This window comes from Spodoptera frugiperda, chromosome 25 (assembly GCF_023101765.2).
Source record: "Spodoptera frugiperda isolate SF20-4 chromosome 25, AGI-APGP_CSIRO_Sfru_2.0, whole genome shotgun sequence".
In the NCBI taxonomy this organism is placed as follows: Eukaryota; Metazoa; Arthropoda; class Insecta; order Lepidoptera; family Noctuidae; genus Spodoptera; species Spodoptera frugiperda.
The window spans coordinates 11,863,216-12,007,394 of NC_064236.1; the positions used below are offsets into that span (position 1 = coordinate 11,863,216).

General features: G+C 34.6%; 1 protein-coding gene across 2 annotated transcripts; it reads right to left on the bottom strand.

Moving 5' to 3' along the window:
* Window positions 1–19,991: 19,991 nt before the first annotated feature.
* On the bottom strand, window positions 19,992–103,428 carry LOC118272813 (glutamate receptor 1). 2 transcript variants are annotated; one of them, XM_035589604.2, is made up of 19 exons: window positions 103,157–103,428; window positions 79,763–79,915; window positions 68,500–68,627; window positions 66,731–66,860; window positions 44,380–44,633; window positions 43,849–43,998; window positions 41,320–41,517; window positions 40,967–41,074; window positions 40,126–40,348; window positions 39,161–39,249; window positions 35,980–36,147; window positions 35,249–35,380; window positions 35,047–35,135; window positions 32,408–32,567; window positions 29,351–29,514; window positions 27,895–28,009; window positions 27,443–27,706; window positions 27,140–27,213; window positions 19,992–25,032 (listed from the first exon to the last, which is right to left on the bottom strand). In XM_035589604.2, exons 1-18 carry the CDS (start codon window positions 103,257–103,259, stop codon window positions 27,154–27,156), a joined length of 2,688 nt encoding a protein of 895 aa, XP_035445497.1. In that variant the 5' UTR covers window positions 103,260–103,428; the 3' UTR covers window positions 19,992–25,032; window positions 27,140–27,153. The 2 variants fall into 2 exon arrangements, with proteins under 2 accessions (XP_035445497.1, XP_035445430.1); XM_035589537.2 differs by lacking the exon at window positions 27,140–27,213.
* Between the last annotated feature and the right edge of the window lie 40,751 nt (window positions 103,429–144,179).

Consider the following 144,179-nt stretch of genomic DNA (forward strand, 5'->3'; position numbering starts at 1 on the left):
AAATCCTTCTTGGAATCGTAAGAAGTTCTGTAATAAACACACCCCAGTAAACATTTAATAAGTTTTAGATTCATTAAAAGTTGTAAAAATAAATGGTGTACACGATTGAAATTACATTGCAAGCTGTTACAAAGCAATCTGCATGGAATGGTGTGCGAATATTTACATTGTGTGTACTTATTTGTTTAATCTGTATGCTCCCACAGCAGTGGTGGTGAACCGCGGAGTTGCCTGCCCTACATTCGGCACCCATACCCATATATCGGCGACACAATATCAGGTTATTTGTGTAGGATGTCAAAGCTTGCGAAAACTTCCCTCCATCACGTTGTGCTCTATATATTAGATAGGTAACGTTATTCCCGAGCCACATTACTCTGTTTTCAGATGTAAATGCTAAAAATAGTGTATGTCTGAGTGGTAAAGATGCTGTAAGGACTAGCGCCGACTTCTAACCTATCATCATAGTAAATAATAAAACATTGCGTTATTTTTTGCTTTTTGGCATTCGGGTTTTTTAAACTTTGGGTTTTATTTTTTTTACTTTTTAGTTTAGTGGTTAAGGTTAGGTTTAGTTTAAATAAAAGGCAAAGTTATCATCATTAGGTACAAATTATTCAAGCTAAGACATCAGCTGCTGTTAACCGTTGAAGAGTTCCCTTACCTATCATACTACTTCATCATTTTCAAGTTCTCCTCGGTTTCCTAACCTGATGACCATGGGATCCTTTTAATAAATAAATAAAGGATCATTTAATTTGATTTAGGCGTTTTCGAATAAATAAATAATCGGTGAACATACATAAAAATAAAACTTGCAGACGACTTTGTTAACTTCCTCCTTTTTTTAAATTCGGTTAAAAATGATAATTAGTATTTCCATGTTATAACACGTACACAACAATAAAATATCAATATTGATATTTCAAAATTATTTATTTTTAATTTAACTACCGAATTATTTATTAGCCAGCATTTATAGAAGCAAAGTTCTAAATATACTACTTCTTCGATCAACAGTTGGTATTGTTGATCGAAGTACTACTTACATAAATAACTTTTTAATTTCTTTGATCAAGGATAGGAAAGGTCAAAACATATTTATCAAATACGGCTCAGGCTTGGCTTTAGCCCGGTGTTGTTACAAATTGTGGCTACCGGCTACTAGCGTGCTTTTTTTTTTTTTTTTGATGGGGGAAAATCATCCTATGACTTCTCCCACCTTGGGCGAGGCGAGAGGGAGTGTCAGACTCTTACTGACTAAAAACCACACCGTTCCTTCTCCTGCTTTTCGAGCCGGAGCCCCGGTAAACCCGCTAGGTAGTCCGCAGCTCCGGATCAGGCATCGGCCCTACTGGGCCCCATCTGTGGTGGTCTGATGGCTCTTTGAGGCGCGCGCGGAACGCTACGCGACCGGCTACTAGCGTGCTTACGGCGTGCCGACAGCGAGCTGAAGGTGCGCGATGCGACGTCGTTTCGTTTGCGGCTGGCGCTACGGCTCACCGCCGCTGTCGGCGAGCAGTATAGCACGTGGCCCGCGCACTTCCAGCTCAGCTAAGGGTATATACTCATATATAGCTTACGCTTTGGAGTAAAAACTGTAATGTTATACTATTTTACTTTAAATAAATAAATAAATAATAAATAGCTTATCAGTCTGAACACAACACAGCCAGAAGATTTTTATTGAATGCTTATTTAAAATAGACATATTTGAGTGGTTGCAAGTGCGACTCGGCAAGAGGTCTCCGGTTCGATTTCCGGGTCGAGCGAAGTATTGCTGGGCTTTTTAGGGTTTTTTGAAAATTACGTGCCATAATGTGCACCTCTGCCTACCCCCTTCGAGGATAAAAGGCGTGACGATATAATAAAAAAATATTTAATACAAACCAATTTTGACCTGCAGTTTATTGATCGCTTTCAGGGGATGCATTGGCGAGAATATCTAATGCAGGTAGCATTAATAATGCAGGTACCATTAGATATTCTCACCAATGCATAAAAATAACTAGACTTCCTCTGGTAAATTGGACCTAACAGCAAGCCGACACTTTTGTTTATTTATATCGTTCTTATATTTATTTGAAAAGAAGTAATAATTTCTGATTCGTATTCTCTTTTATCTCTAAATATTTTTATATTCCTCTGTCCGGAAAGTAACTATGTAGTTCGAACTTTGTGTCACATAATTACATTATTATCACATGACATGCTATTAAATAGTTTAGAACGATTTAAACCGTTTGGTTTCGACAAAACCATTCTGTTTTCTTATCATTAGTTATGATTTATTTTAAAATCAGTGTATTAAGTTATAAGAGGGTAGATTATTAGTATTACAACTTTATACGACAGGCACACACATAAATAATATATTTATATAAAAAACAATCTTTGTTCTAGAGTCCTGCGAAACCGATATTGCGCATATGAAGTCGCGCGCGCTAGATAAATAAATAGTATTAATACTATTTATTTACTTCTACTATTAGATAGCTGATTCCGTTAAACATACTAAGTAAGTGTTTAAAAAGTTTACTAGATTAATACGGTATCTATCAGACCGATCCACCTTCATGCGACGCCGCTGTCGGGTCAAGCAACTCAGGTTCTAGTGAAGATATCCACACTTGTTATGAGAAGTAGCCACTTGGGATCTCCCCTAACGAAGTCAGAATTAACCAAAGCTACTTTTAGATCAACAAGAATAGCCAATTTGGAATTTCTGTATCGTATCGAACAGTGTAAATAAGTTATTGCTTTAAAAAAATAAAAGCAATGCGTCTGTTAAAGATAGGTTCAGATAGAGCTCTTAAAACCGACTCTCACTCATATAAATAAAGTCGTATTTTGAACACCGATTAACTAGATGAGTTCAAAACTAGAAGTAGTAAACGATAAGTTAGAACATTGTGGTGGAACCGCAATCTTGGAACTAAAACTATGTGATTAATATACATAACCTGTCTTTAGCTGTTCCTTGCTATCAAATTCAGCGGCCATTGAACTTAGTCCACGTTCCTTAGTGCCGTCCATGGATTAATTAAGACATATGAGTCAAAGTGCACGGCGGTCATTGCAATATATTTTCTACGTGCGATCTTAAGCGTGTAATGAAAACATGTTGGTTCAGATAAACATCACGTTTGGAATAATATAGAAAAATCGGCTATTGCCAACAACCTTACCCTTATACAACCTGTAATTGGAACTACTCACTTTAGTTAAATTATCATTGATATTTTCTTAATATAGTAAATTTTTCCAAATAGTTATGAATACAATGGCTAATTTATAAAACAAAAGCCACAAACGTTTACTCATCATCTGTTTAATTTCATCTCCACGTAACAAAAATAAACTGCTCGCCGGACAAAATACAAAAATTTATTGAATCTATTGAAAATGGTATTAGAATTTTCCGTTCCGTAGAGCACAATGCATACACGTATCTGTGAAATGTCGAACTCGGTAAGAAGGCACTTGTGAATGTGCCGAGATTCCAGTACACAATTTCGCAGGCCACTTGCAGTTGCCCGGTCACGTTTCCTCTCCCGTGCACCGACCAGCGTCCGCGTCTCTCGTAACGAATGCAATTCGAGAACCAATAAGAAAGGAAAATATTTTCTCATATCCTGTATTTTCTTTTCACTGCTATGCTTTAGTATTTTTTCCGAGAAATATTTATGTAAATCGGAAACGGAAATTTGTTCAATGCATTCAAATTCTGTCGTTACAATAATAGTTTGTTGTTGCTGCTATTAGAGTATTACGAATACGTTTACGATCTTGGACAAATGATTATTAATATTTGGAATTTATTACTTTAAAATATGTAGTGGTATATGTTTAAAATAAGTGTGGGAGAGCCATGCTTCGGCACGAATGGGCCGGGTCGATCGGAGTGATACCACGGCCTCACAGAAAACCGACGTGAAACAACGCTTGCGTTGTGTTTCGTTGTGTGAGTGAGGTTACCGGAGGCCCAATTCCTCCTTCCCAATCTTCCCCATCCCCGATTCCCGAACAACAACCCTTAAATTCCTAACTCCAAAAAGCCGGCAACGCACTTGTAACGCCTCTGGTGTTTCAAGTGTCCATGGGCGGCGGCGGTTGCTTACCATCAGGTAATACGTCTGCTCGCTTACCGGCTTATTTCATAAAAAAATGTAGATTACGGAGATTGAAACTGTTTAAAAATGGGTTCGTTTTATCAATCAAGATGAGACCTAAACAACAAGCAAAAATTTCATCATAAAATTAGTCCTTACTCATTTGTTACGTTATCGTGCAGAAGGTATTCTGCACAATCATGATGTCATTTAAAGCTAGAGTGTTCTGATAAAAAATGTTTGAAAATACCTATTTCGACCTTCCAAGCACAAATAATGTAAGCGGAGGCCAGCTCACGGCTTGTTTTACTTCACAGAATGGCCATTTAATTTACGTGCTCCAGCGGAAAATTGCAGGCCGTAAGTTCTTGAGTAGTTGCAACCACAGACTGTGCTTATTTACTGCTCACTAAGCTTTATTTTTGCAGGTAATGAAAAACTAAGTTTATAAGTACAGTTCTAAACTAATCTGGTCTAGTAAAACTACTTTTAACTAACCTTATTAAACAAGGGGCCAGGATTGAAGTTTAGTATTATGATTAATGATTATATTCTTAATTCTACGTATGTTATTACTTTTTTGACATGTTATGAATGAAATTAATTATATTGTGAAAGGTTTTACAGGTAAATTAGTAACCGTTATTTCTCTTTAAAACTTTTAATACTATAATTTAGTCATACTATGTGCTCTGACTATTGGTTGGAGGACTAAGTGAAACAAAGTAGTTTTGGAATTTGCAACTATGTCCAGTGTTTGGCATGAATTTTTAAAGACGTAAAATATTGAAATTAGTGATAATTTTACCCCTCTCAAATAACATAAATCTTACTAATATTACACATGCGAAGGTTTGTATGTTTATTTGTTACTCAATCACGTCAAACAACTGAAGGCATCGTGATAAAATTTGAGTCAGGGCAGATTATGGTCTGGATTAACACAATATAGCTTTTTATCCCACGGGGACGGAGGCAGAGCCGCGGGCAGAAGCTCGTGTAATATATATGAATATGTAAGTACTGTGTACTGGTAATAGTTATTTTCATTTGAACATGTGCTAACAAAATCTATCAAATCAATGTTACAATTACTCACTCAGTTATAAAAAAGACGTAAAAAATTATGTTTGAATGAATAAGAAAATATTTCTTTCTATAGGTACTTGGCCTGTGTTTGACTTATGATACAGTGACCGGAGGTACGATAGCATCTCGCGTGTTTAATTCGAAGCCAGAAGAGAAATACTGAAGGACATTGAGTTTAAAACTCTACTGTTATTTGACTTAAAGTTACCCCTTTCACCGTAAAGTTTGCGACTACTTAACCAACAAAACAACCACTAATAATAACACATAATCCCTTTAACAAAAACGTCTTTACAAATACGGTCTAATTGAGAAAAAGTCTCTTTATTAAAATCGGTTAAAAATACAACAATGATAAGGTATTTAATTTATTTAGTTATTAATAATATCTTCTGTTTTTTCTTTATTCATGTGGGATTAGAAATAAAACATTAGTGTAAGTCCTCTGCTATTATTGTCACTAAAATGGCGTGATTTGTGTAAAGTGTAAAATGTTCGCTTTAGCAAATTGGGCACGATAAATCATTCCATTGTAGGCAAAACATTAGGTGTAGTGAAACCACCAGCATTAATTATGCAAATTAGTTCATCAGTTACCCATTTTAAACCTAAACTACCCAAACGGTCATTGCACGAATAGGGTAGGTGATAATATAGAAATAGGTGACATTATAGAGTAATTGAATACAGCTTTATAACAAGATCTAATCTAAAGACTAAATTGAAAACGTCTTTATAATATGAGCAGTTGCACGAGGTGTCAAGTTTGTATGCAAAACAAAAATTGCATCAAAAAGCTGGTGAAAAGTATTGTTGTGTAATAGGGGGGAAAGTCTGTTGTTGTATACCGGATCCCGGGAAAAACCTCAAACTAAATTTGGAAATCCCGAGAGCGACACCCTTTATTTGGCAGTCGCACTTACGTACTGCGATCATTTGTCAACTATTGACAGGTAAATTTAACTTAAAAACCTAACAGGAAAATTAAATAAGAATCTATACTAAGAATCCTCCATCTTTATCACTGAAGAAGTCTTCTACTATATGAATTCTTATGAAACTTTTTAACTAACTATGATTTGCGTAGGTGATATTTTACAAACCCTTCTGCCGACTAACTATTGCTCGCATACACTTTTCATACGTATAAACGTATGAAAAGTATTTTTATAAATAATTATAAATAATAAATTGTAAATGATAAACGAATATGATAAATTGTAAAGCAAAATATAAATTTTGCTTTACAATTTATCATTACTATCACTAGTGTATTGCCGATATTCTGACAATAATATGCACCGCATTGCGCCTTTTTACGCAAGGTAACATCTTTTATTTATAGAAACGAACAAAATCCTGTACATTTGTGATCATACGAATTGGTTCCCAGGTTGTGACTCCAGCTCTGAATAATGAAAAGTATAATTTAGATTTCGATAACGAATTTCCGAAATACAATTTATTCATTGCCTAGCTAAGTGTAAGAATAAAGCTAAAAGTAGTGTTACGGGTTCATTGTCATTCAAATTCACTCCTTTGAGTACCTACTCACTCAACCGGGATGAAAAGTTTGTTTAAAATCATAGCTACGAGCACGGTAAGGCCATAAATCAACGTGCAGGACGGTACCACAAGCGGTTGAAAATGAAATACCGTTATATAGGTCTTGGCACACACCAATGCCACGTTATGGTACTCATCAGCTTGGTGACGCATCTTTACTTTTGTTGAAGATACAATAAGAAATAAGAAATGTCTAACCATTTTGACTTAAGTTCATAATTATTGTTTTAATATCGATGTGATGAATAAAATGAAACAATACAAGGTAACAGAAAGCCTGGTTTTATTATTTATATTATTTATTACTGTGGTCGCAAACTATCGTTCTACCAAATATCATTTAAATACTGTTAATTGTTTTAAAGATATAGAGTTCTGGACTTTTAAGAAATAGTTTTCGTTCCCGCTTTTCTAAGCTACTTCCCCATCAATTTTCAGCCAGATCGGTTCAGCCGTTCTTGAGTTATAAACAGTATGACTATTACGATATTTTATAGTGGATGTAGATGTACTGTACTAAAAATGGTGGTTTATTGCATCCAAACTTTGTCGTTGGTTTTCATCATTGAGATTATTAACCTCTAAAAAACTGGCAACACACTTAAAACTCCTCTGGGGTTTCGGGTGCGGTGCCGATTATTTACCATCAATTGATCCATGAACTCATTTGCTGGCCTATCCCATAAAAAAAGTCTTTTATTACTATTAAATAGAGTCAAGTTTCAAATAGCAGTTCACATAAAGTATTTGTAGTTCTGCTTACTTGAACAAAGACCAAAAAACTTGATAAATCTAGGGCACCGGAACAAAGTAGCGTGTTTGAAACCTAGCATACTAACAAACAGATTGGAGTCAGTAGGTACATGCAATCGTGTAATATAGCAGACTGAGCGAGCTATTGCATTTATTATTACCCACATGTAGGTCAAAAGTTATCAAACAACCTCACCGTGTCATTCGAATGAACGTATTTTCCCGTTAAAATCTTTATCTACTGTTGTTTTGTGAGTTAGGTACATATTATTAATAATTCCCTCTTGCTACCATTACTGTAAGTTATTGGAGATTGGGACAATGTTATGTCTTCTACTTCCATTGTCCCCCTTCCCCTATTATCAGACGCTGTTTTATCGAAAACCTGTAGGTAAAGGTAATGATGCCGTACGTATTGGTACAAAAAAAAATCAAGGATTCATGGATAATTTTACTTTCAAGTTATCTCAATGAATTAACTAAAATGAATGCTAAGTTGGGGGCGATGTTAATGGGATCCGTTGTAAAAATGCTTGTGTTAATAAGTTATAATTATTGTCATGAAACCCATGCCCTAAGAAAATTGAGATCCCGTTTTTTCATTAATGATTCCTCTTGACATTACTATTACAAAAGTGCCGTTAAATAAAATTATTACAAAAATATCCATGATTGAGATCTGAGCTGTATAAGTAACTATATTTGAGTGCGATGTTTTAAATAATGTTATCACAGTAAAATGCTTCATCATATCACGAACATTTTAATAACAAACTAGCAAATCATCGGTATACTTAATACCCTTCGATCGCCTAACTTTGCAAGTCTTACTGCCAGTCATGGTGGAAATGATAGATGTACGCTTGTACGCGCCAGTACTTGTAGAATATTCGTGCGGTACGTTAGGTTATTAGAATGAGGTGGTAATTTCACGTCGAAGCCTCCCCTTTATTATCGCGATGTATTTATAGAAAAAGGGTTCGTATTATTACGGATACTCACGCTTAGAGTACCTGCAAATAATTAATACGGCTGCCATGCGAGTTTTAAGTACAATATAAAAATACTTAGCTGACCCCACGAATGAGCCTTTGACTTTGACAATTGTCGACTTGTTTTCATCGCCCGGAAGATTTGGGGCGGAAAAAGCATTTTTCTTTGTGATTTTCCCCTCCACGTTTTCCTAAAGAAACTGACTATTCGTTTAGGAAAAATGACGCGACTGAATGGTTCGCGAAACAAAGTAATGCAGTCTATTATATTATCATTCACAAAGCTTTAGTTAGTAAATATTAATAAGTATTGTTCTGATGCATGCGCCATTGTTACTGGTCTATTATTATTAATTGAAATAAATAATGGGAAACAACAATGAATTTTATAAAACTATCAGTGTCATAAATGAACATAACAGAAGTTAGTTAGTATTTTTTATTGAAGATAGTTGTAAGGATGGAGAGTGACATAGACTACTTTTTGTCCCTTTCCAACCCGTTTCTCTATAACGGGTATCAGAAGTATGTATGGCAATTTTCAAGGTACAAAACTAAAAATTAGTATACGAACTTTTAATGACTAATAAAAAATCGTGTATAATTTTTTTTATCAAAACATCACGCTTCGACCAGGAGCCGAGCAGAACGTGAAATAAACTTCAGACTATATAACTAACAACCAAACAGGAAAAATAATTTATGTAATCCGATACCAAAGAGGATTTTAAGTACCATTTTAATTACCAAAAATGAAAATGTTGAAAAGGGGTTTAACCCTTTTTGACCCTGTTAAGCATTGATTTTCCATAACATACTAATCACATTACACCAGAGTAATGTGAAACATATCACGTTAGGCTACGTTCAAAGTTTAAAATGACATAAATCACCAAAATTGAGTTGTAACGCTACGGCCAGCGCACTGCATTCACTGTCAGTGTAATTACTCGCTGCGGAATAATGAAGAGCGACCGTGCCTGCATTTTACATCACGGATCATGGAAGGTGTTACAAACTAAAACAAGCGGCACACATGTAAGTTTAAAGTCAATTAATAAAATCACGTTTACCATCATACGAATGTATTCATTCACTTAACCTATTGACTATTATGAGTTGTTAGACTACCAACTATCAACTAAAGATTTAAATATTTAAATTGGAAGTAGTTGGGACATAGAGGTTTTAGACTTCATTTCAGCAAACGCTAAACTACGTCACCGCTGCACGCTACTACCGCGTATGGCGTCCACCACAAGTTGGACAGACAACGTAATGAAAGCCGCAGACCAACCAGTCACTGGTTGCGAGTTGCTTCTATCCGAATCTGTACGTCAGAATAAACCACGACTGATAATTATGATCTGTTACACTTGTTTCCTATATGTACCGTTATAGATATGGCCAAAAGCCAAAACACCTAAACTTATCCCTTTTAGATTTAATAAGTTCCTTAGTTTTCATGGGTGCGTTTACAAACAGACAAATTTACACACCCGACCGCGAACGATTTGTGGTACACACAAAGAATTTTCCGTGCGAGAACCGAACGGCAACACGTTGCGCAGCAACCCGCCGCGTCGCTTTTTCGCCAAGCGTCGCAGATGGCTCAAATGAATATTGATCATAAATTGAAATGAATGAATGAATGCCGAATGTACACAAGAAAATGTCCATAAATTAAGGTACCTTTATCAAAGTCAGCCACATCTTTCACTTACTTTTCTCTCGTTATAAAATCTTAATTTGTACCTAAAAATATAAGTGGATGTCAAGGTGTGAAGAGATTCCTAGTTTGTCCCTATTTATTTTACTAATGTTTTTATTACATTTATCTTGTTTAGTATACTAAGAACTGCGCCTAGTTTCAAACGGTCTGAAAGTCAGTCACTCTTTTCACAGTGAATAAGTGTAGTCGTAACACTGAAGAAGACTTAATAATCCCGCTATTCACATTCCGCTCGCTTCACTGCGAAAAGAGAAACAGAAACTGTTATAACGAGTTGCATTACACAAGCTTATGACTAGTTTCTGGCTGTCGCTGAAAGCAATTGCGAGTCTGTACATACAATTCCCGGTACGCTCAAAAGCAATTTAATCCGAGTCTTCTATTCTGTGCAGCGTCCGTATCTACCACATCTACCCCGTAGTCAGCTGAATGGACTAATTTGTTTTACCTTTTCTAGTTAGGGAATACACGTGGTCACTCCTTTTTTTATTAAGAGACTAGCTTCCACCCGCGACTCCGTCCGCGCTAATGTCGGTCTTCGCGTGGAAGTTTTTTTTCATTTTGAGTAACTCTGACAATGACATCTTATAAATATCTATTGGACCCAAATACGGCGAGGCCCATAATAATTAAGGAGATCCCTCTATTGATCTACTGCTGTTAAGCTCGCGTTCTGTAGAAAAAAAAAATGAAAACAAAATAAAAAAAATTCTACGTATTTTTCCAGGATTAAAAGTATCTTATTTTATGCCCAGGATAATAAGGTATAATTAAGCCAAGTTTCATCGAAATCGAACTGTTAGTTTTCACGTGATGCCTAAACATACAGACAGACAGACAGACAAAAAATTTTTAATCACATATTTGAGTTTGGTATCGATCCAGTAACACCCCTTGCTATTTATTCTTTCAATATTTACAATGTACAGAATTGACCCTTCTACAGATTTATTATAATATATGATATGATTATATGAATGAATGAATGAGAGTGTTATAAACGTAAGAGTAGACAAATATAATCAGAAAGCTCCGAACTGCTAAGCTATCGGGAGTTATACGTGTTATTGTGAGTCAACCATAAAAGATAGACATTTGCTGTCGTGGAATATATTTTAAACAATTTTAAGGAGAACATTTCCGTCATACATGATTTCTGTGTAACTTTAACCATTAATGCTGCACACGCGTCGGAAGCTTAAAAAATGGAGTAACTTCTCCTGTTTTCCCAACATTTCCCTTCACTGCTCTGCTCCTATTGATCCTAGCGTAATGAAAAGTAAGTATACTATAACCTGCCCAGGAGTATGAAGAACAATTTGTACCAAGTTTTGTTGAAATTTGTCGAGTGCTTTTTGTTTCTAAAACGAATATACAGACATACAGACAGACAGACAGACAAAAAAATATCTAATTGCATTTTTGGCGTCAGTATCGATCACTAATTACCCGCTGATAGTTATTTTGGAAATATATTTGATGTACAGAATTGACCTCTCTACAGATTTATTATAAGTACCTACAGAAGAAGAAGAAGACAAAAGTCAAGTTTATTTAAAACATCTCAGTCTACCTCTACTAGTTTTATCATGCTGAGTTTCGTGTAATCTTCTCGCCCATAAAGAATATTTGTGTTCATCGATATCAGTAATGTGAAAAAATACGAAACTTTAACAAATGTGCCTTTTTGTGTACAGCTTTTGTATATGAGAGAGTTCACCGGGCCTATTGCCAAGTATACGATAGTCGGTTCTTGTGAAGCAAAGTGGGGACTGTGCCAACTAAATTCACCCTCTGAGCTGAATATTTGGCACAACTCGGCGGAAGGTAAATAATAAAGCTGTAACGAAAGAAAAATATTTTAAGTTAGTTTGTACATACAAGAAAAGTGTTACCTGTACCACATGTGTCTGTTGTTGTGTTGTGTACAAAAAATATTTGCGTTTATTAATATTTTTCTACCCTTAATATGAATGTTATAATGTACTAATTGAAGCATATTGTGAGATGGAGAAAACTACCAACAATTTGTGGTAACTGATTGCGTTGTTTATGTTCAATATAGTATACGAAAGTAATGTTAAAATTAGCTATGGAGATAGTGAACATAAAAAGTTTAAACATTATTTTGTAGCCTTTTTTTACAATTTTAAACATAAATACTTAAAATTTTAGAACTTAATTTAGTTTAAAAGGGAACAATATTTATGTCAGATATTTATGCTTTTTTTATTTAGGTTTAAGGTTTATATATTTTTTTTTAAATATACATGTCATAAAAATAATTCTCATTTTTTGACAACCCCGAGCGTAACAAATTATTTGTATGTAAATTACGATGAAACCCGTGGCAACTTTCCCGACTGTCTGTGTAGCCGTTATCTTTATAGATTTCCTGATATTGTTTGCATTATAATACGAAGAGGTCCTAGATGAAGCCCTCTGTACCTCAACAACTCTTTAATATGCAATACACGATGAATACGGCGCGTAGGTAAAGTTGCCAAAAAGTATCTTTACCCATGTTGTTTTTTCTTTACTACGGCTAAAGTAAGCGTTTGTATATAATGACGATTACGGTAAAGTGAGCCAGATAGACTACAATTCTAAATATATAGTTTTGGTTTCTATGCGTCTTATGGTTAAAAATATATTTCGATTTTTGTTCCAAAATATGGTAAAGTTGCCATGTTTTACGGGTTTAGGTCCGTCGCGTCGCCATTTGCTGAGTATTTTTCGCCATTTCGTCACAAAAGTATATTTGGGAAGCTCCTTGACAGCCGGCTCTTACGACCACTAAACTAATAAGATGAAGCTTTTTCATCATCCTAACACAGTAAGTACATGACCCGCTATGGGACATGTTATGGCTGTTTTACACGACATACTTCAACATAATTATTATATTAGTGTATAACTTTTATTACATTAATGTGATTAGGTACATGACATTGTTAATGTAAATTTACAATAAACTTGTATTTTGTCCGTTTTCTTTGGGCTCGTATAAAAGTCCTGTATAAGTAATATCTTTGTTTTTTTTTTTAAAAATCATGCATCCGAATCCAGTTATAAGTAGTCTCATAATAATATGTTGTCATTAATAGAAAGAACCGTTTAATGGAAAATTGTTAAACATCTCATCGTTATGTTAAGTTATACCTAAGTGTTACATTAATAAGTAGGTTATTCCCTAACTTCAGTTGAATAATTCATAAAAAAGTAAAAGAAAAGTTAATTTGTTTGTAGTGCAATGAAACAGGTAAGACAATCGTTTTTCGTTTCAAGAGCAAAAAAGTCACTAATTATGCAAATTGGGTTTTTTTTCTTAGGATTTTCTCCTGTGTCATGGATTATGACACTCAGACCCGAAATAACTATGTGTATATCACATTAAGAGTTGCTCCGTATGGGAATCGAAACCGCTACACACATAGCGGCAGCCGTGGAAAATTCACATGGTGATTTTATTTTTTAATAGATACTTAAAAACACAACTAATTTTCAAAAAGAACACTGATAGATACACATTTAACATCAGTGATAACATGTATCATGTCGGTAAATGTCGCACTGCGCATTGCTCTGGATTTCGGTTCGAAAATATACTTAAAACTTTTCCGTTTGAAATATCGTGGATTTTATAAAAGTTATGTATCTTAGTTTTTGTTGTGAAGTATATTTCTGCTTTAGTGCACGATTGCAGAACGTCTTACTAAAACAACAACAAAAAAAAACAAACAGAATTCAATTCAACGTATTTTCAATGCAAAGTCCTACTTTGAAACATATAATTTAATAAATAGAGTTAATTTTTTATTATTTTCTGTAATGGTTGTTAAATTAAATCTGTAAAATATTTTTTTTAAATCACGTCTTCTTGTAACTCCTTACCCCGGTTTCTCTCGAATACAAAAAAAAAAACATATTTTAACGTTTAAGCAATATAGGAGTAGCACACAGACAGTACGGTCGAGTCCACATCGAGTCGTTCGATTAATATTGCATGACCATATTTACGCAATACTATACTCAGTGCGGTGCTGAACACAGTATGACAGTATACAACAGTAGGCGTTTTATCCCTGTAGGGGTAGGCAGAAGTGACATGATGGTACGTAATGCCGCTATAAAATGTACAGGTACACCCACTTTTCACCATTCGTGTTATAAGTCCCATGTAATAGCGAGTGAGCATATTGCCATATACTGGGCATAATTCCAGACTCCGTGCTACCACTGAGAAATTTAAAAAAATCCGAAATAGGTTCAGTTAATTCTTTGCCCGACCCGGCAATCGAACCCAAGACTCCTAGTCCGGCACTAGGAGTCGCACTTGCGATCACTCGACCAACAAGCCATTCGACACTAGGATAAATAGGAGTAAACATTTTATTTTTATTGTATACATTACTTACTTTATAATTATATATTTTTTTTAGCATTGATAAGCCTGCGTTTAGCCACCAACCAAGATGTGGCCGAAGATGGAGCACACAGACTTAGAAAGTACCAGTACCCGCACATTATATTAAAAAGTACAGTAATCCTTTGTTAGTTACTTCTTTGTCAGACAAATGTATAGTTTGTATATACATATAGTATATTGCTAACGAGAGAAATAAAGGTCAGAGAAATAAACCAAAATATGAACATGAAGTCCCTAGTCAATAATAGAATAAGGGTTTCGTGCTAGGGCACGTTTTCCTGATACTACAGATTCAAGCAACGGCACGTCTTGTCAATATACAATTTATTTTCTCCGTGATTTGTCAGCCTCGTGGATCGGAGTGTATATTGTATAATAATTAATAGCATTACTCTCTTTATTCTTGGTTATAGAAAAATGTTGTGCCTATAAATAAGTTTTTGTCCCAATTTCATATAACTCTTCGCTCGCATATGTATACCGAAAGGTTTGGTTAGGTTAGGTTTTGAGTGGATAGAGATTTGCTATTGTTAGGTCTATCGTTTAAAGTAAATATTTAAGTATTTTAGATTTATGCAATTCAAACTACCTATTCGAATCTAATTTACACTTTTTAGTAGGTTGCCCAAGGCGAGAGAAGCCATTGGATGATTTTCCCCACTGAAACAAATATAAAGTAGGTAAGTACCTAACTACCTGTTATGGTTTTCCAGTCATTGGGTACACAATTTATATTTGAGGTAGTTGTACCCCACTAAGTTTAATTTGTATGACTTCAATTTGGGTTTAATTTGTAAAGAAACTTTTCGGAAGAAATTGTTTGGAAATTTCCTTTTAATTACGAGGTTAGGTAGGTTACCTCAAACATTTTTATTTTGTAATATTCAGTATGAAATATATTTCTATTTTATATTTCGAATACTTATACGGCTTTAAAACTTTAACTTGTCTAATATACGACTACATAATAAAACAAGCAACAGTAAGAGCATGCAAGGGCAAGGATAATAGAGAAAAAAACTGTTGATTTGTAGACCTTACCTATGTTTGTCTATTTGTACACGTTACGTAATCTCACGAACTTATGGACGGATTTTAATGATATTTGATTTTGTTGTATAGCTGTAGCACGCCAGGAATCATCTATCACGTGTGTGGGCGCTTATCTACTCTTGAAAGCAATCTCAAGGTCAATGCAATTTCAATCCAATAACATCTCAATATTTATTCAAGCCTTCAAGGTCAAAATTATACTCCTTGTAGCTGCTAAAATAGCATTCAGAGTACAGAATATGAAGCCAAATTCAATACCATTTAGTTCATTCAATTTACTCGCAATACGGAGTGTTGCCGAGTGCTGCAACTCAAGAGTACGAAATTTCACAAAATCAATGTCGATCGATCGGAATTTTGGATTCAAGAGTAAGCCCCCTGTTCGGAGATTCCTCCTTTTGCAATCTTAAGGAACATCACATGTATCCTTTAGCAATTAAGAACAAAGCATGCTGTAACCTAATCGAAACTGTCCCTGTCTCCACAGCAGTAAAAGAAACGTGGATCTAAATAGTGTGAGATATTATATTGTTATCAAATATAAATTGCTTTAGATAAGTTACCCAATTAAAAGTTAGAGGAAACGCCGCATGTCCTAGGAGAACATAGTGAGCTTCGATATTTGAGCTTGGTTGGTTATACTTGTTTTTTTGGGTATTATTACTCTTTGTCAAAAATACCGGCATTGTTTTGCTATCACTAGACAAACACGCAAAACAAAAAATAATGAACCAGAAACATTCCTCGATATAGAGAGAGAGAGAGAGAGAGAGAGAGAAGATTAAAATGCTTCGCCAGGATCAACAAGACAGTACTGATGACGACCTTCATTCGTTTAAATCCATATTGCCAGGCATAAAAGAGGAACAATCAATGAAAAAAAAATACAGTTTAAAACACAAATGTAAGCTTCTGCTAACTGAGCTATCCAAATTAACTCCACTTTGTGGTGGATTTAAAATGCCTTTCTAAGTCTATAATATTATTAATCCCACTTTTTCGCCGTTTATATTTCAATATCTGCGAACCTTTGTGAACAAAAATGAACGAATGAAATGAAGATAAATAAATAGGTTTTGATTTGAAATTAAAAATAAAACGTTATTTTAAGTAATTTCATTAGTAAATCAATAAAACCTACGGCCGAAAATTAAACGAAACTTCGGATTCGAGAACCGGAGTAGGCCCCCTGTTTCCATGATAAATGCATATAGCTCACTGTACGTAGACGTAAGTGGTGGCTGCGTGAAACGATTCACATGCGCGTAGGATATAGCCGACGTGTCATACCGCATCTCGTTGAAATCCGGTGACACCGCACCGCTTTGCGTTCGTTTCTAGATCGCTGACGCAGAACGCTGCGGCACATTTTTCTTCCGTAATATTTGATATTTTTTTGTTGGTAAAAAGTTCAGATATTTCTATTTTAAATCTTATAATTTGTTTAAACAAGAAAAAAATAATACAGTGAAACTTGGTTAAGTGGGACCCGGATAAGTGAGAAACCTCCATAACTGGAACTCATACTGAGGTCCCAACTCATTGGCACCGAATTACCTCTATTAGTGGGAAAAACAATCCTCTTTATCTGGGATTCGTTCTTTCGATTTATCATCATAGTTACCTCTATAACTGAGACAGCAAGTGAATATTAAATACATAAACCTCAGTAACTGAGATACATCGTTTTGTTTGCCGACTTACTTATTCTTATTCAATTACAATGTGCACATAACACACATGTAGTCTTATTTAAGAATCACACCTCTTTATCTGAAATAACCTGTATTCTCACCTCTATTAATGGAACCCTCTGTAAATGAGACAAATATTTATTTATACCTGGTTATCTGAGACACTGGGTTAGTGGAATACCTCTATAAGTGATACGAATTTAAAGACCCCTTGATGTCTCACTAACAAGGTTTCACTGTACTACATTCAGAGACCTCTACAGTTTAAATGGGTAATCTCCACAAGAAATTAGTTTTCGTTTATTTCCACAGATGTCTCTCAATTCAAATATTTTTTTTATTCATAATAATATCAATTTAATAACTGTTATTCCACTAGTGTGAAGATTGAGATTAAATACATGATTATTAAGTAATTATAAATGTATAAATCCAGCTTTTAGTTGGATTATTTATCTGAAAATGACAGATGAGGTATCCTCGGACAGTTTTAGATGACAAAATATGTAGTTTTATTTATATGTACGTATCCTTTAAGGACAATATTAATTACATAGTTCATAATATCAGTAAACCTTTAGGTAATGCAGATGCATGTTAATAGGAATGCTCTATAAAATTGTATCTTGTTTTTTAACTAATAGGTATGTGGTTATTATTCATTACGCATTAGAGCATAAATTGTCAATAATGAACTCTTTTTTTAAAGCTCGGAAAAATCGTAAATGGACCTGGGTATCCCCCTGTGGCCACACTAGAAACGAAATCGATTTTATACTATCAAATCAGCCCAGAAGGATTAGAAACGTCGAAGTGTTACATGGATTTGGATTCGCATCTGATCATCGTTTAGTTAGAGCTACATACACATTAGACCAAGTGAAAAAGGGTAGAGCAGCATTCAAAACCCAACCAATGACACTAAAAACAGGTAGCTCTATCATACTTGGAAAACCTCAAGATCAACATAAACCTACTGGAAACACAAGAAGAAGAAGAAGAAGATATACAATCCTTCTACAATAAATTAGCAGACATTATCACTACCAGCCTTACTCGCAGAACAGAAAATAAAGATCTAAAATCTGTCAACAAAATACTTAGCAAGTCTATTATATCTCTTCTCACAAAACAAAATGAACTTCTGAAAATAAAAATTAAAACAAAAGCGGCCGACTCGCCAGTTACGTCCATGGTTTGCATGCCTACAAACTTGGCTCCACACTAGATCTGATTACTTTTTGACAGTGCGAGCTATATGGTCTCATCTTGGCAACATTTAACATGAAATGTTTTTGTGGGATTTCATTTCTTTTTGTAGGTTTTAATTAAGTTTCCCTATTTCAGATTCTACTTTTTTAGCCCCCTCAACTCAACATGATCCCGTAATAAACAGAATTCTTCAACGTGCTGTTATTTGTGAGATACAGGGGTGAGGGAGGGAAAGTTGGGAGAGGAGGGGGGTTTTCGGATTTTTTTCGTATACACTGCAGCACTTTTTATACGACGCTATCAAAAGATTTACCTCTCCGCCGCCGCATTCAGACCTCTACCGTCAAAATTTGCGGAAGTCTGAAACAAACTTTCACCCCCTAGTTTAAGGGGTTGGGGGGTAAAAGTTCCAAGTTTTAGGATTTTTTTGTTGTTAGGGTACTAATACTAGCTTACATACTAAATTTAAGTTTTCTAGGACTTCAGGAAGTACCTTAAGAATTTTGTTGATCATCAGTGAGTGAGTGAGTGACGAAATCGGGGTATTTTAGATATCAATAAAATCTAAAGTATAAGAGCTATGCAATTGAAACTTTAGAGGTTTATTAAATCTACCACTGACATCACATCCCGAAAATTTTGTTTATCTGGTATAACCCAAACTCAAGTTATGGAGGTTCAAAAATACGACGAACCGCTTCGAGAAAAGGTAGGTAATGCCCTTGCGCTTCGCTTGGCTCGTCTTGGCGGGGGCACTCCCGTGCCCCCAGATGTTTTAATCATATTTAGTTTGTAATTTTTCTTATGTAAAGTACCTAATATTCGAAATCAAATGATTCATTGATATTTTGTGGGTGTCTGTTTTAAAAGTCTTTATATAAAAAACAGGTTTCCTTCTTATGAAATTGTCTTGGTCTTATGTGGAATTAGATAATATTAGGACTCGTCGCATTCAGTCTGGCTTGTGTCTTATGTGAAGTAGTACTTAATTTCTCTCCTAGTTCATTTTAAGTCTAAGTCTAAAATATAACCTCTTACTTTACCTTTGGTGAAATCTTTGGGTCTTGATAAAGGATTATTAATATTGACACAGGTAACCCTGTGTATGTATATGTAATACCATAATTACTACCAGCTGGTAGTAATTATGGTAGATAAAATACCTATACAGATGTGCCGATATATGAATTTACTGGGCTAGCCGATAGTTGTGAAAATACCAACTAATCGACCGAGTAATCGGCTATACTGACTACTGCGTTTTTATTGCAAATTCTTCGGGTTGTTTCAACAAGTCGATGTTAATATTTTGCAAAATTAAAGCTAAAATATATAGGTAGTTAAAATAAAACCAAAATGTAACTTCACAATATTTATTTAAGTAATATAGTGTTATAATGTTTGCATAAACTACATTCTTAAGAGATACAATGAAATGATTTTAATTTTAATGAGTCAATGATAAAACTAATTGGCACTATGATAACTGCAATAAGGTGCTGAAATACTAAATCAACGGCTATGACCACCACAGTAGTATTCAAGAAGAATTCATATTAATTTGTAAGTGAAACTTGTTGAAATTTAAGCTTAAGCTTTCTTGTAGCGTCTATCGTGTCTCGTCGAGTATTCTGTTTTGATTCGTCTGATAATTTTTGACAATACCTCTCAGCTCTAGCTTGACCAGTGGTATCATTTAGTCATTGGTTTTGGAAGGGGTTTAAAGGTTTGAATGGGAAAAACCGAAACTGTAAAATTATAATTATATCTTAACTTTTTTTTATGAATTACGTTAAACGCTAGTGCTTATTAACAAATAATTACGTGTTTTAGGAATTTTGGAAATTTTGCTTAATAGGGGATGAAATAGATATTGAACGTTTGTATGTTGCTGCTATACATAAGCTTCTACAGATATCAGTTCCAAAGCAAAACAATAGCGCTAGTCTTTCCCCTTTACTGAATATATTCTTAATATTTTCTTTGTGGCGTCTTTGCAAGAGATACTTTTCATGAGAAGAATACATAAACTAATGTAGGTTTTATTCAGCACTTAATTCTCATGCGACAATAAAACAACATATAGACAGGTAACATGAATTTAAGTTATCATAACATTTAAATTAATTTCACTACGCAGATTAACATTTTTTTTTAATTTGGAATACTTAAGGTGCTTCAGAATCTTTTTTTTTTATATTTTTTTAATAGTATTTTTTATGTTTAGTATACGATAGTGGTGCAGGTTATAATATTACCACGATGATAAGATAGCACAATGAATCTAATTAACACATTTGACACATAGATATGTTTCCTACTCATCTAGACATAGTTCATCTTGATGATACGATTAAGTTCTACAAACACTAACTAGAAATACACTTACATAGACCAATTAACATCATAGATTATACATTCATATCTAATCTTATTTTTAAAAATATGAGGAACTGTGCGAATTTGATACTTATGACAAGACAAAGAATATATTTATGTCAAAATCAATTCTCAATATTGCTTAGAGGTGTCTTTAACATGGTTTTAAGTGCATAATGTTATAGTTTTCAATGACGAAAATAGATAAAATCGTTTGCTTAAGTATATTAAACACTTGTTATATTATTTGACTATCATTTTTAAAACTAATAACAGTTATGCGGCACGTCATATGTTCTATGGAAGAATTGCATCACAAATTTCCAATACAAAATATATAGGAGCAACATCACTCTTTTATATGCAATAATTTAAATTTAATATCAATATAAAACATTTTATAATAAAGTTATGTGATATTTATAAATATTGTAATACAGTGAAACCTTGTTAAGTGAGACATCAAGGGGTCTTTAAATTCGTATCACTTATAGAGGTATTCCACTAACCCAGTGTCTCAGATAACTAGGTATAAATAAATATTTGTCTCATTTACAGAGGGTTCCATTAATAGAGGTGAAAATACAGGTTATTTTAGATAAAGAGGTGTGATTCTTAAATAAGACTATGTGTTTTGTGCACATTGTAATTAAATAAGAATAAGTAAGTCGGTAAACAAAAAGAAGTATCTCAGTTACTGAGGTTTATCTATTTAATATTCACTTGTTGTCTCAGTTATAGAGGTAACTATGATGATTGTAGGGACACTCACATATACACTTATGTAAACATTGTGCATGGCTGTGTGTGTGGGGCGTCATATTCATGTTCCTATGCCTTTATTAAATATAAAACTCTGATTCAGTCTCCGCGTAACGGTGTACCGGGTTAGACCTTTATGTAATAATTATCTGTATCCTTAGTGAACAATATAATATTTTATTCGGAATTGAACTTTTATTCATCTCAATATATATATCATAGACCGAACCTAAAATGATAAATCGAAAGAACGAATCCAGGACAAAGAGGATTATTTTTCCCACTAATAGAGGTAATTCAGTGCCAATATGTTGGGACCTCAGTATGAGTTCCAGTTGTGGAGGTTTCTCACTTATCCAGGTCCCACTTAACCAAGTTTCACTGTATATTGATCTCTTCTGTTTAACTGCTTTATATATTTTTGATGTATATCAAAATCTACAACGACGTTTGTTCCTGTTTGCGTCAATATCACTACATAATATTTTTGTGTATAATATAAAATTATGTAAGTAACTATATGTATTGCTTATAATTTGCGTGAGGTGAATTTTTTCTTATAATAACTATATCTAACTTCTAATTCTAGCTTTTCTATCATACCTAACGTTCTTTTACTTTTTTAGTGTAGATATTTAATTGAAGTATTTTATCTATTTCTTCTATAAAATTCAACGAGCTTTTAATTTTTTATTATTACATGTGATAAAGTATCGAGTAACTTTGTAACTTACTAGGTTAGAAGTCAAATTGCGAATTCGTATTGTAAATTAACTCACGCATGTTACGTCATTATTTTTACTGTCATTGTTTTGTCTTAAGCCTCAAGTAACAAGCGCTTGCTTTGTGTCTCGCTGCGTGGGTCAGTTTACCACCGTCAACGCAATTCGTTACTTCTCTGGTGTTGCAGATTTCCATAGGCGGCGCCGATATTTCCTAACAGGGGATCCATTTGCACGTTTTGTACACCCATAAGCCGTTGTATCCCATAGAATATAATAGTATAGCAATTATCAGTTGAGGCACGAGTACGTGCTCCCATGAGCCACATCGGTTGTGGGTTCACACTTTACCCATTCTGATAGAGTTGGATCCTCCAGTTGAAGAAGAAAATAAACCTCTTCGCTGAGCAACAGTGTATTAACATAATATTACTAGGATTCGATAAATATGTTGTTTCTTTTAAAATTTAACACGTTAAGCTATTGCTACACTTTCTATAATACTTGTAATATATTTAACAATTCCTTGCTTTCTTGTTCTGATCTCACAGTAATTTTATCGCGCGTTGTAGGCTTTCTTAACATGTAATTAAAATTGTCGTTTGAAACTGAATTTGAACTTCAAACTATTTGTATATATTAGCTTATATAGTAACAATTTTTAAGTTACAACGTTCCGTAAATGTGTAATAGAGATGTAGACGGTATTATAACAAATTACTTGTTATTTAAAAACAGGCTAAGTTATCAAGTCACAGGAAAGACGTGCATTGTACTTCATTGCTATGTGCGACTCGTTTCAGACCACGACTTGGACTTTTATAAAAATCCTAGGTATGTACCGTACCAGGTGTTGTACCGCAGGGGCACTGGAACCGGACTATTAGAAGACACGGTGGCCCTTACAGGTGCTGAGGGTGGCCACCAGGGCGGATCTATGAAGGTAGAAATGACACTAGTCTTTCTCCCTAATATTTTAATATTTTCAGGATATTTTTGAAATTCTTCTTTTAATTTATTAACAAATATTTATGCATGACACAGTCTACATCTCTATTGCTTTATCAATTAATCTAGCTTCAAACTACAACATGCCTATGTTTTCCAATATGCAATATTATATAAAAATAACGATAACAATTTTATCATTTGTCTAATAAACAACTTTTAAATGATTGATACTATTTTATAATGTAACTATAATTGTATAAATATATGTATATTGATATTATGTTGTTTTTAACAAATATAAAATATATTATACATATTATATGACTTGTGTGTATTTCCTAAATATAAATACTTCAGGCATAAGACTTTTTTTTTAGAATAACCGTAACAATGAACTGCAATGAACTTGCACTTCTCTAGACTTTTGTTTTCTATTTCTTTTACTTATATTTTTTCACTTGTATTGGCATTATGTTTACTTGATTTATTCTATATATTCTTACGTTATCTTTTATAATATAACAACACTACTTCTTAAAACTAATCTTTGTTAACACAAATGCAACACAATTTGTACTTTAATGTTTAAAGAAGCATGCATATACGACTAGCCCTTCTTAATCGAGTGTACAGTATCGAAACGAGAGCTCGTTCCGCGCTCTGATTGGCCGGCTCGAATAAACCAACCAATCAGAGCGCCGAACGCCTTTCGTTTCAATTGCTTTATAATCGTAAAGCAATCTCGTACTAAGGGATACTGCATTTGCTATCGTAAATTACGTTCTTGATAATCCAACCGCTACACCAATGACTGTGATAAAGTCATTTATTTATTTATTATGCATATATACGAGGGCTACTAGACATTTTTTCAATTCCTGTGTTTTAATATGCTTTTTTTTACATTTAATGGGTCGACGTTTGGCCGCTATCTCACCAGATGGTAAGTGATGATGTGGCCTACGGTGGAGCACGTAGCTTTTATTATTTGTAGGAAATCTTAATTACTTATAGACTGGCATTTTCTTTTTGAAAAAGCGAGGCATTCACAAGTACTGTTGTACATTATTATATTACTTGCCAGACATATAGTTCGACAGAAATTATTTAAAAACATATACTTAATTTCAGACAAATTTTATGCATAAACTTCTTTCGTTTTTTACCATTTCTTAAAAAACCCCGAGTCACAAATTATTATAGGTACTCCTATTTCATAAAATGCTGATGAAGGAATGTGAAATGGGACGCATTTAAAGTTTATGGTGGAAGGAGTGCGACAATCATATATTTTTGTAAGCAGAGTGAGAAATACCTTAAAAACATATTACGTTCACTACTAAAAGTTTAACTCGCACGTGTCACTGTCAATCGAAAAAAAAAGTGTAATGATGTTAATGTTACGCTGAAAAGTTGTTAGCAATTGAAAAATTATGTTAAAGTTGATAAAGGTCTACACCATTATTAGGTATTTTCGTTGTAGAAGACTGACGCACGTTGGCGCCGGTCTTCTCCGCGGATCAGACGTGTGTGAAGCTGGCATGGACAGCATCCTCCTGGGAAATCTGGGTGCCAGAAGTGAAGTACTGAAAAGTAGAAAATATAAGGGTATTAGTGGATAGAAAATACAAATGAATTAATAAGGCGTGAGGTCTTAGGCTGCTATTTTAACAAAAATAATTTCGACTCCATCACATTAGTATTTTGCTAAGGTTGCACTTAATTTTTTCGGTGGATCATTTGTCGGTACATTGTCCCTTTAAAGATTAAGGTAAGAAGGTAAGTCAAGAATAAAAAATCATATAACATACCTAATATCGCTCTGAATTTGTTCTTTTCCCTGTATTATTATTTAGATTTAATAAAAAATAATAAAACTAAAAGTATTTTTCTATTTAACGTAACTAATTCTTATACTATTTTCAAATAAATCCAGCAGATATCGAAATTATTTAGATTCTTTACTTCAAATGGCAAAAACATTAATTACCTATTAAATTAATTACGAAAGATTCCCTCGTCCAATACTTATTGGATTTAAAACTATCATCAGATCTTATTTAAAAAAAAAACATTGCTCTACACTACGATTTTCTCTTGTATCGTAGATGGGTTTGCAAACATATAAGTTCAAAGGCATCACACAAAGAGTTGCTCTGTGGAAACGAACCCGCTACACGTTGAACCGCAGCCAGTTGCCCAGACAACCGCGCCAATTGTGCTGTCTAATTACCTTTTACGTTTCAAGAAAAATAATATAAATATACAGGGTGTAACAAAATACCCATATACATCAAGAAGCACTGAAGAATACAGGTTGAATAGAATCTGGAAATTAGTTCCAAATTCTTGGTGTCGCATGGTTCTTGATTTTAAATCATCATATAAACGTATCACAACACTACAGGGGTCACTCGCTAGTTTCGAAACATTTCTTCTGTAAATCTGATCGCCTAGTACCAGTATTTACCTAATTATGATGTTCGGTTTCTGGAATTTTATGTATTAGAAAAATTCATAACTTCGTTCCACGAAAAAATGAGTTTCAAAAACCCTTCCCGTATCGTTGTTATGTTGTCTAGGAACCTTCTTGTTACACCTTGTATAGGTATTATTTTGCTTACGGTACGCGACCCGCTATTTCAGTAACAAAATTGTTAATCTTAAACTGTCGTCATGTTTATTTACGAATCTTAGTAATAAAGCTTAGGACCGTATATGTAATCGACTGGTGACCGAAATCTGACCGTATTTTATTTTGATAGGAGTAAATGTTGTCAATAGTTCCTAATGAATTACGTGATTCGACTATCGTAGGTTCAAATCTGTTGCTATGTTTAAATACTTGATCTGTGTCAAGTTCTGAGACTGTTGAATTAAGTAAACGGTTCTTATTTAATATTTAAAACGGCTTGAATATTTCTTATGTCTATTATTACGCATAATTAGGAGATTGAATGTTATGTATTGTTGACATTTCATGAATGTTTTATCAATCCGCTTATAATCTGAAATGCTTAGTTATAGTTACCATATACATATTGTTGAATTACAAAAATATTGAAATTAAATAAGATGTAAATTTTTATACTAAGTAATTGTTACTAAGTAGAAATTATGCTTTAAGATTGTAAGAAAGACGCAAAATTCGACATCTCAATACAGTCAAATATAATACGTTAAGTCTGATATTAATTCATCTGAAGAAATATGAACATACATTATACTATTTGACGCTTAAATACGACGACGACATAACTTACGATCGAATAAAACGAAAAGAAAATATACATAAAAAGGTGTGTCTAATTTCTATTAATGTATTGAATTTGACTATTTGGTGGTTGTTTGACACTGCCATATTGGTAAGGATTGATTATTAAAATCTTTTCTGAAAATAGGGTTTGGATAATACTTACAAGTTTCATAACGAAGGACGATTGGACCTCATAAAGATAACAAGTGTGTGTGAATTTAGGCACAGTTACGACGTGTAACAGGAGTATGCACTAAAGTGATTTTGATTAAAGTAAAAGAGTAAAAAAAACCTCTTTAAGTAACTTGTATATGTTTTAAGTTTAATGAACATGTTTTTGGTAGGTTTCATGATTTACTTAAAGTAAAGGCAGATTTAGGGCATTTGGTGCTCCAAAGGATTGGTGGATAATGTGTCGGTTACAAATATTGACTTACGTTGATGATATTGTTTAATAGATCTTGCGATGGATATTTCCCAACATTTCCCTTCCTAGTAGAAAGTCATTGTACTGAATATAAAAATAAAAATAAATTAGTATTTTTAAAGTAAAGTAAAGTAAATAGTATGCCTGACCTGAAAATCTTGCCTTGAATTTTTTACTTATACTAAGAGTTGTACAAATATATTAAATATAATAGAAGAAGTACATAACTTTCCTCTATAAATCTGACGATGTTCTAAAAAAATAATAATATAATTCTGTGGCAAATAATGTAAACAATTTCTTAAATACTAACCCCGGCAAATGCGGCTCCATTCCACCCGAGGCGGTCGTGATCGCTTTGCGTGCGTAGTGGCGGGGTCTTGCGTTCCGTGCGGGAAGCGAGACGAGCTTTGGCCCGTAGAGCGGCCCGTAATGGAACGTTGGCTCGTGCAGCCTCAGCGCGACCGTGCTGGCAAAACTCTACCAACGCGACTCCCAGCGCCAACGCCAATCCCCCCACAAGCACGTAGAATATCCCCGCAACTTGGCTCAGCGTCATTTCCGTTATAGATGCCTCCTTGAACGTAATAAACCCAGTTAGAAACGTAATAAACCCAGTTAGAATTGTTTAAAGATCTACATTAGTTCAAAAAGTATATCATGACGTTGAATCTTTGGTTACAGAATGCGAAAACAATTCCCAAAGGTTAGAAGAAATGTAGAAATGAAAAAAAAAAGTTGCCAAAACAGCTTATTGAGACTCACCTCATCTTTGATTACGTCGCAATCCGGCTTCTTGTTATAGTTGGCCCATTTGCGCCACAGTTTAGTTATAACGTCATCTTTTTTCAAATTGACGATTGCCAAGTTAATAGCCTCCCTGAAAAGTTGAACAAACTTTTGAATTAAATATGAATCATTAAAAAATATTTATATTTATGAATAAGTAAATAAATAAGAACGTTTTTAAGAACTAATTATTTTATTTAATAGATATACCGAATAGTATAACCGAAACAAATCTGTTTTCGATTTACAAATTGGCTTCGTTCAATAAACTCAGTCGGTATCCACTGAATAGGGGCGCGCTGTAAAACCGGCGTATCATATAAAATGTAAATTTTAACTTGTTGTCAAAAACCACGTCCGCCAAATCGTGTACCATAAAAATGGGTAGTATAAATTCGAAAAGCGGAGTGCACCGCCTTCCCCACTGACGGGGTACCATGTAAATTTACGACTTTTCAGTATTCCGCCGGGAATTACCTTATAGAGCCGAGATTTCACATAGATAGTAGGAACTCTTGTCTGTACGGAAATTTACACAGAGTTTGCGCTCATCCCTGGCGTACCTATCATAGTTTTGTTTGGGAACGTAGGCATCGTTATTATTTATACAAATTATAATGACTAGGTCATTTTAAACTGGCATTTGCAAATAAAGTGTGTATTCATATATCTAAATAACCAATTTTGTAGGAATAACATACCTATGGTTTTGGTTTTGAAAAGTAAATTTATAATCATAAGTTTAACACCATTTAAACACTTACACAAGCAAAGTATATAATTTATAAGACTGACTTGTAGATAATGCCATTGTGGCGATACTTGTAGAAGATCGACAACACAATCAACAAATGACGTCAGCTCCTACACCGGGGAAATGAAGTTTACACGCGATTAAACATGCATAGAAAACTATTTTGGCAGCAGTCCACCAGGCATTGACATATCGCCTGGTCGGAGGATCCTTCTCTTCCGATCTTTAAGAACATTACTCTCTGTTCCCTAAATTGATTGTGTGTAAGCAAAATACATCATTACGATTTCGGTTATCACCTTTCTCCTCACTAAGATCGGGTCACGAGTCTACTAGTTCTAACATTAGTACCTGGTGAATGTCTTTATTTTTATTCGGCTTATATTAGTGTTTTCCTTCTATGCTATAGTTAAATTAATTTATAATCTTCCTGAAATAACCTATCGTATTGCTAACCCGATAACCATCCTGAAATATTTCTTACTAGATTCAGTTATAAAAACATAAACTCGCAAGCGATATTAATCTTTACTTAACACGGAAAAAGTAAAACTATTTTCATTTTAACAACGGCGTTCGATGTTTTCCTGAATAAGTTTATCATATCTATATCGAAATATAAAAGAAAATTACATTAAAAATTGTAAATAATTGAAAATTGCACATAAATTTGTTTACCTGAGAGGCGATCCCTTTGCCGTGGCAATTGCGAAATTAACGTGCTTATATCGACAAACACGCGATGGACCACACGTTTCTCCATCATCGGAATAAGCTGGTATAGTATCTTCGTTCAAAACTGGATCCCTCACGAAATTGCTTCGTAAATTCAAATTACTGACCTGAAATCAATGTTGGGTAAGGAATTAGTTCTTAGTATACCTATTAAAATTGTTTACTATAACTTGAGAGAATTTGAGAGAACGAGCACACGTTCCATACGTGTGCTTAACAACAAGCTCCTGGCATACCTTGAAGGTAACAACCTCCTCAGCGATCGGCAGTACGGGTTTCGCCGCAACCGATCTACTGGGGACCTTCTTGCGTATGCCACTCACATTTGGAGCGAGGCCATCGAGAAGCACGGGGAGGCATTAGCGGTCTCGCTTGATATATCTAAGGCCTTTGACAGGGTATGGCACGACAGCCTTATCGGCAAGCTTCCTGCATATGGACTTCCCGCTGATCTGTGCAGATGGATTGCAGACTTCCTGAGGGATCGGTCAATTCGAGTAGTCATCGATGGCTGCTCGTCTGACCAATTTGGCATCAACGCCGGAGTCCCTCAGGGGTCAGTACTTTCAGCAACGCTCTTTTTGCTGCACATCAACGACCTGATTAAGCCCGGTATCTTTGGGTATGCAGATGACAGCACAGTTGTTGAAAGTATGTTGTGTCCGATGCGCGGACTAGCGGAACACAGATCCGATCTCTAAGAGAATCAATGGTCGAACGGTTGAACTCGTCCTTGAAGGCGGTCTCCGATTGGGGTGACGCCAACTTGGTCAAGTTCAACGCTACCAAAACCCAGGCGTGTCTATTCTTTGCCAAACGGAGTCAATTTCCGCTGGCTCCTACTTTTCGAAATGTATCCGTTCCAATATCGGATCATCTTGAGCTTCTGGGCGTAACTCTATCGCCAACGCTAAACTTCGGCTCTTATATAGAGTCGAAGGCGCATCTGGCTGGTAGGAAGTTGGGTATCCTCTCGAAGGTGAGACGGTACTTCACACCGAAACAACTGCTGAGCCTGTACCAAGTGCAGGTTCGATCATGTATGGAGTACTGTTCTCACCTTTGGGACGGCTCGGCTAAATACCAGCTGGATGCGCTCGAACACATTGAAAGGCGTGCCAAGAAGCTCATCAATGATGATGCGCTTGTGGAGGCCCGGCTTCAAAGCCTTGAACACAGGCGCAAGGTTTGCCTTTCCGTGTTTTACCGGATACATAGATAGATACATTTCGAACCACAAGAGAGTGTGCGGGGTAACTGCACAACTTGATTCCTGCCTAGTCGTTTCCATCATCGAACCACAAGACAAGGTTGCTTATGGGCAGACGTGCTCCATCGTAGGCCGCATCATCACTTACCATCAGGCGAGATAGCAGCCAAACGTCGGCCCATTAAACATAAAAAAAGAACTTGAAGACTTCGTAGTATGCAACACACGAATAATAATAATAATTATCTCATTGTCATCGGTTATGGGATAATGTGATATCGTTTTGTTTGTCACATTATTTAGTATTTGCATTTTTCCTATTAGGTAATAAAAAATTACGGAAAATTAAGAAATAAATCATATCTTATCGTTTAAGTAGTAGTAACAATAAAATGAGATTCGAATTCAAATCCTATAATAGGTATGTTCATAAATCTACAAAATAATGTGCATCTAAATCTAAACGATTGCAACTTTAAGCATAACTGAATCTGTCCCATTTCATATTGACTGTAATAAATACATGTTTAATTTAGTTTCTAGTTTGTCATATTCTTACCATAGGAATTGTGAATTTCACTAGGTAGACTCACACACTATTTTCGCAAATATACAGTGATGCTATAGGTTACACAGTCATTAGGAATTATAAAATTTGATGATATTTTCATCTTTGGGGGATTTATCACTATTATCAGCCATGGTCGTCCTCTCTTTCCATTCGTATCTGCGTAGAACTTTCTGCTTCATCTTGGGGATAGTATCCTTTTAATATAGGTAAAGTTATACTATATATCTCTTTAAGCACATGTGGTAACAAGCGCTTACAATGACACTGTCCCCGAAAATGCTGTTTTAAGAAAGATCGAGTTCCTTAGAATTCATATTTTTAAAGCATGTCGTTATAAGAATAACACTCACTCGCTTTCAAAGAATTAAACTGTTTTAGTAAGGAATAAATAAATATTATGTTGACTCTTTAAACTTTGAATGAAAATGATTAAAATAAACAATGTAATATACATATAACATAAAATATAATATCTACAATTGAAATGAGTTTAATGTGTCACTTATTTCATACTAAAATAAAACCTGCAACACGTTGCGCATTATTGCTCACTCACGACGTCCACGCACGGCGCAATCGTTGACGGGCATTAATTTATACTAGTTGTCGCCTAGTGGTCGAAATTCAACCATATACGATTTAATTTACAATACCACTTAACATACGTTCAAGGATAATTTTTATTTAACTCAAACTCAAACAAACTCTTTTATAAAACTCTATTCATATGAGACGTAAGAATATCATCGCAATGTCTATCGATTTTGACGTTTTGTCAAATACGATCAGATACTATGCATGTGTGTGTAATGTTTTATTTATTGATTTAATGTACTTTATAAGCATTATTTTTTTTAAATATTAGCGTTCTGCACTTCTCCTACACATAAACTATAAGTGTACCAAATTTTATGCTCCTACGTCCGCGCAATTTTCGTAAAAAGTGGTATAAAGTTTTTGCATCACGTATTAATATATAGATTTCCAATATCTTACTTTAGATTTTGATGAAAGTCTAGCTATAAGTGGTTACGCCGTTAATACTCTTTGCCTATTCCTTCAAAAACATCAATTTAAACAGTGGTAAAATATAATCAAAGCTGCTTTACCATGCGGTAAAGCAATATATGGAACGATGTTCAATTCGCTTCGGCAAGTGCAATGCCTTACAAATTTCTATTTGTTACCTGTATCATGTAAAAGTGCATGTGGGTCTTACTTCGGTATGAGCTACGTTTGGTGCATAGTTGATGGTTGAATGCGCTGGTTCCGTAATACGTTCCACAATCAGATACGCCGCTAAGTTTGCCGTATACGAGCAAACTAGGATGAGGGCAAAGAACCACCACACTGTTCCAACGATTCTTCCTGACAAAGACCTGTGGAAATTGATGAAGTTAGGCAAAATTAAAGTAGAATTAAATTGATATACTGAGATTTATTATAATGTAATCAGTACGGTACAACGGTTAACACAAGAGAGAGCAATCATAGACATCAGCTGCCAATCAATAGATACATCCACTAAAAGGATAACAGAGACAATTTACATTGTTTAGTTTATATTATTTCTTACAGGAATGTTTACTTATTTTAGAAACATTAACCTAGACTGCGACTCTTTAGATGGAGCGTAGTAGGGCTGATACCTAATTCGGAGCTGCGGACTACCTAGCGGGTTTGCCGGGGCTAAAAGCAGGAGTAGGAGGTGGTTTTTAATCATTATAAGTCTGACACTCCCTCTCGCCTTGCTCATGGCGAGAGAAGTCATGGATGATTTTCCCCCCATAAAAAAAGACTTCTGACAAAATTTTGGATTTTAAGGGAAGAGGGAAAAATATTAAATTGAATGATCAGATATAAGAATAACATGTACTTATCAATAATTTTGTCAGCGTAATAATTACCTTTTAGTTCATAATAATGCTTTAAGAGGGTTAGAAGTAATCCACTTTGAGGTTAACTTTAAAAGTGATTGCAATGCTTCGAATACTTGAAATATTAGCAGCGTATTCTTGTGTTAATTGAAAAAACTAATACAAGTACCTAAATAAATATTCAAATAATACCTATATTGAAATTACATTCAAATAATTTCATATTATTATTTACTCTATTATACTGATATTATAATAATTAAATAATATATAATAGTAGTAATGGTATTAACATATTGAAATTAATTAAATAATGTTTGGTATGTTACTTTTGTTATAATGTCACATTTGTGTTAAGCTATAATACCAATTGACTTGATGCTTATTGTCTCATTATGTATATTGCCGTGCTCTAACCGGGTTCCATATTGAAACTAATGTGCTAATGTAATATCTAAATACATACATGAATGCAATAAATTATTTGACTTTGAGGTGGAGCATTAAAATCAATTTCAAATTAAATTGAAATTATTTGTTTACATTTAATTATAGTTATTTAGAAGCTTTAGGTACTTTTTTACCGTTTTTGATTGCCACCTAAGGGTCGTGGAGTTCTAGTGGAGATTTTCTTGTAAATTAAATGTGATAAAGTAGAATGTTAAGATGGATGTAGAATAGAAAAGCTCAAAACTATTCATCTTTCTTCAAATGTTTTTTTTTTTGAGTCTAATATCATCCTATGTCTTCTCCCTTGGGTGAGGCGGGAGGGAGTGTCAGACTCTTACTGACTAAAAACCATCCGTTCCTTCTCCTGTTTTGAGCCGAGCCCCAGTAACCTGTAACGACTTACGATGTCCGCAGCTCTTAGGCCAGCCGTACACGGACTGCTTCAAGCAGTTATAACCGACTGCTTGAAGCCGCGACTGCGCGATGAACTATAGATATTCGAGCGGTTGGCGTCGACTGCTTGAGCCGTCGGTTGTTGATTTTCTTTTGATATTTTCAGCAGACGCCGCGAGGCCGCAAAGGGCGGGGGGAGGAAAGTCGGAGAGTTGTCGACTGCTCTAGCGCAGTCAACGGCTCGAGCAGTCGATGTATGCCACGCAACTGCTCGCAAGCGGTCGACGGCACGATGGTATTTCATCATGCAGTTGACGGCTTGAAGCGGTCGCGACTGCTCGAGCAGTCGTGTGTACGGCAGCGAATGAATCGCGCAGTCGCGGCTTCAAGCAGTCGGTTATAACTGCTTGAAGCAGTCCGTGTACGGCTGGCCTTAGGAACATATTTGTTGTTGATAAGATTAAACAAGTACGTAGGTACTTGTTTCATATTTATATTATGTAAGTTAATAATAAACTTGTATTAACAATTTCACCTACGAGAACTTAGATATTAGTTATGACGACTACAGTTTCCTTACTTAATCTAGTAAGGAGCTCGGTGGAACTTGTGAGATGTTATCATACAACGGATCATAATTTGAAAAATAATCATACTTACTATTCATACTATCATACTAATATTATAAACCGACGGGATGAAATGTCCCGGAAAGACAAATTGCACACAAATTGCAGGAATCGAACCCGCTACAGGTTCACCAGCCACTACGCTACGTGCAATCAATATCAAAATTCAGTATAATGTAAGAGAAAACATTAATTAATATTAGATCATTATTACAGTCATTCATATACAAAATTATGTTCATAAACAACGTTCTAAACATTATTATGTATTTTGATAAGACATTAAAAACTAAAGACTTTTCTCTTTCATGTAAACAATACAGCCCTTTAGCCGCAATACGCGCAATATACATGCGACATAGAATTTAATTTAGAATTCCATTGCTAGCTCCTCTTTGTATTTACCGCATTACTTAAAATGCTTGAGTGTTGTTAAACAGAACCGTTTTATATATTCTTTTGTTAGATGGTCTTGAATCGAATATTTATATTGTGATTTTATAACATACCTCGGCACCACGTCACTGCCTTGCTGCATAAAGGATCCGAGCGAAAACCAGAACGAATTCCAAATACTGAATTCGTTGTGCAAAATAATCTAAAAGAAAATCAAATTTAGTTTAGTATATGTACGAGCTTTCTTACTTTTCTGTGTGTACGAGTATGTATTCGTTGTTTAATTCAACCAATGTCACTGAATGATAGACTTACCTCACTTGTGCTACTCATGGCATGGTCCAGTTGCGTATCTGATATCGAGACAGATTTCCATTCGTGAGGAGAGAATCTTGACACTAAGAACAGTACTATGCTGACAGCAAAGAAACTGAATAGTACACAGAGCTGTAAACAAAAGTAATTACTGCAATACACACCATTACTGTGTGGGATTGAAAATAATAGATATAACGTATACCCACATTAGGAGTCGGTCTCATAATGTTTACAAATGTTTGTAGTTAGTGGGTCTCTCGAGTTCACGTACGAAATTCTAAGCTTAGCTAGTTTAGTTATATGTATTTTATATGAACTGCAGTCGAATTAATTTTAAGAGATAAATTAAATTTATAAAGGAAGGAAATTCTTGATGTCCCACACAATGGAATTATTGAAAAGCCCATGTAAAAATCGGTTTTGTGTTGATTTTTATGCAATTCTTATGTGCGTTTAATGCATTTGTTTGAACTACACAAATCAATATTATTTTTATTTTTGATAAAAGTCTGATACCGAGTAGTACCGTGTAAAATATATATATTTTTTTAAAACAACGTCCCACTTTAGAATTTCTCTTACGTCGTGGATGCTTTTACATTCATACGCATAATACCCAATTGTTTAAGTGAGTACTTCCACTTTTATACCTACACCATCACAATTATACTAAAAGGCATACTTATGCGAAGATAAACTTGTGAAAAGAACACAAAACGGCGACTCACCCATATTTCTTTTGATAATGGTCGAAGGAAACTGAATGTGTCCGATAACTGCTTTGGCGACCTTGTGTAAGGGATCGGTGTGTCTATTGAGAGAAACGGTTCGCTGAAGTCCACTAATCGCTCACGTTCAGGTGTTACGGCTAAAGGAGCGATCGCTATGTCTGCGTCCTGAAAAGGTAATTAATTCCTACCATCAAAACATACTAAAAAATAAATGTTCTAAAAACTGTTTAAAAATACCTAAAAAGGAATAAAAACTAACTTAAAACTAAAATAAAGAAAAAAAATCTCTTCTTTAGGCGTCGAAGTAGTCATCTGCATCACTGTCACTAGGGAACGTTCCCAGAAGACTAGCAGCATTGCCACGTGGAATGGCAATGCTTATCTTCTGACCGAAGAAATAGCCAGCCTTCTGGTCGAAAATAGTTAAAATATATTTTTTTTTTATAGTAGAATGATATTATGATACATACACTAAAAGGTAAAATAGCACATACCAGTTTACTAAACATGGTTGTGTTTACGTTACCCTCCATTGTACATAAAGTAACACCCGAGATAAGGGAAACTTACCCCCGCAAATATTTCATTAGACATTGAGACTAGCTATGAAATAACATAAAGCCCACCCACAAGCGAGTCATATGGAGACAAAGAGCTTTAAGGACGAACCTTCTCTTGATATTAGATTTGCTGTCAAATATCGTATTTAACTGAAGTCGTCTGGAACTACAAGAAAAGACAATAGAAAAGTAATCTATTTCGAAGTCAATATACTGGACAGTATTTATTGCGAAAGTTGTAAGTTTAATTAACCTACCAGTCAGAGAATATTTAGTTTATATTCAATTTAGACTTAGACTTCAATTGATTGGTCAAAGTCTTAGCTAGTGGTTATACGTTCCATAAACTATACCGTGGCGAGAGGAATGACGAAAATATACTGTATTTATTTTCAGATGTACCCACCTCCTTTAAATGTCTTTTAAAACCTATTATAGATGTCATTATCATCTGAAAATGTGTCTGTTTAAAGTTCCCATGACCTATTTATATTTATGTATAATTACAAAATGAAATTCCATAAAAAAGATTGCACTGTGAAAAAGTCAGATCTCATTTAGAGCTATGTTTTTACCCCAACGTGGGATACACACTTGAGAGTAATTCTTTTGTTTTTTTTTGATGCAACATGTGTCTTTAAAAGTTGTAATTTAATATTTGATGTTCGAGAAACAAGCATAGAAACTTCGTAGTGATTACTTGGTACAGCACTTCCATGAATCGTAAAAATTTCAACGTGCAGTGATATGAGGAAGTTATCTGTTAAAATATGATGTTGATAGACTCCAAAAGTGGATGGATGAATACCCGCCGTAGGCTGTACGGAGATAGGTACAGCCATGAGGGCACTCAACATATCCCGTGAATAATAATAGGTAGCATGGGTCGTCAGGGCGGGGGCACTACCATGCTCTTAAACCAAACCTTTATTGCTCTTAATGTGTTTACATTAATACGATAATAGAATGTAAGAAGATATTTGTTTCAATAAAACTATTTAGTAGTTTTTGTGAAGTTTGATCACAGGAGTGCAAAATGTTAAATCTACTCTCCGTAATTCATTCCGGAAAGAAAAAAGTCCCGAGTCCCGTGTGCCAAAATAGTGGATATGGATAAATGTGCAACACTGGCCACGCTGAATTTTTTCTGCCGCGGACGCCCATTTTCTGCGCACCGCGGCCGTGACAACAAAAATAAATATACTAGTCCACTGCGGGGTAATGTAAGGATTCCTTTCCATGAATTTTGCTTGAGAAATATTCATCCATACTTCACTGAGCTTGATATCAAAAATTCCAGCTTCCGCTGTCGAATGATGATGTCGCCGTCGCTTCATAAAAACACAATTTCAATGTGTGTACTATGTTTGTGTGTGTATTTTTTTATTTACGGTCGTGGCATTGGTCATAATGTAATACATCCCTCTGTCAGTCGTAAAGTTTGCGACTTCCACGCATTATGATGTTGCCGGGGTGTATTATATGTGTGTGTAATAATATTTCTATTAGCCAGACCACCATCTCCTTTGTTTACCGCGGTAGTAAATATGATTTGGTATTAAAGTTTTCGCGCACGAGTGAATTACAGCAGCATAAATAAAGGAAGATCCTTAATGTAGTATTCGATTTTTTTTAGGATTAAGATTAATATTATTTTAGGTATGTATGTGTAGTTATAATATAGCGTAAGTATTTATAGACCCTGACCTGAGGGTGATCAATACAAATTATAAAAATATGCCATATTTCCAATGTATAAAGGTTAAATATTGTTTGTTGCGGAATTGGATTATATTCAGATTAGTTTATATTTCAGATTTAATAATAGATTGTGCACAAGCTACTGAATGACGCTTAAGCGACCAAGTGAACTAAGTTGTTGGTCAATGAAAACTGTCTCGGTTCGCCCTGAGTACACAATGTTAGCCATCTGTTTAACTTCTCAAGTTGCTCGTATAAGTTGCGCTCAGTTCATCTGGTTGTTTAAGGAGTTTTTGCATATTGAATAGATTAATTTATTCAGAGATAGTATTGCATTTAAATGGTAATCGGAAAGAGCACTACGAAATTTACAGTTTTGCCAATTTTCAATACTCATGAATGGCGGCGCTTTTTTCAGGCAACCCCCATATTTCTGCTTAAATGATTGGCATAATGTAGTTACAAAACGGCACGCTTTTTATTCTTGAAGCGGTAGGCAGAGAGGTGCATGTAATGCCGCTATACAATGTACACCCATTTTTCCCCATTTATGTTTTAAGTCACAAGTAATAGGGGTGAGCCTATCTCCATAAACTGGGCAAAATTCCAGACTTCGTGCTACTACTGCGAAATTTTTCGAAAAGCCGAAAATACCCCAGTTATTCTCTGCCCGAACCCGGAATCGAACCCGAGACTAAGGAGTCTCGGGTTCGGTCTTAATCCAGTGCGATTAATGTAGTTTACAAAAAAAAAACTACATAAGTTTTCAAAAAAAAAAAGTTTTCAATTTCTAATTAAGTAATTCTCAATGTAAAAAGGTTCATACATAGTTACGTAGGACCTTTATTATACATCTTTATACTTCCACGTGATACCTGGCATTTGTTACTTCTTGGAATGGGAAACTCAATACGTACCTTTCTCATAATCTCGCCAATTACGCCAGTGTAGACGTCTGGTACAGGCTCGTTAACGTATTTGCCGTCTTTCAACAGCTTTATCTTGTCTATAATAAGAAGTAAATTATAAACAACGTTAGTATACTAAGTTACCTTTAAAACTCAGCACCAGCATGTTTATTTAGAATGTAAAACAAGATTTTTTAATTAGATTATGTGACAATGCTTTTCTCTACATAAGAATCTACACTTTAAAACGAGCGAATAGGTTCACTAAAAGAATGACCGAGTCTATTTAAAAAAACATTTTTAATATTCTTATATTTGCTTTGACGATCAAAAGTACCTTCCTGGCCTGCCTTTTAAAATAAATAATTTCGACTTCGACTTTTCGAAATGTATAAAGACATTATATACCGTATTTATATAAAACGCAATTGTGCAGTAGAGTTAAACAATGCGTATTAACGATTTTTACTTAATATTTGCACAATTAACAGAAATAAGCTTATTTAAAATTTATCGTTGCAATACAGGGCCTTTATTACCGAATGACATTAAAATGTTTCGCTCCCGTGCTATGATTTGCATAGGTATTATTGATTTTGTTTTAATTTTCTGATCGTCAGTGTATTCTGTTACATTGTTGATTGTTTACATTTAGAAATATAAGAAGACTTTATTTATTTTTGTTGTGTTGTTTTTCTTTTTAGCTTTATGATTGCAAGTAACCTGTTTGTATTGGCTAGATTAGGTTTCGTTTCGTAAGTCACAGATTTTTCGTATTAGAAATTCTCAATTATTTATTTTTGAATGACGTTATTACTATTACATTATTGCGTTTTTTAAATATTAAATACATTAATATTTTGTTTGAATATAATTTTCTTCCTGGCATTTTTCTAAGATGTGTCTTATGTAACAAGTATAACATATACCTATGTATGTTTATAAATGTATCTTGTATAACAAATTGTACTTACATTTAATTCCTATTTTGGCCACAATTAAATCCATGAGGTCTTTACAGAATCCAATGTATTCTTCTTTCTGTCCGTACTCTGTTGATTTTTGTATGAGATATGGGTCCTCGAGAATAGACACCACTGAGTATGTTTTGTTGGTGTCATAGCTAGCTGGCGAACGAAGCTGTACGTATTTTGGAGCTGCCACTTGCAGACCATGACCATCGCTCCATGTAGCAACCTTAAGTCCCAGTTAATTTGTAAAAAAGACATGTGAAAGAAAAAAAATGCGTAAATTATGTATATTATTTTAATGCTTTTGAGTAATAAAAATATCGTTTCATGCGTAAAAACTAGTTTAAGCATAAATGTAGGTTAACTTTTTTACGTCAATAATTTTATTTAGCACGTTTTTGGATGAAATAGGCAAAATCAAATTAGATTGAAATATACCATTCAGATACATTTTTTATGATCAAAGAAAAGAATCTAATATATTTTAATTTCGAATGGAACAGTTGTCTACTGAATTCAGTGGTCCACATAAAAACTGGGGTCTGACCGAAAACAAATTTTGAAAGTTTCAAGTGGCAACTGAAAGAATGGCTCCAAAAGTTTGTACGCATTGATTTATGGACGGCGAGAAATCATTAGCGAGCTGTGGAACAGAGGTAGGGTGAAATAAAGTTAAAATTAACCTTTGCTGAAAGTACCTGCTAACGGATGTGCAAAGTTTATCCTAAATTCAATAAAGCACATAAAGTGGATCTACCTTGTTCAGCTCAGTATCGCTTGTTCAATAATCGGTGAGTTTAAATAATAGATGAGGCAGTTGTATTCGTTTGATATGTATACGCACCTTCAACATTGCACTTTGTACGGTCATCTCGACTACATGTAGCGTAAAATTGTGTCGATGACCCGCCTCGTTGAATGATATGTTTCCTGTAAGACCTTCAATGTCCGTCTAGACAAAAAACGTTATTGTTAATTTAGTAACTAAGTATTAAAAAAAATTGTAATAAGTATTTTATGGTAGTTCATATTTGACGGAACATATGTCGCGTATTGTCGGTCACGTAACAATAGAACAGTTAAATGTATAGTAAAACAATTGACCGTTCACACTCAGCCGATGATAAGTTAGTGCGCCCAATGATACGCTCGACGCATTTTACGTCAGATATGAAAAGACCCTCAAGTGTAACTAACCTTTTTGATCAATCTGGAAATTTTGTCACCTTGTTCAAATGGTACTACCCAACTTTTTCCAGGGTTGCAATCGATGACTTTGGTTGAGTTCGCTAGTCCCGCAGCGCGTCTCCTGAAGGCCTCTGGTTTCTTCCTCCACAGCCTCCCCAAAGCATCCATTACCACTTGGACACCATCATACATGAGGGCTGTCTCCGCCTATTGTACATTATAATTATTGTGACTACATTTTAATAGTAGTGTAATATACACGGTGTAACAAAAAGGGGGATACATATCAAGTGTACGGTTTCTAGATAACGTAACAAACGATACTGGAAGGGTTTTTAAACTCATGTTTTCGTGGATGATTTTTTCCAATACATAAAATTCCAGAAACCGAACATCAAAATTAGGCGATTAGATTTACAGAAGAAATGATTCGTAATTAGCGAGTGACCCCTGTAACTAGTGGTGTGATACGTTTGTACGATTTAAAATAAAGAACCATGCGTATTTTTTTTAAACGTATTTTAATCTGACTTTTTGTAGAGATTCTATTCAACCTGTATTCTTCAGTGCATGTGTATGGGTATTCTGTTACACGCTGTATATTCAGATGCACGTTTGAGTAAAATTTCTACCAATAATATTCATAACTGTACTGTAAGTAAATAATGTATAACTGAGTAGAAAAATATATAATGTTGAGTAATAAGTCGCTTAGATGATATTTACACTTTACAGGGGTTAGACAGTATAACATGTTACATACACAACGTGAGAATAACTGTGATGAGGTAACTTTACTTCAGAGCATACATCGACGAGTTAGAAAAGGCCTGAATGTACCTATATAACTATATTCACTAATAAAGGAGGTTGTGTAGGAGTGGCTGTTCAATAGGGAATATAATTAAACCACAAAAACTTCTAATTTCTATTGTTTTTTTTAATGAAAGGTTTTAGATTGCGAGCTTTGTAGTGCACATAATTTTACTTATAGCCAAAGTAAGCGACATTTGTTTTGCGATTTTGAATTATACATAATTATACATATTTTGAATCAGTTAATTTTGCTTCATCGAATGATGTGTATAAGCAAAAAATGCCGCTTAACCTCTTTTGGTGGGAAGGCATCGATATTATTATTTTTTCGTTCCTTTTGAACAAAATCACCATTTTATCTCATGATGGCCAAATTTAATAAGTAGAAAGAGTGGTATTGTACCTACTGAAACAGATATCATCCAATAACTATATTTTTTAATAAGACAAATAGACTTTTTTGTATAGACACTCCTCATATGGAACAATAATTTATGCAGGCGCACTCACTGTTTCATTAGGGTGTACCAGCGCAAGTTAGTGAAATCTACATAAACGGGTTATTACTTCACACCGCAGTTTCCTTCATGATGCGCCATCGCCATTTATAGCCCGCGTTCTTCACGTTTTACGTCTAAATATCGTTAAATGTCCTTCATATTTTAAATTAAAGTTTTAATAACTTAAAATGACAAGCGCATGCTCTTTTATCCTTTAATACTTGCCATTATAAGGGATGAGAAGGATGTATTATAAAATTTCAATAAGCTGAAACAAATTTTAATGGGAATATGCTTCTATGTGTAATACATAGGAGCTGCATTTTAATGTGAAGTATCGAGTTCTTCAGTGTTATTACCAATACATTAACAACCTCCAAGACTGTCTTATTGGCGGCTTGGTTTGCGTGAAATAACTAATGGCTTGGGCAGAATTATTTTTAATACAAAAGTCACTGTTAGCTTTTTTATTTTAAAAATATGAGTTATAATACAATCGCTATCAAGATTTAAAGTCATTTCATCTAAGTTTCTATAGCTTTGTTCTAGAATTGAATACCTCAACAACTATTTTAAATTAAATAGAAATTTGCTTTAGTTCCATCTATTTACAATTTGAGCCTAAGCATGTATGAAAGAGTATCCGTCTCCATTCAAATAAAAAATAATCATACAATAAGATGATGGATGGATTCATGAGAGGAAGGAAGGTTAGGCCTCCGGTATCCTCACTTACGCGACGAAACACATCGCTGTCATGTTCTTACTTCAGTAGAGCCGATCCACGCGTACCAAACCATGGCTATTCACGTGAGAGTTTATGATGTTACCGTACTATTACAGACCAACGAGGTTTTTAATGTAGGTATTTAAAATAACTGTGTAATACATTGTTTAATTAATTACTGCACGGCTGAATATGTATACCATCTGACACAAGCACCAAAATCAGAAATTAGAGGTCGAATATCGCTTGATGATATGTATCATTATGTAGCTGCAGATTACGTTCATAATAATGATCAATAATCTCTACAGATCCGAACTGAACGAAAATCTATCGTCAGATTCAAATTAGCCTTCGTAAAATTTGGTTTGCAACGGACAATAAATTGGTGATGAATATCTAGTCAAGTGAGCAGATCATCAACGCTCGTTGATCAAAGTTAGTAATGGCTACTATCTGTATGTATACTTGGTGTGAGGTAATGAAAGCACTTACCGATATGGTCCCCTTGAACCGAGGATCCATTCGCCTCAAACCGTCCATGAAATCGCGCACAATCTTGCGCGAGTGGTCGACGATGCGAAAGCCAGTTATATTGACTGCGCCGTATTCTGTTACTTCGTTCTCCCAATGATCGTCCATAACCTGTTAATGGGCCAATTTAAGTTCTTGTTTCAAGTAATTGTGCTGTTCCGCTGCGAATAATAAAACCCGACACAATCTTCTTTCTCCCAATACACGTCAATGAGTTCATTAACATTTTGCAAACAAGCAATCGGTCGTTAAACGACTTTATTCATGGACATTTTGTTTTCAACCATATTATATTTTTCAATATGAAAATCAAATTATAGGAACGTTTTCGCTTTTGAATATGTATTTTACATAGTTGTTAGCGAAACAGTTTCAATGCAATACTTTTAAATGGTTTTTTGTTCCGTGTGTTTTAAAGTGGGTATTTTTGTACGCAACTGATTAAAATAAAAATAGAAATGTCAAACTTACACAAGAGTGACCAATACTCACTAGCCCGCTGAGCATGTAGTGATAAGTCCTGCGTCCCAATTGCACTTTACGTACATGTTCGACCAATATGCTTTTGGCGTTTTTCGCATTGCAATCTAGTACTATTCGCTTGTTTCCCCAACGGTCATATTGTTCCAAAGCCAACAAGAATTCCATGGCGTCAGAAGCGTTATTAATTCTCTTCACGAGTGCGATGCGGAACGCGGTTCGGCCCGGCTGCATAGTCTGGTATAGTTGCTGAAGTCTCAGTAATCCTGTTGGTAAATATTTTAACGAAATCTTGTGACTGCTGCTGACACAACCAATGGACAGAGTTCTAGTTTACGACATTAATATTGCAAATCTATACTAATATTATAAAACTGAAGAGTTTGTTTGTTTGTTTGTTTGTTTAATAGGAGCCAAGCAGAGCCGGTGAAACCGCGCGGAAGTAGCTAGTTATTAAATATGAATGAGGGCTGTTGTACATCAAACACGGCGCCCATTAAATAAAAGCCTGTTATTCACATCTCTTGTGAATATTGTGAAAATGATAAAAGTTCTTCTTGTTTATCTATTATACATAATAAATAACAAGTTGAGTTGATTCATAGTATTATTATAATAATATTCGAGCTTTAAAATATCAAAAAGTCGATGCCATTCAGCCCACCTCCTATAAAGCGTAGACGAATGCTAATAAGCTTACTTGAAGGGCCCACACGTTTTCATCTAGTTTGTATTTACTAATATTATGTTACTGTTTGCATATTTACGTGTACAAAATAAAATTGCCTCTTATGAGTAGCTTTAATAAAATATGTGCGTCGCGTCGAGTATCGGTGTGAGTTAACCGTTGCAGAGAACCAAAATTAAAACGCAATTGCCTAACCAATCGATTAGTAAACGAAACATTTTAGCTTGAAGTCTTCTGACAACAACCTATTATCATGCTAATACTTTTAAAATGTTTTAATAGGTAGAGTTATCCTCTTTTAATGTTACTAAGACGTGTCTGGGTATAGTAACCTAAACTCCTCCAGTATGAGAACTGACATCTCATATTCCTCAATATCACACTAACAACGGTTTATGTATTTGAACTCGAAAATATAATGCTAAAGAAATCTATAACTTTTCAAAGGGATTTTGTTTCCTGAAAGTTTCACAGACGATTTATACGTCCATCAAGCTTTCAGAAACGAAACTCATACGGATCATAATATACCTACGTATTATTATGACTTTACTAGACAAAATACCTTGATATTTTTTCTAGGAAAGCAAAATTATCTAAGTGTCGTGGAAAATCAAACTACATCTTTTTTTGGTAAGTCGTGAGACATGTTTTTTATCAATCACAAGTATGCCTTATCAATCTATAATTTCTCATTAAGTTATAATAACAGAACGGTGAAGGTCATAAAAAATTGGAATGTTTATAGACCGAAATGTCGTGAAGAGTTTGTTTTAAAATAACTGCTATGACATCTCCATGTGAGCCTAAGACGAAATCCTAATATGCGCGGTTCATCAGAAATAGCAAAGAGCAGAAGATTATGCGATTATGATTTATCGAGATTACGGGTTAGATCCCGTGATGATGTGATGTGATTTTCGAATTATTATCGTGCGCTCTAGTGTCCCCCTCACGCCACAGTAGGTACATAATATATATTTATCGTAAGTATGCCTTTCTGAACTCCACTCACACAGGAAAAGTTTTTATTTTTTGCCTCTTCAGAGCACGCTTTGTCCCTTTTTCGTACCGCTTGTTTTATATGGGGCGTTTAATTCGATAAAATTCGCGTGGACTCGAATTGGTTTAGGAGAGCTGGGAAATAGACTGGGATATAAATGCCCCTGCCAATGTCGCAGGGAGTATAATTATTTTTCCTTTCTTTTTTATAGAAACTTAGTTTTGGTTCCAATTTATAGATGCCTACTTATTTTGTAAAGTACCGTAGGTGATTGAAATTCTAATCTCTATAAATGGCAAAGAAAACGCTTGGTGTCTAAGTTGTAATATCTATAAAGTAATTTTGATACCCTATCGGCCATTTTTGAATCAATTTAAGGTTATGTCTTAAAGTATATAAGTTGTAGATCTTTGAACGTCTCTAATTTATGACTTTTAATTGATGATAAAAAATATTTTGTCATCTGTGTAACATTATAAAACTAAAAGTTATAATTTAAAACTAGAAGTTTTAAGACGTTTTTCTTTAAAATTTCTAGTATTTTTATAGTAAATAATTTGCCCTTTATAACGCTCACCCATAAACTTGCGGACCTCAGATCGCCCTAAATCGATATTTGAGTTACAATTTTCGTAATTCTTCGGCCCTGGTCTATTACAAGGAAAACGCCCAAAAATGTATGTAGTAAATGCTCAGAATCGATTAACATTAACATCTGAATTCCAATAATTGTTTTCGATTAAGCCCTTACTAGCAATAATCGCTTCCCAGATTTAACAATCAATTATACTGATTTTAATGGCGTGGTGTGTAGTCTCGTGTTTAAAAGAATTGTACAATTGCTACATTTTTTTATAGAAACATAATTATTATGTACCGCTTTAAAATTAAATTCGTCACACTGTCGTCTAAAATTTAGTGAATATTATTTGCGCTATGGAACAAAAATGATATTGCGTTAAGACAAGGAAGCAAACTTCAATAGCACTTGATGCAAGATTCGCAGAATCAAGTGCCGTCTTGTTCTATCTAACTTCGTAGAAATATATTTTTATGCATAAAAATAAATAAATCCTTTGGTAAAAAATACCTTATTATGTCCAGAAAACACTGTTTTACTTTAAAGTTGAAGAATGTACTCTTTAAAAATAACGAAATTACTTTTTATCTCTTGTTTTGACATAGTTTCGAAAAATAACCCCTATTTTCAGTCAAAAAACATCACGTAAAACCAGGTTTTGAAGCAATCTGCACAGAACTATAACGTGTGAAGCGATATCCGAAACAATTTCGCTGTTAAGAGATAAATGTGCGGGTAGAGATGTGGTGAAAGTTTCGTCCGCTCCCCGACTATTCTCACCATGTGTCGCATTTGAACTCGTGACCCTTGAGGTTTTCCACTGTCGTCGGTCGGCTAATGGCTTATAACGTCAGCTGCTTGAATCGCCGTGCACCCCGAAATCTATTATAAACTTGTCGATCGCGATATGAGTCAGCCCAGTAGTTCCGACTACTTTTTGCATAATCTAACCGTACATCGCATCGTACTTAAACAAATTCACACAGATTCATGAACACCGCCATGCCAGTCGTCGCTATTTATCATTCCCCCGGTAAGTTTTGACGTATCTGATTGATTACAACTGCTCATTTCTTAGTCCGTAGTTCAGGCAATAATTGCAGTTCGAAATGGTCGAATTAAAACTTCTCGATTGTCACCCGACAACGGTCTTGTGGCTTTGTTAACCTTTGCGAGGATTGTTACAAAACTCTCCGAGTTCTCGAACGCGGCGATTATGAGCAATGTTAATAGTTAGTCGAAGTTCTTAACTCCGAGAGAGACTTTCAACTTCATCATTTCTGTATTTTAAAACAGCGGTATTTTGCTTTGTTTAAACTTCCCAACAGTAAAAGTCACATAATAATAAATAGAATTTTCATGTGTGTCATTATTCTTTAAATTAAATGCTGTACCGGTAGTCTTATATAGGTTTTGCATGGAAATTGTTACATGATGACTAATTTAAAAAAAAAGTGCATACTAAAATAATATAAATTATAACTAACAAAATAAGAACATGTTAGACATATAAGCACTCTATTTTGGTTTCACATCCGTGGTTTTCGCTACGGTCTTAATTATTTCTTCACCAATATCGTTGGATCTTTTTGGTCTATTTGAACCCTATATTCCGAGATAATCAATGTATATAGGTTATAAATTGGATCAGGAAAACGCGGTTTGGTGTTTCACTGGAATTGATTTTACGAGAAACATTTTATCTTGACAAAACGAAAACACCTTTTTTGTGCGTGGAAAACCATTCAATGGCTTCTTCCGTCTTAGGTGAGGCGAGAGAGATAGTATCAGACTTTTTCTGACTAAAAACCACTCTGTTCCTACTTCTGCTTTGCACAAACACCTATATACGTACATTTTTGACCGTAACACCATGCCACGTTATAGGACATTTTTAAAATAAAAATGCATAGCAGTGCATGCTGTACATTGAAAGTAAAAAAAAAAAATTACAGGGGTCATTGTTATGTCAATGTCGAACCCATTAAAATGTAATTAACTTTTATTTTGTCTGTTTGTCTGTTTATCTGTATTGTCTGTTCGTCTGTGCGCGCTAATTCAGAAACGGCTGATCCGAGTTGGATGCGGTTTTCACGAATATATTGTGGGATGCTTAAATTTACATTTAGCGTTTGTTTCATGTCAATCGGTACATAAATAAAAAAGCCGTCAAAGTAAAGAATCACGTCGAACATTCTATGCTTATACCATTATCTCCGCAACTATTTGACGGATTTGGTTATTTACAGATATAGTTTCATTAGAATGGACATAGAATATTTTTAGAAAATCAAAAAATAAAATAAAAATGTACAGGTAAATATAAAAATAAAATAAAAATTAAAATAAAAGTAAAATAAAAATTAAAATAAAAATAAAATAAAAATAAAATTCGCTAAAAATAAAATAAAAATCTAGCAAATAAAAATAAAGTAAAAATAAAATAAAAGTAAAATTTAATTTTAAATTCAGAAATAAAATAACACGTAAAATTAAAAATAAAATACAATAAACTAAAATTAAAAATTAAAAATAAAATAGAGCAAAACTAGAGTAAAAATATGTAAAATAAATAAAGTTAAAATAAGCTAAAAATAAAATTGCAAATAAACCTAAAATATTTAAGGAAGCCCATAAAAATAAAATAAAAATAAGAAAAATTCAAATAAAAATAAAATTAAAATAAAAATAAAATAAAAATAACCTTATGCAAATAAAATAAAAATTAAAAATAAAATAAAATAATAAATTTATTCGGAAAAGCGCCATCTATTGTTCAATTTCGTACTTATAGTGCAAATTGAACAATGTCGGGCTGTACTATACTCCGTAGTAAAGTTGATCGCGCAATGGTGTAATTACAAGTTCAGTTCATGTTAGTTTTAATTCATCGGAAATTTGTTTTTACAAAATAGTAAAAACAATGAAAAATATACATCAAACAACTTTTAGTACAAAGAAAACGCTCTAACGAAGTATAGATAATTCGAAATTCGATCGTTACACGACTTCGGCTGTTATTGTTTTAATTCAGAACTAAGTTAACAAATAGTAAAAACGTATAGAACAATTATATCAATATAATTAAATAGTTATGCCCGAACGGAGTAATCCAATGTCTTTTCCATAGATGGCGTTGGGATCAATTAATTTGCACTATGCACTTGTTACATGTTTTCGGTATGGCCGAGCAAATTGTAGAAAATGTCGTATTATCAGTCGTAATTATTTGTTTGTGGTCCTAACATCGTGCTTATTCTAAAGTTTCGTTGTATGTCATTAATAAGTTTTATTTGTTGATTTCCTGGTTTTTGGTTAAACTTTTTAACGTAGGTTTAGTTTGATATCGATTTTAGTATCTGTATAGTTTTTTTAATAAAATTGCAACTAATTTATAAATTAATTATTAGATCGCACCTGAGTACAGTTTCCTTGGCAGTAGTTTAGCTTGCGATTATAGCATAAAGGATAGGTTCTAATATAATTTCGGCGCGGTTATCATTCGTAATTCGTACTCTGCTTAGTTTTAATTGGTTTTCATCTTAAGTTCGGAAAGATTATGATATTTCTATAGTTAAAGTCCGTTTTTAAACTATTTTTCAATGCCCTAAGTAGTATACATCTATTCAAACGCAGAAATAATTATGTCAAATTTCGGAGCAGTAGTTCCCTGGAATATTACATCTCATTCAAACAAACAAACAATCGGGAAACAAACTCTTCAGCTTTATAATATAGTATAGACTATCTGTTAAAACCAAAATTTAAGTTATCCATGCGTAACGAACTTTAGTTTAAAATAAAAATATGCAATGCATGCATACTCGCAAGTAAAACAAACTAAATTTCTCAGAAAACAACGTAATCCATTAAGATTATTTACATATCTTGTATTATATCCGTATCCGTATTTTCACGTTTTCAATTAAGACACACATCGGAATCCAATTTATTCAATATTGCGGCAAAGGAACGAGTAGATAGCCGGCAAGTAGAACAGACTTTGGCTGAAAATACTACGGTAGTACGAGTATTTCCAGTCCCATTAAAGTGAATATTTGAGAAAGTTAGGTTAGGTATATCTGAATTTTAAACAGTTTTGATCATTGACATTTCGCTTAGAATTCTAGCACCTTAGTCATTTCAGTTTAATTTTAGATTCAGGAATGTAACACGTATTATTACAAAAACTAAAAATTTTTTTTCTAGAGCAAAACTATAGTTATATGTTAAATAGTTAAGCAATGCTTTTGCAAGTAAACCTATATTTAAGGAAGCCCATTATTGAAAGAAACATTCAAATCATATTATTAACTAAAGTACAACCTTATGCAACTAAGTGGATTAGCTAGTATTTGATTCAAAAGGTGTCTCTAACTGTCAGAGTGCAAATTAACATGTAAGTACAAGTATCCGAGTAAAGTTGTCGCCGTGCAGTTTACTAGTTTCTCGGATCAGTTAGTAAAACCACGTTACTCAAACATTGTTAAGCACTCGAAGTTTAATTCGAAATTCGCTGCAGCAGCTGGCTTAATCAGGACTATGCAACAGGCACACATACTAGAACAAACGCAATACGATTATAGTTAGCACGCACCAATACCAATGTTCCATAACGCGTTGATTGATGTCAATTCAATTTCACACTCACTGCACTGGTGACATGTTTTCGGTTGGCGAGAAAATTGTATTCGTTTATTTAATTTTGTTTGTTTATAACATTGCTTCATTCAAAGCCCTTGTATGCATTGTTTTATGATTATTTGTTAAATTCTATTGTATAATTTTAATCGTATGCTGCAAAAGCAACTATTATATTAATTGATCGCACCTGAGTACAGTTCTTTGGCAGTTTTACTTGCGACCATATTATAAACAACTAGCTACTTCGGCGCGGTTTCACCCACTCTGCTTGGTTCCTATTGGTTATAGCGTGATGTTTTATAGTCTATAGCCTTTCTCGATAAATACTCTATTCAACACAAAAAGAATTATTCAAATCGGAGCAGTAGTTCTGGATATTAACGCGTTCAAACAAACAAACAATCAAACAAACTCTTCAGCTTTATAATATTAGTATAGATATGTCCATAATTAATTATCATGGTAAAACTTTAATTCATATATATCTATTATTAAAATGCAACATATTCTAAAAATGGTCCCTAAATTTCAAGACAAATATCGTACTCCGAATTTTATAAAATTTAATTAAGAACAAAATCCGTTGTGATAATTGCAAATGAAGTGTTAAAAATTTTGGAGCTACAGAAACAGCTTGTAATTAATAAAATGCTAGGAGGAGATCGATGACGAAGCGGGGAGTAATACGAATTCTGTTATAATTTAATCAAGTAAAGTTCATGATTCACTTAATAAAGACATCAAAAGGCAAAGAAATTGCTCGCGGGGTGGCGCACTTTCCCAGTTTGTGACAGAGAACCCGCTTAAAAGTCATCGTAGCAACTTGGAGAAGTTCCAATTAAATATTAACTTACTCCATTATGTACCCTCATCCACTATAAGTATCCTCACTATAAATCTTTGATTGCATCTGTGCAAATGATTACAGATTAATTATATGTATTATAGGTAAAATTGTTGTTGCAATCCGAATATGTATATGTTTCATAGACTATACACGTACATAAAGCAACAGAGTTAAGTATACACCCAACATAACTATAGCTATGCAATACCTTTACATGTGTGGGTAATTTCATAGCAATGTGCATAAAAACAAACGTAATAGCCAAACGCCTATTACGCACACATTGGTAAATACTATAATTTTTGTGTCGGTATACGTATTTTTATATTTTAATACATGGGTAAGGTTAATAATATTTACAATCGATGATATCATTCAACATTTTCACTTGAATAGACGTAGTGCTCGTGGACGAGTGCTTAATGAACCGGTTTCAAACATCGTTTACGACAATGTGGGTTCGAATCTAGTCAAATGTATTTATTTTCTTTATTTACTATGTTGTTTTTCTTTGTTTTGTTAAGTATATTTTGTTTTTGTTTTCACAGTATAATAAAATCACACTATGAATGTGTTACCTAGGGACATCTTCCTATGTGTCTACATACCTATGTACCTATAGTATCTAACAATTCATGACTAACAGTGAAGTGTTGCAAGTGTTACGCAATCAGTGAGTGATACTCAAAAAGACTTTCGAAAGCGCTGACCGTGTGCATACCGTTCTCATGGAACAATCGATCGAGAATCAATATAAAAGATCTCGCTCGATCGCCGAAGCTTGGGGTCGTCTTTAATTTAATTTTATTAGTCATAAGTACTTAATGTAACCTTTATTTTAATTAAATATATATAAAAGGACAAAATCCACTTTTTAAAAAGCTCCTACCAACGGCCAGCAACGTAATTAATGAAACAGATTCTGAATAAAACAACATTATTTGTTATTGTACCGTATATAATTTATTATTTATGTGTTATTATGTCCAATAAGTAAAAAAAAACATGAAAAAAATGGATGAAAAAATATAATGTTTTAATACAGACACGTTTAACATTCACAATCTACTTATATCTATTTAAATTTAATTAGGCTAAAACGAGTGGTGAAATGAATCAACATGTTAAATGGAAAGAAATTATGACAATTTCCAACAGCTTAACAATAACATCACTTCACCGTCACCTTTAGACTTTCGATATTCCTAGTAATGGACAAAAAATTAAATTGCGACAATGTGTGTATTCAGTTATTACTAAAAGGAGAATGCCAGATGCCCATAGTAACTTTGGCTCAATATTAATTTGTCACGGACAGTGAATATTCTTACGTTTCCTAGTGTTGTTTAATGTCAAAAGCATTTCTGTGATTTCCACTTTTATATTGAATATACAAAAGTTATTCAAATATTTTTAGTTGGAGGTTATGTTTACATTCTGGTAATATGAATCGTACTTTACCTCAGAAAGTCGTCCATTGCCGTAACAATGGACGGACATCGTCAAATTCAACTAAATGCCGTTGCATTCGGAACACATTTAGACCACAATTAATACAACTACGTAACTGTTGAGACATTGTCACAAAATGTATTATTATTTGTATTTCCCGCGGTGAGCGGAACAAAACAATCGTGCATAGACAACAATACAAGATGTGTCAATGTCAGTATTTACAATTAAAAGGGTTGCTATTTTACAAGGCGATTAAGTTTATCGATCACAGATGGAAAATCGATTTCTTGAATTTCATTTTTTATAGTTATTTTTAATGAAAAATAGGACGAACGTATTATTTAAAAAAATGAGTTGGTAAATAAAAAGTAAAAAACATTTTTTTTTACTTAGTATTATTCAAATAATAAAAAATATTTTTAATATACAGGGTGTCCCTGAAATCGACGTCCAACGGGCACTAGATGATCAGCAAGGTTCACAGGTTCACAGGTTGTGTCGAATTTAAGAAATAATGTGCAAAGTGCTATACCATTTTATAATCCTTATTAAATGCGCCAACTTTGGTGAAATTTGCCACTACTAGCGCCATACATAATTTATTCAGTACAGTCACTTAAAGTAAGGTGAAAATTTTATTCAGAGTATTTGGTTCCTCTAAAACTAACAATGTTTTCTAATCTAAAGCAGTTGGCTAAGAATTTATGATTCCATATTACTGGAGCACTATTCAGGATAATGTAAGGAAGACTGCAGACGAAAAAAATAAAGATTTGTAGCAACAAGAATCAAAAGACTGGCACAGGGTGTAATTTTTCGTGGATAACACATAAGTCACTGTGGGTAATTTAAAAACTCTAGGACTTAGATTTTTTTTATACTTTTCTGATAACATTTGGAACCTTGCCGATCATCTGGTGCCTGTTGGACGTCGACTTCAGGGACACCCTGTATGAACGACAAAGTAATATTTGCGGTTTTTGAAAATGTTTTATTTCTTTAAAACTAATAATGATATCTCGTTCAAACCAATTTCCGTTGAAAGTTTCCATTGAAATCTACAGCATATATTTTTTTTTAGACTTATAAATAACTTGAGTTAAATAAATTTATGTATAAACATAAAACGCAAATAATAGATAAGCATAAAAAGTGTAGAAGGTAGGAATGTAATTGATTCCTCTATTGACAAAGTTTGACCCTTGAAGTTTGTAGTGTAAATTCTCTGTCAACATTACTAAAGAAGTTGAATGTCAAATTACTTGCAAAGTACCTCCGACATTAAAACTTCTTTGAAGGATACGTAATTAGCGGTTTCTAAACTTTGTCAGTTGGGTTTATTCTCAGATTTGGCTTCTTAGTACTATTGAAGGAATTCGAATTTTGCGAATAAAGTTATTCAACTTGAAAATCAATGATGAATACGATTAAATGCTTTTATTTGTTTACCTAGGGAATACGTGGAAAATTGTGCGAGAACGAAGGCTAGAAATAAAAGTATTTACAATATAAGGTTACCGGTTAATCTTAAGGGCGTTTTCATTCCAAACTTTCGCAATTGTTAGTGGAATGGAATTACCGTGGTGGTGTCTCCTTTAATATTACACACACACACACACACACACACAACGTCACGCCTTTTATCCCCGAAAGGGTAGGCAGAGGTGCATATTAGGGCACGTAATGCCGCTATGCAATATGCACCCACTTTTCACCATTTGTGTTATAAGTCCCATGTAAGGGGGTGAGCCTATTGCTTTCTTCCTTTAATATTCATTACTTAAATACACGTTACGAAAAAAACTTAATACTTTTTCATCTAATAACTCCAAGTATAGAATGTTGCTTGCTTTTTACTCTGAAGTGACAAATTCTTTGTAATGAAAAAATATTTTCTAATTTTTAGTTCGGTTGCATATAAAAGCGTGTTTTTTTAGTTTTTTTAAACTATTATTTATTTTTCATTTTTTTAGCTCGATATACCAATTAGTTTTCTGCGGACATGTGATATTGAAATGTTTTACGAACTATTTCGTAATCTCATCATTTCATTTAAAGCTTCACTGTTGCATGGAAATATGTATGTATGTATATTTGTATGTATGTATGTATGTATGTGTGTATGTATGTAGTCGCTACAAAAGTTTCACCCTCCCACATATATCCAACCAACGCGAAAAGTCAGTGTCAAACTTGCGCTATATTACATTCGCTTAGGCGGCGGCGGATAGTTCATAACCGCATCCTGGCGGTCCTAATCAAGATAACGGGATACCGATATTCAAATTATTGTATTGTCATCGGTCCTTGATACGTGTGCAAAGTTTCAAAGAAATCGAATCGCTGGAAGTTGGTGAAAATTAAGCTTAAAGATTCCGTTACATACATACATAGTTACAACCCAAGCTAATAAAAGCGTGTTAAAAATCGATTTACTCTGTCAATTAGGTAATGAAAAAATATTAGACATGCATATTTTATTCTGTCATATAACTTACATACTGAGATAAAACGAATCAAAGTTTAGGAGTGGGAGATAATACGTCATTTATATGTATAAAACGTGGAGTGTCGTCACGCGATATTACAAATCAATATATCTCCGAAAGTATTTGTTTCCGTAAGAAAATAAAAATTACGTGTCTAATGTTTTAAAATAATCTAAAAGACGAACATTAATATAAAATTTGTTAGCCATTGTATTATAAAAATACTTAGTAACTGATTACAACGAAAAGCAAAATCGGCACACAATCGATTAATTATATGTAGGTACGTAGTCACACTACTTAATCGTCAGATTACTTTGACACTTGATAAATTGTTATAAAGTCGTATATTGTAAACGCACTTATTGTTTGAAAACTGATCGTATAATAAAATTACAAGAACAAAGCTTTTTAACTGCGGGATCAAAGGATTCGGTTAGCGAACAAGAATGCTTCAGTAGTATACAATTTTATTTCCCCTTTGCCTCTGCAAATATTATACCAACTAAGGGTATAACAAAAAGCCTTCTACACCAAGTCTATGTGATTAAAACAAAATACAATGAATATGAATACCTGAAAGAATGAGAAGCATGCTTGAATTGGAATCACCGTTAATCTATTTTGCTGTGAAACAGATTAGTTTGGAAAACTACTCTAATATGTAACTACCTATGGAGGTACTACTAATAGCTACCTCCATAGATACATAATACACTTAGTAATAATATAGACTACTATTACTAAAAAATAAATGTGTGTACAAAAATGACTCTAAAATAAATGGTAATCACTTTTTTAACACACATCCTATAAGTACTGAAGATAGTATATTTTGTTTTAACCACGACAAGCAAGCAAGATATTCCAAATACAAACCTCAATAAATCAATTAACATGCGAATACCAGTATTTATTACTTGATAATTAAATTTAATACTTGTTTTAAAAAGTTTTCATCTTGATCTTCGTTTTAGTTAATTTCAATACCAACCGTAAACGTCATTAATATTCATTATTGTTTATGAGTTAAAATTAATACAACTTCGATAGCCTTTCAGTGAAGACGGGTCCTCAAAAGGCCTGAGGGTGGTGGTTGGGACCACACCAACTCAAAGTAAATAATGTACCATCGGACTCGTGACTTGTGAGATTAATAACGAATGGGTTATCAATTTCGAAGACAGTACTAAAAAACTATTGTTCCAGTATTTCGCTCCGCACCATGGCCTGAACCAGAGCTGGATGCAAGGGGTTACCGCCACCGATCATATCCCTAAGGACATGGTGGTGCTCAGTCCATGCAAGGCACACCGCCCCTGTATCCACCGTGTCCTCCGGGTGGTCCTGGCAATGACTACATCCGGGCGTTTCCTCCCGCCGAATCCGAAACAGGTATCTACCGAAACTTCCGTGTCCGGTAAGCACCTGCGTTAGGCGTTAGGCGAGGACGTCGTGTCGCCTCTCAAGCCACTCCTCAAAGAGGGGACTACCCGCTGCGATAACAGCGTACCCATTAATTAAAAAGTACCCTAAGATTTTTTTTTCTGAAACACAAACCGGCGATGATAGGTACCCATCCTATAGGAGACCTGCTTTCCAGATAACGATGGAAACAGCAATAATTGGTGACAACGGTACACAAATATGGTCGAATTTTCAATGTGACAACACATTAAACGTGGGTAACAGCTATAGTTTATAAAACTGATAAGATTGTTTGCAAAAATAAATATAATGCCCAAAATAACTATTCCACGCGGACGAAGTCGCGGGCACAGGTAGTCAGTAATGACACAATTAGCATCAAGTCAGTTGGTATTATAAACTTAACACATTATCATATCAGGATATATTATTAAGTACCTAATAATATGGAATTATTTTCATTAATATCAATTAAGTGGTACCTATATTATTATTCATATTTTATTAATTTGTTTGGTATATGTATCGGTGTTATTATGTGATGCCATATATTTTTTTCAATCGTCCAAGTTTTATTCATCTTTAGAAATTATTAACCTTCTCCAGTATTAACCCATGTACTTGTTTAAATACTTGTTTAAGTATTTAAAATAATTATACAATTTCAGATGTTTATTCTAGACTACAATGAGATAAGTTTATAAGTAGTCTAAAAACTTTTACTACTTATCAACGAGACTATTTGCTTTATGCCCACAGTGGAGTACTTTTGAAAATTTCAAAATAAATTTAATTAGAACACAATAAAACGGCGAGCGCCCGTTGGTAAGGGTACTGGGCGGCCATAATCAAGAGGTGGTTTGTAAAGCCAGTTAAGTAGACTAACACAGCGCCCTCTTATTTATTTAAGGGCATGTTGGGAACCCAGGTGGAGGTTTCTTTCCCCAGAGCAATTTACGACACTGCATAAATATCAATTTGCCGGTTATTTGCTATAAATTCACATTTTGATATTACAAGCTGTTCAACTTAGATGAGTGTACTGTACGAAATAATGTACCTACATTTTGTTTTTCTTAGGTACAGTTGAGTAATTTTTCGAAATAATAATTGTAGTGCACTTATGCATTTGCTGAGTAATGTACCACTTTCCTTTATTATTAATACGTGTGCATATATTGGTTCAGAATAGATTTTTTTCTTCTCTGGTTTGACAAAACTATTTTTAAATGTATTAATTTGTGTTTTGTAAATACAATAAAGCACAAGATAACTAGCTATACACACCACATTGGCTCCCACCGATTCGCAGAAAGTAAATTCAAATTCTTTATTATATTATTGACTTAGTATTTACCATACTTATAGGGCCGTTTGTTCAATGAATAGATACATATATTTTATTCATATGATGCTGCACTGTAATGTATGTCTCTCTAGATACTGAATCAATATATAGAAAATAACATCTTTAATTTACCCTGTAAGTTAAAGGCTTTACTTTCTTACCTGCATAGTAAATAGCTGTGCTGACTGTACAACATTTTAAATAAAGTTTCTGAGGCATTACTACGAGTTTGTTTTACGTTGAACGATATTGAAAGGTTACCGCGTACTGATCTGATTGGCCTGCACAAATAAACCAACCAGTCAGAAGGCCGAACGCGGTAACGTTTTGATCTCGTTAAACGTAAAGCAAACCCGCACTAAGCCCTCTGAGCATAAATGTTTGATTAGAAACATACCAATACCCGTGAGAGAGCACACAGACCGACTGAATAAATCGAATATCCAAAGATTTTATCATAAAACCGATCCATTGGATTCCGTTACAGATTTTGATCTTTGACATTCTGAATATTAAATGTTAGTATGGCTGATCTTCCGATTGCTGCTGTTCTTTGCTAACAGGAAAATTGAATTTGTTATATTTCATATTGAATTATTTATTTCTAAATGATGATTACTTTTTCTAATATGTATGAAACCTTAAAATAGAAAGGTATTAGGTACAAATATACAGAAATGAATTTGGTATCAGTTCTTCCTCTAAAGTTGTACTTTCGTTCTATTTTACCTACATTGAGTGGACGACTTCGTTAGACGACTAAATAGTCACGGTGCATTATTACTTACAGCAAAGCATAATGCAGTATTATGACACCTCATCATAACTCCAATCTCTAGTTTTCTCACTATAAAAGTAGACTACCCAAGCAAATACATAAAGATATCATGAAAAATGAACTGCGATTTACCTTGTAAGTTAAAGGTTTTGTTTACCTTTAAAAGGCAATCTAAGAACCCATCTTACACATGATGGCGAAGAAAAATTCTTTATATTTTTCGCGAGACCCCCGGACGGAGGGCGGGTTCCGTGTTGTGATTGATTTTACACAATATTCGCCGGCCACGTCGCGATCTTTAGGCACTCGCAAAGTAAACTCAATTCAGGAAAAAGGCAACCAAGAAGCCGAGGTCCCTTTCACCTCCATTACTATTAATACAATAAATGTTAAGGCAAATCTTTGCTTTATTTAATCCAAAATTGAAATGACTTATACTTTAACAAGTCATAATTGAAAACATACTATTAATATACGGTACTACATACTATTATATTATATACTTAATATATTTGAAACCTTTTTGGTATAAATGAATGGAATATGAATAAAGAGGTGATACACAATACAAGTTCTTTAATTAGCAAATTATGGCATAATAGTATAATATGATGATTAAAGTTCAAACAAGTAAAATGGGAACCTATAGACGTTCTATACAATTAACACTTCCATAGATATTGCTCAAAGGAAGTTATTATGATATTAAGATAACTTATAATTATGTTTCAAATTTATCTCGAGATATTTTGCAAGTTGACGACATTTATTTCTCAGTAAACCAAAATTCAAAATGAAGCATGGATAGTCCCTGTGAAAGGCAAAGTTCTGAACTTAATTCCAAATAACGACCTTGAAGTTTTAAACAACTTTAATACTGTATAAATCAAGTTAAAGTTTCTGTAAACGATTATAACGGTTCACTGCGAACTATTATCAATTTTGATTAACGTGTAGCAATTTCCTTTGTGATTCCGATTAACGGTTAACTAGCAAAGCAAACTGGTGCAATGAGAAAGAAATACTCAGTAATATCATTAGGTGCAGCTCTGTTACAGTGGTTCCGCAATCCTACGAGAGGACGTAAAACTTTACGGTCAACCCGACAAACGCGCTGTGATAATCGAATGAAATTCCGCCGTATGTACTCGAACGGGCAGCCGCTATAAAATGTCATGACGAATATTTTCAAATGGCCCACGTAAATGGCTGTTATGGATTCTAGCTTAAACCGTTTTGATGTAAGCCTTTAACCGTCACATTGGTATAAATTGGTTTAAACCATTTTTTCAAACTAATCCTCTTTGAATTGACTGCATTTTTGTTAAAGTGTTACCATTTATTATCTTTTACGGTTTAACCGTAAGAATATACATGAGTGTAGTGTGATACGCATCATAAAAGAATTGAATGATGATATTACAAGGTGCTTCCAAACTCCCATCGTCAACCGGATACTGTAATGGGTGTGTAATCTGTAACGTTATGTGCACTATGCGGTTCAACTGCCGCAGTTTCGGTGTCGATAAAATGAAAATTCTTCAAGAGGAAAATTTCTCGAGGTATATAACCTGTGCTAAAGTTGATCGTTTCGTGATACATGTTTAGTTGTTAGCTAACTCTTTGCTTAAATCCGGGAAAGTTTCATAACTCGACTGAGGGCGGCCCCGAATGAGGTGTGTTAGACTCCTGTACTATAAATATTATTTATTGCCTCCTACGAAAGCTCTGGGAATTCGTAACACGAAAACATTCTAGAAGATATCGTTTCATCTATATTCAAGTTATAAAGTTAAGTTAAGCTTAGAAGATGTTAGTGTTAGACATGCCACATTTCGGTGAATCCACTAAAGGTTTCCCATATTGGGTTTATGGGTTTATACTTGTTGGAAAATTCGAACATATCAAGTGGAAATAAATTGGTGCTCGTCGTGTGGTGTGCAATTTAACTTTTTTTTATTTCGTTTCGGTCCAATCACACACCTAACGAGTTCTAGTAAAGCAATTTTGTTCAGTGAATACAGATCACATTTGGAATAATGGGGGTCGAAACTGGAACCATTCCAATCTCTTTCGAGTGATCTGTAGTTTAGCACCATTTTTGGTATCCCATTTGTACAATGCGAATATCACATGGTTGGCATTTGACCTAGTCTAGTATAATGAATGAAACGACAATTACATTGCTTAAAGGAGATTGTCCAAAGCTGGCTATTTTTAAACAGGCTGCTCAACAAAAATGTAATTTACCAATAATTTTATTTATATTTTAGTAAGTGTCTGATGCTAATAACTTTGTACAAATTAGCACTATAAAAAAAACTATTTTTATTGGTATTTGTTATGATAAGACCAATTCTTTGTATACCTTGTGCGCTGTAGCATGGTGCGGCTGACAGATTCAGTAACGTTTCGTATCATTCTTGAAAGTTGCTGCGATTTAAAAATTATGCCTAAGTATTTTAACTGTATCACATTCGTATTATGTTAAATCATTCGGAAGTGTAGTTAATTAAATTAAATCCAACCGGAATGTTCTAGTCTTTAAATAAAATCTAATGAAATGAAAAATAAAGTAAAGTGTTATGCGTATAACGTAAAGCCATAGTCGTGTTTAGCGATGGGATGTACTGCTACGATGGATAGGTAGTCGATGTTTTTTTAGAATAAAAAACGAAAATCGTGCGTCGTTCAATTATCACTCTTAAAAAACCTTTAATTATGTGGGTAAATCTACTGTAGACGCGGCTCTCTCTGCCCGAACCACAGTGACTTTATCTGAGCACAAATATGTAGTAGACATTTCCGGCGCCTTTAATAATGCGTGGTGGTACTTAATCTGAAAGATCGCGCTTGCTTTAGTAACATATACAAACTAATTATACACTTATATTCTTCACGGTTCTGTAAAACTGAAGCTCTGAAACACCTCAGGGCTCGGTCATAAAATATTTATTTTGACAAGTATATACACGTAGTTACACTGCACAACTAAATAACACACACATTTAATAAAAAAATGAAAGAGAATTAAATGTATGCTGCGAGTATCGATAGCGATAAAAAAAAGATCTTTTTTTATCGTTGTCCATCCCTAAAGAGAGACGTCAACATCATACAGGCATCTGTCAGCCGCACCATGTTATAGCGCACAAGGTATGGTAGTTGGCTTTGAATTTGACTTTAGTGCTACCAATCTGCTGTCAATATGTTGTGTTTTTCGTTAAAATGAGAGATATTATTCGCTTTGTTCTTTTGCACTGTGAGTCTTGCAACTGCAGTTTATTGCGTGGGAAAATACAAATAGACACATTAGTAGGAAAACATATTTTGTATATATAGCCATAGAACAATATTGCTGCAACTGCATGGTGGGTCGTAGAACAGTAGGTTGCTGTGCACATATAATGACTTTTATTTGGTTTTTGAGCTGTGCAAGGTACCAAAAAATTATTAATCGACCTGCCGAGTTCCTTGACCATTTTTAATTACATATTAATCGGATTAATAATGCATTTTAATAGAAATGTTTTATTTCATGCATAACCAGTTTCAATAAAATTTAAAAAAATATCTAAATATAAAACTAAGTTTGTATCTTCATTCTTACTGATATGAACTAATAAATCAAACATATATTATTAGCTGAAGTGCTTGTTTAAAAATAGCCAAAGTCACATACAAGTTGGTCAATCCCCTCTTTTACAGTTGAACGTTGTAATTATTTATGATATCATGATGAAAAAAGAAGCAACAGCACATGTTTTAGAAAGGTGCCTAACAGTGAACGTGATTATACATATTTACTAAAAACTACGTTACTGTTCCTATGTGTTCTACTTAGTAATAGAATAAGCACGATATTATTTTGTGTTACGGAAGTGATACAGATAGTTCAATGTATTTGGGCCAGTATTTTACTATGCTGTTTAATTCGTTTAAAAAAACACCCGTAAAACAAATTAATAGTAAAGATTGGCACATTTCCATTCGTGATAGGCACCCCATTAAAGAGACTGCAGTGACTATTAGCCTCAGCCAACGTTTTCCTCGCAATCTCTTTCGTGTCGACATTTTATTATCGGTAGAGTCAGCTCTGTTGTAATCCCCGGCAAGCGGTACAATTTACGATTTATAAAACCGTCATTTTCTGTTGTAAAGCAAAACGATAAAGAGAAATACTAAGGTAGGACTTGGCGATGCTCACCTTGCTCTCCAGCATCCTTTTATTCTAATATTCTCTGTTATTACAAAGTTAATCCGAAAATAACACAAATAGACGCTCAGTCACTGCTTTATATCTTTGTAGCATAAAAATGTGTACAGTTGTGGTATGTCCGATTAAATAGAAACATCGAACTATGTGTCAATTTTACACGTGAGAGACAGGATCGAGACTAGTGACGGCTTATGCGAACGTGAGTATGTGGAGTGAGGAAAAAGCCTTCTCACATGCCACAGCCATCGCGCGCGACATTTTGGACATCAGAGATACAGCCTTGGCCAAAAGTATTGAGCACCTTACAAATTTCGCTCGATCACGGTAAGTATGGCAGATAACTAAATCTACTGTTGAAGTATTTGTTTGTCAGTTATCTACAAAGATTTAAAAACAATGATTTATGCCGTAGCTAGGAATAAAACACCTAGGTGTAATAAAATGAGATTTTTGCAATTTTGTATTTATAAAAAAATAACGTAGAGCTTCTTGACTGGCCTGCCTAGTCGCCAGATCTAAACCCCATAGAATATTTATGGGTTTTAGTAAAACGCAGAGGTAGGCGCCACACAATTAACAACAGAGAATATTTGAAACGCCACCTATGCCTAGAATAGAACGCGATTACTGCTAAAGACTGTAAAAATCTTGTTAGCTCTATACCAAAAAAAAATTCTGCCCTAATTAAGGCAAAGGGTGGACTGACAAAATATTCATTTTCAATTAATAAATAGTAAAATAAACATATAAAAAACATTTTGTTTTGTTTCTATTTGATATTTCGCATAAAACTCAAAGATTTCATGGGTGCTCAATACTTTTGGCCAAGGCTGTATAAGTCGCGTCGTGTTCCACGTGAGTCTCAAAGAGCCATCAGACAACCACGGATGGGGCCCAGTTGGGCTGATGGACGTGCGGATTACCTAGCGGGTTGCCGGGGCTCCGGCTCGAAAAGCAGGAGTTAAAACAGGTGGTTTTTAGTCAGTAAGAGTCTTACATTCACTCTTGCCACTCACAAGGCGGGAGAATACATTGATTGGATGATTTTCCCCATTCAAAAATAAAAAAGGTACACAATATATTTGAATCTGTATTCATAATATAATAATTATTATTGAGTATTTATCAATAGATTGCACAAACTACGAGGTACTGCGAATAAGTAACTGTATAAAAGTCATTAGGAGTATTATGTGCCAAGTTAGACTCATGAAATTAGGTCTCTGAAGCATTGAGGAGAAAACCTTGCGTAGAAAAGTAAATATGTAGTGTGTAATGGTTGGGAATTCAGCATGTATGTTGCTATATGTCACGTGCTCGGTAAAACTAATCTAGCAATGCGCTTAAGAAACAAGTGTCTCATGAACACAAACCCGACTTTCTTTTTACCCGACTGCGCCAGAAGGAGGGTCCCATTCTAGAAAGCCAGCCGTATGTCACTAAGTCTTCATATAGAATGGGTCCCGACTGCTTCAATTTTACGATGACTTTCTTGTTTTAAGGTTTTTTCATTTTCATATTATAAAGAAATATTTTTTATTAAATTATTACTGTAAATGTCCAAAGATTATTATTTTTTTGTTAATTTATAACAATTTTATAACTTAGTTATTTATTTACTTTAAGGACAATAGCCACTATTACCTGACTGTAGGAAGTTGTTACTTTTAACTTAATACACCAATAACAATACAATTGATGAGTGCTACTCTAAGTCAACACCTAAATTATTTTTTTGTTTCATTGTATAATACAAACAAATACACGTAAATCTTTATAATAACTGTTATAACTACGTCATTTATAAACAAAGTGACTGGACTTTTAATAATCTTGTTTATTAAAATCTTTTACAGCACATCATAGCAGGCAGAATCAAGTGAAAGTACGTGCAAGTCAAGTTAAACATAGTTTTCTGTAGAGTTGACTGCGGATGACAGCTCATCTATCGACTGTGAGATTCACAATGGCTCCGCTATGGTACCTCCATTAGTAGTCATTCATATAATACGAAATGATTCTGTACTCTTGTTTTGGCATTGTGCGTGTAATGTCTAGTGATGGTACGCAATGGCGTGGTGGCGACGTCAAATGGTTTTTATGAAGACTGTCAGAAGCAAAATATCGTTCTCAACATGTTTCAACACTTTGTAGATACCTATAAGCTTAATATATGTAAATTGCTTACTGTTGCTCGCGATCTCGTTCGTAGTAACTTCTTTCCCATAGGAATAGTAAGTAATTCAGTGATATAAACAGCTAGTCTAGACTTCATATTTGTCCGGAGCTGCGGCCTACCTAGCGTGTTTACCGGGGCTCCGGCTCGAAAAGCAGGAGAAGGACGGGGTGGTTTTTAGTCAGTAAGAGTCTGACACTCCTTCTCACCTCGCCAAAGGCGGGAGAAGTCATTGGATGATTTTCCCACCTCAAAAAAAAAGACGACAAATATGACGTCTTTTTTTTTTTACCTGGATTCTTTTAACCAAGTAAATCCAAACTTAATAATGGATTTCAGTATTTGTTTGATTGAAAATATCACTATCAGTAGCAACATATATTACATTATACATCTAGGCTTTTCAAAGAATAGGTACTTAAGATATAAAAATAAAACTGTATTATCAAGAATTTGCCTTAACTTATTTGATTTCCAAAATCATTTTGCTGTTGACACATCAAAGGTCGTTTATATCGGAGTATATCCAATATTTTATAAGATAATTTATGATATTAAAAACGAGAAGTATTTCTAGGAATATTTTCCTTTAATATTTTCAAGATTACATTATGCAATCTTACTCAAACAGCATTTTAAGTTACGTTCGAAAGTCTACTACTCAACTTCAAGAATAAACGAATGCGTAACTAATGAGTATTTACTTACCATCATGCGAATCATACATATAAATGATTTCTTTCCATCCATAGTACAGTATTGTGTCCACGATAGCTTTATGGTAATCCGGTCGCATGCTCACAGCGTGGTCGATTAGCCCTGATGACGGGGGAATGACCTGTGAATCAGAATAGTTTAGGTTAGAAACATCTTGGCAGAGTTTGTATTAAAATAATTACGTTTTAAGAATAACTACATAAATACAAAAACGTAATAAATAACATTCTTATTGAAAGTTCAGACGAACAGTTTTTTTTTTTAAATAAATCCAAATGAAATATGTATGTATAGTGTGGATACTGTGTAAAAGATAAAAATTGAATCAGAACGGGTTTGTCAGCAAAATCCTTCAAGCACTCGTTGGGAACAGCCGAGTTTGCCATGCTCAGACCATTTATATTCATCAAAGCTAGCAGTGGATCGAGTCAGTCAGTTTTAGTGAGACCAAGTGAAAAACTATGACATTCTCAGTCCCAGTAAACGTATATTATTATCCTTTGTGAGTATAAAGTAAATGTAAATGTATAATCCGCAGTAATTATACGTCTTTTATTTTAAAAGTTGCGGCAATTATGCTAATTTTATTATGGCTTGCAAGCCGCAACAGAAATGCACCATCTAATGGTTAAATTGAAGAAAACTGAATAATATTGCGATTTCTGAAAAGTTACACTGAACTACAGGTTCAGACCTACAACATATTTTGGTATCACTGACTATAGATATTTCATACACCGCAAATTGTCGTTTTAGAGATTTCGAGAATGCGTTGAACTTGACTAGTTGTAACGAAACTATTATAATTATACCTACTAAAAATGCAAATTCTTTATTCAGCAATTTTTACGCTATTTTCTGAATTATCTATTAATGTCTTCATAAACAATCTATTATGCATCATGAAATATACATGACAGACTAAATACGGGTGTATACATCGTGGACCGTGCGGTGACGGCGCGGCAGCGTGGACACGAGCCCTTCATTTATTGTGTTATAACTCGTATATTTACATAATCACATTGTGCCTATGTCGGAGCGCACAACATTTCTGATCATATGAAAAATCAATATTTGAAATAAATAAATTTTTTCTACATGTAAAAATGGATCTGATATGTATGCACTAGTGATGTAACGTAGGTATATTCGCGAACGCGAATGCGAATATTCATTAAAGAGGCATTACAAGTGCGATGTTGGCCTTTTGGGGGCAACGCTCTTCCCATTTTCCCTAATTTATGTTATTTTACTAGTAATTTGATGCCTAATAATTTGATCTGACTAAAAATATTTAGATTGTAAACAGTAACAAATCTGTGCTGCGGTTTACTGTGAAGTAAACTGCCAAAATAATACCACAGACAAATAAAATTGATCCAGTCTATAATATATCGTATTCGCATATTTCATAGGCAGATATACCTACGCATTCGCGAATGCCTAATATATGACATTCGTTACAACACTAATATATAAATATTATCTAACTTTTGTTATACAAAAGCTAATAACTTACCTTCTAATTAAACAATTTTAGAAGAATCATTCTCACAGCAACTTGCAATAAAAAACAAAACATATGGTTTTCTCACTTAAATTAATTATTTGTTCTTCTCATTTTAGTTCAAGAAAAGAACATTTTATTTACACACATTTGAGGAAAATTACGGTTAAGAATATGTTGCAATGAGAATGAGGTATTCACGAAGTGTTATCGAAAAATGTAATATGCATAATATAAAAAATGTCCATACCTTTTCGGGGAACCACGGAGTGACAAAAGGCATTTGAAACGTGTTCGTGTAAGAGTGCAGAGTGTCGAAGGATTCCGGAGTCACCGCACCGAGCATTGCGAACACGCCCCGCGCGAACTGGTTGCATACTGCACAAATAATTTAAATTCTTCAAGTACTGCCACGAAGTTACAGGACATATTTCACAAGCTAGGCTGTTGGTCGTGCGTACTGACTTTCTGCTTTCTGAGGTGTGATCCACGGTGGATGACTTCTAAGATGGGCATTTATAACATTACTGGCGGAATGTGGGTAGAGACAGAGGCGTACATCTGAATATATGAATTATATTATATAATATAATTCATATGAATATAATTCAGATGTACGCCTCTGTCTACTCACTTCTTTCAGGTGTAAAAGGCGTGGTACTTTTAAATTTCTACCCATACATAATAACATATTTTATTCGCCATCCACCGAGCTCTGTATCGCCCTCAAAATCAATGACATCATAAAAAAAATCGTATAACTAAAGAAAAAAACATTTATTTGCACAATTTCAGTAATATTTTCAATAGATTTATTAGTTGAGTCATTTAAAAAGAGAAGAAATGCGATCGTCTTGAAATGAAGTTTTTCAAAGTGTTTGCCGTCAAATAATCTAATAAGATTTTACTTTAATGTAACACACATATGGACTAAAATAATATATTATTTATTAGAGATTGTCACGACTTGGCTACTGTGTTTTATTGCTATCTTGGAACTATCTACTTGAAAAAAGAAATCATTTTTTGTGAGGCAAGTCTGTCAAACACTTTTAAATAAAACGACTCCTAAACTCCCAATGGATATAGATAAAAAAGTACATCGTTCAAATTTGTTACCAAGTAACGAATAAAACGCTAAAGATGGCTAAAACGGATTAAATAAGACAATTCACTTTATTTTCAAGTTCATTAAATTTAGCTTCTCTGACAGGCTTTTAAAGTAATTGAGTTAGGGTGCAATTACAATGGTAGAAGGTGCGCTAGCTGGCTGAGTGTCTAATAATAATAATAATTCTAGATAATTTATTTACATTTTTATGTTTAAGTAGAGGTGGGACTTAAGTTTTTCTTAAAAAATATAGTTTTTGTCAGTCAATATTAGCATTAAAAATGATTAAATTATTCATTTTTTTAGTGTTACTTATCTAAAATAGATATATTCTTTTTTCTACCTCGCATATTTGTATGCGTTACCAAAAATAATATCACCCCACGCCTTGAGGGAGGACCGTAAACAAAAATAAAACAGTTCAAGAAAATTGACATTTACCGTAACATAAAACCCCACAGCGGTGTAGTGTCATCTCTATTTCCATCGAGATATAATAGATTAACAATGTAACAAAAACAAAACAAATTCACCACGAATATCGAGTATAATAGGTAATGATAGTATTGAAACACTTAATTATATAAATTATATTGGCATTGTATTGTGATTTTTATGCAATGTTACAATTTTTATGCATATTCTATTACTTTTTAAATTTAAATTATTATGATTACACTTTATCTACAACTTAAAAACACCTAAAAAGGAATAAAAACTAACTAAAATAAAGAAAATATAAATAAATAAAGAAAAATTCTCCTTAAATAGGCGTCGAAGTACTTAATTTAAATTGAAAATAACTTGCGTTTAATTAATACGCTGCTCGCAACTCTGAAATCCGCGACTATCTTGAAATCCCAAATGTCGTAACTGACATTGAACAGTATAAGAAAAAGTATATAGAAACGTATTTCTGCACATCCAAATCCACTATTCCAACAATTAATATCTGCTGGGCCTGCCAAGAGATTAAAGAGATCTGATATGCTCCCTACTTGAGGGGAGCCTGCAGATGTATTTGTAAAACAATGCCTGTAGTCACTCCAAACGCCATTTCGCTGTCCGACCAGATCCAGACCCGTGCGTGCGGCGCGTCACGTTCCGCGCGCGCCTCAAAGAGCCATCAGACCACCACAGATGGGGCCCAGTAGGGCTGATGCCTGATCCGGAGCTGCGGGCTACCTAGCGGGTTTAGCGGCTCTCCGGGTCGAAAAGCAGGAGAAGGAACGGGGTGGTTTTTAGTCAGTAAGAGTCTGACACTCCCTCTCACCTTGCCCAAGGCGGGAGAAGTCATTTGATGATTTTCCCCCCTCAAAAAAAAAATGCCTGTAGTCACTCCAAACGCTATTTGGCTTTCAACAATTTGCTCAAAGTCTAGCGAATGATTGTAAATGAATAAAGAGAAAATATGAAATTAACACTGTACACTGTTTCTTAAATATTATTGTTAGTAGTTTAGCAATGCATTTGTGAAGTATTTTAGAGCCGTTTTAATATTTTTAAGCTACACGAATTGGCGCAGTGGCTGGCTAACCTGGCTGCCGCACAGCGTGTTCTATTTGGTTCGATTCTCGCACGAACAATTCCCCCCTTCCCAATCTTCCCCATCCCCGATTCCCGAACAACAACCCTTAAATTCCTAACTCCCATAAAGCCGGCAACGCACTTGTAACGCCTCTGGTGTTTCAAGTGTCCATGGGCGGCGGCGATTGCTTACCATCAGGTAATACGTCGGCTCGATTGCCGGCTTGTACCATAAAAAAAAATTCTTTGTGTGATCCATAGATTGCTGATCCGAGTCTGGGGTCATGTGTGTCTGAAATTTATGTATGTAACCACACCTATGACACAAGAAATACCTAAATTCAATTACATTACAATTATTTTAGTAGTATAATTAGATATTACTTACCTACTTGGCTATCTCTTGTATTTATATAGTAAGAAATAACAGACAGCTACATCAATTATCTTTTACAAACAAGACGTCGAAGATTATTAATAACAAGTTCTAGTAAAATAATAATACTCGGTCATTTCGATACAATTTCGGTGCTATTATTCTCTTTCTCTACATTTTTCTTATCTATTAATAGTTAGGTAGGTTGATGTTGTAATATTTATTCACATATTTAGTAGGTATTTTTGATTTCATACACGCGTAAGGCTTCGAGTTTGAGGGAAACCACGGTGCTTTTTAACCGCGTAATTTTATGAAACAAGAAACTAAATACAAGAAACCGCACGTGTGGTTATTTTCCGCACTCGATTTTTTAATACAATTTAATGTTACGCAATTAACCGCGCTGATTTCACTAGTACGGCTGAGGTCTTAGTTTGGATATGGATAATTATAATCAGTGGTCTTGTATTGAGACGCCTTACAAACAATCTCAATGTCAATAGATAGGTAACTGAAACTGGCAATTAGACATAACCGTTATGTAGCTAAAACTGGCAATTAGACATGACGATTATTGCCAACAAACAGTATTTAAGTACGGTATTCGTTATTCTCTAAAATAGATTTTTGAAGAAGAAGATTAGGAAGAATCGTGTATCTTTCTTTATACATAATTTTCCAAAATTTTTATTTAATAACAACACTATTAAAGAACCCTAAATGAATTATCCATAAGGCGCAATTTACTTGTTGAATATCACAACGCCACCTTTTCATTGAAATTTAATAAGTTTATAACCCACAGTTTATTGGCGGTACTAACTTTATTAAAACGCGGCGCGTCTCCGTTGTTTCATATTTTCTGTTGAATTTTATCGCGACACCGTCCATTAAGGTTAAGACATTGATTGCTTATAATATCTTTTACCACAAAGACGTTTAAATGAAACCTTCAAGAATTATTTGAATCATATTTTAATACAATATTATGAAACAAACAGGCTTCATTAGAACCACGTCCGATTGTGCATTGATTAACGTTGTTCTATTTAATTTACATCTTCTAGCTATTTAGGAGATACCTATTTTACACGGCTATTATTGTCAAAATTTAAGATCTCTAAAATATTACTTTGATACAGTACCCGCAGTGGACATTGGGTGAATCATAATAATCAGATGATGATCTACTTGTACATATTCAGCAATTCATTTCTTTTTTTTATATTTTATCTTAATTTTTTTTTATTATTCGATAAAAACTAATGCTTGACTACAATCCCACCTGATGGTAAGTAGTGATGTAATTGTTGATGGTGAGGCGCACTAGTTTCTTAAGAGCCTATTCACTCTAGAATTGAAGACACCCACATTGTAATCCGATGGAAAAACCGCAGCAGGTTAAAATACAAAATATACATTAGGTACAATAGTACCTAATGTATATTTTGTATTTTACGAGCAATAGCTCGTAGATCCAAAATAACTTCTTGTAGGTAAGTGAAATGTTTTGTATTGGATAATACATCTCTTGATATGATAGAGCCTTGTTTTCCAATTGATCCGAAGTTCTCAGAAATCCTCGGAAAACCTCTCGGTTATTGGATTATTCGGATAATTTAATGGTATTCTCGAATTTTGCGCTTAGCAACACATTATGTAAGTAAACTAAATATAACAATGTTTAGATTTGCATGTTCATAGATCAGTCAATCAGTAACGCTTGCCTTGCCTTTAATGTATAGTAAATACTATGCGGTCAATCCAAAAAAGGGATGTTTAAGAAAACTACGCTTGGCATCGCGCTCGTCTCTGAATTTCGTTAATTATGTACATATTGTACATTAATATAGATTAAACCATAATGCATTCAAACAACATTCGACATAACTTACGTAAGCACTTTGTTGTAATATATGATGGAGCCTTGATTTAATTCATGTCTGACAAACCAATCACATACACTATACACACATGAGACTTAGCAGAATCAAGATATCTCATGATCACGTTACATGAAGCTGTGAGTAAATCACTTGAATTAATTATCTGATCGAGATGAAGCTATAGCTATTAACTAAATATTAAAATACCGTAAGTATATAAAATAATTTGATTACCCAGTACTGTAATGGCATGGCACAGTATGGCATGGCAAAGGATTTTATCACTAATCAATTTATCTGGGGGCACGGCAGTGCCCCCGCCAAGTCGAGCAAAAAAAAAAGCGGCACGGCCGTACCATCCTTTTCTCGAAGCAATTCGGGCCTTTTTCGACCCCCTATAATTCGGTTGTGGATAAAGCAAGAAACCTGAATCTTCAGTAACTAATCCGGCATTGTATAAACACGGAATATTTAAAATTTCAGTCAATTTGAACCAGTAGTTTAAGAATGACAACTTGTTAAAGTTTCTAAATTTTGTCACTCACTGACTCACCGATCATCAAAAGTCCAAGGCACTTCTAGCAGACTTAGAAGCTTCATATTTGGAATACATATAGAGTTTAGTGTCTTAATCATGGGAAAACTTAAATATTTTGTAATTTCGGTCCAGTTTTCCAAATACACCAACTGCATCAATAACTTTGTAATCCCATATAAATATATGGGATTACAAAGTTATTTATGCAGTTGGTGGTTGGTGGTGGTTATAAATTTAATAGGTGTAGATAGGTACCTACCATATGAGGCAAGGGAGGGGGTATAGGGTGGGTAAGGGTGTGTTTAGCCCATGAAACTGAACAACATTATTACTTGTAAAATGGTCGACGTAATGATTGAGAAAAACTGTGGCTGAAGCTCAAGAAGTAGTACCGGAAAAGAAAAAGAGGAAGACTACATATAAAAATAAGAAAATATCATAAGACCTTTAACAAAATTCGTTAGAAGTAGATGGTATCAAAAAGAAAGGCTCTACAAAAAATATTTAACGTTTTAAACAAATAGATCGACTTGGACATCGCATGAAAACAAAATGAATATTACAATATTATATTAGATTCTTTAGTCTCTCGCGCCTCACGCGATTGAAACTCTCGTTCCTGTTGGTCGCTGGCCCGTCGTGCTGTGTAGTGTGATACATACTAATAATCAAATCAAGCGATGTCCAAGTCGATCTATTTGTTTAAAACGTTAAATATTTTTAATATTGGCATGATAATAACTTATGTAATAACTTAAGACAGAAGGTCCTTCAAGTAGACACTAAATAGATTAACCGACTAGGTATTACATGGATCTCACAACTTTTGACGGTAGAAAGACTGAGCTGCGAGACTTGGGTTTTTTACAGGATGTTTTTGATGGGATTTTGTATTTTACTTCAATGAGTTTAGAGTTAATGTTACTTTATTTCGATACTACGATGCCACGTGTTGCCACAGCACGTCTTTCGATGCAATGGTGTGCTTCGGTGACATAGTGACCATACGTCTCGGGACATCTTGCCAGACTTATCGACACTTTGTGTCTAGGAATTGTAGTTGCTAAGCTAGTTGAAATATGGTTGTAACTTGAGAAGCGATCACGATAATAGATGTACGACGGGATGCCATAGTATACCACGGTATGCCGCAGCACAGTCTGCCATGGTACGCTGGCAGTGAGTGCCGGTTCTACTTAATTGTGAAGAAAAAGTGCACGGGTTTTAGCTTATAATTTTAGGATTTGTGAACCTCTAAGGAATGGAAGTCCTTGCTAAATTCTTCAGTCACAGAAGAATACAAGCAGATTACTATTTGCTTGTATAATATAATACAGTCAAACACCAATCTATCAAAATAATGTCCCGTGTTATGGGACCTTGCGACACACTAAGGGTAGTCACTGATTATGTAGTTAATAAACATTCAAATAGCGTGTTAGATCCAACGTCTTTTTTTTATGGTCGTTTGGAGCCAATGGTTCAAGCAGGCGATTTCGACAAAATGGTGAAAATCTTCTTTCTTAATTTTATTTCTTTCTATGTGGCATTTGTATGAGAACACCCTTCATGTAACTTACGTATGTTACCTATGCCACATGTATTAATTTGCAAGGAATGCTAGCATTACTATTGGTATTATTGCTGCGTCTATTACTTAACCACAATGGTATGCCGGTCCAATTGATATTAATTCAAATTAAACGTCACACATAGTTGCTTTGCATTACCTGCACGCTTACTACCTAAGTTATTTATAATATCAAGTTGCTTTTGTACCAGAGATGTGCTATGTAGCTATGCTGCGAAAGCTAGCAGGCATCTTTCCATATAAGAAACATGTCTTAACCTTGAACCCTTTTCCACCAGTGCTATGCTATGTGTAACAATGAATATGATAAGTGGAAACCAAACGCATCCACAGCAAAGTAGCACAGCACATCTCTGGAGGAAAAGCACCCTTAGTAAGCTATGAGCAAAAACAATGAGGTTAGCTATTAAAAATATTTTTAATGTAGTTATTACCTATATGCATTAATTTTCTTGTCGAAATGTATTCATTTAATATATTATATTCTTCGTCGTCGCCGTTTTACATCAACGTCATGATATTATGAAGGTATATGTATATTTTGTAGAACTTTGATGTGTTACACGTCATGTTCTCGGAACATATAGTTGTATAATTTATTTTAATATTAATAACTCGTATGTGTACTATTGAACAAAACTTTTAGGGTATCGTTAAACAATATAAAATTAGGTTTATAGTAAGAGACCAATCAATCATTGTTTTTGCTTGAAACATAATTCGCATTCTGACGTTCGAACGTAAGGTCAAAGCGTTTTTCAGAAGGTCTGCGCAATGTGATCAATATTTTGTACAGTACCTATGTTCGCCTACTTTATTCATTGCTCATTAGCTTATTGACAAGTCTTTCGTTGTGATTGATGAGCTGTGTTCTCATTGTGAAAGTTCCCTCGTTTGTTTAGTATTGAAGACAGGGTCACCGGGATAGATACGGAAGTGTTCATCGTTAAAGTAAATAAGAACTGTCTATGGGCGCTCGTTTCCTTTCGCAGCTAATTTGCCTTTGTTTCTTTTGCCTTTTTAATTTCCGTATCGCTATTGTTCCAAAACCCCAAAAAATATGTTGTTTTTATTATCTAATGTAATTTGTTGGGTCTTTACGAACGACAATCAGGTGACAGCAGTCGTTTGATTGCGGCTTTGTCACCATGATAACATTCCATACCCTTTTTTATCTTTGATAAGAATATATCTCAGCCAACTAAGGGCAGTTTATTTCTAAATTTCATTTTTAGTCTTTGTTCTTCAGTTTTAGTTGCGACAAGTCCTGAAATGACTTTTTTATCTACGCTTATAAAACCTGTAAGCACCACACAGAGTAACGAGACACAGTATTCAGTTATAGAGCCGTCTTGGTAGAACTAGGGATAAAAATCATATCGAAATATTGTTGATTTACCGACAATAATTATGAGATATTACGTTTGCTAACATTACCTAACATTAAGTTTCTAGTAAAGAGAACATACGTTATCCTGAACAGTTTTATTTGTATATACATAGACATACTAATCTATATTAATTACGCTGAAATATAGCTGTTTATTACTTATAGTAACAAAGCTTTAGTTACTCAAGTGGACTATTGATCAAACCGGCGACAAAGATATTTGCAGTATTCTAATCACGTGACGTACTTATGACACCCCTCTTAAAGGCTCCCTCAAGTCTTGAGACAATGGCACACAGACTTGCAACGGTAATTTCATTTCATAGATACTGACGATGTTTGAATACAGAAAATAATATTCCTATCACGTTACGCGCGACTCACTACGGACTAGTAGATTTTGGGACTAAAATGAGAGATTTTATTTATAGAAAGAAATTAGTTCACATTTAAAGAATCAATTATAATCGCAAATATAGTTTCAGAAATGGCAACAAATATTGAAAATCCTCAACACGACGCTCCATTGTTCTTATAAAATTCGGCAACTGATGTTTTTTGAACATGAGGTCCTTCTTGATTGGATCATGTTAAGGTATGTTAATCTGATGTGCCCATACATTTTTGTATAGCGCACCTACATAGGTGTCTAAATTGATCATCATTCCTGTTGCTGGCGATGATTCATTATAAATCTACAATATTACATTATAAACTGATAACTTCCTCTCCTCTTTTTGGAAGCCTGTAAAAAGATTACGGTAATCATATAATCACGCGGATGAAGTCGCGGGTAATTGCTAGTTCATTATATTCATTATACTGGTAATTGCTAGTTCATTAAACTGCGTTCAACCGATTTAGATGCTTATTGATGGTTTTAAAACTTGGCAATAAACACAAACAGGGATTATTAAGGTAACACATTTTTTATTAATAACACTAAAAGTATTTTCTCCAATAAAAATTTAAACGCGATTCGTTTATTGAAACTTTTGTCAAACATTTCAAACCGTATTTTAATATAATCCTTTTGAAATTATTTGACTTTGTGTTAAGTCAAATAATTTCAACACTTAAGTATTTCCAATAATTGCTTACGTCAAAAACAGATTTCAGAGGCGATGGACTTTTAGTATCCTAAATCTTGTTAAGCTACGTACCGACTGATTATTTAGTCTTGATAGAATTTTCTATTTGATCAATTTAAATAGACCAGATTAATTGAGCTAATTTGCTCTTAGTGTGGTTTTGATTTGCGGAAACATTTTAATCATGCAATGCCCTGGATTAAAATAACTCATTAGTTGGAATGTTGCAATATGATTTTCTCAACTGAGGATTTAGATTCGTACTAAAGATTTTGTAATAACTGTTTATTTATACTCTAACTGTTTATCTTTTCATGTGAAAGTTTAGGATATCTATTACCGTAATCTAAATATTCTTTTAGTATTCCGACCGTCCGATTATTTAGTTATTCTACAAAACGATAATGACGCAATTGGCATACAATAGATAATAACGGTAATTAGGTATTCTTGTCCCTGAAATAAGTCATTGGATAAATACAAATACGTTGAAACAAGAGCTAATAATGCTTAATTCACTGTTCAGACAATGGTAGCAAGCGTCATGCAATGTCCGCACCGATAATCAGACCGATAGCGTCATTTTATAAGCCGGCGAGTAATTGGAGATAGACTCAGGTAGCAGTGAGCAAGAAGGATGATGATGTAATTTGATATAAGAACAAAATGTATTCTAATTGGTATTTTACCTAGATCGTAGGTTCAATAAGCAAAAGGTACGATTTTGCGTAATCAATAAATTGTTTATCTGGATCTGAAGGAAATTGTGGGTGTGTATTTTTATAAAAAAATAGTTATTTTTTATGCTCAATCTGTCCTATTAAATTACTCCTTCGTTCTTGTTACTATGTCCGTGAAATCATGAAGGTCAAATGATTGATGACTTACAAGACCGAAAAAAATAGTTGTAAAAAGTGAGAGTACCTTTCATTATTCATGCAAAAGAAACCGAAATCTATTTAATTTGTGAATAGCCCCATTTTTGGGGGGGGGGGGAATCATCCAATGACTTCTCCCGCCCTAGGCGAGGCGAAGGGAGTGTCAGACTCTTGACTAAAAGTGACTAAAAACCACCCCGTTCCTTCTCCTGCTTTTCGAGCCGGGGCCCCCGGTAAACCCGCTAGGTAGTCCACAGCTCGGGATTAGGCATCAGCCCTACTGGGCCCCATCTGTGGTGGTCTGATGGCTCTTTGAGGCGCGCGCAGAACGCGACGCGCCGCACGCACGGGTCTGGTTCTGGTCGGGCGATGAGCTACCCTTGCTCTCCGTCCGTAGACCTGCACCTATGGTGGCCGGAGATCGTTCCGCGATCCCCGACGCCCGGAGTGTCTCTCGCGACGGCTGGGGCGTGAGGAGGTTTGTTCTCTCATGCGCTCCGCCTCCCCCTTAGCTAGCTTGACTACTTCGCAGAAGGAGGAGACGGCATCCCAATCCCCATCGCTCCGCACCATGGCCTGAACCATTGCCGGGCGCGAGAGGTCGCCGTCGCCGACCACATCCCTGAGGACTTGGCGGTGCTCAGCCCACGCAGGGCACACCGCCACCGTGTACTCCACCGTGTTTTCCGAGCGGTCCTCGCAGTGATGACACCCGGGCGTTTTCTCACGCCCAATAAGGAACAGGAACCTACCGAAACTCCTATGTCCGGTAAGCAACTGTGTCAGGCGGTAGGTGAGGACGCCGTGGCGCCTCTCTAGCCACTCCTCAAATTGTGAATAGCCCTAGCCAGAAAGAGCCGTCAATAAAATATCATTTCCGCATTGTGTAACATGCATTTTTTTTTAAACGTTTCCCTCCACACTACAATTTTCTCCTGTAACGTGGGTGCGTTTACAAAGATACCTACCTACCTACAAGTTCACATACACATCACACCTAGACCCGAAACAACAATTTGTCGATCACACAAAGAGTTGCTCCTTGTGGGAATCGAACCCGTTACACGTTGCGCGGCAGCCGCACAAACCGTACAGTCAAATTATTTAGTTGATTATACTCACTTAGTCGAGAGAGCTTGAAGGCGTCAGCAGTGTTGATTACATCGACGTATGCCTGCAATTCCAATCGGCGGCTGCTGATGTTCTGATTGTGTACGGTCATCGCGTACTTGAAGACATTTTGAATTTCCTCAGTGTTCTGGTCGAATATTGCTCCTAAAACAAACACATTTTGTTATTATTAAATGATATTTATTTCTGTAAGTAGGTTATAAAATAACACTTTTACACGTCAATATTTCAAATAGCTAGATGAGGCCGGCATTTCCTATCCGACTACTCTGAGAAGAAATGCTGAAACAAACTGAGAGGTCATATTCTCTTTTAAATTCCAGACAATGAAATAGAAGATAATGTAAGAGAACCGTGCAAGTTGATTCTGTAGTGGTGTTTATTACTATCATAGGGTTCTTAGTTAGATAAATAAAAAAAATCTCATTACAATAATTATTATAAAACGCAGATCGAAATAGTAACAGCTTTAACTACACTTGAAACTGAAAAAGCTTTAAATCAATTTAATAAAGCTCTTTATAAATACAATTTACTCATAGTTAAATGTAAAATAAGCTGTATTAAATAAATTCATGGCAGTTTGTTTCATGTTTACAAGAGCGTTAAAAAATAAATCGTCCATGTGTACCTGCGTTTTCCGCGTCGATAGCTTATGACAACTGTGGCAGGTGTGCAAACTATCGCCGTCGGATATTATACATGTCTGAATTAAATAACAGCAGGTCATGTGGAAATGACAATGAAAGGACGCTGTTTGGACGATGAAAATATAGGTACATATTTATTCTGATTTTATCATTTACGTATTTTAAAAATATTAAAATAAAATACATTGTTTTCAGAGATATTGTTGGTAATTGTGAGTATAAACATACATAATACCTAGGTATTCCGTTTTCTGTATAGTAGTGGTTTGAAAAATGTAAACTTTTTAAGTGTGGGAGACACATGCTTCAGTACGAATGGGCCGGTTCAACTGGAGTGATACCACGGCCTCACAGAAAACTAACTTGAAACAACGTTTGCGTTGTGTTTCATCGTGTGTTACCAGAGGCCCAATTACCTCCTCCTTAATCTCCCCAATTCTCGAATCCCTAACAATCCTAAATTCCTAGCGCCCAAAAGACTGGGTGTCCACGTACGGCGCCGATTGCTAACCATCAGTTGATCGGTCAGATCGTTTACCGGCTTATCCCCTTAGAAAAAAATCAAAGTAACTACTGATATCGAAAAGTAAATCTAGCTGCTGTAGAAGTGTACAGTCGCATCCGCTGTAAATCACTCGTCTATGAAAATCTCCACAAACAAGAGCCGGAACACTTCATTGGACATCTTTATCGGTCGTACGGTGAAAAAGCGAGAACACCCGTATTCTGAAAGCGTCATCCATTTGATATACGGTTGCTGACCGAAACGTTTATCTGAATCACTGAAGCCACAGCTCGCCAGCTCCTTTAATACCGTTGGAACACGCAAACCCGGCTTGCTTTACGTGCCCGCATACGATCACTATGTCTTTTTTCGCTCCCGCTGGTCGAACATTATGCCCTAAGAGCCATTCCGAGGTTCCATCTCCAGCAATATTTCTTCTATTTGCAACGTCATTTCTTTCTATATTCTGTGAGAATGTTTCAAGTAGAAGTTTATGTAACGAAACTGCTGTCTTTTAGAACAAAAATCATTTTTTCAAAGACTGCCGTACTCACAGTTAATAATGAAAACTATTCTTTAGTCACGATTTTGTTCCGAAAACAAAGCTAAGGACTTGGTTAAGTTATCATTAAATGATTTTGATAACGGCTGTTAGTAAATTTTTGTGCAATTTGTGCTGGCAAAAAATATATATAGAGGTAATATTTTAAGAGTAATTCTTAATCGTAAGAATACCTTCTAAGTCTCGCCACACATGCTACACTCGCATTGGTCGTCACCAGCCGTGTGTGAAATCTAATTTTTCTGCGTATTAAGAACTCGTATAAGTGGCTCTGTTATAAAAATATTGCATCGTAATCATTCCATCAGCGTTCAAAACACTCATGCCATCTTCCGTACCTACTGAGTTTAACATAATTAGATAATTTAATAATTGTGCAACATAACAGTGAAATTAGACAACATTTATTAAATAATTAATGTAATTTGATGAATACATAGTACAAATCAAACTTCCTTTCTCTGTCCATTTGTATGCTTACCTAAATCTTTAAAACTACGCAACGGATTTTAATGCGGTGGTCAAATAATATTATATGCATAACATATCACCATTGCATCCATGCGAAGCTGGTGCGGGTCGCTAGTAAATAATATTTTGTAAATACTTATTGTAATTTCAATTCATTCATTTTATTTATTTTATTTACACCAGCAATATTTCATCGTAAAACTCTTTTGCTCTCATTTTTATTATGAAACAGGTTTTGTTTGTTGTACCTGAAAGTGTCTTACCTGGGTCTGCTACTATAACTTCATTAAAAGAAGATTAAAAGAAACTTTATCACCGCTGCAAAAGTATTCTATAGCACAAACGGGGCACGCCACAGTCTGGGATTTTATGAAATGATAATAGGGAGCTACAATATTGCCAAGGTGCTGGTAGAAACATTTTTATAGTAATAATACAGTTAGTTACTTTTATTACATACGTACGTAGTAGATATATAAATATGTGGTGGTTTCCTAGGTCTCGTAGAATATGAAACATTCAGACTAATTTTGAATTTCACAGCCAATCAGTTTGTAGTTTAGATACTTAATCAGTGATATGTTGACTTTAAGTCTTATCAGTTATTATAAAAATTCAAATTGATGATAAATGCTGTAATATTTTGTTACTTTGAAGAATGTTCTACGATTAGGTACAAGTACGATACCGTACTCTTCGAGGTTCTTATACAGATACTGCTGTCGCAGATTCAATGCGTCTTTTTTTGCCGTGCAACTGAGTCTAGTTACTGTAGTACTGCTAAATTATTGTAAATTATTAATTAATACAAGTATGAATTAGATAGATTTCATGTCAATGTCATGCTAGTGTGTTTGAACAAATTAGTATTACTAGTGGTCGCCTAGTGGTTGAAATTCAACCATATACGATTTAATTTACAATACCATTTAACATACGTTCAAGGATAATTTTTATTTAACTCAAACTCTTTTATAAAACTCTATACATATGAGACGTCAATATCATCGCAATGTCTATCGATTTTGACGTTTTGTCAAATACGATCAGAAGTGAGCATGTGTGTGTAATGTTTTATTTATTGATTTAGGGCGGCTTGCGCAACATTTGGTCTAAACAGAATTTAGTTAAATGTGTTTATCTTGCTAAATATGTTTAACCTAAATACAATTAAAAATCTCTTGCTCATGTCCGTATGGATGGTAATTTAACTAATCATAGTTAGAGAGTCGGTAATGCAGTTTCTTACGTTCCTTTTTACACTTTCGTGCGTTGTAGATTTGACTTAGAGCAAAATTGTTGCATTTCTTAAAACAAAAATGCGTAATATGGACCGACGAACTTTCAACTGACACATCAAGTCAACCGAGCTGTCACACATTGTGCTATTGTGATTTGTGAATTGTTCTCGTGGTATTTTTTATTGATTAATAATTATTTTAGTTGAGTCATAATTACCATGGCAAAAAAAGTGTTTCTTCTAGGGCCTAATTTTACAAAAGAAGAACTGATAATACTGCTTGCAGCGATGGAACCATACACCCATATTATTGAGTGCAAAAAGACTGACCAAATAAAACAGAGTGAAAAGCAAAATGACTAGGTCAAAATAGCTATTATTTATTGAATATCCATTAATAAAAGTATATTTCCTTACTTGTTGCTAGTTTTTATTTATTACTATTTATTGAATATCCATTAATACATACATATCGTCACGCCTTTAAGCCACACATTATGTTTACACCCAATTTTCACAATTTATGTTGTAAGTCCCATATAATGTGTGGTGAGCCTATTGCCTTATACCGGGCACATGTCCAGACTCCGTGCTACTACTGAGAAACTTTCGAAAAACCGAAAAAGCCCAGTAATACTTTGCTCGACCCGGGAGTCGCACTTGCAACCACTCGGCCAACGAGGCAGTCCATATCCATTAATAAAAGTACATTTCCTTACTTGTTGCTGGTTTTTAAATGTGGGGCTATTTGCTGTAACAAAAATATAGTGGTTTCTTTCGTTAGACGAAACCTGAAGAATTTGTGGTCCGAATACATTCCAAATAAGTCTGCTCTCTCAAACAATTCCCTCGGTCTATCAATATATTCTATAATCTTCTCATCGTCGTCAGAATACAATTCCCACAAATCCATCTTACAAACTTCCTACCGACCTCTTTACAATCTTTTATAAAATAATAGTAAAATGTCTATAACCTACATAAATATGATGACGCGCGGTACTAAACGTATTTAGCGAAGCTAAATAGCCATCTTTGGGTATTTAACTTTGACAGTTCGTTAAACGTGATTAGTGCCTAAATTTTTGTTGTGCAAGACGCTAAATGTAATTAGTAGACTAAATGCGTTTACGTCGCTCTTAAACTGTATTTAGCGACGATGCGCAAGCCGCCCTTAGGGCGGCTTGCGCAACATTTGGTCTAAACAGAATTTAGTTAAATGTGTTTATCTTGCTAAATATGTTTAACCTAAATACAATTAAAAATCTCTTGCTCATGTCCGTATGGATGGTAATTTAACTAATCATAGTTAGAGAGTCGGTAATGCAGTTTCTTACGTTCCTTTTTACACTTTCGTGCGTTGTAGATTTGACTTAGAGCAAAATTGTTGCATTTCTTAAAACAAAAATGCGTAATATGGACCGACGAACTTTCAACTGACACATCAAGTCAACCGAGCTGTCACACATTGTGCTATTGTGATTTGTGAATTGTTCTCGTGGTATTTTTTATTGATTAATAATTATTTTAGTTGAGTCATAATTACCATGGCAAAAAAAGTGTTTCTTCTAGGGCCCGGCGGCCTAATTTTACAAAAGAAGAACTGATAATACTGCTTGCAGCGATGGAACCATACACCCATATTATTGAGTGCAAAAAGACTGACCAAATAAAACGAGTGAAAAGCAAAATGACTAGGTCAAAATAGCTATTATTTATTGAATATCCATTAATAAAAGTACCTTTCCTTACTTGTTGCTAGTTTTTATTTATTACTATTTATTGAATATCCATTAATACATATCGTCACGCCTTTAAGCCACACATTATGGCACGTAATGCCACTGTTTACACCCAATTTTCACAATTTATGTTGTAAGTCCCATATAATGTGTGGTGAGCCTATTGCCTTATACCGGGCACATGTCCAGACTCCGTGCTACTACTGAGAAATTTTCGAAAAACCGAAATAGCCCAGTAAAACTTTGCCCGACCCGGGAGTCGCACTTGCAACCACTCGGCCGACGAGGCAGTCCATATCCATTAATAAAAGTACATTTCCTTACTTGTTGCTGATTTTTAAAGGGGCTATTTGCTGTAATAAAAATATTGTGGTTTCTTTCGTTAGACGAAACCATCTGAACAATTTGTGGTCCGAATACATTCCAAATAAGTCTGCTCTCTTAAACAATTCCCTCGGTCTGTTAACATATTCTATAATCTCCTCATCGTCGTCAGAATACAATTCCCACAAATCCAACTTATAAACTTCCTACCAACCTCTTTACAATATTTTATAAAATAATAGTAAAATGTCTATAACCTAAATATGATGACGCGCGATTGGTACTAAACGTATTTAGCGAAGCTAAATAGCCATCTTTGGGTATTTAACTTTGACAGTTCGTTAAACGTGATTAGTGCCTAAATTTTTGTTGTGCAAGACGCTAAATGTAATTAGCCGACTAAATGCGTTTACGTCACTCTTAAACTGTATTTAGCGACGATGCGCAAGCCGCCCTAAAAGTATTATTTTTGAAAAATATTAGCGTTCTTCACTTCTCCTACACATAAACTATAAGTGTACCGTAAAACATGGCAACTTTACCATATTTTAGAACACAACACGAAATATATTTTTAACCATAAGACGCATAGAAACCAAAACTATATATTTAGAATTGTAGTCTATCTGGCTCACTTTACCGTAATCGTCATTAAATACAAACACTTATTTTAGCCGTAGTAAATAAAAAACGACATGGGTAAAGATACCAAATTTTTGGCAACTTTACCTACGCGCCGTATTCATCATGTATTGCATATTAAAGAGTTGTTGAGGTACAGAGGGCTTCATCTAGGACCTCTTCGTATTATAATGCAAACAATATGAGGAAATCTATAAAGATAACGGCTACACAGACAGTCGGGAAAGTTGCCACGGGTTTCATCGTAATTTACATACAAATAATTTGTTACGCTCGGGGTTGTCAAAAAAGGAGGAACTTTTTTATGACATGTATATTTAAAAAAAAATTAATAAACCTTAAACCTAAAGTAAAAAAACGCACAAATTTCTAACATAAATATTATTCCCTTTTAAACTAAATTAAGTTCTAAAATTTTAAGTATTTATGTTTAAAATTGTAAAAAAGGCTACAAAATAATGTTTAATCCTTGACTTTTTAATTTTATGACTTCACTATCTCCATAGCTAATTATAACATCACTTCCGTATAATTTTTATAGTGTCTAGCTCCGAGTTTTCTGCGGTTTTGTTTCATGGGAGCCATTTTGGCTGTAAAACAAAAGGTATTATTAAATACATTATATCTTATCATCCAGGATATTCATTATTATGCTGTGAAATTTAGGTATTCGAAAATGGTTACATACACACAAACAAGAAAAAAACATTTATTGCCAACCCTAACTGTAGGTAAAGTTGCCACAAAGCAGGCCGTGGCAACTTTACCTAACCTGTGTCAACATTACCGAAGCGATTATTTATCAATAAATTAAAGAAAAAGCAATTGCTGACATTACAACAGTAATCCCAACTATAATATACATACAAGATCAAAATTTCACTCACCTGTGACAAATAGTTAAGGCTCTGTAAGCACAATTTAGGAACAACTAACTTTTAGCTCATTTTCACGCATACATTGTGACGGCCATTACTGGCATAATAGCAGTCTTACGTCTACGCAAAATATAGTAAATATTTCCTTTTAATGTCTAAAAAATACTTCTATTACAAAACAGAATTCTAGTGGGTAGATTTTTAGATAAATGAGTTTATACCGAATACCTATAGTATGGTAAAGTTGCCAAGGGCCCGGTAAAGTTGCCATAGTTTACCGGTACCAAATTTTATGCTCCTACGTCCGCGCAATTTTCGTAAAAAGCGGTCCAAAGTTTTTGCATCACGTATTAATATATAGATGAAGCTAAACTGTCATTAGCATGTGGATTCATTGTAATTTATTTTCATTGTTAGGCTCACTAATGTGGCTTCTCTTGTATTCAATCAAGTACATTTAAATTCCGTAATTGAATGCGATCATTATATACGATAGGTTTCGATAGCCAACGGTTAATATATGAAAAATACTTTGGTTTAGTAAATCAAAGTGATAAAGTTAAAGGCTTTTATATTGATTGCATTTATAAATTGTGTTTTCAGTGTTGCGGATACCAGGTCAGCTATCTTTCTCACTCTAATACTCTTAACTTATGGAGGACGATATCATAACATTACGACTAAGCAATATTTAGATCAACAGTGAACTAGGAAAGGAAACAAACCTTGTTTGGTCAAGACCCATCAAATTGTTGAATCAGGATTAGTGATTTTTATCAACAAAGGACATTGCTCTGCGTTCATACATTGTTGGTCCTGGAGCCAAAGCATCGGATAATTTATGTATTTTGTTTATATATTGTATATATATTTGTGTATATATATTTGTTTATATATTTTGTTTATATAACTTTGTTAATAATTATATTCTGATACTCTTTATTGCACAGGGCTATTTTGTTCATTGTCCTTTGTTAAGCACTTTAATGAGTGTACTTTAAACGTCAAACTTTATTTAGAAATTTATTAATAGTTATGTGGTTTAAAAATTATATCAATTTATTCGGAAATTCCTCTCTATGGAACCGTGGACCTGGTGGTCAGAGTGGCTTGGATTCCTATCGGTGGGATACTTAACGTTAAAGTTGTTTATTTAAAAAAAAAATTAAAATACTATTAAATATACATTACACACGTGTACTAAATTACCACTAAAATAAACCCAAAGTATAAGTGTTAAGTTGCAAGGAATACCAAAAGAAGCCACTGTAAAACGGGAAGAAGCCTTACAAACCGGGGGTAGCCCTGACCGAGCCGGTTAAAGGTTAACGTTCTCAAATAAATTGTTTATTATAACTGTTTAATTTTCCAGATAATGTTTTTTATAAGTACCTTATTATGTGCGCCCTGGCACCTGTGACTTTTTTCGAGTTACTTAATAGGTATGGACTTTTTAGGATTATTTAGACACCACTGACAAACGGCAAAAGAAGACACACTTCGTTTTTGTTATTAAAAGTTCTATATTATACACGTATAATTTTGTAATTAGTAACAGCATACCTATCAGTTATCTAGTTGTATTATATTACGATGTCGCTGTGTAAAATATTAAATTGTACAATATGTGTGCAAAAAATTATCTTCTTTTTTCGATGTTTTCTGTTAGTCAAGATGGGCGAAAAGTAATAAATTATGAAAATAACTACTCAAATTTCTAATCACATTTAATTAAGTACTTTCTATACAAAGTGATGCTATATGACCTCTATAATATACTACGAATGATAGTAAGTTCCTTGGCTATCCGTTATCAGGTTTTACTGCCGCCATAAATGTTAGTACCTATGACCTGCTATGATATTTTTGACGACTTTACGTGCTCTCCGTCGAGCTCATCTGCAACATTACCGTGATAAGTTCCCTTTCAAATCGTTCTATGTAACTTTGTTTAGTTGCTATACTAGCGCTTTGAGTTGATGGTGTATAACTCCTGTGCTAGGTGTCGAATTCAATCTTAACGCCTTTTTTAAGGGGGGAAAATCATTAGATGACTTCTTTCGCCTTGGGCGAGGCGAGAGGGAGTGTCAGACTCTAACTGACTAAAAACCACCCCCGTAGTCTGCAGCTCCGGATCAGGCATCAGCCCTACTGGGCCCAATCTCTAGTGATCTGATGGGTCTTTGAGGCGCACGCGGAACGCGACACGCCGTACGCACTGGTCTGGTCGGGAGGCGAGCTATTCTTGCTCGCCGTCCGCAGACCCGAAACTCAACTAATGTGAGCTGCAGTATACTCGGAACTCATTTTTACATATAAAACCACGCCCAATACAGTCGAGTGCAAAAAATAATATGCTATGTAATCCTTTTGAAAGAATATTTGATGAGATATTTATAAAACACAATAAATCAAATGTTTATCCAAAGTAACCATTTGAAACTCGATTGTGTAAAGGTACGTATATGTAGGTATCATGAACCCTTTGATCAACAAGAAACTCAGAATAAAAGTAGAAATCACTCGATCTCATATTTAGAATGAGAGGGTTCTCTAAGGTACATTTTTGAAACACCTTTATTAGAGCCGGTGATGTACCTAAGGGTTACGAATTTATTGAGTGGTCTGATTGGATTGAAAGATTTAAGCGTAACTCGTACAAATACACATACTATTATACTTTAAGTCCGTATAAATATATGTCACCGGAAAATAACAAGATTCGTAAGTTTATCAATTTACTAGGAAGTTTATAAACTTTTGTAGGATTCTAAATGGGAGATAAATTGTAATATTTTACGTCCACATTTTTGTAAACACAAAGAACGTAAACAAAATCCTTTTATGAAAATGATATTGATATTAGTTTTTGTCAAACAATCGCATTGAAAGAACTCGAAAGTTTCATACGGTATCATAGTTCCAATGTAAACATTTTATCTGTGTTGTGGAAGCATGCCACAGCTGTGCACTGAAGCGTGAAGTATTGATAGATGCACGTTTGACGTCGCGTCGGCTGTATCCACTTACATTATATTGCACTCAATGTTCCAGGCGTGGTACAAACTGTGTCCCAGTTGCGCTTTTTATAGACCAAATCACAATTGACGGCTACTAGTAATCCTAATGGGAATAAACCGTCCCAGCTTTCGCTTCAATACTCATTGTCTCTTCTAACAATGACTGCTGTGCTGGAGTGATTATTCATAAAATACGTTGTATTTGTTTTCTGGGTTTAGTACACATTCTAGCTCAAATGAGCGACCATGAAATCTGTGCCAAATCTTGTTAGATTTTTTGCTCTCTTATTTTTTGAGGGTTTGAACGAATTACACTATTTCAGGCTCTTAATGTACGTATATTTAAATTAAAATAAAAAATAACAATTACTACCTATCTGTATATAATCTATTACTATAAACAAAACTACCTATACATTTTATAGACTTTGCTTCACTTAAAATTGTCACATTGTCTCTATTTCTGTAATCTAGTTTAAAAATAAAATTTCTTTATCTATTTCTATAATTGTCATGTTAACTGAAATCACAAAACATTACTTTTGTTTATAAAAAAAGCTATAAGCTACTGCGTGAGTATACCCAGTAGATTTTGAAAGTAATCGAATAACGTAATCTGATGGTTCCCCATTAAATAGGCTTTGTCTACTCGAGGCTCTAAGCTAATACCATCTGAAATCTATGTATTAACGTTCCTATGTTTTAAACGTTCCTGACACATTTGTGGCACTGAGAATGTGTCAATTAGACTAGCTGTCCTATCGACGAGATGGGAACCAGTGTGCCGACAAATTTTGTACTGTTTTGGAATCAATGGCAGTTGACATTAACATGCAATATTTATATGGTATAATGGAAACCCTGTATAATATAGTTTTTGTGAATTTTACAAATATTTTTTATATTACTAAATTAACACATACTGAACATGAGTAACGGTCATCGATAATTCGGTACAGTCAATAAAACGAATTCGGTGAAATACATGTAGTCAATTAAAACATACTAAGAAATCAATAAATACTAATTAATTGCTTGTGGGTAAATATAGTGAGATATATTATGCTCAGTAATAATAATCAACATAATTAATATTACTAAGGAAATACTCCAACACTGTTTAATATTAAATTCATAGTTATTAATGCATGGAACAGATACGATTGAACTTAATACATTTCCATATAAATAAATACTCATTATTCAAAAAAAGTAATAATATACCAACACTTTATACACGTGGGAGCAAAGAAACGGAGCCTCCAGCGTTTACTTCATTTCTTAATAAACATTTTATGTTGTAAGTATTTAATTAATTTGTAACGTACACCGTGTGATAGCCAATTTAGTTACCTTTAAAATAAAGGTGTTTTGTTGAAAATCAAACCCTTCTTTAAAAGTTATAGAGGGCTCTTTGTATTTGTAGCTTACGCTTTTTTATGGTATAAGCCGGTAAACTAGCACACAGTTGATAGTAAGCAATCGCCGCTGCCCATGAAAACCCGAAACACCAGAGGCGTTACGGGTGCGTTGCCGGCCTTTTGGGGGTTAGGAATTTAATGGTTGTTGGGCGATTGGGGATTGGGAAGATTGGGAAGGGAGGTTTTTGCGCTTTCAATAACCTCACCCGCACAATAAAACACGACGCAAACGTTTTGCACCAGTGTTTCGGCAATCATTAATTGTAATAAAATGGGTTCCTTAATTGAGGAGACGGCTCAAATAGTAAGTTTACAAGAAACTCGGCGCGGACAACGTGAAGTGTTGTGTCTACATTTATCATTTAAGTCCGTCAAGGGTAAAAATGTAATCAACTGGAGACTGGGTTACTACGATACGAGACGACCGGCTCAATGCAACTACTGCGATTCGCAACCATGATTTCAACGCAGTTTAGCTTTAGCAACAGCTACGTGACGTGCGATTCGACGATGAAATTTGATATCCCACAAACCTGCAACTGGCCGGGAATCAATTCAAAACGCTAGTGGCTATGTTTCTTTGCTCTTAATGTATGTAGTTCAATCATTAATTCGGAAATATGGAGTTTTGATTATTTCTGTGACTGGTAAAAATGAAAATGGACTGGTAAAAATTGCCAATTATGCAGATTTTTCTGTTCTCTTTTCCATTTCAATTCCAAGCAGAAGTACCTAATTACTAAACTAGTAGGTACATTGTAACCAATTCTTGCGGTTATTTTGTCCCATATTTGACTTCCAGCAAACCAGTATTGATTTACATTGAGCAATTTTTATTTGGTCATCCTTTGGTGACTTTGTAAATTTCGTATCAGCCGGGTATATTTTATGTGTATTTTTATTACGTATCATTGCCAGATTTCATTGTAAACCGCTTTATTGTTGGAAACAGAAGTTCTAAAATATTATTTAATTGTGTACATATATTTATTGGTAAGTAAAATTGGATGTAGACCTTTAGTGAAAAAAATCTATATATACTATCTTTGAATTATGTTTATTATCCTAATACAATTCCTATTTCCAAAATATCAGCTTAAAGGAGATGGCTAAATGACTGACCCAGGCATAATAACAAGAATACGAATTTCACGCTAACCCGTATCATTTAAATATTCACTTATGAATTATTTTGTGTTTAACTAATTCTTATAACTTGGTGAACAAAAATTAACAAAAAATAAGTTTCATAATTGATTTTTTTCTGTATTGGTTTGACATGACAACACGGAAGTAGGTACTGCAAGCTATTATTAGGACATTAGTTTCCCCGAAAATCAAATCGAAATAATTAAACGAACATCAATTTTTAATAACGGTAATATAATGACTTTTTTCTGAAACCAAATAATTGTAAATGTTTTGATCGACACAAAATATATATTTTGTATAAGATTGCACAATCTTACTATATATTTTGTGTCTGTCCTTGGTTACTTTGTGTTCATTATCTAGTATAAGCAGAATTGTTTACCTATCTACCTCATATATAAATAACTTTCGGCTCAGGTACATCAAAACGCCTTGGTAAAAGTTCACGGCAATGTGTTGTAGTTTGAAGTTTTTGTAACGTTGTTTGACGTAGGAACGCTACTTTATTTTCAGGATTGCGCAGATATGCCAAGTTTCTGGACCTTCTTAATTACAAAATATCAATTTTTAATTATGCGGCTTTATTTATTGCTAGGTACCATATTTATACAATATTTATTTGTACGGGTTACGACGTCCATACTTTGGTTTAGCCATGTCCTTTCAGTGAATTACTCGTTCAATAATGTAGTATTAGGACTGAGATAATTTAAAACTTCTATAGAATTGTTGCTAGTAGTTACACGCGCGAACCGCGACGTTTGGACTAAAGCCAACGAGTTTCATAAGTATTCTTCGCGTAATTACATTATTATGTGGCACAAGTATCTTAGTTCCAAACTAATGTTAACCTGGTATGAGTAAAAAAAATACATTAGAAAAAGAAATAGCAGCCACGAGTTTGCTACTACTGTAAAGCAGATGGAACCTTCCTTGACCCACATCTGCCATGATCCCCATACCTATCTGGAGATTTAAAAATCGTAGTTTACGCAAGGATCTGGTCAGGTTTAGGACATACCCATTACCCAGGTTAATGCAAAATTTCTGATTGAATGGTTCTACTAATAAAAAGTGCTATTGAGATTTTTGTCGTAAATTTAATGTAGGTAAATTGTGCTCCGTGTAATATACCCTCAGTTTCTCAAAGGCTTTTCAAATCAATAATCCTTTGATACAAAATCAAACGACTTACTTTCTATGGGAATTCTATTATCTTATATACTCTTATATATTCTTATATAATCGAGAAGGTGTATAACATGATCACACACACCACTCCCCCAGTGAGCTATTTTTGAAATATTATATTTAAGAGTATTGCTATACGTGATATTAGATAAGTTATTTCAAAAATGTTCAAAAATAAGTTTTAATACCGACATTGTTTTTCACATAAAATTAGTTCAGTAATTGCCATGAATCTTGACTCGAAAGTTTATATGAAAAACCTAGACGCAAATACTCTTAAAGTATTCCTTTAGTGGATTAGATGATAATCCGCTTATAAATTTTTCCTTCCCGATCGCGTCATTAGTGATATTACCACTGGCAGATATTAATTTTTGAAAAATAGTTTTTGCTATAATACCTTTGATCCTTTGTTTATTTTCCTTACAAAAATATGAATACTTATTAAGCACTTAAAATTTTTAATAGTACAGAGCCAAGTTTTATACATCTAATATCTTTTTCGAAATACTAAGACCGAATCTGTGGCCCTAGTGAAAAGGGGTATAAGTCCGATTTTGCCGAAAATGAGTTAAGTACACCAAAGTGTTCAGAAAAAAATGCTCTATCGATTGGTGAAAACGGATCTAACCTATCTCTAAAAATAAAGAAGTTACTGTGTGCAAAAGGGTTTAACTCAAACAAAAAAAAATGGAAAGTTCGGGTATAAGTATATTCAAATTTCTTTATACAGAACTATGACATCTTTACTTTGTGAGTAGGAATTTAACTAATTATAGATTTCCAGCGTTTCGTTTTATTTGGCGTAAAACGGCTTAAGTGTACTTGTTCTTTAAAAAATGTTTAGTGAATAATGGTTTTACTAGACATAATTCTCTTTTCACCTACATAAAACAGAAAAATCAAAAACAAGTCTGTTGACATCTGTTTTCACGTTTTTAATATTGAAATTAATCAATTTAAATCGATTTAACTGTATTTATATCCTACGAGTATGTTTCATTTTACGTGAAAAAAGTTACGAATGGACGATTCGGGGTACAGTGCGGGTGGGTGGGGAGCGCGCTGCAACTCGATTTACTCGATGCTTTTTTTGCTAAACCAAACCTTGTTTTTCCGTTTATTGATTATTATTTTTGAAAATCGATAATTACGCGAGTGAGTTGTATTCTTTTCCACTTATTTTAGTCGATTATTTCAATGTTATCATAAAATTGTATGGATTTTAGTCAACATGTACCCTTTTACACTGAGTTTCTAGTCTCTGTTCTAATAATATTTCCTACAATAATAAAATTAAATACGAATGATAAGTGTTTATTCCTGTAAAGAGTCGTAACTTGTTGACATAGGTTATTTTACTTATTACTCGGTGCTTTTTTTGTTATTCCGTTTATTAATTGTTACTATTTTATTTTTGTTCTTTTCCTATTTCGGGACCACAGGGTCCCGGACCTTTAAAAGGCATACGAGGAGCCGAAGCCAACTCGCGGAGGCCCGTTGAAAAATTTTAATCTAAATGTAATGGGACATCAACCGGCGATTATCCCTGTATGCACTATGGAAATACACCAAAGGACAATCCCCGGTTGATGCAGGACTATTGTGAGATATGGTAAAAAGAAATGATAGGGATATGGGTGTGGGTGGCTGTGGAATAGTTAACCGGTTAACTATGAACCTATCCTTTATAACCAAACTTAAACTATACTAAGGCCCCTGCCCCTGACCAATATTGATACATACGGATAAACAGGCAGGGGGTGACTCTCAAACTCAATTATTGGGTCCCCGAAAACGGCTAGCATGTAGCGACAAGGAGGCAACATACGTTGAGCTACTTGAGGAAGGAGAGGCATCCCACGGCTATTAGAGCAATCCCGGAAGTATGGTCAAGACCCCTACCAGCATCTTACTGGGATACATCCTTCCCCGAGTTGGAGTTGAAGGCAACTCCACTCTTGCGAATCTCCACTCAAACCAGCCGGTTAGTGCAAGAATGAGGTAGGAGAGGCCTCTCCGGTTAGTCGCAGGTACTAACCGGAGTCTAAGGCCAGCCGTACACGGACGGCTTCAAGCAGTTATAACCGACTGCTTGAAGCCGCGACTGCGCGATGAACTATAGCCATTCATTCGCTGCCGTACACACGATTGCTCGAGCAGTCGCGACCGCTTCAAGCCGTCAACTGCACGATGAAATTCCATCGTGCCGTCGACGGCTCGCGAGCAGTTGCGAGGCATACACGGACGGCTCGAGCCGTTGACTGCTCTAGAGCAGTCGACAGCTCTCCGACTTCCCTCCCCCCGCCCTTTGCGGCCTCGCGGCGTCTGCTGAAAAAAACAAAAGAAAATCAACTGTTGGGTAGCGTGTACCCAACTGCTCGAGCAGTCAACAACCGACGGCTCGAGCAGTCGACGCTGACCGCTCGAGCCGTCCGTGTATGTCGCTCAGCCGCTAACTGCTCGAGCAGTCCGTGTACGGCCGCCCTAAAAATGGGGCCTCTACCGGGAGTCAGGTCCGTGGGGTCGCCACTGCCCAACAGCTCGCCACAAGCTGCCTTGCGGACCTATTTTATGTTATTATTGTTATCACTAAGTATTAGGCGTCTTTCCCGCTCGTCCGCACTGCGGACGACTGGGAATGTTGCGTTCTGTTCATCTACTCTGTGGACGTATAGAACGCATTGTTCCTAGTCGTCCGCACCCCGTCATCTCACGTGTAGTCTAAGAGTTAATCAAGAAAATATGAAAATTACTTTACAGACAGGGTGTGGACGAGCGGGAATGACTCAGTATTAGTTGTATAAGCAGACCAATTTTCCGATCCACTTTATACGCCAAAGGTTTTTGCAGCGTTTCCCAGGGGTATTTTTTTAAAGTAAATAATATTTCGTTTTTGAATGGCTGGTCGCTATAAAGTAATTTATTAGTTTTACTTGTGTTAAAAAAACACTATAAAGTATTTTTTTAGTTTTACTTGTGTTCAAAATTAGATATAAGTTACACAAAATGATTCGTATAAGTCTTTATGTCCCCCTTAACTTGTCTGTAATCAATGTGAAAAAGGGAATAAGTAACTATTTTTCATATTTTTTAAATTTTAATCACGTTGATGGTAAGTTTATAACAAATACACGTGTTTCTGATAGTTAATCACTTATTATTCCATTGAATTACTTAGTTATCATAAAAAATATTCCAAATGCGTATCCTTTTTCACTTGTGTAAATAAACTTTTGATTTAAATGTAAAGGGGTATAACTTATTTTATACCCTTAAGGCATTCATTTTTTGGTTGGTATAAGTCACTATTTCGGAAACTATTAAGTTTACGTAAAAAATGACTCCATAATAGCAAAGAGCATAAAAAGTTTACCTATAAAACACATCACATGTATTTAATTCGGCAGCAGTTTGACCGCTACAAATTTTGAAACATCGCGCGGTGCGTTTTTTGCGTCTCCTGTAAAGTTGCATTTTTAGACTTACATCCCTTTTCACTAGAGCCACAGGAATGTGAATGCAATACTATAATAAATCATAGTAATTTAAAATTGTTATGTATTTACTAACCCAGTGTAGAGAAGTAGGGACAAGTTATTATGTATCTTAAAGCCCAAGATATGATTAACCAGAGGAGATGAGTTTGAAACTGTGGACAAGAAGGGTCGGGTGCGAAGTTGTGTTGAGTTAGGATACTTAGTGTGTGTGATATTGTTGTCTTCATATAGGAATTTATAATATAATAATCGCGGATAGTGGTGGAATAATCGCAGAGTTTATGACCACGTCACGGTTATGTTTTTACTTCATATGAAATCATTACCTAATTTTGTCATCTTTACCAATGAGTGTACATTTGTATTTAGCTACATCTTATCAGGTTTTTATAAAGTAACAAGCTGTTCTTTCTACTAACTTAAACCGCGTTGTTACCTAATTACAAAAAGAAAACGTTTGAAAAATTGTGGTCATAGTATTTAATCTAGAGTTAACAACTATATTCCATCTTTAAATAAAAAATAATGAGTGTTTTTATTTTTCCCAAAATAGTCGAATTCCATGCATCACGTTTCATGTATTTAAATAATATTTCACGTATTTAAATACATGAAATATTACTACAGCAAAAGATTTTTTGAAATTAGTTCAGTAGTTTTGGAGACTATCTTCCTCAAACATACAAACGCTATATATCTTCCTAATATTAGGGTGCGTTTCCAGGAGCTGCGTGGAGTTCAGCAGAGCAGAGCCAGCTAAATAGGTAGGTTTTCCATTAAACCTGCACAAAGAAGAACGGTGCAGAGCTGAGCTGTATAGATGGGTGAAGAGGCGCGGAGCTGACACAAGAGAAACAAAGCTGTGAAGTGGAGTTGGGGGGGGGTGTCTGTCGAACAGTGAGGATGAAGTGTGATCTCTAACCAAAAAGAAAGCCTTTTTTATATTTATATATATTTCTGTTTGATGATGAAGAGATTGAGGCGCGCATCCCCGCTCTACACCGCACAGCTCCGCTCTACATCGCACAGCTTCGCTCTACACCGCACAGCGCCGCTCTACAACGCATAGCTTTGCTGTACACCACACAGCTTCGCTCTACACCTTACAACCCCGCTCTCCATCGCACAGCTCCACTTCACTCGACAGAGCTTCGCTTCATTCGGCACAGTTCCATGAAGCTCGATACCACTGTGTTCCGCTTATCTCTTCGCACCAAACGTTTTAATGTAAATCTTCTTAATTCCGCTAACACTGTTTCCACTGAATCGGAACGGAGATGAGATGTGTATTTTGACCAATGTGATTGATCAATTTTTATAAATCTCTGCTCATGTGCACGCAGCTTAGTTTAGTTATTGGTCTATATGCGGTTGAGTTACTATTTAGTATTTATTGTTACTCTATTTTCCAAATTGGCGCATATAAAGTAACAAGCTGTTCTTAATATGCGGCAATTTGACTTGTTTATGCGTATGCCTGTATATAACCTGCATAACACATCAAGTCTGTATATAATAATTCTTTTTGCTTCTTTAAGTGTATGTGTGAAAATATACTATACATAGCTAATTATTTTGTATTTGTTGTCTTTTATTGTAATGACATTTTTGTGCTTTTACTTTTTCTATGTCATTTTTTGTATGTATTTATATAATTAGTATAGAACTGTGTTAACATAATGAATAATAAACGTAAGGATACTGTATAATTCTAATAACACTCATTTAAATACGTATTCTTTGTATAAACATCGTTCTGTTATTACATGTTTTCATGCATAACTGAAATCATAATTTACCTTGTTACATTTCTTTCTGTTAAACAACCTTTTAGACTTTGTAAAAGCTTACAGATTGTTCGATAGATAACTCCAACAAGTAGCTCTCAAAGTTACCATTAGGCACACTGAAAGCTTTTTATCTCAAAAATATCATCGACTGAGATGAAACTATTGATTGAAATAATTTATTTACTTCATCAGCCAATTAGCATCTCAGTGCAAAATAATGATTATAATTTATTAGTTATTAATTATTTTATTTGTTCTATACATTTTTAAATAATAGTACCTAATTATAAAATATGCAAATCAAGTCTTTTTATCCTCAAAGGGGTAGTGCGCATTACGGCACGTATTGTTATGATGTACACTCACTTTTCAGTATTTGTGTTATAAGCCCCAATGTAATAGCTGATGAACCTATTGCCGTATACAGGGTACTATAATTAAAGACTCCATGCTACTACTGAGAAATTTTCGAAAACCCGAAAGAAGCCCAGTAATACTTTGCCCGGATACAGGAATCGAACCTAAAACCCCTTGCCCGGCAGTCACTATTGCGTCCACTCGACAAACAAGGCAGTAAATTTTTTTGTTAAAATACACTTAATAATATAAAAAGCCGGTTTCCCTCCCCAGTAACGAGAGAAGTCCAAGCTACGGACGCATATGTAGTACGTAGTTCGTTATCCCTATGCTAGTATTCGCACCTTCCATATATTCTTTCCACCAAATGGAACAGCGCACTAACAAAAGGGTGTTCTAATATCATTGCGCACGACTGAACTTGCCCTACAGTAACGCACTCTGTAATTGCACAAGAGAATTTACTTTTACTACCCCATTGTTATAATGTTTTGCTTAGAATATTTATCAATCAACTATTAAGATATCAACTTCCAACAAAAGTCTGTTGAAGGCAAATCTCTTAGCGCCGGTCACTTTTGCCACCCATGGCGTTTAATGTGTTAAGTGACAAATATACTTATATAATAAAACATAGTTGTAAATATAAATAACATACAGGAGTATCCCAAAAGGGTAATTTTGTGGACATTTTAGTTTCCTACTTCTTTTCAAATCATTCCTATCCTATTCATATTAAGATGTTTAAATAATACTTGAGGGAAACTTCCTAAAATATACTCTATTTGAATAACAGTAGCTCAATATTGTGATATTGAAATGACCCACTTATATTTAAATTAATGTAATTGAAATAATTATGTGTGCATAAAGTTAATAACTTTATCTGCAACTATCTAAAACTTGATAATTTAATTCGCAAATGACTTTCATGTAAAACTTTGAGTTACTGTTGTAAAAAAAGAATCTTAATTTTAATGAAAGCGTCTAATTTATACCTGTAAACCTTTATACCTGTGTATAAGATAACAGTAGAATTAATGATATAAAAATGGAATGATCATGTCAATCTGTATTTTACTTGATTACTTATTATCTACTTTTAGTTGTATGAATGTAGTTACTCCATCAGTTGTTAGAGTCAAATTTTCCTAAAAAAGTTAATTTCTTCAAATATTATGCCATCAATGTCCTTTGTGACCTACGCCCAGTTAGGCCAATGTCTACTTCGAATCGAGTCTTTATATCCAATGCAGTAGCCAAGTTTTGTATTATATACATAAATAAAAAAGTTAGACTAAATTGTTTTAGTGTATGACATTTTCTGTATAAAAATTCACTATACAGAACAAAACATTCTATTGAGCACTGTGTTTCTATATTATTTCGTTAAAAATTCCTTCACATTGCTCAAAAACATTCGAAATTAATTAAATTCGGTATGTGAAGGAATCAATAAATTCCTTGAGGGTTAAGCTAACCGAAAAGGACGAATATGATATGAAATTAATTGAATTGTTACATAAATCCTAATAATATTACGCCTAAGACACTGGTCAACTAAAAAATCTTGTAATATAAGTCTGTGTTTGGCTACCAACCCGCATTCTGCCAGAACGGCGAAGCGAATATGTGACTGATAGATCTACAATTAACTTCAAATAAATAAATCAACAAAATGTTTGTTGCGAGTTACATTCAACTGTAACTTTAAGGCTTGTGACACGTAAATGGCTATAATTAACCAGTCCAACGCGCATGGGCATATAGTGAAATGACCTATTTTCTTTAGCCTACGTTTTGTAAAGGGAGCAGGGACAATACTTCGCTTTCATTTATAAATTGTATTACGAGAATAGGGGAAAAACTGGCTTAAATTGGGTACTATTAAAAGAGAAAATAATAGTAGTATGTTATAAAAATATTGGCCCTAACTGACTGACTGATTCATCATACTATGCTTGCCATGCGCAAACCATCAATGCTAAAAACAGACAGCCAAAATTCCACCCCCAAAGGGTCAAAATAGAGAATGAAGTCGTTATCTTTAAAGTAACATATTGATATTCTTTATGCCAGTTATTGATGTCAAATAAACGAGTAAGTGTTAAATGAATACTTATAAGGGATAAAATATGTGTTTATTCTTTGATGTAATCAACTTCAACATGAGCATAGCCTCGGGCAAACTGTTCCACTATAAAATCTCCTATAAACGATTTGCACAATAAAATGTAAAATCATGTAATTGTGTTTACAATTAATTCAGTTCTTTATTGTGATTTTAGCAGACCTTTGTGCTGTATTGAAATCATTATTCATTGTTTGTTTGTATCGAAAACGACTATTGACAGATCAATCTTCATTATCAGTAAAATTACAATGCCAACCATCAAAAATTAATTGCATTGAGGACTTTGATTCGCAAATATTTAACCCAGTGATTTGGTTAATTTGGTCATATTGTTTGAATTGCTTGCTTGCAAAATGTATTCGCAACGTATGTAAATGATGATAAAAACTATATTATTTTATATTCGCGTCCTCTTTCAACGACATTAATTCAATTAAGTCGCTCTTAATGTAATGAAATTTGTATAAAAAATCTGAGTAACGCTGCAGTTATTGAAATGCAGACTTTACCTCACTTATGATTCTGTGACAAAGGACTTTTCTATGCTACTGTTTAATAATTTTAATGCAACTACACTGTTGCAATAAAATTCCTTTGACGTTGTTCTAAAAAGCTTCCATTATTTTTAAACGTCTAGATCCTGTTTATACTTTTATACTTTCACTCCTCTGTTCATTTTTCGTTTTACTTTATAGCACTATGTTCTCGATTGTTTTTTTTATCATAAGTGTACTGTAACAGGAATAATTGAATTTGTATGGGTACCTAATATTGTATCGATGTCGCTCGTACAAAGACTTGGTCATTGTATTAGTTGCGGTACAGTTTCTGTCGTTATCTTTATGTACGTCTCCCTGTCTTCCGAATATCTGACTCTTATAGTGAAATGTTCGGGAGAATAACAGAGCAACGTTGACTTTCCTATTCTGTACTAAAGTGTAGGAATTGTTTTGTTACTGTCTTCTTATCCTAGATCAAATAGGCAGCAGCAGTATAATGCAGGTGCAGGCCAGTTCACGAGAGCATGAAACGAACTTTTCTATATACCTATATATAATTATTTTAAGTTGTTTTCCAAATAGAGCGCCATTTTTAGTGTACTTGTTGGTTTCATTCTATACTTTAAGTATGTAAAAATAACAGCTGTTTTTCAATTTCTTATCTGTTTTTTATTTTGTTATCTCGTACCTAAACTACAATACAATTCTTAAAAATATTATTAATTAACCAAGTTAACTATCCAAGTTGTGAATATCTGTATAACAAAAATTTGGTAATGTCCAAAAAACACCCATGTTTCTTTCTTTAATCGTGTCTGTCTTGTGCCACCTACTCACAAATGTTGCTACTATTTTCATAGTTACTTTAATACTGAACGTTCTATGAAACATAAGGTACACTCCCTAGTCAGTGTGAAGCAAAAGGCTACAATGTGTCGCAACCAATATCGAAACAAAACGAAGTTATTTTAAAAACGCGCCTGAAAATTGTTCACCCTTACCGAAAGCCGCAGCTGCTACGAGCGAGTGAGACAGTCACTATGTGAAAGAAAGAGAGATCCAATCCACGTACATGGTGATTACATGGAAAATACTACGCGTGCAAGTGAGACGAGACCAAAACATATTTTACATCACTTAAAATAATAAATAGTTAAATACTGCAACATAAACTTGCACAATATACAGCACTACGAAGTATAATATTCTTGTGAAAACTGTTTATGCTCGAAGAAAATAAATACAAATAATTAAATCAAATAGTGTAAAACTTAATTTAACAACACACGTGTTTATTAAAACTTACCAACTGCTATTTTCTCAACTGTAAGAGGCTGTGCTAACAGTAACACTGCGTTTAACAACAACAAACCGGCATAACGCGTGGCGTAATAACTAAAAACCACCATTTTTGGAAACGACCTTTCTGTGATCTTATATTTTTTATTTACAAAATAACATAGTAACGTCTACGTTATTTAAACGAGTTTAGTTATTTAATTGTGAGGAATTTCAGGCGATAAAGTGTCGGGATGCTGTGTGCAAACCTGAGACTTAGGGGCGACTGATGGCAAGCGAGTGTGGCATGGGACGCGGGGGCTCCTCCCACTCCACAGAGTGCGCTCTCACTTACTCGCTTAACGAATTACTCGACAGTTTTCCAAATATTCAACAGACGACTATGCTGAATATTTGGAAAAGTCTAATATTTTATTTACTTATTACAGTATTTACGTGATTTAAGTCACATCGAAAGTGTCTTAGAAGACCTATACATAAAAAAATCTAATAATATTTTGTTTGATTCGTAATTAATTACATTAAAAATGAAGTATAATTTTTCATTTACAATAATAGTATTTTTTATATATTTGGTTTCTTTGTTCCTAAAAGTTGGAATATTTGCTTAATAGATGGTGCGCGCGTCGTTCTCCACAGAGATAAGGGTCGCCCCCTCCGCCACCTACCCTCTTCCTTGGAGCGTGATCTTCTCCCTTTCGCATTAGCCACAATTTCGACATTGCCATACTGCCACGCGTCGCTCATAGGTTTTTAAAAATATCGTAAATATAGTTACGCGCGAGAATTATGGATTTTGAAACGTATGTACATAGGTACATTAATTATAGAATTAAAGCACATAATCAAAACAAATTACGGACGGGTAAAAGTACGTATTTTCCTATAATGTGTAGATAGTTTACGTTATCTACATTTTATTGAATAATTCATATAGAAGAGAGCAACATAAAGTGTACGTAAGGCATATTGTACCGGTGACTGGCAACGCCAATGCAATGAAAGAACATTTTTGGTATTCTAAGCAGATTGTGAATCTGTATCCAAGGGCTGCGTAGCTTAGTAACGAAATTCCCCTATAGGAAAACTAATTTCTTTCAGCTTTAAAAGCGAGTGAAGGTTTATTTATTCGAGATTTCTTCCTTGCGTATTCGTAAGTGACCTCCAGTATAAGTTGAAGGGATTGGTTTACGTTTAACAGAAATTCTACTTACGAACCTTTCTAAGGCAAAAGAAGAATGAAAAAGATGTTATGTTTTATTATAATGAAGATCATAATAAGTAAAAGTATACTGGTAAAAATTCTATTTTTGTATTACGTATTTTACAATATCATTTGTAAAAAAAATAGGAGAAACCTCGTGGGGATAACCGATGTACCTTACCTAGTAACTTAAAATTACATACATCATTCTATATCACCCCGTTCCTACTTCTGCTTTTCAAGCCGGAGTCCCGGTAACCCACTAGGCTGTCTGCAGCTCCGGGTCGACATCAGCCCTACTGGGCCCCATCTGTGGTGATCTGATGGCTCTTTGAGACGCGCGCGGAACGCGGCGCGATGTACGCACGGGTGTAACACCCCCTGCTATTTATTCTTTCAATATTTTCAATGTACAGAATTGACCCTTCTACAGATTTATTCTAATATGAATGAATGAATGAATGAATGAATGAATGTGTTATAAACGTAAGAGTAGACAAATATAATCAGAAAGCTCCGAACTGCTAAGCTATCGGGAGTTATACGTGTTATTGTGAGTCAACCATAAGAGATAGACATTTGCTGTCGTGGAATATTTTTTAAACAATTTTAAGGAGAACATTTCCGTCATACATTATTTCTGTGTAGCTTGAACCATTAAGGCTGCACACGCGACGGAAGCTTAAAAAATGGAGTAAGTTCTCCTGTTTTCCCAACATTTCCCTTCACTGCTCTGCTCCAATTGATCGTAGCGTGATGAAAAGTATACTATAACCTGCCCAGGAGTATGAAGAACAATTGTACCAAGTTTCGTTGAAATCTGTCGAGTGGTTTTTATTTCTATAAAGAACATACAGACAGACAGACAGACAGACAGACAGACAGACAGACAGACAGACAGACAGACAAAAATTTTTCTGATTGCATTTTTGGCGTCAGTATCGATCACTAATCACCCGCTGATAGTTATTTTGGAAATATATTTAATGTACAGAATTGACCTCTCTACAGATTTATTATAAGTATAGATGTATATTATATTTTTCACAAGTGTATATATGTATGTACTTTTTCCTTAAGACTTATTTATTAACACAGTTACTACGTCGTTATTTTGAAGTTACTAACATTAAATAAATTTACTAACCTAGAATAAATTACAATATGTTTGCATTTATGGAATTTTATAATATATTTCGTTATTGAATAGCGGAGTCCTCCAATATAAGCATATTTTGCTCAAAATAAATCTCCAATCACATTTTTGTAAGCACTATATCCTGTTTTGCAAATAAACGATTTTTATTCTACTTAATATGAGTTGTGTAATATCGATTTCAAATCAGAAATCAATTTCATATATCTATATATATTTCTACTATTTGTTTCAATTCGAACTACATATAAAAAAAAACCTCCCTTAAAATAACTTTTAGGCAACGACTAGGAAGTTTAATATCCTTAAGCAGTTGACGACCCGAGTCCCTTTAAACCTTGAAAGCTCAAAGGGGAAATAAAAAGATATTTCCATTGCAAATTTGAGCAAGTTTGATTTTGATCACTACTCCGGGAGAAAGCCGAGAAGAAACAAGGTCGCTGAAATCCTAATCTTAGACTTTTGAAAACATTTCCTTGTTTAAATTGAACAAATACCGTCGTTTTCAACATTGTAGGTAAACGTGAGACTCCAATTGCAAGATAAGGGTTTCTAAGGATCAGATGAAGATTCTTATCTCGGAATACACGGATAATTTTTGAATATACATCGAATAAAATACCTCGCTATCACTTGAAGACAACTGTAAGTAGTAAAATGTTAAACAAATAAATTGACTTTTGTAGGTACTACCTTGATCTTAGTTCACAATTTTACACCCTTTCAACTTTTTTTTTTTATTGTCATTATCGTCTCTTCTCTCAATTTTTCAATGTTAACTACTATTTACGTTTTATCCATTTCAAGAGGTGAGTCAACGAACTACTATTGAGAATCGTGAGGTGATCTCCAACCACCGTAAACATGGGCCTACGTACGACGAACACAGGTAGCTTACCACCCGACCAGAACCAGATCTGTGCGTACGGCGCCCACCTCAAAGAGCCATCAGATCACCACAGATGGGGCCCAGTAGGGCTGACGCCGATCCCGAGCTGGCGCACTGCCTAGCGGGTTACCGGGGCCGGCTCCAAAAGCAGATGTAGAACAGGGTGATTTTTAGTCAGTAATAATAAAAAGTAATAAATCAAATAAGTCAAAAAATGATGATTTTCCCCCTCAAACAAAAATCCATTTTAAGAGAGACGAAGGTTTTTTAGCTCTTCTATTCTACATCCATCTTAACATTCTACTTTATCACATTTAATTCACAAGAAAATCTCCACTTGAACTCCACGACCCAAAGGTGTCAATTACGTTTGAAATGTTATTTGCCAAACAGATTCTCACTACAAGAGTAAAAACTGTTGGCTGGTCTAAGACGATATGTGATTCTCAAGTGGCAAATTACTACTCATCTTAGAAAGGCACATGCTTTGGCCACGTACAAAATGTCAATGACGAACTTGAGTAAGAGCATTGCCGGAGAGCATAACATCTGTCAAACCTGTAAGTAAGGTCCTTCAATAGCGCCACGCCGGCGCCGGATTTGCGCCGTCCAACCACCTAGGCTCTCAGCAGAACCGCTACGACAGGAAAATATTTCTTCGAAAATTCTTCTCTTACCTATAATAATCACTTTCTTATATTTTTTATTCAAGTAAATCAGATATAAGTATTTACCATAGCGTGTACCTACGTCTCGGTATATATAATCATAACTGCAAGCTTAAATACTAATTTGGAATGCAATGATTGCGAGAAATCTTTAATATATTTAATAGTTATTTTGCTCGAGTAAAATGTACACAAACAGTTACTTGACAAGACAGCGCATTCGCTGGAGCGACCAACCGACGCGACAGGTCGGGCGTAGGGCCACAGAATAATAAGGTAGGGCGCCGCATCGCTGTACCACGGTGCTTTTTTTTTTTTTTTTTTTTTTTGAGGGGGAAAATCATCCAATGACTTCTCCCGCCTTGGGCGAGGCGAGAGGGAGTGTCAGACTCTTACTGACTAAAAACCACCCCGTTCCTTCTCCTGCTTTTCGAGCCGGAGCCCCGGTAAACCCGCTAGGTAGTCCGCAGCTCCGGGTACCACGGTGCTACGCCGCGTCTTCACGCCGTTCTTAGCATCATTCTTTTATTTAACAAACTGTATACGTATCAGGCTTTGATGTCTAGAAATCTTATAATACTCAATGGATAGCACATTACAAACAGTAACGGACATAGATGATATTGAAATTGCTCGGACTTATCAATGTAGTTGTACGAATTTACATAAGCATATTAACATAAATAAAAATGACTTGACGATTGTATCCCAAAATATAAGGAGTATATACTGCAATTTTGACGACCTTAGAGCGGCCGTACACGGACTGCTCGAGCAGTTAGCGGCTGAGCGACATACACGGACGGCTCGAGCGGTCGGCGTCGACTGCTCGAGCCGTCGGTTGTTGACTGCTCGAGCAGTCCGTGTACGGCCGCCCAACTGCTCGAGCAGTTGATTTTCTTTTGATTTTTTCAGCAGACGCCGCGAGGCCGCAAAGGGCGGGGGGAGGGAAGTCTGAGAGCTGTCGACTGCTCTAGAGCAGTCAACGGCTCGAGCAGTCCGTGTATGCCTCGCAACTGCTCGCGAGCGGTCGACGGCACGATGGAATTTCATCGTGCAGTTGACGGCTTGAAGCGGTCGCGACTGCTCGAGCAGTCGTGTGTACGGCAGCGAATGAATGGCCATAGTTCATCGTGCAGTCGCGGCTTCAAGCAGTCGGTTATAACTGCTTGAAGCCGTCCGTGTACGGCTGGCCTTACGGTCTTTCTAGCAAGTCTTAAATTTGAATCTGACATTTTAATACTCACAGAATGTAGACTTGACTCTAAAAAACCTATCCCGCAAATTAATAACTACCATTGCTTTGCGACTAATCGTAAACTAAACCAAAATGATGGCGTAGTGGTATATGTAAGAAAATCTGTAAAGGCTAAAGTTAGAGAAATATGCTTGACGCAAGCTTCGTGTCTCGAGTTGGAGGTACTGGATAATATCGTGCTATGTATTTACCGGTCACCTTCTAACACAAATACAGAGACCTTCATTGACTCTCTCAACTCACACCTAAATACATTAAAATCACATAATAATATCATCATAGCGGGGGATATTAACATCAATCTCATACCTAGGGACAATGATCCAGCTTACATTTATAATAATAGAGCTAACTATTTAAACATGCTGTCACTGTACGGTATACTTCCGGGGCACGTACTTCCAACACGTGAATCGAACTGTTTGGATCACTTTATGATTAAAATAAACAGAAAGAAAGCATTGGCGAGTATCGCTATTCTCCACACTACTATAACTGATCATTACACAACACTTTTATGCTTATCAAAAATAAAAACTAAGCGAATTATAAACAAAACAACTACAACTATTGATTTCGAGCAGGCTCTAAAATATCTTATAGATAATAATATAGCAGAGTTACTATTCTGTAACGATCCTGACCAATTAACTCAACTACTACTAATGAAACTAACAGAATCTTTACAGTTTAGCACTACTACTAAAACTATTCCTAACAGCAAGCGTACAATCAAGCCTTGGATAACTACCGGTATTCTCAGATGCATTAAAAATCGCAATAAACTACAGCAAAAATCCCGAAATGATCCATTTAATGATATATTAATAATAACCTACCGTCGATACCGTAATCATTGTAATAATTTGATCAAAAAATTAAAAAGAAAATATGAACGAGAGCTCCTGGGTAAATCGGTCAATAATAATAAATTACTATGGAAAAACATTAAATCAATATCCTACACTAATAATTCCAAAAGCCCAAACATTGAATTACTTAATATCAAATCAAGTCCCTTGGACTCTGTTAACTTTATAAATAATTATTTCACGAACATTGGCAAAGACTTAGCAGAAAAAATTCAAAATACATCAAATTATACTGGCAAACCTAAATCTTTAAATAGACAAGTTAACTCATTTACTCTTTTGGACACCGACAATGACGAAGTGAGTGGAATACTAACAAGCCTTAAAACTGATAGTGCACCAGGATGGGATAATATATCTACAAAATTTTTAAAATACATTGGCAAAGAAGTTATCCCTATCGTGACGCATCTGGCTAATCTTTGCTTTACAAATGGTATTTTTCCCGAGCCACTTAAAAAGTCAGTCATCATCCCAGTTTATAAGGGCGGGGACAGAGACGATGTCAACAATTACAGGCCGATATCTATCCTGCCAGCTATATCTAAAATAATAGAAAAAATAATAAATATTAGACTAATAAAATACTTTGACAAATACAAAATTCTAAGTAAAACTCAGTTTGGTTTTAGGCACGGCATGTCGACTGAGAACGCTATAACTGCTCTCACTTCTTTGGTGACTGACAGTATGGATAAGGGAGATAAATGTACAACCGTATTCCTAGACCTAAAAAAAGCATTTGACACCGTTTCTGTTCCCATCCTGATTGATAAACTAGAAGCATCAGGAGTGAGAGGAATCCCGTTAAAACTGTTTGGTAATTATCTGTCTGACAGAAAGCAAAGGGTCAAGGTAGGAGACTATTTAAGTGAAGAAACTAATGTCACTTTTGGAGTCCCTCAAGGCAGCGTGCTTGGCCCCACGCTATTTCTCCTCTACATCAATGGCCTCAGTGGCATCGGACTTAATAATGCAAAAGTATTTTCTTATGCTGATGACACTGCGGTCGTTTTTACCGGAAACTCTTGGAGTGAGGTTGCTCTTCTGGCAGAGGCAGGTATGACTCAGATAGCAAAATGGCTTCAGAATAATCTTTTATCTCTGAACACAGCAAAAACAAACTACATTTGTTTTTCAATCTCAAATCGCACACAACCAAAGCCAGATTTTAAAATAAAAGTTCACACGTGCGATGATTCCTCTAAATGCCAATGTCCGTCAATAGTAAGAGTAACGGAGACAAAATATCTTGGAGTAGTGGTTGATCAAAGATTGTCGTGGTACCCTCACCTGGACCTAGTGAATGTCAGGATTAGAAAATTGTGCTGGATATTCAAAACGTTGAGACACGTTGTACCAAAAAGCGTTCCCAATAAAAAGGACAAACCGAGAAACCTGCTTAATGAAATATATATGGCCTTGGTACAGTCTATTCTAACCTATTGCATCCCTGTTTGGGGAGGGGCAGCAAAAACTAAATTTATAGACCTAGAGCGTGGGCAACGGGCCTTAATAAAAATTATGTATTTTAAAAATATTAGATACTCCACACAATCTCTCTACCATGATAGTGGCTTACTGTCAGTAAGGAAGCTATACATAATCAAAACAGTTTTGAAGATGCATAAACTACTACCCTACAACCCCAGTTCAAGCGTGAAAAGAAGAACAAACAAAGTCGCTGAAGTCCCTCATACAAAAACCAAATTTGCAAGTAGACAGTACCAATACCGTTCAGCACATCTATATAATAAACTTAATAAACTAACAGATATACATAAAGCAAAATCACGGGATTGTAAAAAAATATTGAACAACATCATAAAAACACTTACCTACGAAGACACTGAGGCGTTGACTCAGGACAACGTTCACATACCTACAGCACTTAAGACACAAACACTCACGTTCATTCTAAACACACACACACACACACACACACACACACACACACACACTTCCTTCCGTACATCGACAATTAGTAACTTACATTAAGTACTTACACCATTTGAATGATTTGAATGTTTAAACTTCGTAAGATGTACCTATATATAAGTATTTTTCTCTTTATTATTATAATACTCTCTATACTTAAGAATTATATTAAGAACAAGTTTATTAGTTCTAAGCATAATATTAATAAGTTATGGAAGAACGGTGTCTCCCAATACAGGCTGTCTATGCTTAACGGGAGGCTCCAATCACAATCTTTTTTGTACAATCCTTTATGAACTAATAATTATTTTTCATTTTCATTTTTTCATTTTCATTCTACCTGACTAGCAACCTGGGAAGATGTCGGATTATACGCAGTACTGCACTTAATTGTAAATGTACACATAATATATGAAATATTTATATGTATATAGAAAATAAATCTAATCTAATTGGCTGTCAATTGTATTTCTAATTTTGAGGTTTTAGGAGTGAAGTGTAAAACTATATCAAATATGTATTTTTAATTTTAATTAAACTTCATGGTTCGATCCTTAATCCTTTGTTTATTGACAATCTTGAAGCTTTTTCATTGCGCTACGTTCCGTTTTAATTCAATTCAACACAGGCTCAAGGATAAGATTACACATAGGTATATGTTACGTTAAGATTCGAAGGTTTATAAAAACAATAGTCATATGGTAATATTTTTGTATAAATAAAAATCAACTTTTCATGTAACTCTCAAAACTTACAAGAATGGTATCTACACTCTGAATTTGATATAGGTAATATCTGACTTCGGTATGTCAACTTTTCCGTTGTTCGAGTCTCATTGTTGTAAACTGGCCGTTTGAAGACTTGAGCACCATTACAATACGAATGACTTTTAAACTCTGCCATTGTGTGTTTCCTACAGTTCCACGTGCAATTCTAGGAACACCTATAATATCTATAATATAAAAAATATTCGCTAGATGTGTTGCTAAGCGCAAATCTCGGGAATAGCTGAACTGATTGCTGTTGTATTTTTTTAAGCTATTGAATAGTTTCTATCGCGGGCCTTGAGCGTGGAGACCGAATCCAGAAATTCCGTAACGAAAAAAACCTAACACACACTCCTGTAATATATAGAAGAAGAAAAAAAACTGCATAAATTAAATAAATATAATTATAGTTGTAATTGTATGATATGATAAAAAATGCTATGCAGTAGCTTTACCGCGGCAGCGTCCGAGTGCCACACGTATTTTTGTTAGGTATTTTATTGTTGGGAGAAGGCTCTTACGAAAATAAAATAAAGATGCGCAAAAGAAACAATGTTCGCAGGGTCCTCTAATAAGAAATAAAATTGAACGGATTTTTGATAAAATAATTGTCAATGAAGCCAAAATTAGTTTATAGATCTAGTAGGGCCTATACTGTGCCTATATAATATAACAAGTATAGTATTACAGAATTACAAATTGCGTACGAGTATTACAGAAATTCTTTAGTAAATTGTTAATAACGTAAACTAATCGAAACTCTAGACATTTGTAGAGCAGACAATTTAAACGAGTGAGTTAGTTACGTACCTACTCGTACATAACTTTGTTACAAAATGTTGTAAAGTTACAAATTATAAAGCCTGTATGCCTGACTTTAATAAACCGAAGGCCCAATTACCTCCCTTCCCAATGTTCTCAATCCCCGATTCCCCAACAACCCTTAAACTTCTAACCTTGGGGGTTACACTGACAACGCAGTGTTTTGGGTGTCCACGGGCGACGGCGATTGCTTACCATTAGATGAACCGTCTGCTGGTTTACTGATATAGGTATACTTTAAAAAAATAGAATACAAAACCAATTGCCAACTGATATCAAACTCATTTTTCACAGAACCACTAAGGGAACACGATATGTGTGTACAACAGAATATGATATGCTCTGTTTGTCTGTATTTTATAATTCTGTGCATATCATTTACGTTGAAATCTCCGAATGTTGTATAAACTATATTGAATACTCATTTGTTTAATATTATATAATATTGGACTCAGCCCGTTTAAATAATTACTCACGTATCTACAATTCCAATACGGGTCTAGATTAACATATATCCTAACTCGTCCACATAGCTAACTATATCAATCATGAACGGGTTTCGCTCTTCCAGATTAATTAATTTCCCGATAAGTACTTCGTGCCCGTTAGTATGGAGCTAAATCTGTTACCACGAAACTTGTGTACTTTGCCTATTTGAACTGCTTTTTTACTTCATAACACATGTTTATTACTTTATGATACTAGGTATATGCTGTTTAATTTCATAGTCAAGATAAAATATATAAAGCTGATTAAAGAAAGGAATTAAAGTCAATTAGCTTAACTAGAATCATTAGTTTTACCGATTTCTAAAAAAGAAGGAGGTTCTCAATTTGCGTTTGATAACTACGCGTTTGGTTGAGCGGATTTTTACGCAGTTTTCAGAAAAGTATTTGCTATTTTTTAATCTTCTATTTTAGGTGCTTTTATTCTTAGAGCATGCCAGCCCCGTTGTGTCATAAATAAGAAATACAAAAGTAGTTATTACTCTTAAGTTTTATACGTAGTTTAATGATAATTGTCACACTACGTTTCTATTGAAAATAAAATTTATAATGATCGCGACAAAAATACCCTGGAGAAGAAAGTTAGAATAAATTAAGTTAACAAGTGCACAAGATGCGATTAGTCTTGCGTATTAACGTTGTTGAACAACATTTAACAAGTCGTCGTTCTTGAGCTCGTAAAATATAAAAGCAATAAATGTCAAGCACAAACAGCTAAGTTCCACGACATAAAACTTTGTGAGCAGTCGGAGAGATGGCCTCCGAGACCAAGTGGCTATTCACAATTTTTCTATAGCACTGTTCAAAACAAGCATAATTCCGCCTCGACAGTGAAAGAAATAAATGTACAGTTCTCATTACCTAATACAATGGATGAAAGAAAATTAATTTAGAATTTCGGCGGTCTACGTCATTTTACGAAAACTAAAGAATTTGGGTGCTTTTCCACCAGAAATGTGGTATGCTACATTGTTGTGGATGCTTTTGAACACCTAGCTTAGCACTGGTGTGATATATGTTTTATATGAAAAGATGCGTGCTATGGGTGCGTGCTATGGATATGTGCTATGGATGGTATCCCTATTGGTATATCGCATACTCAAGCTGTGCATATTCCTCGTGCAGTCACCTTTTAGCGGCACATGTTCATAGCACATCTTGCTCGCACCGCTACATAGCTCAAGATCAGTGGAAATGGTCGCATAGGTCCACAACTTAGCTATTAAATCCTCGCAGTATAGCTACATAACTCATATCTGGTGGACAAGCATAATCATGCCGTTACAATTCATGTTTCCATGACACAAAATAAAGATTTGTGATTTAACCGTTTTGATTGCGTAAGTCTGGAGTGGAGGAGTAGGTGGTACGGAGAGTAGGTGTTGAGTTCGAATCCCGGATCGACGCAACAACAGGTGTTACATACCTAACGTATGTAAGCTAAAATATTGTGGTGGCCTAAACTAAGTTTTGTTCATTTATGTTGTCCAGTTCTTACACCACAATCACAGAACCGATGATTTTTTTTATTCAGCTGGTGATTATTGAGCAGTAAGTGATCTGAAGCTGTAAGTAAAGCTCTATCCATCTTTATTTAACCGTTTCCTCTGTAATTTAGCCTTCTGAAGTATTTTCTTAGCGAAAATAAAACCAAGGGGGAAGAAATGGTGAGAAGCAGTGGCAATTAATTGACGGAATCAGAACGATAGAAATAAAATTGAACTTAATTATACTTGCTAGATCCTAGGTTTTAAAAATAAATTGAAGTGCTCTCTTTTGCCTTTATTCGTAATAGTTAGTATCTTAGTCACTATAAAATTGTTAAACATTAAATTACATCACAACAACAGCCTATAAGTGGCCACTGCTGACCAATCGCCTCTTCTCACATCAAGAAGGTTTGATTATTAATCCCCACGCTTGCTCAATGCGGGTTGGCGATATCAAACTTATAATTAGAAATTATAAGCCCAAGTTTCCACACGATGTTTTCCTTCACCGATTGTCAGTGGTGTCTAAATAATCTTAGAAAGTACCTACATATAACTCGGAAAAAAGCACATTGGTACTTGCCGTTGGTAAGTTTTGAACCAACACTCTCATGCATGAGAAGCGAGCGTCTTATAATCATACGGGCCACAACGACATTTTCAAGTTACATACCAGTGTGTAAACGAAGATGATATCTATAAAATTCTTACATTATTCTTATTTTTAGAATTGTACGTTCATCATTTATTTACACTCGGATAACACGAGAAGTGAGGAAACCTACTGAATAGAACGAGTGTTGATAGTTGCAGCGGCAGAATACGGTTTCCGGCTGATATGTGCTTCGGCATTGAAATATTTTCCGTTAAATTCCATTTTATAAGCTTTTCTACAAAAATATTAGTATCCTTTTAGCTGCGGCGGCTATTTTTACAATTTCTCTATATCATGACATCAACGTCACCAGATGTAGGCCAGAGATCTATCCCTTGCACATGTTCAGTTTAGTACTGTTTAGGGCCTGTGGAACAAACTGGCGGTTGGTGCGCAGAATCCTCATTCAATTAATCCCTTATTAGGCGCCAAGCCAGGCTTCATAGTTGACCCTACATTATTTGTAATCCTTGTAGGTACTTCAACTTTGGATAACCTGAAGAACAATTGCAGGTGTAGAAACTTCTAAAATACTAGTGAGGACCACTACTTCTACCAGCCATTGAGCTGGTAGTGCTATTGAGAAGTATTGGTCCTCACTATTTCGACGGCTAATGGTGGCGGAGGCCGTAGTACATACCACAAAACCAGCGAGGATGATCCCGAAGACCATAGCTCCGCTACATTGTATTTTTATACTACTCAGGTGATGATTGGCTGGACGACCCTGGTACGAGCAAACTGCACCCATCAAATTCAGTGATGTGCTTACACAAGCAGATCTGCTTACGGTTGTCAAATGCGCATCCTTTTAAGATTTACTTTAAGGTTACTTGACCACGGCCGTTATTTAAGAAGAATTGTTAACTCGTCTTTACATCTGGAAACTACTATTAGAATTTTAAATACCATACATAACCTCACGCCTATCTCTAGATACAATGGAACGCCAATTGCTACGAATCTAGAATTTTATATCTTCTTAATTAAAGCAATGAAAGTAAACTAAATGTTAATATAGATCTATTAATATATAATAATGCGAATATAGGTATTCCACATATTCCACATATTTCGAATAATTCAGATGAATAAGTTAAGCATTCGCTAGCCGTCAAACGAAAGAAGTATACTTGGAAGCCGTTGGGCCAACCACGTACGAAATCGATGTAACTCAACAACCATTGCTCAAGTGGAACTGGACTCGTTACACTTACTGCTACGAGGCTGTGGTAAACCTACACGAACTAGACCAAAGAGTCTTTACAATATAAGTAAATAGTGTTCTTGATGATAAAATTCTGTAGGTCATTCTGTGGATCTTCTAAATAACTAAATAACGCTTAGATACTGGTGGAAATACAGCATGCTAATATATGTATAATTGTATATGTAAGTATGAAACCTTTGGTGAGTGGTGTTATATGTAGGTATTTTAATAATATTAGGGTTCTATTTTTACAATAAATTATTGTTTAGTGTTACATACTGCTAAGTAATTTATCTTACGGGTCCAAAAATATTATACCTTCTAAAAATTATAAGGCCCCATCTTTTTTAAGAGTTGTACATCATCTAATAACTTCTCCCGTCTGGGGTGAGGCGGAGTGTCCTGTTTCGAGCCGGATCCGGAGCCTCAGAGGACATTCCTATCCATTCGCCAATCTAGGGAAGTTCCTGTCTAGGACTACATTTCAGTTATCCAAGTTCCTTAATCATTAGAAATGTAGTGTTTGATATTACGCGGCAACAGTTTACGCATTGCAACACACATTATCACACCGCCGTTCACACTAATTACTGTTTATAAACTAGTACCAACTACCAAATACATTCTTACTTTAATTACAATAATATAATACAATTAATAATATGTAAATAAGCTCAGATAAAATCTAGATTCTTTCATTAGTACGCATGAAATACTTTTTAACACTTACTTAATTCATGGTCATCTCAAAATATCTTGGTACCTGCTAATACCAATTGTTTTAGTCAACATTGAAATCCCGAATAAATACGGTACCGCAAAGTTTTTATTTATTTATTCGAGCAGTTTTAATTGGGCGTAATCAGATAAAAATCTGACAATAAATTATTAACTCATTGAGTGTTAATCTGGGCTTTACATACATAATTTAACTTTAGAATTGATATCATTATTACCGTTAATCGTAAATTATTATTTGTATTACTCGTAGTTGCTATCCGACCGCTGGTAATAAGTAATCAGTACCTCTACCATGAGTTTGAAACAATAGTATTTGTCGATAGTCGCTAGCGACGAGGTAATTTTTTTGTATGACAAATTTTAATTCTTGTGGTGACCTATAGAGGCGTTGTAAAATTTGAGCTGGAAGGTCGCGTGTTATTTTAGGCCAATTGGAATAGGTAATTATGTGGTAAAGATGATATTTACGCACGTAGCGAAACGCATCTCGAGTAGGTACTATCCTAACTTCTGTATGTAATGTAGATTTCTCGTAAATGTAGAGGACAGAATCACCATCCTGATAAAGTTAGCATCAGAGTTCTGACACTTTTATTTTTTTGGAAAACTCGAAACTGGAGTTGTCCTGCTTTTTTGTACTTATGCTCAGTATATGACAATACGCTCAACTCATAAGGGTGCAGTGTCAGAAGAAATACATGTGGTGCACCCTGATACATGTCATTTGTTTCTTTAACGCGGTGATGGAGTTTGTGTACGGTTACTTTGTAACAAACTTCGGAACGGGACGAGAGAGAATCAAATCACATCTGGTTCAGAGATTAGTGTACGGGTTCGACACGATCCCTGTTAAAATGAAACGCAAGTAGCAAGTTAAACTTCTGTGTTTCGAACGAATATGTGTATAGGTGATCGTTATTATGTCTGTTCTAAATTTCCTTCTTTTCGGGTATTTCGTTTGTTTTCTCAAACCAGATACTTAGGTATGACTATGATAGCAGTACTCCATATATTGAGGTTCCATTAAAAACTATTGTGTATAATGACAAAACATACGAAATAGAGAGGGCAGACCAAAAGTTTGCGAGGCCAATATCTCGTAACATGCGAATTTGAGCTTATACAAAGAAGTTATTTCAAGTTTCTCGTAACGAAAGCCGAAACAGTTAATTGCACAGAAGAAGCCACTGTCTTGGGTAAGGCGCACTCAAATTATTTGAGTAGAGGAAGTTAGTAGCTGTTGAGGTGAAGAAGTTCATTAGATATTCAGAGTTCCATTATTTGTGTGCCACCCACTGTGTCCGTGAGGAAAGTTACAGTTTAAGATTGATTTTAGCGACAATCTTCCGACTTTAATAGTTTCTTCTTTAGTTTGTGTTTGAATAAAATATTGAAGTGAATATATAATTCAGTTTCATGAGAGGCAAAGGCAACTTAGGCGGCTTTAGTGAGAATTAAGAACATTTTTGTGTGTATTAAAAACTAATTTGACTGTTCGTTCACAATGTGGAGCAAAAGAATCTTGGATTCTATTACTGGGTGGGACAAAACTTCTCGTATTGTCGCGTCTGGAATTGAGCCCGATATATTGTAATGGGCTCACCTCATATTACGTGGGACATTGAATCCCTTCAGCTGTGGCGGCCATTTTGTTTTAAAACCAACAACTGTGGCAATACACGCGCGACTTACATTTTATTATTCATACCATTTTTTATATTTTATTTACACACATGTACGTTATTTTATATAAATATTTGTTGCGAAATCAACTTGATTTTTTCGACACAATCGTCTCGGCAAAAATAAGTTTATACTTAGAAATTTGTAAATACAAATTATAATATGTTGTCTGTTTGTTGTTGTTGTGTATTTAGGTATAATAAAGACGAATGTCAATCTAACATGTATGCGCCCGAAATTAATTCCGAGGTGTGATTTAATTATTTATTTATTGCACATACATTACATTTGTCATTATATACTTAGTCTAACGTGATATTTCAAACTATGCGGTGGAAACGTAGCATTTCAAGCAGTAGCCGCGTAACGATTTTCATCTTTGTTCTTCGCCCTACACTCAGTTACAATAATAAAGATATAGTTTTCATGCAGTCATAAGCGTATTAATTGCATCGATGTGTAATTATCATCTTAAGTGAGGGACTGCCTTGCTACGGCTTGATTGGGCCGGCTAGACCGGAATGTTATGACGGCCTCACAAAACCGACGTGAAACAACGCTTGCGTTGTGTTTCGTTGTATGAGTGAGGTTTCCGGAGGCCCAATTATCCCCTTTCGAATCCCCAAACAACCCTTAAATATCTAATTCCAAAACGGGGCACTTGTAACGCCACTGGTGTTCCCGGTGTACATAGGCGGCGGTGATTACTTTACATCAGGTGATCCGTCTAGTCATTAACGGCTTATACCATAAAACATTCGCGCAACAGGAGATATGTTTTTATTGTGTCCACATATACGTAATTTTTAGTCGTATCGCGCTCTAAGAGGGGGTCCTCAGACGAAGGGGCGATCGCACAAACCTGCATCGAACTGTTGTATTACAATGCTCACTTGAAACAACTTCACCATTGAGCTATTATTTTATACAGCAAAAAAATGAAAATCTTTGCAAAATAGAAAATACCAGAGATAGTTACCAGGTGTACATAATATAAAATTTTGTCCTCACTAATTTTAAACATGTAAATCCTGTTTTTGTGACCCCGTGTAACTTTAATCATCGGTTAGATCAAACTTTAGGCTTTAGATGAATCAATGGTTGCCCATCCAGTAACCAAGTTAACACCAGGAGGATTATCGCCATACTTCGTACTGTAATCGTAAAATCGTGAAATAGCAATAAAGTACAAATAACACATACCACAACAACGTAACCATTGTCTTTATGTTTGTCAACATGCCTTCGTCACAAACTTTATTTAATTATTATTATTAAAGTAATTAAAACTTTACGTATTTACACGTCTAACTTCACTCAAGTTACTTTTAATTAACAAGCTGATTATATAAATTCATTTTATTCTTATTTCGTAAAATGTGATGCCTAAAAATAAACATAATGTAAGTTTCGTTTTAGTATCTAGATCGGGTTAATTAAGGACTCAGCGGCTTATCGTATTATGAGATGATTTACATGTTTGAGAAATTTCTCTATACGAAATCATTTTCCTATATCAGTATTCAGCTACATAAAACTTTACCTTGGCAGTACTTCACGGCGAATTTTCTGCTTTCTAGAAAAGTTATCGCTGTCGGCCCTCGGGACTACATATCGCGCCCGTACCTCCCCCGACCTATCTCCTCCCCTCCGACGTAATAACGACCGACTTTATAACCGAGTGGGCTTAAATCTCACAACACTTTCCCATATCTTCCTTCGCGTCGGTAGCACCGTCCCTGAATGAAATCTAAGCCCACGATTACAATTGGTCCCGTCGGAGTCCGTAACTTATCCAAAAATCCGAGTTGATTTAATGCACCCCAAGAAATCAAGGATTTAAAACGATCTTAGCTGCCACTGAGTTGCGGACAGCGCTTTGGAGATTTTTCACACTGTGTCCCCTTGATCACGATTTCGGCAAAAGTTAGAACTAACCAACTATATAACATACCTACTCATGTCAATAAAAATTACAATTCTATAATTGAAACAAAAAAAATACTTTACGAAATGAATAAAGTGAAAAGGATATCGTAACTAAATACAAAAATGTTGCTCCGTTAGTGTTTCAGTCATAGCAACCTAACCTAACATGTAAAATTGTTCGGACGGTAGCAAAGTGTCAGGGAGTTTTTTCGATCGACTCTATCGCATGCAAAGAAAATACAAGCTAAGCCTGATGATAGACGGTTTTTGCAACCAGCGGTGGAGTCCGGACAAAAAATCAGACTAGCACTACTAGGTTTACGTACGGTGCAGTAAAATCAGTGGAAAATTCAATCAAGGAATGTAGTAGTAATATTGTGTTAGCCAAAATGTAGTATGTTGTTTAAAATATTTATATTTAAACTAGCTTTTGCCCGCGACTTCGTCCGCGTAGTGGTTTTAGTGGTCAAAATGCTGCCGTATGTCATCTAAAATGTGAATTACTTGAGAATATGTTACTGTTAGCATTTTTAAAGATATGTATTCCAAAGAAACCACGACCGCCAAATTCATCATTTTATAATCATGATGAAAAGTAGTCAAGGTTATCTATATTATTATCCTTTAATTTCCTATATATTGCCTATCAATAAAAAAATACATTGTTTCGTTGTTATATTCCAAAAAAAAACATTCGTGCAAGCGTAACCTCAACACAAACAGGATTACTTTCGCATTCATAACATTAGTATGGTAGTAGGAATATTGGCGATTTAAATAAGTATATGTGTATTTAAATAAGAATCGAACGCGAGTGAAGCCACAGGCAACGTATTAACGAAAATGACGAATTTTTAAGCAAACATTAATCTCCTCTATTAAACATACTACGCCTTCTACCCTTTTTATTAAAAAGTAGCCTATGTTCTTTCGCTCCTCATTAAGTGTCTAAATACAAAATTTCACTGTTACAGCTTAAAAATGACGAATTCCCATATGACCATTCATCCCCTATTTTTACCCACTCTCCCCTTTTTTTGCAATAAAAAGTAGACCATGTTCTTTCGTCCCTCATTAAGTATCTAAATACAAAGTTATACTGTTACAGCTTTTAAAATGACGAATTTCCATATGACCATTTATCCCTTATTTTTACCCATTCTCCGCTATTTTTTTGCAATAAAAAGTATCAAGGTCTATTCTATCTCAGTACTAAATTCCATCAAAATCGGTTCACTGGTTTAGGCGTGAAAGCGTAATTACAGACAGACAGAGTTACTTTTGCATTTATAATATTAGTAGAGATTCTGTGCTCCAAGTCTCCAACGCACACTTATTCAATAGCATTTGTTTTTTAGTATCCAATAGCATTTATACAACAATGAACTTTATCCAATAGCAATAAAGCTCAATTTGACTCTACGTATTAGTTAGAAAACGTTTGTATGGGATAAAGGAAAGGGCAGTTTTTAGGGTTTTTCCGTCAATTATTTGATATTCTCTCACCTTTTAAACCTTCCCTGGACTTCTACAAATAATTCAAGACCAAAATTTGCCAAATCGGTCCAGCCGTTCTCGAGTTTTAGCGAGACAAAGGAATAGCAATTGATTTTTATATATATAGATAGAAACGCTAAACCTAGTTTGTAAAACTTCTTCTTGTACCTTGGTCCCTAGTTAACTGAGAGACACAATTACCTCTCTGTTTTTTGTAGCTCTCGCCAATTTGAAAACTTCGTTCTATAATCATTTCTTAAGAAAATTGCGAAAAAATAAAGTTATATAGTCTCAGTTATACGTTTAACGTTGTTAAAATACTTCTTTGAAGAATAAACATTAACCTAACGCTCACTGGTTATTATGTATAATTAAAAACTTCGTACAGTAGTACATTCGTTTATGATTCATTTACTTTGTAACTAACACTGTAATAGTATTTTACAAAATGATCATAAATGAAACAAATAGTTTGCCTAAACATAACATAATAACGATTAAACTTTCACAATAATGCACTTCTTCCCGAGTGTTAATGCATTAGGTGCTCACCCTCTACCACTTCGTAGAAATGTTTGTCGAGTTGTTTTACAAAGCTCGGCAGTTTATAAACTATTTTCATTCGTATCAAACCATCTATTTTTATACGTAATACGTATTGGCTACTTTTATATTAACTTTTTTCGACATTGACAATTCTAACTGTTGGGAGCGAAGCGAAGCTGTAAAGTTTCCAACTAGTCTCTTTACGACGTCTCTCGTCGTAACTGAATGATTGCACGCAGAGCTTTCCACAGTAAAATGCAATAAGTTAAAAAAGAATCGTCGTGACATGAATGTATTATAATTCTTCCAACAATCTGTTTTTGTTTGGCAAAATTCAGAATTCTGTGTGTTCTTGTTAATATAAATGTGCTACTAAACGCACTTTTACAAATACTATGCATGATGAAGTTGTCCTGATGTCATAACTCAGAAACTAGCTAGATAGCCAAGTGGGTTAGAGTTCAGTTACTGGCTTCACGCCAGTATGTGTAGAACAAAATGTTAAGAATTTGAATGCGGAGTTATTATTTTGAATTCCTAACATTTCGGTTATATCTCAATTACCCCTGGATAACGCTTTTTAAATATAAGTACTTACATTATTTCATTCATATGATATAATTGTTGTTTATTGGAAAAGTCTTTATTTATAAAAGGTATGTTAGTTGTTTCAAAATTAAATGTTGATACATTTTCTCAGTGTAGGGTGAATTATAAACCTGTCGTGGTACACGGCACATGCAGTAACAGTAGTTATTCCAGACCACACTGACCCTTCGTCCGCAAAAAGGAGAACAAACAAAAGCCTTTTCCCCAATTAAGCAATTTGTGTGGACATAAATTTAGCAAGTGTATGGCGTTCACCGGTTGCCGGGATGCTTCAGCGCTGTTAGTCAAGCGCGCACTCGTTTTGAACTAAATGTACAGATGTGGAAGCACACTGGCTCTACTTTTGTAGGGTGTCTACCCTACAAAATTAAGTTATTAATTCACAAAGAGCCTTTAGCATAATTAACATTTTTATCATGGACATTATAAGTGTTCGAAGCATTTCATTTAGAAAATGATTATGGCGATTTATAATTTTATGTTAAGATCATCTTGTTTGTTCACCTATACCTACCTAGTCTGCAAATCAAGAATTTGAATTTGAAGAACTTTAATAGTAAATAAAAACAAGTATTTTAAATATAATTATTTGGACTAGTAGCGTCATGTACCGTATGGTTTTTTTTTCGACTTCATATTTTGTTTTTTTTTTATATTATCGAAACTGTATATTTGTATCTAATATTAAATGGTATATGAAATTACGACTTATTTGCAGTACTTATCATGTATTGTATTAAAAAGCCTTATACCGCATTACTTTCATAAACCGCATATAAAAATAAAAAATCCAGTTCAAAAAGCCAAATAAATGATCAATGACGTAATCCTTGAATTCGCCCTTTCACGTGATGTACAAAAAACTGTTTCGAAATATAAAACAAAAAGCTTGGAAAATATATAAAATATGTAATATAAAACGAAATTAAAAGCACTGAATTCTGAAACTGTCTCACCCATAGCTTTACTACGCTCTTAATAAAGTCTATTTTTCTTTGCTCCATTTTATTTTTTACTGTTTACTAGATATTTACTTACTCTCTATAACAGTTAAATGTTTATGTGATATACAAATTTTTATTACATTAATTTTATTTCGTCACTAATACTAACTAACACTTTATATTGCTCATGTCTTACTGTCTCTGACTGTCACGTTAAATGTTTAATAGCGTTCCTTTTAAAAGTAACATTGAATGTTACTTTGTACTTATCATGACTTTTATTCCCTGAAGATGTCAGCACAAATACACTCAATATAATTTTGATCAGTAACTTAAACTATTATTATCCTTCACAAAATTTTACTTCGTAGACTTTTCTTAATTTTTATGTTCTGAGGCTAATTTATGTGTTTAGTAGTTCTCATACAAAACGGAATTTATTACAAAGTTATGAGATCCATGTAATACCTGGTCAAAGTTATTAATTTACTTACCTTTTTCTTCAGGGACTTTTATGTGGTTACGATACTTATTTGACCTAAAGTGATCTTATAACTACTATAAATATTAAAATTATGTAAAAAAATAACGTTTTAAATAAATGTATAGATTTGGCCAATAAGGCGTAAAAACTCAATAAAATACTAAATTACTCACACGTGATTTATAATTAGACAAATTAGATTATTTTTGCACGATTGCCAAGTAAATCTATTTTGCTTCCTGTCTCTATAGGCTTTTATTTGAGGCTTTGATCTGATATTTTTTTAAATATCTGGACGGTAAATGCTTCATAGTCTATTTTATTTACTTAACTCAAACTCACTTAACTTAAAATTCCTATTCATATATAAATCCACTACCAATATGAAAAATAATTAATTGTATACATATTTTCTTAATTAACATACTATAATTTCAAATTTAAGCTTAAGTACTTAATACAAGACCTTACTAATCAATACAATACAATTAATTTAATACAAGTGATATCGGTGAAATCTGGTTGTAGCATCAAAACGCCGCGTTTACCGATTTGATGGAAGATAATCACGTCTAATTATCGAATTGTTGTGGTAGAACTATTCCATTGAATCGATGTAATTGAGTGTGTGAGTGAGAGACAAAGGTAAGAATTTTGACTATAAATTTCTGGTTATAGTTGAATGAAAAATATATTTAAACAATGCGTTCTGGTAACAATTTAGGTTTCTATTTTTATTCACAACGAAGTTATGGGATGTCGAAAATGGCCTGAACTGATTCGATGAAATGGTATGGCCGTTTTCACTCGAGTTAACAGGGGTATTCTGTGGCCCCACACAATACCGAGTCATATAAAGTTGTAAAATATACAAATGTAAACAGACCCTTTAGGCTAAGTTATTAATATTTGGTCATTTGTCTCAAAAAGTTAGCCTTTGGATGGATATTTCAATGTGCACAATACATTATTTTATGTATAGAAGTAACAAAAAGTACCTAAAGTAAATCTCTAATCGAAGAGGTACGTAAATTAATACAAATACTAGAACGTTAGAACTCAAATCGGGATATTTATCAAGTTTTTTAGTTTTTTCGAGTTTCCGATACCGAATCATTTCTGAACAATCCGAACAGTGCCGAAATATAGGAATCTCGAAAAAATTTAAAAATATGGTACATATCCCGTTTTGAGTTCTAACGATGTTACTAGTGACCATGTCAGTTTAAAAACTTATAATACTACATCTAACCAAGTTATACACCAGGGTTGCAAACTCAGATGACGCAAACATTTTCCTATGATATTGGATAATAATCCCGTGAAAATTGTTAGACACCAAACTTGCACGGGTGATGTTCTAAATTTTCATTATAAAATCGATCAATGGCAGCATACAACGACGGACAATATTTATCATATACACGTTAACTTATTCTGCTCGAGCGAATAGTTTACTTTAGTTTTACTTTAATTATTAATTTTCAGAAAGCGCAGTTTTGATCATACACCAACTCAAACTGGGGGATAAGATGTAGTAAAATATTTTTGAGCATATTTTTGTTACACCTTACTATATGTTTTTCTCTTCTGGTTACTTTATACGTGGCCTGTTCTAAAGGCTTATTTATGTTGTCGAGTGTACTAGTGAATTTTCCGTAGTGCTTTTCGATCGTAAATGTCTTTTTCAATAAGTATATTTAACCCTTCTTTATGATGATGTAATTTGTCACTACTATATTCAGAACAATAAAATTGACCTAGATAGAATAAATTTAATAGATGTTATATAAGTCTTAACTATATTTTAAAAAGGCATGATATAAAATGTTTCAAAGATATATATATATAATAATCATGTTTGTTTAATAGGATAAAAGAAAATTATAGATCCTACATGGTCTATAATTGTTGGAACTGCTTGATTTATGAAGCAGGTGGGGTTAGCCAACAGGAGTTATCCTGTTGTCAAAAATTAATGCTTCCAAGCGTCCATGGATGAAAATGTGAAGCTAAGCGGATATATGAATTTCCTAGACACTTCGTTTGTTGGGAGAGGTGAAGGTGCATAAGATATGGTACTCGAACTAATTGGTTTTATTAAAGACTAGCGACCCACTCCAGCTTCGCATGGGTGCAATGGTGATATAATATCATGCATGTGTTATACATATAAAACCTTCCTCTTGAAACACTCTATTAATAAATCTGCATCAAAATCCGTTGCGTAATTTTAAAGATTTAAGCATTCAAAGGGACACAGGGACTGAGAAAGTGACTTTGTTTTATACTATGTAGTGATGAAGATAGTGATGAATCTAGTCGATTGGCTATACCATTTTCGAGTAACCCTGTGGGAGCCTACGGTACTCAACTCCTTACCGCCTACGGTTCGTCCACTGCCACACCCAAAGTCAGCCCCAGGCGTGCCCCAGCGATCGCCCCCGGACAACAAATCTAAACATTTTCTTTTACGTCGTGTCTCGACTAGGCTACTACGTGTAAGGACTACTTTTATAACTAAATTAAAATTATGATAGATATCATCACAGTTACTTATAACAAGTTGTGAGAATTGCAGATTTTTTATTATAGTTTTTGCACAAAATCGGATATGTCTTTCTTGTCAACCTTTAGGTTTTGCGGAGACAATACGGATGATGATGTTGCGTACAATGAGTTTTTTTCCCCGTTCATTGGTTTAACGGGTATTCTTTTGACTCCTCACCTACACATATTGAAAGAAAACAATCGGACCAACACTATTTCATAGATAAATAACTAGTGTGAAGTAACAATATCGGGTAGACACTTTGTTTTCTTAAATTTCAACCGCAGCCAGTGTTTCTGTAGGAAGATTCATTACTTATTCACCAACATGCGCGATGTCTGCAAGCAACTCCCGTTTGTTGCCCCTTTGCTACTTCATTATCACATTTAAACACCCAGATTTGAGCCTTATATGTCCCAGCTCAAGTTAAGGATTTGAACAATTCAACAGCAGAATGCGGCCGCGGTATTAATTGCCTTTTCACATTGAGTGTTTACACTCAACGCTGCTCCCGCCATTTTAAGTATGTCTGTACCAGGCGAAACAAACATTTCACAATGCTATCACCAACTGCTTTTTTGTGTGGAAAATTAAGTACATTTGTAATATTGCCTAAAATATTTTCAAAGTTAAAAATTGGATCTATTAAATAAGATCGTCATCAGAATTTAACATAGCATAGCCTTAACACCGGCTGTACTCGTTATATATTATGAATCTTTATGTGAGAATATAAATAATTACACTTGTGTAGATATATGAGTACGTACATAATATAGACTTGTTTAATTATAAATCCTAGAACTTATTAATATTACGTTAACACTGGTGCTCATTATATAATCGTACTTTAAATAATATACAACGTACTGATACTACCCATACCCTCGGAAAGGCATGCTAACATGCTCCTATTATCGGGTCAAACTAATAACATCACCTAACGTCTTGTAAAAATTACCTCCGTGTATGGCGTGCATAATTATCTTAAGAACTTAAATGAGAAGTAATGACGTTACTTAAGAAGTTTACCCCACCGTGTGAAGCCAATCTTTGTTAGCTTTATGAGTTGAATCTTATTAGATTACTATTACAGTATTCTGTATGTATGTAGTTAGAATGTTTCGTTTTGTTTTTAATGATAACAGCCATTTTCCTTTCCAATTATCCTAAAATCTTAAGCGTGGTCAAACAATAGTGTTTCAGTAGTGGTGTGGTGTGTAACATCATCAAAAATGAATTTTATTGCACCCTTAATTGACTCATGACTAGACACCGACCTTCTACAATGATGTCCTTATATTTTTTTACCGTATATTGTAACATTAAATCACGATTTAATTAATTATTACATTTAGTTGAATATATTCCAAAGGAAAGTAACGATTTCCCTAATTAATCAAATATCTACCTAAAATTATGCTTCCTAATTAATAATTCGGATTGAAAGTTTTCATGCAGCTTTGTTTGTTGTTTGATCACAAGCAAACTTGTCAGTCAAGTAATATTGAGATTTTCAATTTCAATATTCTTAGTAGTAAAAGCGGAGCTTGGAATTGTGGCTATCGCACTTAAACCCACCATTAGTAAGTAAATATTTGATAGGGCCAGTGTTTGAACTGACAGAACTAACAGGATTTTACTAGATAGAGCTGCCACCTAGTGAGCACAAATACAATAGCTTTCATTGTGCTCAGTGTTCGGCATCAGGTTTGCCCACTAACACAGAGAACCTAATAAATAATATGATTGACGAAAAGTTAGTTATATTTCTGGCTTAAGTTGGAATTATTTATTAGGATCATGTAGGAGACAATAAACTATATAGGTAGCAAAGCTAACAATTTACATAAACACTTGAGATATCAATAAAGCTAATGGTGCTTGGTACGCTAGCTACAGAACCTCTTGTAGCATTATGCCGACATTTCCCACGGGTGGCAAGCAAGAGTTGGCATGGACAGACTCTGAGAACGGACTCACAGTCAAGGGAGTACAAACATGCACATACTCTGCCCTCTAAAGAGATCGATTTTGCTCGACTACACACGTGTTGCACAATTTACGTAAGTGTTTTGATAAGTTATCATTCAAATGTATGAAATCTATAATGTGTGTGATCCACCTACAGACTTCAGAAAATAAAATCATTGTTTATGACTTTTATTTTAATATAAGAACCTCAAGCTTGTTTTATCCTTACAGGCGCGTTTAAGTTTAGTTTGACAGACTTTTAATACTGTGCTCTAGTTACTCATTGAATTAAACAAAATTACAATATAATATATCCGACAATGTCTTTTAGTGACTTATATATATAATCTAGTTATACAGAAATAGAGCTGGATTGATTTCTGAAATCGAATAACCATATAATTCTTGCTGTTTGAAAATTTCAATTACCTGAATGGAGGATGATTTTTCCGCACTATTGCTAAAAAGTAAAATAGCTAACTGGAGCTGTTTTAGATAACAAACTAAACAGTGTAAATTTCGAAACTACGTAAAGTACATTTTTAAAGAGGGAAAATTATCCTATGACTTTAAAAACCACCCCGTTCCTACTCATGCTTTTCGAGCTGGAACCCCGGTAAATCCGCTAGGTAGTCCGTAGTAGCTTTTTTACTTAGGATTTATTTTGTTGCCCACCAGAGCAGTCATTACAGAAACCGCTGTACTTGCAAAGACACAGAAAAAACTGACTTGTTCAATACGTAAGGAACACAAAGCAAAAAAAAAAGTTCTACGATTGTTGAATGTCCTTCGGGTTTATCCGTCTTTGAAAACAGTTGCAGTTTCCAAATAGAAATACACGTTTCATTTTTATTCGTTCCACGATCATTTACTGAAATGCGTTTTCGAATATCAATTTTATAGAGTTTAAAGTAACTGACCCGATGTATGTTATTCTGTTCACATTTCAATTTTGTTTTGCTCGTGAATTAAGTTCACTCTATTCTTTTTGTATCCATAACTAGCTACCTCGGTAAACTATGTATTGTCTTAGAATCATGTAAGACAGTTGACATAAATAAAATGTATGGAGAAAATAATTTGCCTTTGTAAACTGGAATTTGGTACAAATGCGGATTTTGGTAGTTTAGTTTTCATGTAATTAATTAATTAATTATCTGTAATTTTTTTATAGGTTAGGTACCTATGCATATATGCATATAAGTAGATGAAATAATACTAAAATAAAATTACAACATCATTTTTTTAGAACTTAACAAAAAATATGATATCAAGATCTCTGTCTAACATAATGTTTTTTCAAACTGTATTGTGTGTATGTGATAGAGATAAAAATAGTGAATTTGCCGCCTCTGTGGTCTGTAACGCTTGCCGTGAGCATGCTTTGGGCGTGGGCAAACGTATAAATTTATTCACATCTAAAGCCATTTTTGTTTCAAATATTACGTATTTCTACAACTTTTGAGTATTAGTCAACGAGAGACGTTCCAAAGTAAGTCGCTCATATTTATTTATTTATATTGCGGTGAATAGCACAACCAGACAACCCTAACGTTTGACCATGTCGTACATCACTGTGAAACAAGTCAGGCAACGAAACGGCCCTGTTAAATTAACGTGATTGGTCAAGGAGAGTGTGGGCTTAATGCTCTATTACTCTGATCCGCTAGACCAGGAAAATTCTTACATTTAACAAAGTGGCTTCTTTGAACACGTGCTTAAAATTTTCCTTCACTTCTTATGTACTTATGTACTACTAAAATATTCAATGCTAATATGTATACGATTTACATTGACATTTGCTGAAGCTGAGGTGTATATCACATACAATAAAAGTAAAGACCTACAACTATATAAAATTAATCAACGAAAAACTAATACACATTTTAACTTTATTTCTACAGAACATAAAATTTTTTTTTGATAATAGCCGAAAAAGGGCTTTCATAATGAATTGTGAGAAGCGTAGTTAAAGCCGTGAGTAATAAGAATATCAAAATGCTTACAAAAAGCACATAATACGTGTCATAACACAAAGGTGAGCGATACAATGGACTGAAAGACAGTATTTATGTAGAAGATAACATACGCAATAGCGGTTCAGTGAACTACCCGTTGTGCTACGCCGTAGGTTTAACTAAAACGAAGTGCGCTACGCTCGTAGCACGCCATGTTATGTTTTAGAAAGGAACCGAAATATTTTGTGAAAACTGCATCTTGCCATATTTTCTATTTTATAAAGATAAACATATCCCTAGAAGAAAGCGACCGTTAGGTATATGGAAACTTATGCGACTCCAATGAGTTACCTAAAATATGTATACTGCAATATATTTTCATAGCATCTACTTACACTATTTTTAAAGATTCATTGCTTCGGAGTAAAGTGAATTGTAAAGTTAATCTGTGATTCTATCATGGAAGAAAATATTCCTAAGAATAAAATATATCAGCGATCCCTGCTGTCTGTTCTCACTATTATTTCTATTATTTACAAGAAAATGGCTTCCTCTCCGATGCGATGTGACAGTTACATTACTTTGAATTGGTTTATGATGTTCTACCATTGTTGTTATGAAATAAAACAAACAAAGTTAAACCTTATTCAAAATGATTTTTAAAAGAAAGCTTTTATTCAAACCATTGTGGGAAACATTTATAAAAATGCATTTTCAATTTTATATAATGTATACAGAAAGACAAAACGGTATCAGAATTTCCATCTCGGTGAACTAAGTAAAAGCATCGAAGAAAGAGATCAGGTGCTATGTCGTTATACTGGTGAAAACATACACAAAATATGCACCGGGTATGTACTTAAAATAATTGTTTTGTAGAGGTCCTGGAGACAGCGCTTGTCGTTTCTGTAACCACTTTAACACTTACATATGTAGAACACAAAGACCACTCATCTAAGTGATTCACAAAAATAGCTCACGCGGGGCTCGCCACTGTATATCCATATTAAGGTTAAAATGTTCAGTGTTTGACAATTTTACGCCTACAACTTGAAAGTATGTGAAAGTTACACTATAACATCGTCAACAGCTTGTGACTTTCCGCTATAATTGACAATAACAAACTATTTGAATAACGTAGGACATTTTATTAATTTTATAATGATAATGATTGATGACTTAGAAGCAGAATCTTCAAGCATTTAGAAATTGACGTGTAAAATTGTTATTTTATAACCTATTTACAGAAATAAATATCATTTATCATTTATTTATCATTTAAATTATTTGTATAATATTATGAATTATATTCTCTTTCCTTCGTCGTCTAAAGTTATTAGGCATTCTCTTTCCGTATGATAATAATTGTTATGGAAGCCGTTAATTGTGAAAATACGCATTCAACCTCGATGTATTGAGTATAGTGATAATCTGAATTATCTGATATTAATACGTGATGCAAAAACTTTGAACCCCATTTTATGAAAATTGCGCGGACGTAGGGACGGGACGGGACGTAGGACGTAGGACGGGCATATGGTGCACTTATAGTTTATGTCTAGGAGAAGTCCAGAACGCTAATATTTTACAAAAATAATGCTTATAAAGTACATTAAATCAATATATAAAACATTACACACACACTACCATGCATAGTATCTGATCGTATTTGACAAAACGGCAAAACCGACAGACATTGCGATGATATTCTCACGTCTCATATGAATAGAATTTTCCTGTTCATGATGCGCCGGAATATATTAATTTGAATTTTACAAAACTAATAGCAATTCGTTAAATAAAAATTATCCTTGAACGTATGTTAAGTGGTATTGTAAATTAAATCGTATATGGACGAATTTCGACCACTAGGCGACCACTAGTTATTATTATAATTCCATATAGGTACTGTATACATTTAAAATCCTCTAAAATTACATTTTTAAATACTACTTATACAATACAACTTGGAATAATATTTAAAAATAATATATAAATTGGAGTCGACCGGTAGCAGCTACCGATGGTTATTATAATTTATATATATTCTTTTTGTCTCCGGCAAGCCGGGTATTCTGGTGGCACGGGCCTAAGCCAAGTGTTCACCAGTGGGGATTTGATTGTGAGAGGGCTGTACTATAGTCTCCGCGTCAATCTGCAGAAATTTCCTAACTAACCTACAAGTATTTAGGATAACTGCCTTTTGCAATAGGTAGTAAGTGCTGGTTGGCAGGTTCAGAGAATTTAGAGACTGGTTGAGCTGTTTGGGGATGACTCCTGTGGAAGATATAACTATTGGGACTATTATAACTTTTTGTAAACGCCAGAGTCGGGTTATTTCATCTTTTAATTCTGTGTATTTGGATAATTTTTCGGCTATTGTTGTCTGTAGATTGTGAGTGTTGGGTATAGCTATATCTATCAGGAGTCCCGTGTTATTTCTTTTGTCGATAAGTGTAATGTCTGGTCTATTGTAATGAACTGTGCGGTCGGTGAAGATTGCTCGGTCATAGTACAACTTTGTTGTACTATTTTCCAGAACAATTTGAGGGTTATATTTATAATATGGTACAATAGATTCTATTAGTTTGTATTGATAAGCTAGTTTTTGATGAATTATATTAGCTACCTGGTCGTGTCTGTGCTTATAATCAGTCTGGGCTATTGATTTACAGGCACCGGTAATATGTTGTATGGTTTCTGGGGAACTATTGCATTTTCTACACGTGTCGTTTGATAGGTTTTTTATTATATGTTTTCTATAGTTTTTAGTCTCTATGACTTGATCTTGAATTGCTAGAATAAATTTATTTTTTATTTTATTTTTTTTTATTTTTATTATTTTTATTTTATTTTTATTTTCATTTTATTTTATTTTTATTTCATTTTTATTTTATTTTATTTTTATTTTATTTTTATTTTATTTTTATTTTATCTTTATTTTTTTTTTATTTTTATTTTTATTTTTATTTTTATTTTTATTTTTATTTTTATTTTTATTTTTATTTTTATTTTTATTTCTATTTTTATTTTTATTTTTATTTTTATTTTATTTTATTTTTATTATTTTTATTTTATTTTTTATTTTTTTATTTTTTTATTTTATGATTTTTAGAAATAAAAATATATCTATGTCCTTTCTCTAAACTATATCTGTGATCCTGCGGAATTGCTAGCATGAACCCTTCAGTCTCCGGGAAGAGTTCGCCTCGATTTAGCCATGCGTTCGACGCTTCTTGTATGTCGACGTTTAGTTTTTAGTCTCTATGACTTGATCTTGAATTGCTAGCATGAACCCTTCAGTCTCCGGGAAGAGTTCGCCTCGATTTAGCCATGCGTTCGACGCTTCTTTGTCGACGTTTGGTTGGCATAAATCTTGGCGGTGTCTTCCATGTAGAGACTTTTGGGTCCATTCTAAGCATTTTGTTTTGTTATCTGTAACTGTTTCATTTCTCTGTGAAGTCCTGTCGTTAAGATTTAGTGGTGTAAAGTGTCGGTCGTTGTGTATTATTAGTCTGTGTAGTGTGGAAGATTCAGATTTAGCGAAAAAATATGTTCTAAGTGTAGTGATTTGTCGGTTGTGAAGATTCAAAATATCTATAAGTCCCCTGCCCCCCTCTTTTCGTGGTAGCGTTAACCTTTGCACACAAGATCTTGGGTGGTGTTTGCGGAACTTAGTCATCGTTGTATTAACTTTGCGCTGAAGGTTTTTGAGGTCCGTTTTAGTCCAATTGATTATCCCAAACGAATAAGTGAGGACAGGGATGGCGAAAGTGTTAATAGCTTTTATTGTATTACGCGAATATAATTGTGTTTTTAAAATAGTATTTAATCTATGTTGGAACTGTTGTTTTAGCTTCTGTTTAATTTCTTTGTGGTGTATCGTAGTAGACTGTATGTAACCTAAGTATTTGTAGGTATCCTGCTCATCCATTGGTTCTATATGTTCGCCTGTAGTTAATGTATATTGGTGTTGGTAGTTCTGTCCTGCTCTTACTGAGTTTATTTTGCATTTATCTATGCCGAATTCCATTTTAATATCATTTGTGAATGTCTCTGTGAGGTCTGCTAATTGTATAAGTTGATTTTCAGTTTTTGCAAATAGTTTAATGTCGTCCATATACATTAAGTGGTTTAAAATAACATTCTGCTCGTCGGCTATGGAGTTTAGTGGGATTCCTAATGAGGTGGTATTTAGTAATTTTGACAATGGGTTAAGAGCAAGACAGAACCACAGTGGGCTAAGTGCGTCTCCCTGGAAGATTCCTCTTTGTATTTTAATTGGGTTGGTGTTTATTGTTTCGGTCGGGGTAGTGAGTCTTAGTACTGTAGTCCATGTGGACATTACAGTTTTAAGGAAAGTGACTATAGATGGGTTTATTTTATACATGTCTAATACTTGAGCTAGCCAGGAGTGGGGAACTGAGTCATAAGCTTTCTTGTAATCTATATACATGGTAAATAAGTCGGATTTGGATTTCTGTACATTTTTTAAAACAACAGAATCTATTATTAATTGTTCCTTGCAGCCTTGACTAAACCTTCGACATCCTTTCTGTTGCTCAGCTAAGATCTTGTTTGCGTCAATGTGCGTATATATCAGTTCAGATATACAGGATGTCATGATTTTGTACAAGGTCTGCAGGCACGTGATGGGTCTATATTTTGCCGGGTTTGACAAATCGTTATGGTCTTTAGGTATCATGAAAGTTGTGCCAGTCGTTAAGTAAGAAGGTGTTAATTCTGGGTTCTTAATAAATGTATTTATGAAATTGTAGAGATGACAATGGATTGCTGTGAATTTTTTATACCAGTAACTATGAATGTGGTCTGATCCGGGAGCTTTCCAATTGTGTAATTTGGACAGAACTTTGTGAAATGTGTCGACGGGTATATGTTCAAAAGACATGGGCTGTATGCCACTTGAAAAGTCTGACTGTAACCACTCTGCTTGGGAATTATGTTCTGTAGGCCTTTCCCATATTCCTGCCCAGAACTTTTGTAGGGTCTCTGGATCAGGTATAGTGTGTTCATTGTTTCGTGGAGTGTTGTGTCGGTTATTATTTGTGGTTGCCTGTTTCATGTTGCGATAGAAGAGTTTTTCGTTTTGGTAAAATTGAGTATTTTGTTGTTTCCTTAAAGTACATGCGCTATATCTCTCTAGTCGTCCGTTCACGACAGATAGTTTTTGTTTCAGTGTGTCAAGGGTGTGTATGGGTTGTGTGTTTGGTTCTTCGTGGATAGTGTGAATTCTGTAGTGTGTTAAGATTTTGTTTACGTGTCTTTTCAGCTTTCTGCTCCTACTACCATTTATAAACTGTGTCAGTCTTCCTATCTTCTTTCGTAAATCTTTTACTTTTTGCTCGAGCCGCCTTTGCCATTTCGGCTTATAAGCTGATTTCGGCCTACGGAATGATTCTCGTGGTTCAAGTGTTATCCTTGCTCCGTTTAGTTTTGCAGCCGTCCATGCGGCACAATAGATAATAGTCTGGAATGTGTCAAAGTCTGTGTTACTATCAATGTTTTCTGGGAGAATAAATTTATTAAAGTAGTTAATTAATCTTGCAAGGTTTTTGGACGGTTTCTGTTTGGGGATATAGCTCCTATTAATGGGACTGGTATTTTTGTAATGTGTAAGTGCCTGTTGAAAGGTTTCATCGATAGATAAGTCTCGTTCTAGGTTTATTTCTGGGTTAGGTTAGGTTAGGTTAGGTTAGGTTAGGGTACCGTTTCTATAATGTTGATTTCAGTGTTATCCAATGTTTGTGTGTTAGGTTCATCAATAGAGTAAACCGTGTTGTGTGCTAATTGTGTATTGGGAATATTATTACTTATAGCTTGTGTGTCTGTGTATCTATTATCTTGTGAGTTAGGGTTTAGTAAAAGGAGTTCTTCAGCTACTTGTGCCTTTAATGAATTTAATTTATCGCTACTGATGTATTTATTATTAATGATTGCTCTTCTTTGATCTGCTACTCTCTGTTCGGTTAGGTGGGCGAGTGATGGGAAATTACTGATGAAATCATCGTACATGCGTTTTCTGTACACTGTTTCATTTCTGCCCAAATCTGTAACTCTGTAATAAGACCGCATTATACCTTCGTTTTGTTCGTTTGTCCATCTCATTCGAGACTGTGTTTTGTTTTGCGTAATATGTGTTTCTGTAGTTCTAGGATGTAACTGTAACTGTGTGCGTGTTTGGTGTGTATGGTCTATAGTATTCTCTGTTTGTATATTATTGTGGTTTAGTTGTAGTTGATCTAACTCTCTTTTTACTTCGTCGCGTATGGTATCTATTGTTTGTTGTGGTAAAAGTTTGTTATTTATAATAGCTCTGCGCTGATCTCCTACTCTTTGTCGGCTAACCTGCATGTCTGGGAATTTTTCAATGAATTTTAAGTGAAGTGGTTCGAGATAGGTCCGTTTATCTGTGTCTAATAAGGTTAAATGAAAATAAGTGCGTAGAATGAACATATTCATTTCGGGTGTCCATCGCCTACGCTTACTCGAGGCACTTGTAGCGGGTGCAAGCTCACTGTCAAAGTTGACATCTCGCACAACGCTATCAAGTGTAGTGGTGGTAGACAAGGTAGATTTACTCCTTGTCATGTATGAGGGGCGAGTTGAAGGGATGGATGAAAATAATGAAATGGTATCATCGCCCGTGGAATCGGCTGTCGCTTCTTCGCTGTGAGCCCGCCTGGTCAACTCCAAGATAATATTTCAGATTGTAATTTACTGTAAAAAAATCCTTACTAATATTATCCTTACTAATATTATAAATATGAAATCTGTCTGTCTGTCTGTCTGTTACGCTTTCACGCCTAAACCAGTGAACCGATTTTGATGAAATTTGGTACAAAGATAGAATAGACCCTGAAAACAACAAAGGCATACTTTTTATTGCGAAAAAATAGGGGAGAATGGGTAAAAAGGGGGGATGAATGTTCATATCGAAATTCATCATTTTTAAAGCTGTAACAATGAAACTTTGTATTTAAAGACACTTTATGATAAACGAAAGAACATCGGCTAGAATAAAAAAATACATTGTTAATTGAAAGCATAGAATGGTTGATAGAGGAGATTAATGTTCGCTTGAAAATTCTTAATTTTTGTTAATACTGTTGCCTGTGGCTTCACTCGCGTTTGATTCGTACCTACCTATTTATTTTAATGGCCAATATCCCTACTACCATACTAATATTATTAATACGAAAGTAACCATATTTGTCATGAGGTTACGCTTACACGAATGTTTTTATGGAATATAACAACGAAACAATGTATTTTGTGTTAATAGGCTAAGTGTATTGACGTGTAAAAGTGTTATTTTATAACCTATTTGCAAAATAAATATCATTTATCATTTATGTAGGATATATGATTGGCTACGTTTCATCATGATTATAAAATGATGTATCGGCGGTCGTGGTATCTATAGAATAATACATATCTTTAAAAATGCTAACAGTAACACATTCTCAAGTAATTCAGATTTTACATGACATACGGCAGCATTTTGAATACCAACCACTATAACAATCACGCGGACGAAGTCGCGGGCAAAAGCTAGTAATTTATAAATACTAGTGACCATTTTGACCGTATTCTATGATGAGACAATTTTGAAACAGATAGAATAGAATTATTCTAATAGGTACATCATTTAATTTTCATATTTGGATTTAACTATTTCGAAATGGATCATTTCACAACTTTAAAAGTAAAATAAATTCAAATCTAACCTAAGAATGTATTCAACTTCGAACTATGTATAGAAGAACCACGACTGATTTTCCGTTTTAATAAAACTTTTGGGTTTTGTTTCCTTAATTGGAATCAAATTTCAAGAATGACACAGCTGCTACATTGAATTCGAAACTTTATTTCAAAATTATATTTTTTGTCTAATTTAAATGGCTAATGTTAATTAGTAAAAAATCTTTTTACTTACAAGATTTTATTTTTAACTAATAAAGTTATAAAAATATTTATGCGGATATAATATTTAAATATCTTATTCACATTACTTTTCCCTATTTTTTTGGGAAAATACTGATAAATGCATTTTTTGATGAAATCAATATGGTTCCAGAAGTATAGACAAATTTTATTCAAGTTTTTCATATTATATATACAATAGTATGTACAGCTAATGTAAAATCATGTTGTGTTCTTTTTTTATGAAAAAATGAGCAGACGTATCACCTGATGGTAAGCAATCGCCGCCGCCCATGGACACTTGAAACACCAGAGGCGTTACAAGTGCGTTTTCGGCTTTTTGGAGGTTAGGAATTTAAGGGTTGTTGTTCGGGAATCGGGAATTAGGAAGGGGGGACTTGGGCCTCCGGTAACCTCACTCACACAACGAAACACAACGCAAGCGTTGTTTCACGTCGGTTTTCTGTGAGGCCGTGGTATCACTCCGATCGAACCAGCCCATTCGTGCCGAAGCATGGCTCTCCCACAATTATACTATAAGTAACCAAATCGTTTAAAACATCGAAATTTACAGATTGTGTCAGTTATAATATTTTTCGTTTTAAATAAACTGAGAATTAATGAAGTATTATTTGCAGACAAACAAAATAATTTTCATAGAAAAAAAAAAAAGCTAATAACTAATAACTTTCAAGGCTATGTACGTAAAGAAATACTGACTCAGAAAGCGAGGTGTACATATTTGTTAAAATTATTTCACTATACCGCCGATTGCTATTCGTTTTCACTAGGCTGTACTCTTTTTAGAGCACAATATTTTTTCCATTGTAAAAGCTGAAGGGAAATGTTTTTAAATTTACATGTACACATATTTTGTATAACTTGATTAAGTTTAAGAATTGTATTGCTTGTTTCAGTATATATAGAAAAAATAAGGAATATAATATATTATGTTGTATAGAGAGTTTATGTAAATATAAAACAAAAGAAGTCAAAATAATGACCCTAATTTTCGGTTATAGTACGAGTAATGAATCGAAACAATGTAACCAAGATTTGTATTGTGAATCTGATTGAAAAAGAGTAAGTAACCTATGGAGTTTCTTGCTCGTTCTTCTCCATAGGAATCTACACTTTGGAACGCAGACAGACGAGACAGACGTTATTATGGCATATCGTCACGCCTTTAATCCCTCGAAGGGGTAGGCAGAGGTGCACATTTTTGCACGTAATGCCACTGTACAATGTACACCCACTTTTCACAATTTATGTTGTAAGTCCCATGTAATAGGTGGTGAGCCTATTGCCATATGCAGATATTATTAATATTATTATATTTGCTTTGACGTTCAAAAATGCTTTCCTGGTCTATTTGAAATAAATAATTTTGACTTTTGAATGTAATTGTAACCGGAGAATTGTGGATTAAATAGACTCATGGGACTCATAGCATAAGCGAATATTGAAAATATCGTTTGAATCGATACAGGTCTGCTCAACTCTAAGTGTAATAAAATATATTTAGTTATACATGTTAGACCAGTATGTTCCGTAACTACAATTTATAAATGACACAGTAATCAGAATTTACGTCACGTCGGACAAATTTTCCGCAACGACGTTACGATATAGGAAGATTTTGTATGTCTGTCGTGCAAATCATCATATCAAGGTAAAGAGTCGAAATGTGTCATTTGATTTATGCAGCCACTTCTTCTGAATTATATCAAGATTTGTAATAAAAATATACATATTATGTCAATCAATCCGATTCAAGCTACATATTTTGGCTAAGTTCATAACTGTATAATCTTTATATGTATAATTCTTTTGAGAGAATTTCAGTGACATACACACTCGTATGTCACTGAACTTCTCTTAAACGACTGGACCGATTTTGATGAAATTGTTTGTGTGTGTTCAAGGGGATCTGAGAATGGTTTAGATTCACAATTTTGTCCGCTGGATAATGTTTTTTTGTTGTTGATTTTGGAATGTTACATTGGATCCGACAGACGGCGCTACCATCGCACTGTCAAATATCTTTAGTCTGTCCCGACAGTAAGCGCTGCGATCAAATTAAAAAAATGTTTTGTTATTGTTTTGTTTTGTAGACCAGGTGCTGGATCAAATATTAAATTAAAAGGTACTAAGTGTTTGGAAAAGAGTTTTAAAGTGTTAAAAAACTATTATATAAAAATCAATTGCTATTCCTTAGTCTCGCTAAAACTTGAGAACTGCTGGATCGATTTAGCAAATGTTGGGCTTGCATTATTTGTGGAAGTCCAAGATAGGTTTAAAAGGTGAGAAAAAAATGTTTTAGGCGGTACGAAGTTTGCCGGGTCAGTTAGTATCATTATAAAAATAGGTAGCAAATGTTTTTGCCAGAAAGACAATATTCCTTCACTACATAGTATAAAACAAAGTCGCTTTTTTTGACTCTATGTCCCTTTGTATGCTCAAATATTTAAAACTACGCAACGCATATGATGTGGTTTTAAGTAGATAGAGTGATTCAAGAGGAATGTTCATGTGTATAATACATGCATAATATAGCACTATTGCACCTAACTACATGTATATATAAATGTAAAATCTTAGTACGATAAAATAATCATAAAGTTGCGATTAGTTATGATGTAGATTTACCTTCTTAGGATAAATCCTACTAATATTATATTTGCGAAAGTTTGTATGTTAGTTACTGGTAAAATGGCAGAAGGGATTGAGATGGAACATATCTTAAATAACACATAAGCCACTTTTTATCTCACGGGAAGGCGAGCAAAGCCGCTGTCAAAAGCTAGTTTCTTATAAATATAAGTATAGGTACAATTAACGTATATATTCCGTTTATTATTGATAGTAATAATGGGACAGATACAGCTTTCTTAGAGTCTGTATCCTGGCTACATTTTGGTAAGTTATTTGAAAAAACGGAAGGTTTTGTCTGTGCAATTATGGACGAAGTTATGTTGACGAACAACTACCGAAGGTATATTATAATGGATGAAACAGCTGACATTTGTCGGGTATGTCATCGCCCCGGGAATCCATTCGACATATAATTTTGGGTTGTTCTATCTTAGCTAACGAAGAGTACTTGCATAGACACAATCTTGTAGCCAGGATTATTTATTAACAACTTGCTTTAAAATACAAATGAATCTGAAGTGCCGTATAAGTATCTGCCTGACCCAGTTCTTGAAAATGAAGATGTCACACTGTATTAGGATCGAACTGTCATCACAGACAGGACAATTGTTGTTAACAAACCTGACATTGTGGTGATAGATCGACCAAGCCGTCGCACAATGATAATTGATATAATAATCCCACATGACGAGAATCTTGTGAAAGCTGAAAAAGATAAAGCTAGTAAATATCTTGATTTAGCTCATGAGGTTGTTGACATGTGGGATGTGGATTCAGCAATCGTTGTGCCGATAGTCGTATCTGCCAATGGCCTCATAGCCAAAAGCCTCGACCAACACCTATATAGGCTAACGTTAGACGGTTGGATCAAGAGCCTGATGCAGAGGGCAGTACTTCTGGGCACAGCGCGTATTGTCTGGAAATTCCTCTCTCTTGAACCCTGACCGCCGCCGGTAGCTTGGATTTATCCCGTTACTGGTGGGCTACTGCATTTTTTATATTTTTAAATGCTTTTTAATTAAATATTTAAAAACTAGCCTTCCGCCCGCGACTCCGTCCGCGTGGATGTTTTATTTCTTCATTTAGTAACTTGACAATGACATCTTATACATATCTATTGAACCCAAATACGGCTAGGCCCATAATAATTAAAGAGAACCTTCTATTGAGCTACTGCTGTTGAGCTCGCGTTCTGTATTATAAAACTGAAAATTAAGATTTTTTTCTACGTTGTTTTCCAGGATAAAAAGTATCCTACTTTATGCCCAGGATAATAAGGTACCTATAATTATACCAAGTTTCATCGAAATCGAACCGTTAGTTTTCACGTAATGCCTGAACATACAGACAAAAAAAAAATTACATATTTGGGTTTGGTATCGATCCAGTAACACCCCCTGCTATTTATTTTTTCAATATTTTCAATGTACAGAATTGACCCTTCTACAGATTTATAATATGTATAGATATAAATTCATTTAGGTTGGATACCTACTTACTATTCCGTCGCAAACGAACGTTATTACTTATACTAAATTTGCTAACTTTCGCTTAATCCCGGAAATATCGAAAACGTGTTATTGTGAGTCAACCATAAAAGATAGACATTTGCTGTCGTGGAATATTTTTTAAACAATTTTAAGGAGAACATTTCCGTCATACATTATTTTTGTGTAGCTTTAACCATTAAGGCTGCACACGCGACGGAAGCTTAGAGAATGGAGTAATTTCTCCTGTTTTCCCAACATTTCCCATCACTGCTCTGCTCCTATTGATCGTAGCGTGATGAAAAGTATACTATAACCTGCCCAGGAATATGAAGAACATTTGTACCAAGTTTCGTTGAAATCTGTCGAGTGGTTTTTATTTCTATAAAGAACATACAGACAGACAGACAGACAGACAGACAGACATACAAACAGACAGACAGACAAAAAATTTTCTGATTGCATTTTTGGCGTCAGTGTCGATCACTAATCACCCGCTGATAGTTATTTTGGAAATATATTTCATGTACAGAATTGACCTCTCTACAGATTTATTATAAGTATAGATGTAATTAACAAGTATAGTAAAAAAT

Excerpts from the sequence above, each read along its gene's own strand:
- LOC118272813 (XM_035589537.2), bottom strand. The coding sequence starts at position 103,259 with ATGGTGGTTTTTAGTTATTACGCCACGCGTTATGCCGGTTTGTTGTTG. Across the intron at positions 29,515-32,407 it reads CAAACGTAGCTCATACCGAA|GTCAGTAATTTGAATTTACG; the intron begins GTAAGACCCACA and ends CATTGATTTCAG. Across the intron at positions 25,033-27,442 it reads ATGGAGCCGCATTTGCCGGG|TACTTCACTTCTGGCACCCA; the intron begins GTTAGTATTTAA and ends TCTACTTTTCAG.